Source organism: Lepidochelys olivacea, assembly GCF_965140295.1.
Source record: "Lepidochelys olivacea isolate rLepOli2 genome assembly, chromosome: 12".
In the NCBI taxonomy this organism is placed as follows: domain Eukaryota; kingdom Metazoa; phylum Chordata; order Testudines; family Cheloniidae; genus Lepidochelys; species Lepidochelys olivacea.
In genome coordinates this window covers 5894420-6037046 of record NC_140422.1, presented here as the reverse complement: position 1 = coordinate 6037046, position 142627 = coordinate 5894420, and the positions used below count along the sequence as shown (strand labels likewise).

General features: G+C 47.1%; 5 protein-coding genes and 1 long non-coding RNA gene across 19 annotated transcripts in view; 2 read left to right on the top strand and 4 right to left on the bottom strand.

Annotated features, from left to right (window-relative positions):
- The window catches only part of CSNK2A2 (casein kinase 2 alpha 2), a 41521-nt gene extending 1461 nt beyond the window's left edge, over positions 1–40060 (bottom strand). Inside the window, exons 1-12 of the mRNA XM_084644817.1 lie at positions 39876–40060; positions 38829–38940; positions 26604–26705; positions 25345–25395; positions 17530–17589; positions 15339–15422; positions 13398–13508; positions 13079–13180; positions 12539–12639; positions 10921–11069; positions 10535–10628; positions 1–5892 (exon numbers count right to left, since the gene is read on the bottom strand). The exon at positions 1–5892 is cut by the window's left edge and continues 1461 nt beyond it. Coding sequence (XP_084500943.1) covers positions 10552–10628; positions 10921–11069; positions 12539–12639; positions 13079–13180; positions 13398–13508; positions 15339–15422; positions 17530–17589; positions 25345–25395; positions 26604–26705; positions 38829–38940; positions 39876–39979 — 1053 coding nt within the window. The 5' untranslated portion in view covers positions 39980–40060 and the 3' untranslated portion in view covers positions 1–5892; positions 10535–10551. The remainder of the gene's footprint in view (positions 5893–10534; positions 10629–10920; positions 11070–12538; positions 12640–13078; positions 13181–13397; positions 13509–15338; positions 15423–17529; positions 17590–25344; positions 25396–26603; positions 26706–38828; positions 38941–39875) is intronic.
- A 15058-nt stretch (positions 40061–55118) lies between these two features.
- Positions 55119–91198, top strand: CFAP263 (cilia and flagella associated protein 263). Of its 6 annotated transcripts, none has more exons than XM_084645104.1 (10): positions 55119–55246; positions 56983–57109; positions 59500–59661; positions 60577–60732; positions 63076–63156; positions 63861–64016; positions 65371–65478; positions 66654–66809; positions 68061–68182; positions 69242–69401. In XM_084645104.1, the coding sequence occupies exons 1-10, from the start codon at positions 55149–55151 to the stop codon at positions 69285–69287; spliced, it is 1212 nt and encodes a 403-aa protein (XP_084501230.1). In that variant the 5' UTR covers positions 55119–55148; the 3' UTR covers positions 69288–69401. The 6 variants fall into 6 exon arrangements, with proteins under 6 accessions (XP_084501230.1, XP_084501231.1, XP_084501233.1 ...); XM_084645105.1 differs by having other exon boundaries at positions 69160–69401; XM_084645107.1 differs by lacking the exons at positions 68061–68182; positions 69242–69401 and adding an exon at positions 88854–91198.
- On the bottom strand, positions 69678–75121 carry PRSS54 (serine protease 54; the record flags this gene model as incomplete). The annotated part of the gene is made up of 6 exons (XM_084644999.1): positions 69678–70341; positions 70866–70993; positions 72177–72433; positions 73656–73827; positions 74211–74305; positions 74973–75121. 6 exons carry the CDS (start codon positions 75119–75121, stop codon positions 69850–69852), a joined length of 1293 nt encoding a protein of 430 aa, XP_084501125.1. The 3' UTR covers positions 69678–69849.
- LOC311529260 (diacylglycerol O-acyltransferase 1-like) lies at positions 80095–122707 on the bottom strand. Of its 9 annotated transcripts, XR_014713809.1 has the most exons (19): positions 122579–122707; positions 117642–117762; positions 112869–112956; positions 111724–111764; positions 109855–109940; positions 107259–107311; positions 106646–106751; positions 103594–103719; positions 101674–101760; positions 98963–99066; positions 97840–97878; positions 96141–96182; positions 95999–96043; positions 91205–91317; positions 86444–86509; positions 84605–84692; positions 83784–84022; positions 83098–83160; positions 82012–82084 (listed from the first exon to the last, which is right to left on the bottom strand). XR_014713809.1 is itself a non-coding variant. In XM_084645102.1 (18 exons), exons 1-18 carry the CDS (start codon positions 122664–122666, stop codon positions 81917–81919), a joined length of 1524 nt encoding a protein of 507 aa, XP_084501228.1. In that variant the 5' UTR covers positions 122667–122707; the 3' UTR covers positions 80095–81916. The 9 variants fall into 9 exon arrangements, 7 of the variants coding, with proteins under 7 accessions (XP_084501228.1, XP_084501223.1, XP_084501225.1 ...); XM_084645102.1 differs by lacking the exon at positions 83784–84022 and having other exon boundaries at positions 80095–82084; XM_084645097.1 differs by lacking the exon at positions 83784–84022 and having other exon boundaries at positions 80095–82084; positions 101674–101754.
- A 250-nt stretch (positions 122708–122957) lies between these two features.
- GINS3 (GINS complex subunit 3) lies at positions 122958–131950 on the top strand (the record flags this gene model as incomplete). Its single annotated transcript, XM_084645110.1, has 3 exons — positions 122958–123233; positions 124379–124612; positions 126756–131950. The coding sequence occupies 3 exons, from the start codon at positions 122958–122960 to the stop codon at positions 126984–126986; spliced, it is 741 nt and encodes a 246-aa protein (XP_084501236.1). The 3' UTR covers positions 126987–131950.
- Positions 128856–142311, bottom strand: LOC311529263. The gene is made up of 6 exons (XR_014713810.1): positions 142231–142311; positions 136354–136414; positions 135558–135770; positions 135039–135235; positions 133695–133929; positions 128856–128943 (listed from the first exon to the last, which is right to left on the bottom strand). It is a non-coding gene; the product is annotated as an uncharacterized lncRNA (long non-coding RNA).
- Positions 142312–142627: the final 316 nt, after the last annotated feature.

The window sequence follows — 142627 nt, the reverse complement described above, 5'->3', positions numbered from 1 at the left end:
AGACAAAACACAGCCCAGGGCATTATCTTGACCAACCCTTATACCATCTTTGAAGAGCAAGGAAACAATCTGTATTTAAACTATAGGCCAGACAAGCTCAACATCTTGATGTTAAAAGGGAGCCAGAAGATTTTTCATCAACATCTTCCGTTTGCTATTTAATCCTACTCAATCGTGTGTTTTGCTACAGCTCCTCACGTGGCTCTTGGCTCACAAGTGGGCTTGACGCACGTTTTTACTTCCTGCCCACCTTTTGGGGTGGTACGGACAGGAGGCAATATCTTTAATCTTTGTCCTGGGCAACGGAAAAGCTTTATCTACTCACACAGAACCTCTATTCCCTCAACAGGGAATAGAATATACCCAAGATTAAAGTAACTGGAGAACAAACCTTTGTCTAGAAGAGGTATTGGAATCTATGCTGATATAAATGCAGGGATGGTGAAGACAGCAAGATACTTGTTTGCTTGAGCTAAAAATCACTGTGCAACTCACACAGAGCAGAAATGCCACATGTGGTTTTGAGAGTGGTCATCGTCGCTCAATGAAGAGTGGATAGCACAAACCACCATTATTCCTAATGGGGTTATCTGCACAAGCCAATCAAAGCAAGACCCAAGCTTCTCAGCCACTGAGTCTACAAAAGACTTAGCAGAAAGGAAGAGACAGAAACAAGCCTGTTTCTAGGCAGCTTCTTGTTCCCTTTGTTCTCCAGATTGAACGCCAGTTAGGATGGAAACAGAAGGTGTTAAGCCTTCTGCTCATGTCCCATCTGAAGTTACAATTACGCGAAGGACAAACAGTTATTTGCCCAGCAAATCACCAGGACATAATAACTGGTTACCGGTGAAAAAGTAAAAGCAAGAACAGATTTACTCTGAAATCCTGTTTTCATGCCACCATCCTTTGCAATAATGAAGGGGAAAATAACTGCAGGTGGATGAGACTCCATAATATACCAGACCATAATGAGATCATGGATTTAAGGGGCCAAAGCAGCAGAGCAAATCTTTGCCTAGAGGATGACGGTACCAGAATCCCACAGCACATTTCTCAGGGGACTTTTTAACAGAGTGTGGCTCAGACTTTGAGGTCTGATGCTTTTAAGCCAATAGAACAGCTAGTGTGATAGATGCAGCAGACTTTCATAGTTCGACATTTTAGTGATTTCAACTTGAAAATTAGATTTCTCTTTAAAAAAAAGTAAGTTTACATGGTGACAGGAATTATTTTGGAAAACATTCCCCCCTCCCTGAACATAGTTCATACACTGGGAACCTTCAGAGCTTGTTGGAATTGTATCCTGGTGGCAAGAGATGACAAACTAGCAAGTCACCATTTAAATAATATAGAGCGTTGACTAATTATGAGGTCTTTGGTTTTGCCAGTTTAACGGCATGGGGATGCTTGTGAGAACTTTTCCTGGGTGAAGCCAACCACTACAAAATGCTGCGGTGGTCAACAGGATTTTGAGTTCGACACTTTATGTTAACTTTGGGGAAGGAAACTAAGAAAAGGGAAAACATCGTGGACCAGATTTTGACTGTCATCTAGGCTGAGTATCATCTGAACTCCATGAATGGTTCCACTGACTTCAGTGAAGTAAGATACTATTCACCAGGAGAAAAGAGATCAGAAGTTAGGCCCAGATCTACAAAGGTATGTAGGCACCTAACTCCCATTGATTTCAATGGGAGTTCGGAGCCTAAATACCTAGGAGGAGCTGAGCACTAGTCCTTAATTTATTTCCCCCATCATAGAAAAGACAACAGAGGAGGAAGGATACTGCTGAGTCCCAGGCTTGTAAGGACACTGGACACATACTGGATATAAGTCAGAACCTCAGCCTACGCCTTTCAAAATGTCAAGGCAAAACTCTGGCTCAGTTTTAACCCCTTTTGCACTTTGTAAAGCAGAATGACTTCAAAAATAGAACAAGCTTCTAAGATCTCAGAGGCACTGGCAGCTCTTTGAAGATAAAGTAGAACCACATGACCACACAGGAGAGGGAATGGATAAGGGCCCATCCAATGAGCAGGCCAAGAAAAGAACTTTGAAGGAAAAGAACGTCTACAACATGAAGGCAGGAGCAGTTGTCGAACAGACGGCTCCTTATGGATGGGAAAGTTGGACACAGGGGAAGACGAAGGATGGAGGCTCTGGAACGGTCACACTTGCTGAATCCTGACTAACGCAGACACCCACTAAGCGGAGACTGGGACAAAGCAGAGGAAGTGTGTCTGTTGCTGGACAAGAGCTCAAGAAGTTAAAGGGGCACTGTCAAGTAGCCCATGATCCAAAATTTGACCTATCTTAAAAATCAGTACCAGCCAGAAGGAAGTTCTCTCTTTCCTCTTAAATCCACTTTGTTGCTGAATTTTTTTTAGGCTACTTCCTAGTTTCACCAAACCCCAGCAAAAAGATAGATCATCCATCACGCTGCTCCTGCAGCAGCCTATCAGGACAGGTTTAACCCTGTGTGGACACTGACAAGGCCAGGAGGTGGGGAGGATGGAAGTCACGTTTGCCTGTGCAGGATTCGAAAAGACGAGCGAGGTGGGGAGGAAAAGGCTCAGAATTTTGAGAAATGGAAGACACCGATCGGTAGGCAAAGACCAGTTTATTTCAGGAGCTTCTCTGTGGGTGTTTCAAATAAGAAAATTAAAGAAAAGAAAATTAAAACGAAAAAAGTAGTCAACGGTGCCCTTTAAAGACAGGCGACTGATGGTGTATCAAGCAGGGGGTAGGGCGCACATGGTGGAAAGAATGAGCAGAGGGAGAAAGGTGAGTGATGAGATGGAGGCTGGGATGCAGTAGGAAGCCCCTGTCCTATGCAAATTGGCATGTTGTAACTGAAAACAGACCTAGACCTCTTTCTATGCAGCTTCCGTAGCACCCTGTATGGATGGTACATCAAGTTCCTTTCCCTGGTGAAACTGTTTCTCAGGGCCAGGCCATTTTAACAAGGCGATGTTAAGCATAAAGGGAGGCCAAGGCTGGATTTGAACATGATGGGAGTCAGGTTACCGGAGCTACCAGGCTGTCCCATCTACACGACAAAGACTACAATGCTGGGGTACCCAGTTACAACACAGCAGGGAGTCACGTTTATGGGACCATGTTCTAACAGGTGTGACTGACGCGGGCTACAGCCTGATCTGGCAAATGCTTTAGTTCTAGGTACACAGGCAAGTCTGAAGCATATTTTAACTGTGTGGAGGGAACTAGCATATTGCAGGTGGGCCTCCAACACAGTGACAGTAGTGTCTGTTAGTCCTTAAATGAGGTCTCTCTTTTCCTCACCCCCATCAGGTGAGCCACCTGGAGGCTAAGAGGCAAGAAATGACCCTTGCTTATTTCAATTCCTTCCTGTAAAGTTCTTTGCTGGATCACAGGGCATCAGATGCCCATTTGCCCTCCCTCTTGAATGAGCTCACTGTGCTCTTACCACATCGATGCATTTCATACTCTAGCCTGGAAACTGGGGTTCATGATGGCTTTCAGCTCTGAGTTCATGCTTTATGGCCTACACACAGTCCTGGGCTGATATGAACTACAGCTAAACCCTAACAGAGCGCCAAAGAGTGACGGTTTTCCTTGTGACCCCCAGAAGGTAGCTGCTCTTCCTGGAACAAAAGGCCAAGATGCTTCAGGGATGGGCCCAGGGTTAATACCTAGAGATAGAGCGATTGCCTCTGGGGAAGACTTACTGAAGACATCCCCAGGGACCCGTCCTCATCAGCTCCAAGGCCCTGAAAAACCAAGCAGGGCTGGCATGTATTCTTGGGAACATGCTCACAACTAGGAGGCTGGTAAGTAGGGAGTGGCAGAGGCCACAACACGTTAAAGGCATAAAGTCCATTTTAACATTCCACCTGCATATTTTTTCCCCTTAAGCAAATCCCTCAGCTGCCCACACAGTGCCCACCACTGCCCTAGATACACAGACCCACACATGGAAACAGATAATAAATACAGAGTTTATATACACACGCACACATACATAGCACCACTTCTATAAGGCGTCGAAGATACTAAATGTACATTACAGGGAGGTGCTTGTTATAAAGAGGTATTTATAATGAGCTTCCAAAGAGCCAGGAGACAAAACATACAGCAGATAGCCTTATATCAGAGGTAGCCTTACAACAGACAGCTTCAGTACCAAGGCGCTGGATAAAAACTATGCAAGGGGAGCTGGAGGCAGAGAGGAGGGCCAGAGAAAAGGAATGACAAAAGTAGAATTGGAGTCCTGCTGGAACTTTAAAAAGAAGCTTCAAGCATCCGGGTTTGTTAATTTCAAGCTCGAGCTCACTGGCTCGGAAACGCTGCCCGCCCAGTGCAGAGACACAGCTGGGATAAACACTTGACGACTGCGTGGGTGACGAGGTGGCTGCCGCGACAGGGATGGGCCCACCCGTCCGACAGAGATCTCTCCCTGAACCGAGGCGTCAGGAAACGCAAGTGGCACCATTACCGCTAGCAGGAAGGAGATTTGATATGAGCAGGGGTTAGAGGGACGGAAGGAGCGGGGAGAAAACCCTGGTTCAGCCCACTAGCTGGTTCGATTCACTACCCAGATGGAGGTGCAGCTCAAGGCAGTGGCCGAGGAGGAAGTCAGAAGCACTCCAGGGAGCAGTCACGAAAGAGGAAGCATTGTGAGCACTGCTGGTTCTGCCCGGGTGGAGGGGGGGGACACAAGGGGGGGCTCAGTGGTCCCCACAGAGAACTGTGAGGGTAGGGAGTCCACTGTGTTTAGGATTCATGAGAATAAGCCTCTTCCCTGCTCAGGAGGGCTGGGGCAGAGGACTGAAGTCACCCACTGTGTGTGTCCATATCAGGGGTGTTAGCCCCCCCTGTCTGCACTAACTCCTTATCCTTTTTTAAATCCAGCTGAGATCTCCAGGCCTCCCTTGATTAGGGCATCTCTTGAGAGACCCCACCCTGTATCACTTCCTTCTCAGCTGGGGCAGGGAAGGAGAAAGTGATCGCGCCTTTCCTGGCTCTGCCATTCATTCAGAGGCAGGGGGAGGGAAATGGGATACTAGCTAAAAGTGGCAGCCAGTCTCACCCTCTGCTGCGGTGCAGACACCACTTGGGGGATCAAGCGTCTAGTGTTTATCCAGGCCTCCGAAAGAGCTTGACATTGAGGGAAAGATGCTAGGCCCAGTGTGGAGTTTTCCTATCAATTTACGAGCTCCTGTCCCCCGTTAGCCCGGCTGCTTAAGTCCGTCCAGTAGTTGGAGGCAGGGGGTTCTAGCCCACCACTACACTTCAAGTGATTTTGTACAGCAGATTCACTCTCTTCCCCCCCCCCCAACAGAAAACAAGCGAATGGCAGGGGACAGCACCAGGAAGGGCTCCGACCAGCCCCAGCATCCTCCACTGCAGGGGGGGGGGACACGCCCCATGGCTCCTTCCATACTGAATACTCTCCATACAATTCTTTTAAAACTTTTATTCAATAATATAGAATTCCTTTAATTATAATATAGAACTGTCCATCATGCCATATTTCCCCCTGCTGCCCCCTCCCTGCTGCGTCAAGTCTGGAGCCAGCTAGTTAATACGTTACGCTGGGGTTCAGGGGGGCAAAGGTCAGCATGGGGGGGAAGCAACATTAGCCAACAACCGGTTTGCATACCCTTCACATTTTCCATGCTTTCTGGGTCAGGAAGAGGTCAACAGGAAGTCAAAGGTGGAGGAACCTTTTACATTCAGAAGTAAGGTTTGTGTTTATAAACTGGTGGGTGCCATGGAGCCGGTGCGGTCTCTGGTCTCGTCACCTGCCACCGCAACGCCGTCCGGCCGCCAGCTCTGTACACACGCTGATAAGACGTTTGATTTGGTTCTTGTTCTGCTTATGGAAAATTGGGAGGAACAGCATCGGACCTAGGGAGAGATGGGAGGAGGGAAGTGAGCATCAGGCGCGAGCTGCAGTTGATGCCAATGCGTTGCCAGAACTTTTTCCTTCTTCAGCACCTAGTAGGCTGAGCACAGAGCCGAGGAGACAGAAGCACGTTCTAATCTTTCCCTCACAATGTACTCCCTACACAGGCATGGGCATGTCACAGAACCTATGTCTCTCAGTTTCCCTATCTGTAAAGTAGGATAATACTGCCCTAATTCCCAAGGATGGTGCAAGGCTTACGCGGTGCTTTGAAGATGTCAGCATTGTAAAAGTGCTAAATTATGATCGCGTGGAATGGCACGTGAATCAAAATCTGTTTTTTCTACCTTGCCTCCCATACATATGGTTAGCAATGCCCCCCTTAGATAACATTTTTATTGGGGGCCAATAGGAGTCTCTGTGCCCCCAACACATTATCTCACCCCCACTCAGATGCCTTCATCACACCAAGCTTCCCTATGCACTACTTCGAACGTCCTCCCAGGCCCTGCTGATCTTGAGAGCAAAGCATCAAGCTCAGATTCTGAACTCCAGCCCTTCACGTGGTGCTGTAGCACTGGGCCGGGTTGGTAGGCGGGGAATTTTCACTGTACCTTTGTGAGCTCACCCACCTCACTGCCATACCTGTGACAGATTCATGAGCAAACAAGAAGGGGTGTGGTCAGGGATCTCCCTTGCCCCTTTCTTTCTGAAGACAAAGCGGTTTTCATCATCATAAGGAGAAGGAGATGTGAAATATTTACGAAACGGGGGAAGTGGCATTCCCGGCTCTGGGCACCTAAAACACTGACAGGCTCACAGAGAGACAGGGATCAAGCTGGAGCTGTGCGCACACACGTAATACTCACTGTACAGTACAGCAGCAAGGAATGGTAGGTCGCAAGGGTATTTCCATAATAACCATTTCAATCAGCTCTCTCATTTCCTTTTGGGCTGAAGCTTCTCACATTTGGTCTCAACGCCAGCTTTGAGGTGGTGGGACTGGGCTGAATTTGCAGGCTGACTGGGGCAAGTCACTTAACCGTTCTATACCCCACGGCTCCCCCTCTTTAAGATGGGAAACACGATATCTCTTCCTAACTTACTTTGGGTTTGGAAAGCATTGCTGAGATCTTCAGAGAAAAGGGCCAGCCAGAGGACAAGGTGTGTAGTGCATGTTGGTATGGCTGGGTCAGGGAAGAATGCGTGGAGGTCTCCACACCTATCAATGGGAGGTCTGACGTTGGGTCCTGAGCCTGGTCCTCTCCCCCAGAGCCTTCCACCCCTTTTCCCTCTGCAGATTAAAAAAGGACTGTGGGTGAAGATTCTACATCCACACCCCATTAGTTACCGATGTAAAAGCCAGGAGCTGAGCAATGCAGATGGTCCCCACTGCTACAAGAAATGTAAACCCCTGCGTTTCCCAAACGTGAACATCGACATTCACTTAGCATTGGTTTAACAGGGTGGAATTTAATGCTAAATACAAAAAACTGGAGTTTATGCAACACTGAGGCTAAGAAGCCAACCAATCAGAAAAGTCAGGAAATTCCCAGTGTTAAGGTCCTACCCCAACACTAACATGACCTCATTGCCATCTATTGTTTTACGGTTATAGATCAGAGGTTCCCAACCTGTTTTTGCTGAGACCCCCTTTCAGAGATACCTGTCTCATGCGTGCCCCACTCTTTCTAAGCAAGGGGAGAGAGGATGCCTGGTACCCAAGGGGGCACTCACCATGTGGCTGTTGAGGAAGCCACTTGCTGCATGCATGGTCCAGCAGTCTTAGCTGCCGGGACACAGCTCCCTGCCCGTCTTGCTCCCAAACTGCGCAGGGGAAGTGAACAGGGTAGCGTTAAGGGCTGGGGTCAGCAGGGAAGCGGAAAGTTAGTACTGGCCCCCTGCCAGACAGAGCCCCCTGCTGACCCCAGGCCTTCAAGAGCAGCCACACCTGCTTCCCGTGCAGAGGCTCTGTCCAGCAGGGGAAGTGGATGGGACTCTACCCTGAGGCCACGCTGAAGGGCCAGTGTCAGCAGGGGGCTCTGTCTGACAGGGGGCCAGTACTCACAGGGTGCAGCCTTCAGCTCCCTGCTCAGACAGTCCCCATCAACCTCCCCAGAAGAGGAGGGTAACTGCCAGTAGGTGAGTGCTGCAGCTGTGTAATGCGGGAGCGAGACCGGCAGGGAGCTTGTTTCTGGCAGCTGAGATGTCTACACACAGCCCCATCCGCTTCCCCTGCCAGGCAGAGCCCACTCCTGCCCCCTGGTCCTTCAGCCCGGCCGCATCAGCTCCTCGTGCCCCCCAGATAAACCTCAACGTGCCCCACAATTTGAAAGCTTCTGGTATAAATCATGGATTCTCAGACCTGGGGTTGTGAACACATCAGGCAATCGCAACTGCTCTGCTGACTCCATATGTCTAAAAAGGGGGGTGGGTCCCAAACAGACAGAAGAGGGAGACAGAAAGTGGGGAGGCAGTGGGGGAGACACCATCCCAGAGTGAACACTGCTGAGAACCACTAGCATAGGTTAAAACAAACAGTCTATTGGAGGTTCATAATTAACAAGGAACCTTCACTTTTGAAATTTTCCAACTTCCTACTGCGTGAGTTCTTAATAGCGAACAATCCACCCACCTGCACTGAGAAGTGTGTGTGTACATACGTACACATGCCGATTAAGAATTCAGGACACAAAGAGTGTGACATATTGGGTTTTCCAACCTGAACTCTCTCCCTGAAGGAGAGCTCTAGAAAACAACCCCGGTTTGAAGTTTCAGCGGTGAGTGTATGAACACAGTTCAGTTAAACCACAGCTGGTGCGATTCGGTCTCGGGGCTATAAAACTGCAGTGTAGATGTTCTGGCTGGAACCTGGGCTCTGAGACCCTCCCTCATCGGGGGTCCCAGAGCCCAGGCTCCAGCCTAAATAACTACACTGTAATTTCAGAGCCCCGCAACCCGAGTCAGCTGACATGGGCCAGCCGCAGGTGTGGTTTTTTTAACACTGTAGACATACCCCGAGAGTCTTGCAAGCCCAAAAGTTTATTCACTGGGCACAGGACACTTCCTTTGAACTCAACAGCCGCTAAAGCGATTTTGCAGAGACTTTCACAGAATTCCACCTTTGAGCTGAGAGCAAGCATGAGAAGTATCAGGCCAAAAGGAGCTCATGAGAGCAAGTTAAAGAGCCAGTTCTGATAAAAAGGAAATTGGAACAGAAGTTAGAACTCAATCCTAACTACAGGATGCAAAGCCTTCAGCTGCTCTTAGTTTCTGCACATCCCCATAGACTAGAAGACAACAGAAGTTCATACGTATAGATATTTATTGGTTTCAGTGAATTATACAAATGGATTTGACCTGCTATCAATGCCAATATAACTTTATTGGGATATGGAATGTAAACAGATGTTTCAAATAGAAACATTCCAACCTTATATTATAAAAAAAAAATTAAATATTTGACAATGCCGGAGAAAGAAATTCGGTGTTTAGGTGCTGGTGGCAAAACACTATCTCCGGTTTCTAGGTTTAGGAGGTTTCTAGAACCGCTGGAGAAATTACACATAGAACAAATAAAGAAGCAACTGTGAGTTGTGGGGCTATAAAGCTATCAAGGGATCGGATGAAAAGCCACAAGAAAACCACCCCACCCCCCAACAGAATCTTAGCCCCAGAATTCAGCATCTGGCTGATTGTTAACACACTACATGGACCCAAGCTCTGGATCAGTAGCTTTAGTCACCCCAAAAGCACCACTCCCTTCCTGTTCCCACCACATCACTGCTTACTGATCCTCCCCCCTTGCTGTTCCCACTACTGCATCCCCAAGCTCTCCTACTGCATTTCCTCACAGCTTCCCCATTCTGCTCTTCATTCAATGGTGCTGGCCTGAAACACTCCAGATTCATACTCTGGAATTGTACTTCACCTGGCGTGAGCCATGAAACAGGTTACATGGCTGTATCTCTCTTATTACAGGATCAGCTTTCCTGAGGTCTGTGGGAAAGTATTTTGCCTGCTACAGAAAAAACCTCCTGCCTCTACATTCAGGACTTTCCATAACAGGCCTAACACGTTTTCTGAATGCACCTGCGGGGGTGCTCACCTCTCTCTGAGCAACTTAGAAAGTGGCAGTTGGTTTTAATGATCCAAAGCAATCCTGAGACACTCTTCCTCCGCAACTGAAACCGAAATGAAAGGGCCAAACTCAGACCTGGAGCAAGCAGGTGTGACTCCCAGACCTCGGAGCTGTATCTGCTTCTACCCAGTCTGAATTTGGCCCCAGGCGTCCACAGTTCCAAAGGGCGTATTTATATAGATGCATGCTGTGGTCCACTGGCGGAATGGCAAGTTTGCTCCACCAGCGTGGTAGGAAAAGGCTAGATTGGGAAGGAAGAGCAGGCGCCATGGAAGTGTGAACAAGAATCAGTCACCGTGAGCCCTGGGTATCTTGCAAACCATTTGCCCAGGGCTTTGGTACCACAGGTTGAGTTACATTATCCACAACCACCAGAGAGGAACAGAGGTGCTAGCCCCCCAGAGGTTAGATTTCTGCTGAGTATAAATGGGGGAGGGGTCTTGGTTATTCCCTTCACTGTGTGACTGAAGATTTTGTTTTTATTTGTAAACATCTTGAGTTACCCGTTGTTTTCCAGCCTTCATCGCGCTGCTGTCAGGCCACTGGAGAGCACAGCATTTTCTGAGCTGGGCTGGGACTGCTCCTTCACCACTGGGTCTGCAAGAGAGACAAGGATCAGCCAGGGATGGGAAGCAGTATTACAATGAGCAATATCAAAGCTTCACTTTCATGAAGGCTTAGGTTCTTCCAAGGAACGCCCCCCTCCAAGCAGCACAAGCTTCCATTAGACTTTGGAGAACCTGGAATTCCAGCCGTCAGTATGACAGCAAGATCCATAGGGAGGTAGTGAATGGAAGACTCACCTCCCACCTGATCAACAAACCCTTCTTTCCTTTTCAAACCCAGCCATGTGACTCTGACCCCAGGTCTTGCTCCCCCTGGGACTCACAGAAATATGGATGCTCCATGGCCTCTTTGGCAGTCAGTCTCTGTTGATGGTCATATCGCAGAAGTTTGTCCAGAAGGTCCAGGACTTCAGGACTGACCAGGTGTCTGTTCTCGCTATGGATGAAGTTCTCCCAGCGTTTTCGCGAATGCCTGTAGCAGAGGGATGTCTTTCATAGTACAGACCGATCTCTGAATGGCACAGCAGCTACCATCAGATCCTAGGAGGGTTCACCTACCACACCCATATGTGAATTTAGAGGGCAGTGTTGGAGCTAATTAGAGCTACCTATCAACGTCCTCTACATCCGGCATTTCACTAGTGACACCCAACATGGGCAGTGCCACTCAAGCCTTCTCCTTTACAACCCAGTGTCCTTGGCTTTTGGCAATGCTGGGCTCGAGTGAAGTGTTCTGTATCTCAGTGAGAGGGAGAGAACTGCACAGTAAGGCTAATTTAGAAGTGCTCTCTTTATGAGCAGCTTTACAGAGGCCTGTTGCTGTCAAGGGTTCCATTCGATAAAGAACAGGCATAAATTCCAAACAACTAGGGTGACAGCTAGGTTCTGTAGCCTGCAACGTGCAGGAGGTCAGACAAGATGATCAGGATGGCCCCTTCTGGGCTTAAAGTCTATGAGATACATACAAGGGCTTTAAAAGCACGCTCAGAGTGGCGAGAAGGTCTCTAGTTCAAAGCCAGCCTTGCAAATTTTTACTCACCATCCCACACGAGGTTGGTAATTTCCCTTGACAGACCAGTAAGAGATAGTCATCAAGACTTGCAAAGCAATGCAGTTGATTCAGCCACCTGTCTCCCACTAATTTTAACTGGGAGATGGGTGATTAAATCCCTTACCCTGCTTCGAAAATATCAACCCGGGTTTCTCATTATTGTCATGGGAAAGGATGGGCAAGTAGATCCTGGGTCTGGGCTGGCAAATTTGTGACACAATTTTGCAAGCTGAGAGCATGAAGGCAAAGCAATTTCTGGGATCTAAGGAAAGCACAGATAGCCATATGTGGGGTCAGAAAGGAATTTTTCCCCCAGGTCAGATTGAGAGTGGCCTGGGGGATTTTTCGCCTTCCTCTGCAGCGTGCGTTTGGGGGTCACTTGTCAGGATTTCCTTGCCATTGCAGGGGCCTAGGCACTGGTGCACCTTGGTCCCCCTACTAGTCTCCAGTGGGCTGTAATCCTTTGGTCTAATTTTGGTTGGAGTTAGCATGCAGATGCTGCGTGGTCTGGGTGGCCTGTGGTATGCAGGAGATCGGACTAGATCATCTGATGGTCCTTCCTGGCCTTAAACTCTACGACTGACTCGTAGGGAACAATTCCCAGCATCTGTGGTAGGTTCCCCCCAACCAATTTCAGTCTTTTTACTGGCATCACGAGGAATGGCAGAGAACCGAATCTACTATGCAAATCTAGTGGCTTATTCAGTGCATAGACAGCTGGAGGATAGAAAAAAAACTAAGTTTCATTAATAGCTAGATAAGAGGCAGACAAATGACACCGCAGCCCAGGAGACCTAAAGCAGCACTTGTGCTTTGGAGTCACTCTTGGGATGTATGTTTAAAGAAAAGAAACCAAAAGTCACGTTTTGCTTCTTGCCTCCCCTACTTACTGTCCCAGGATATCATTGAAGTGCGGATCCAGTTCTATGTGGTACTTCTTCAGATACCCATACAGTTCATCTGTGCCCAGAACCTTAGCAATGCGAACCAGCTGCAACAAAAGACAGATTTACAGAAGCAACAAGAGAAGGGCAGGTCACTGACTTAAGAGACTGTCCTGACACCACTGTCCTGGATGGATGGATGGAAGGGCTGCTGCATCCATGGGTCCTCTTGCATTTGGTAACCACAAACAAGAGTGGGAAGTTAGTCTGTTAGCACCTGAGCAGCTAGACATTAGAAGCTCAGTGTTGGGGAAATCCTGAGGTCCAAGGAAAGCCCCTTACTAACTTGTTTCTCCAGCACCACAACAATTTGTGCCACATATCACTGGGCCTTCCAGAAGGCACATGCTTTCTGCTGTGCAAGTCTTGACACCTCAGTTCAATCAAATGCATAACAATGCCTACCAATCAGATGGTCCCAGCCCCAACCAAAGGAAAGAGGCAAACAAGAATTCCCCCTTTCAGAGTCAGACAGCATCTCCTCACCTGGTCATAGTTGTCCTGGCCATGGAAGAAGGGCTCCTTTCGGAAGATCATGCTGGCCAGCATGCAGCCTAAACTCCACATGTCTAAGCTATAGTCGTACATCTGAGGGGAGGAGAACAAAATCAAATGGAGGAAGGCCACACACACCTTAGACCCAAGCCCCAAAAGACCCCTAGTCAAAGGAGGCTCTCGGCTTTCCAACTTCATGGGAAAGTTGCTCTAACATGGTAACCCCCAGGGGGCAAATGGACAAACCAAAAGTGGCCTGAGTGCAACCATAAGCAACACATTAAGTAGCCATTTGGATGCAGACTCTTACTTGGTAGTCCACAAGGAGCTCTGGTCCTTTGAAGTACCTCGAGGCCACGCGGACATTGTATTCCTGAGCTGGATGGTAGAACTCTGCCAAACCCCAGTCTATGAGCCGCAACTAAACACGCAATAGAGAGAAACACACAGAGTAGGAGCAAACAGGGTTCGTTGCCAAGTACAAACAAGTCAGGTGAAGCCAAGTCTGCCAAAGCTTTTTTCAACTGTTTGGTGAAAGCCCGGAGCCCTTTGTGCAATGATGCTGTATCGCCTGGTCTCTGCTCATGCTGCCACCTCACTCGATTATTTGCAGGGCTTTGTGGAGTTACCAGGGCTCGGCGAAGTCTCTGCCCGGCAACCCTAATCAAATAATCTATTGCTGGGCGACTCATCGGTTACTAACGCCACCAGTCAAATAAAAAGACAGCTAATTGGATGCTAGGGAACAAGCAGCAACCAGCCGCATTAAACAAAAATCAAAAGCACAGCTGGGTGTAAAGGCAGCATCAATGCTAACAAGTGGGAAGAGCTACGAGAGAGTCACTGGCTAGAGCAGCCCTTTCGGGTGAGAAATGCAGACTGCACCACACTTGCACAGACCTGCAGATGGCGTTATAACTGCCTGGGAGACTGTCAACCCCTGAGCTGTTGGCATCAGCTGGGAGACCGCTACTGTGGCTTAGCAGCTCAGGAGAAATGTGCAGGTGGGAGGACTCTATGGCACCACTGGAACTGGCCAGATGGAGGGAAAGACCCTGAGATACCACTGTCCCTTTGGTATATGCAGCACCCACCCCAAATGAGAAAGGGGTAAATCGGCAGTTCACTGCCACATGCAGCCATGAAGTTAAGATGGCACTCCAGTGCTGGATATCAGGTTTCTGACACAATGGGCAAGTACCCACTAAGGTATTTTATCCCATGGATTGACCAGTGTGCGTCAAAAATGACAGAGGAGACACGTGAAAAAGAGGCCACGGTATTGCACATGGCAGGCCTGTGCAGATAAACCACAGGCTTTCACCTAGGAGATCAAGCCTGAGCACAGGTGAAAGGAGGTTATCCACTAACTTCATCCACACACACTTAGAAAAGACATCTGAAACCTAAAATAGCTACAGAATTCAGAAGAGGACCCAGTGCTCAAGCCAGTGGAGTGAAGTTACTCGAGGGCTCTGAAAATACTGTGGTCTCGCATAATACCACACACACAGATGAGCCAGGGCTGGGGCAACAGCCCCTACTCTGAGCCTCTTGGCTTTTGGGGATTTAACTGGGGGAAGGGTCTTCTACTTAGTAGGTTTAAAAAATAATAAAAAAAACCCCAAAAGCTAGAGAACTGGTAGATCCCACAACCCCCCCCACGTACCAATATCACCTATCCCCTAAGAAAGCAAAACTCTGTATTGAGACTATAACTTCACTGGATCCAACGACAGGAGAAGCTTATGTTCCCAGTGTATAAAATCCATGTCCTCTTCAGACAAGATAGGATGTCATAACAGAACACTCATAACAATCACACTGTCCAACAGAGAAACTTCTGCCCCTCTGACCTCCCACTTGTGCCCCGTTCCCCGCCCTCTATTTCTCTTACCCTCTGTCCCAAGCTTTCCAGGTGGTAGCAGTGACCCTTCTCTTCTAGCAAGGGTTGGAAACCACTCCCCAAATAAGCAGAGGAATTGGAGTAAATAGAAGCAATCCCCACACATTCTGGCCAAGTCAGAGCACTTTGCTTCTGTAGCGCTCAGAGAAAAGGCAGCAGAAGTAAAGGGTGCTAGCTCAGACTGACAATCCCCAGCAGACGTGTTGTACAAGTGATCTCGCTTGGGGATAGAGAGTGGTCAGGGCTGGGAACAAGAAAGCCGCAGCCTAGCGTAAGGACATTGTGGTGGCAAAGTTTCAAGCTGCCCCGAACCCTCAATAACGCTGTGCTCCACTGCAGAAGTACCTTTTTCTGTTGGTGGTCTATCATGACGTTGTGGGGTTTGACATCCCTGTGCATGATCCCCATGCTGTGACAGTAATCCAGGGCCTGGCAGACAGACAATATACAGTCATGTTAGACAAACCAGTAAACACAGACCAAAGTCCATGATGTAGCACATGGTTCTCCAGCCAATAAAGTAGGTGTGCCCGAATGGGGAGAGTACAGCACGTGAAGGACAATGAAGAACCACTACCCTTGTTTCGCTCACCATCCTGGTTGCGGCAGAAGAGACATGTTGCCGGTAGAGAAGGGGCCATTCTACACTTGGTTCATTTGTCATACAAGGCTCCGACTCCTGGATCTGTGCTCCCAGCATGTACTTTAGAGCTCAAGAGCCAGTGAGATAGATGTCCCACAACCACAAGTGACTGTCCGTCATTTCCGCTGTCACTGCTGGCAGGAGAGGAACTCCCCAGGAATGCAGTGATTTCTATCATTTGCTCAATGTTTTAGGGCCTTTGAGGATGGCTTTTCTTCTGAGACTCCAGAATTTGCTTGGATCTACCAATAATTTCTAAACAAAGATCACACCTGTGCAAGGCGCATAATGACTTGAACACTATGGGACGAATGATGATGTAGTTCAAAGCACAAGGCAGGAAACACAAGCAGAGAGTGCACAGACATGAGTTCTACTCTCAGCTCGAGGACCTTGGGCTAGCTGCGTCCCTGTGCAGCTGTTCTCTGTGTAATGAGCCAGAAGCATGCAGCTTTTCTACCTCAAAGGGATGGTGGAGCTAAATCTATCAAGGTTTGTCAAGTGCTTGGAGATCCTCACATGGAAGGCTTTAGAAGAGGACGATGTATTCTCTGCCTTTGTTGTGTTTGTGGAGCTGAATTCCTTATGCAGTTTGTCTAACCTGCCTTGTTCCTCTCCCTCATTTCTATAAAAATAGAAGCAGCCTGGAGCTTCATAGCATGCCTTGAGTTCAATCAGAAGGGGATTTCCCTCCCAGACAGGCACACAATTATTCCCTGAAAGGACTGGGAACACAGATGGGTAACCACAGCGTGGGGTGGCTAGGAGATCTATTCCAAGTGGTCATCTTGAGTCACTGGCCCCCCGGAGTGGACACTCCAGGGCTTGGACAGCCTTTTCCGACACTTCCAGACCCAAAGCCAGCCCAGGCGGCCTGGAAATGGCAGTTTTAATAATCCAGTTGCCCTGCTGGGAACCAATACAGACAACAGCGGCTGCCTTGGTGGAGATTCAACAGGAGAGTGCCCAGAACACAGCTTTGAGAACCGACGTGCTCTGATAGCTCCTTCAGACTGAAGCTTGAGATCCCATAGAGACGGTTCAGCAGATCTCAAAGACCTGCCACATGATGGCCCACAAGCCTCAGGAGAGAAGGGGGGAGGGTGGGGTGTCTAATAAAACTCAAAGGAGCATAAGGGCGCACACTGCTCCCTTGAGGATGTCATTCATCCCTTTTCTTCCCTCTCTGTCATTTGGAAGAAGTACCAGCCAAATAGGTGCCTTACTGTAAGTTTCTCGGTCTGGACTCAAAGGGCCTTAGTTACCCTAAGAGGTAAGTCGAAGGCCAGCAGAGCCATGAGGGTCTAAAGCCTCAGCCCCACCGACAGAAAAAACTTCAGGGGCTTTGAAAGATTTCAAAGCATTTAACGAGCCAGCTTGTTTCTGAACCACAGGCTCATTCAGGGGAAGGAATATTTGAAGCCACCTACCTCCCACCCAACTCCCTAATTGCCCTGGTGACTCTGGACAATTGGGGTTACCAAATCAAGTTCTGTAAAAGCTCAGGAAAATGCCCCTCTTGTGCATGCACTCAGGTTCTGCAGTATCAAGACAACACAGGGCTGGTGATCCAACCCCTCTGGCTTTGCATAATGCCAACCATGCCTAGCCCACCTACAGTATGAAAGACAACTAGAGAGCCCCAGTTCAGTTCTGAACTTCCCACATTCTTCTCTCCTCCACGGGGGCTGGTTAGTTTGCTCTCCTCACATCAACCCTCCCAAATGGGCTCTGTTATGTGACAACAATTCTGCATTAACTACCAGAGAGGAAACAAGCCGAAGTGTCAGTTTGCCAGTGGGCTGCTCCAGGAATTCTGCCATTGCCTCAGAGACATTCATTCCCCCAGCCCGACTCCATGGCCTTTGATCGTTCTTCACGACCATCACTCACCTTGAGCAGCTCATACATATAAAACCGAATATCAAAGTCTGTCAGGATCTGGTACAGTTGCTGAAACAGATTGTGGGAGAGAAAGAGAAGGGCAAATAAATATTCAGATCTTGATTGTTTTAGTCTAAAACTGCACCTTTTAGTTCCTAACCCCCACTTCCTCAAGTACTGAAGCCACTCTGCATCCTTTTCTAATGCCGGGAGCCAGCGTCTGAACTCAAAAGGAATGTCAGGTGTCAGTGTAGGGTTACTCTGGTTAATCGGATATGTACATGGAAATGAGGGCACAGATTCCGCAGTGGGAAATGTCGGCATCCTACAGACTCATCATTGCCCCTTTGCTTCCTCTAAACTGGATGATCCCCTATAACATCAGAAAGCAGACAGATGCTTAGGAGAATATTAGCTTTCACGTTTCCTCTGCGTATCGAGACGATCTACACTGATCGAGAAGGCTGGAGTGGCAGTTGCTGCAAAGGGACAGAGACAGTAATACGGAAGGGAAAAGTAGTCCAGAGACTCCATCACAAGGTGGGAAAGAGATCACAGTACTGAGTTCAATACTGGCAGTGTAAGTGATCTACTGCGGTCTCACTCTTTCCTCTATGTTCCCATTGGGATTAGTAATCACGGCTACTGTAAAGCAGCAGGGGAAGCATTTTAGACGCAGGGTGCACTTAAAACCATAACTCATCAGCAATACCACTAATGTCTTTGTCACCCAGTCATGCCCAGCGTGAGCCACCCCTTGGGTCATGACTAGCACAGATTTAGCATTTCACTCTATATCCATCATCGGCACCTTCCTCAGCCCAACCCTGTTCCACTGCTCCTACCCCATGGGGTGAGTTCTTCCCTCCTTCCCAAGAGGCCCAGCATGGTGCTAGGAAACAGCAGCTGTGCGAAGCATGACATGCACATTGAGTTTTACAGAAAACACCAGGACTTAACCTTTTTTCCTTTTTAATAAACAAGCATCTCCTCAAAGCCCAGTCAAATTGTTTGATTTCATTAACTTCAAAGCCAGCTGTGGACTCAGGGCACTGCCTAGTAGTTTCAAGAAAACTGCAGCATGGTGATTTGAAGTTCACATTCAAAGGAAAGAGAGCAGACCCTGAATTCTCCTCAACGCTGGCGCGGTGTGGTGTTAAATGCTGAAGAGTGAGGTAAACAAGTCACCGCCCATGCCTAAGGCACCCTCAGCAACACACCTCAACCGCCCAGCCTTCACCATCCCTGCTCCAATAAGCTGCCTGCTCATCCAGCGACGTACAACACAGGTACAGCGCAGGACCTGGTTAGTGCCTCTTGGGGTGCAGACTAAATTCTGTTTTCGTGAGCTAGGGTGATCCTAACATTCAAGCGCAACTCAGTGAAGCAGGCACAAGTCAGCAAGGATGAGACTGTAAGATACAGCAATAAGCCACAGCAGGGTGTCTGTTCAGCTACTGGGGCTCACCGTCTGCTCTCCTCCAGCACACCAGCAGCCTCCTTCCGCATGCCCTGGAGCACATTATTGCTAGTGGAGCCCAGCTCTTTCATCTGAAAATTTATTTAGTTTTCAAACAAGCCATTTTGAAAAGTTGGGGGGGGGATTATGAAATTAATCTTTCCACGAAAGACAGACCATAATTGTCTTCATTAACATACCACCTTTCATCTGCAGATTTCAGAAAGCTGGGACAGATTATTCTTCCCATTTTACAGATGGAAAATGAGAGACTAAGGGCCAGATCCTCAAAAATACCTAGGTAACTAACTCCCATTGGTTTCAATGGGAGCAAGGTACCTAAATGACATTTGGGGCTAAGCAACTTGCCAAAGTAGCACAGGGAGTCTATGTCAGATCAAGGGATAGACACAAGTGCTCTCACTCCTTAGTCCCACTTCGGGCTGCCTTCTCCCAAGAGGAGAGAGAAGACAGTAGGAAAGAGATGATAAACTCTTTCCCCCTCTTAGCCTGACGAAGGTATTCTAATTATTGTCCCTCCCAGCCCTCTCCCCATACCGTTCCCCTGAAGCTAGGCTGCCTTTTCAGCTGAAGTTTGTTGCCCAACAGCCTCTTTCAACACCCTTCCTTGTGCAAACGGAACATGAAATACAGAACAGTTCCCTATGTTTTAACAAGAGAAAGTCAGAGGAGTTGCTGGAGGAGCTCATGCTACTGCTCAATGGACTCCTTAGCACAAGGGTGGAATGGGGTATTTTAAGACTCTCTTCCTGAGCCTTCCTCTCTCAAGCTGCCTTGTACCATTTTACACCCACTGATTGTTTCTACCACCCTTTTAACCTGCTAAGCACAGGGCCTTTTAAAGCCAGAGCCAAGGTCTCCAAAGCATGGTGCACCAATAAGAATATAGGTTTGGGAAATCTGGGTCCACGGAGAGAGAAATAAAATGAACATCCTCCCAACAGGGTTCCAGGCTCTCTTTATTTAAACTATTTACAGAGCACTGGCAGGTCCCTTTCTCACCAAGTTCCCTCTCCAGAGTTTCCTTCTCATGCTCTGTTCTCAGTGTGGTTTTAGTCCGAAGAGTGACACAAACATCACTGTGAGGCTCTGTATCTCGGTGCTTTCTGTTCACATCTGCTCTGTTAACTGCCAGCCCTTCAAACTGAAGGTGGGCTCTGCTCTGCCAGTCAAACTGGTCTCTTTCCTTCTCGCACATCAGCACCAGCAACAAAGGCTCCACAAGCCCATCTGGCCTTCAGTGACACCTGTACAGCCCTCGAGGGCTTTCAGTGGGTTTGTACAGATGGAATTGATTGTCCTTGAACAATTCTGTTGATGCCCAAGAGGGAACCAGCTCCCCCTCCCTCTCGGAGCCAAGTTGGTCCCTGCAGGGCTAAGAGGAGTTAATCAGTGAACACTTTTTCTCACTACAGCGAGCTAATCTGCCTGCCTACGCAGGGGGCACGGATTTCTGGAATAAGGCGCTATACTTTTTAGGACTTTTCAACATAGTACTGCATTTAAGGGGTGCTGCTTGGAGGTGTAAAGCATTCCAGTGGGATCACTTGAAAAAACATTTGCCTGTTGGCTGCTGGTGTTTATAGCTAAGCTAAGAAACAGTTTTATTTCATGCCTTTATATCCCATTTATGCGTTGCAAATGTAGTGGGAAACTATATTTATCCTCAATATGCATAAGCTCGTGCGGGAAGGTGCAGGGAAGCTGTCACTCAAGAGGTGAAAAATAGAACTAAAGGGAATCCCAGGACACAGGAGTCCTAGCAGCCTGCCTGCATCACCCCATACACCGAGAAAGAGGAGGGACCAGCTAACCCATCTTCATATTCTATGGTCATCTTCACCCTGGGTAGAGATATAATCCCAATTGCTCCAAAAGTTATCTGGATAGAGCTTCTTCACTTTCTTTGACTCTGCCCCATACAGCTTAGATCTCCCTTCCTGATCTGCCGTGCACCTCTGCCATTTCTCTTTCTCAAACACCTCTTCTAAACAGCCTATAAACTCTACTCCTGACTGTCAAAGTGGGCTCTACTAAAAATAAGATAGCACAACCTGTGCAGGGCTGCTCGAAAGACTCCATCTTTCTCTTTGGGGCAAGAGCCATTATCTTGCAGACCTATGAAGCACCACACATTTCTGGTAGTACACAAATATGCATCATTAGAAGGTTGTTGAGGGAGAAGGGAGGAGTTTGGGACCATAGAGGTGCGTCAGCTGTTTTAACTTCCAACTGGAAGCAGAAAGACAATGGGCACTTTGTGCCTCTACCTAATACCCATTTGCCTGACTTTCATTTGGTCTGAAGTCACAATTTAAAGGCAATCATTTGTGGGTAGCTTGTGATCTCAAAGATAACCATGAGTATAAACAGAATTTAAGAGAAATATTGGCCACTCATTAAGTAGAGACATTCCGTTTCACGTGAGAAAATAATTTTAAGTATGATTTTTCAAACTCTGGCTCATCAAGCCCACAGGTATACAATTAAGCAGTTTAAGATTATAATTTGACCAATTTAAAAAGTAAGGTATTCATCTACTTAAGGTATTTCTAGGGCCGCCTATCACCACAGAATCCAAATATTATCGTTTTAAAATATTTAAATTCCTTTGATTCTAAAGTTTGAGTCACTAAATCTGGGAACTCCAGTAGCTTTAGTTTAGGTAGGTCCTACAATGTTTTAGGCTCCTCTCTTGCAAAGACAGACCACGAGGCAGCTGAGGGAGTCCAAGCAGCACTATTCTCAGGGTTATGCAGATACCACTAGCGATGCTTCTGCTCCAAAAAAAGTGACATTAACCAAGTAGAGTAACAAGCAATTAACATTAAGCAAAAATGTAATTTCACTGAAAGCACGAGGGAAAGCATTTGCCAGAAAAGAAGATCAATACGGACATTTTCTAGCTTCAAAGAGGATATTACAAATGAGAGCGAGAGAAAGATAAAAATGTAATACTGTAAAATATTTGGCAGTGGCCCATCATGGTCAAAACAGTCACTTGGAACTAGCTTGAGAACCCTCTGCTCATGCTCTGACAATTTTTTCTGACACACACACACACAAGGTTGTCACACTGCCATTGGGTGTACAAGTTATTATAGCAATCACAAGTTCAAGCATTTAGCATATGGACCAATGCCACCGAAATGAGTAAGAGGACAATTCCCTATCACTCGAATTAGAAACACGAACCATTGAAAGAAAGAAGGAAAAAACTGAAACAGGAAGGAAAGCTTCCAGTTTCAGTCTCCAGACATCTTATTAATAAGGTTCAAGGAGAGCCAGTGAGAACTGACATGAGGATTCTTGGACCTGTTTTCACTCAATCCTCCAAGCACCTCGCTCCTGTCTTAGTACAGAGACAGATTTTGGGGCTTTATTTTAAAAGGAGAGATCCTCTTGTGTATTTTTGCACATGCATTGGCTAGATAGGCACTCAGTCATCTGTGCATGTAAATACATGAACCTGCAAACTCAAAAAATGTAGGTCCTAAACAAGGCAACTGAGGTTTAGGCTACAAATATACTACTCTTTCCTAGCCAGGCTGAATGTCTCATGGTGTAGACAGGATTTTCATATTTTCAGTTTCAAGCAAAGTTTTCCAGTTCTGTCTCATATCAATCAGCAGAAGTCAGAGAGTAAAGAATCTTTAAAACTTGGACTCATTTGTGTCTTGATGATCCTCAAGGCTCAGGCTTTTATATTTACTTTTTAATGATTCATTTTAAAACAATTTAATTTCTTCTGATGCAATGGCCACAACTCAGCAATCCAACTTCTGATGTCTTGTTCAGATACGAACAACATGGATAACAGTGCACAACTTAGCTTGCAATCAGTGGGGAAAATAAAACAAGCAACTATTCCTGTTCTTGGTGGGAATGACAGTTTGCTAGGAATGTGGCACAGAATCCATACCAAACCATCAGGAGAGACCATTTAAGTCCCCTGCTACTGTATCCACTGACCATTATTCCCAGATATCTTTATGTTTAGAACAGTATTTAGGAGACAGCATTATCTGGTAAGAACTGGGTAGGTTTTCATAGAATACAGCATCATAGGACTGGAAGGGTCCTCAGGAGGTCTTCTAGTCCAGTCCCCTGCATTCAAGGAAGGACTAAGTATTATCTAGACCATCCCTGATGGGTGTTTGTCTTGAGTTGTTATATCTAATATCTCCCCGGATGCTACACCAGCTGGGGAACTGAAAATCAAATCACTGACTTGGAAATATGCCCTGCTTTGGATTTTTGTGTAGAGAGATTATTAGGCACTTGTGGCTTTTTGGGATAGCAAGAAGGGATCCTTGTTAAAAACAACTGGATTTGCTTCCTTAGGACTTGTCTTTATCTCATGCTGTTTGTTAAAAAGTGTAAATAAAGCGTAACAAGTACTTCAAAAGATTTCCAGCCATCAACCAAAATGGCTATGTCCTTGGGGCCAAATGCCTAGAGTCAGCATGCTTGGTGTGTACAGAAGCCCATAGTTCAGAACAGTACACACTGTTTGCACAATCCAGCTGATTCAAATTAAACCCAGACAAATCAAGGTCATTTTAATTAGCCCAGAAAGGTTGCTGCATAACACTTTAATGGGGCAATGCTCACTTCCCCTCAAACACTCGCAGGACAGATTCTCTTGCACGTTACCATATTCTGGTCTCCCTGCTAAATCCGTACATAGCGTAAATAATGTCCAGAACGCTGCAGCCAGATTAACTACATGCGCATCACAGTAGCACACCACTCGCTACTACACTGACTCCCACGTGATGGAAGCCAGGCATGCAATCTTGAACCACAAGGCTTAGAGAACTTGCAGGTCTTTCACATGGCCAATATACTGCTTCCTTATTCCTTTCGGCATGTTTTCAGTGACTGGGGCCAAAGTTGCTAGCAGTCCCATCTTGAGGGAAAAGGTTAATCAGCTTCTTGGTAAACCATAAGTTCGCAATGCTGTGTGTGGAGCACAGGGCACACTTATTCCCTAAGCTCTGAACTCAGGGGGTTTCTTCTTTTTAGTTCTTCTCCTCCTTTCCCCCATACTCTAGCAACTCCACCTCTGAAAGGCCTTGAATTTGAGCTCTTTTGGGACAATCCTGGAGTCCAGAGAAATTCACTAGAGAGCAAAAGGGATGCAATGTAATAACCTTGGGACCAAAGGTTTCGAAGCACCTAAAGATACATAGAGGCACCTAGGTGCTTAACTCCCATTGATTTAAATAGGAGCTCATTAGGTGCCTATCTGTATCTTTAGGCACCTAAATACCTTTAAAAATCTGTCCCTTGCTGATCTGGGCGTGAAGGACCAAGTTCTGCTCCTCTCTGTAAGAGCAAGTTGTACTGGCAACAGCCCAGTGACATTCCTTGTACATTTCTTGAGTACTTGAGGCCTAAATCCTAAGAAGCACGCGTCCACCAACAGTTCCCACACTCGGTCACCTTATTCGACATCGCAGTACAGTATTTTCCTACATATGGAGTAAGAAAACGGTTCTCAGAGACAGTGGGGTGTTCACTGATGGCTGTTAGAATTAATTATAAATGACTCATTAAAAGGCCATCTCGCAGAGTTAATAACTTATGATACAAATGCACCTGGAGCAAGGAGGGATAACCACACCTACTTCAGAAAGTTACTAACTACACAACTCTCTTGCAGATTAGCTCATTTCCCCCAGTCAGAAACTGTTACAGTAGCAAATATGCTCACTGATGGACCAACTCAGAGAGGTTCACCAGAGGAGAGAGAAATATTCCACTCAGTTCCCCACCTAACACAAAGGCAGAGAATATACAGCAGTCTGGAGAAAAGCTTTACATCTCCTCCAAGACAGTCATGTCAGACCTTGGCTATGATCTTTCCAAGTGAGAACACTCTTTCAGACCTTAAGTCACGACTCTACACACCAGCTCTGCAGGATTTCTATGCAAATCAATGCCACCATCTCCATCAACAGCCCTGCCATAAATAGAGTATGATAGCAGAGGGATTAACTTAGATTTAAAATACAGCACAGCAGCAGTTGCTATGTTGAGAGAGGGTAACTAGGAAATGCAGTAAACTCTCCCATTTTCCTGTATCCTTGGAACTCACTCCTCAAAGTCACAAGGAGGGACAGCTGAGCAGTTTCGAGTTTTATTTCTCAGAGCCATACTTGATCTGTGTTGGCTGAAGTTACAAGGGAAGTTAGTGTATAGACCAAATCCATTATCTCCCCACTGTTGTCAACAGCAACTTGGCTTTTCAAAGGGTCTCCAGTAAACCTGGTGCATGGCAAATTTAGAGGACCATGACACCTCCCACCTCCCCCACTTTAGTACAAAGACAGACTCACCTTAAAATCTGTATTATTGATGTACTCAAACACCAAAGCTGGGGTCTTTGACTGCAAGAGAGAAAGATGAATGGTTTAGCCATCTTCCTGCAAGAGCAGTACCTTCTGCCCTTTCTGAGCCCCAGAATTTCCAACTGACAAAAAACACTTGCATTTACTTTCCTTCCCACAATCCCCGCTCTGCCACCGAAGTGCGCTGGAACAAACCATGCTTATTACCCAGACAGCAAGCACCAGCTAGGCATTTCCCACCACGCTTTCCCCCCTCCAGCTTGTTGATCACAGATAGCACAAGATGTTAGTGCACAGCAATGTGAAATGTATCTCCTCACAGCTGAGCTGATAAGTGAAATTGTATCATTCTCTTGCTAATACTTAGAACTTGCTAATCATTTTCTCTTGCAGTTGTCAATGAACTAGAAGGTCATGTGACCCCACCCAACAACCCCTTCCCTTATCCCCCAACCAAAGAATTTGTTCTGGGAAAGGGGCAAACGTAGCATCTAAACAACAAACCAGACCAAACAAGAGAAATATTATTTAGGAAGGAAAGAAGGTTTAGGTTGGATATTAGGAAAAACTTTTTCACTAGGAGGGTGGTGAAACACTGGAATGCGTTATCTAGGGAGGTGGTAGAATCTCCTTCCTTAGAGGTTTTTAAGGTCAGGCTTGAGAAAGCCCTGGCTGGGATGATTTAATTGGGGATTGGTCCTGCTTTGAGCAGGGGGTTGGACTAGATGACCTCCTGAGGTCCCTTCCAACCCTGATATTCTATGATTCTAAGGAAGAGGAAATAAGCAGTAAGCTGTTAAGTAGGAAGACAACAAGATGTAACCAAGTGGGAGGATGAGCATCTGCTATCAATTCACCTGGACAAATCTTACCATTGTTTAAGCCTCAAGTGGCCATGACACAGAGATGGCACGTGTGAGAGAGGCATGTTTGAGTCACCAAGCTTTCCCCCCACACCAATCAATTCAAGAGGCATCATTAGATACAGAAAGGGAATCAAGGATTTTGGCGTACAGGGAAGATTACCAGGTCACCCAAATCAAGGTATTCTCAAAAGAACCTAAAAACCCAACACTGCTCTTCAGTGAGGGAAGATGTAAAAAGCAAGATGAAGGCTAAGATGACAAGACAACCAGCAACAAACAGGAGTTTTGCACTTGAAACATGTATTTCCATCAATTACCCCACAGACTACAGCTCAAGACAAGCCCAGCACACAAGATACCTCAGGACATACTGATACCTACCACTGGATCCTTGACAGTGTCAATCAGCTTAATGATGTTGGTGCCACCTCGCAGATTCTCCAGAATCTTAACCTCTCGTTTTATCTTCTTTTTCTTCACTGGCTTAAATACACAAAAGTGATTAGAAGTGAGACCCTTTCAGAAGATACCACCAGTTCTCATCCAGTGATTTATAGTGGACTGAACTACTTCCCTCCTCTTGGCAGAGGGCAAGTGAGAACACTCCTAACTGCAAGAAGGCAGCAGTTTTCAGAAAGGGCTGACATAGGGCAGACAGGCACCTCAAAACAGCCAATTCTCTGTTGTCAGGATGGGTTACTTTTCTGTTACATGCAATGGCAGAGCACTTTACAGACAAAACCAGCCACAAGTACTGTGGTCATCACCAAGTCTAAAAGCACTTGAAAACCACCCAACACGGAAAAGGTAACAGTTAGCTGTTATGCATTATTGCATTTATTATCACATGGTAAATATGGCGGACGCTGTACCACAGCCTGTGTTTACCGGTTTAACGCATGGTGTTTTAGTTCTACAGCTGTGCAGTTCTTATTTCTTTGGGAAGTAACTTATCTTGAGTCATCCTTCAGTTAGTTAATTTGCTGAAATTCCAGATATCAACATTGATGAAGCAGTTTAGACATTTAAGTGTATAATTACACACCATGTAATCCTTCAACTACCCCAGGGAGTGCGAACACGCAGTAAAACTGCACCTGGCGACAGGTTATTGCTTTTATACACACTTCAAAATATTCTTACAATTTTTTTTAAACTGTCGTAAACTTGTCTTCAAACATACACACTCCAAAAACCTCTTTTTGGGAGTAAACTTTATGAAGGAGGGTTCTTATCAAATAAAACGTTTTTTTCCCCAACCAGACTGATCAGCTGCCCATTCCATATAAAGATTCATAGATACTAAGGTCAGAAGGGACCATTATGATCATCTAGTCCGACCTCCTGCACAACACAGGCCATAGAATCTCACCTACCCACTCCTGCGAAAAACCTCTCACCTATGAAGTCCTCAAATCGTGGTTTAAAGACTTCAAGGAACAGAGAATCCTCCAGCAAGTGACCCGTGTCCCATGCTACAGAGGAAGGGGAAAAACCTCCAGGGCCTCTTCCAATCTGCCCTGGAGGAAAATTCCTTCCCGACCCCAAATATGGCAATCAGCTAAACCCTGAGCATATGGGCAAGATTCACCAGCCAGATACCCAGGAAAGAATTCTCTGTAGTAACTCAGATCCCACCCCATCTAACATCCCATCACAGGCCATTGAGCCTATTTACCATGAATATTTAAAGATCAATTAATTACCAAAATCATGTTATCCCATCATACCATCTCTTCCATAAACTTATCGAGTTTAATCTTAAAGCCAGACAGGTCTTTTGCCCCCACTGCTTCCCTTGGCAGGCTATCCCAAAACTTCACTCCTCTGATGGTTAGAAACCTTTGTCTAATTTCAAGTCTAAACTTCCCGATGACCAGCTTATAGCCATTTTTTCTTGTGTCCACATTGGTACTCAGCTTAAATAATTCTTCTCCCTCTCCGGTATTTATCCCTCTGATATATTTATAGAGGGCAATCATATCTCCCCTCAGCCTTCTTTTAGTTAGGCTAAACAATTTACATAACTCAGCATAAGGGGAGTTAACGTTGTTGACTCCCATTTCCTGCACCTGCTTGGAGGAAAAAGCAGCGCAGCAAGTAAGATTTTAAGACAATGGCTATGAACAATGGTTCATTGGCCGCAAGTGATCTGCAGACGGAGCCATGGAGAACCACAGTGAGGTACTAAGAAAGGATTTAAGTTCATGAAAAGCACTCTCTCCTACTCACATACTGCTCTGTCCCAAAAAAAAAAAAAAAAAATGGTTTGTAGAATGAGAAACTTTAGAGACTCACCATTGTAACATTGAATTGAAAAACGTTCCTTTTTCATTTTGGCTGCCTCCTGAAGCACTGAAAGTTAAAGATCCTTGAGAGGCTTTTAAAGTCTCTAAGAGCTTTCAATTTGAAAACAAAAGTCACAAAAACCCCTTACTCACAGGTATGAACACTAACCCCCCCACCCCCATCAGATCCTGCCTATAAAGAGCATATCATAAATACAAACCAACGAACTCTCAGTAAACAGACTGCTCAAAAAGCAAGAAAGCCAAAGGAAAAAACTGAAGTTTCAGTTAACAGACTCCCATTAAATATGTTATATTTAAAATCTACATTAAGAAAACATTAAAGTGGGACTGTTAAGCACCCACAAATTAGGAGAAGAAAGTTAATATCACCTTAACTCTACCCCCTTGTGAATACACACTACTATACAGTTAGTCATGATCTCAAACTCTCTCTCCAATTTAGTCATTTTAGGCTTTTGGAAATTCCATACAGTAACTAGTCAATAGTCACACAGCCAGAACACTGTGGCCTGAACACCTTAGGGAGGATCTGGCCAGCTTTGCAAGATGTGCAGTGAACGAGGCAAAGGCTTCTGCGTAGCCCTTTAGTTCACTGTGAACCTACAGTAAATTTTGCAGTATGCAATTAAGTTTTAGATACAGGCGTGCTGCATATCCCATCTTCAAAGAGTTAAAATATCATCCTATCTTTACTGCACGTACACAGAGAAAGAGTCAGGTCTCAAGTCAGTCAAATCAAAACAAACCCCGTTTTCACCAGAATTCTCCAAAGCCACTATCCCCCAATAAGGGCTATTTCTCTACCAGATTATGTTTTGTTTTTACTCTCCAACCATTTTAGCTTTAGAGCTGTTCTGAAAACATTACAACTGCATTTATTTACATTACGGATCAAGTATCTCCTCTCTCATATGCTCTCAAACACAGCTGAACCATTTTAACTCAAACTTTCCAAAACAGGTCATCTTCCAACAGACACCAAGGTTAGAAATTTTCCAACTCAAAGGTGAAAATTGCAGAAAAGATACGAACTACTGAAAACATGGGTTTACTATGGAAACAATTAAGCAAAGCCTCACAGATAACAGTTACTGAGGCTCCCATAACACATGAATTGCAGCACAAGATATAATGCAACCGTATAAAATTGCATCATGCCCATCAGTTACAAGAGTCAATCAGGGCCGTGGCCCATCACCACTCCCCAGTGTCCAATGCAGAGAGGACAATGGAAGGCAAGAGTCACACAGGTAGCAATGACAGAACTGAAATGTCTGTGGCAGCAGGGGAAGGGAACAGTCGCCTGTGTGTGTCATGCACCCAGCACTGTAATCAGTGAGGGAGGGTTGGTTGTTTTTTAAGCCACCAGGGAGAGGTTTCATTATGGAACTATAATTCTGTCCATATCAGAATGTAAACCTTCTAGCTTTGTTCCCGTGGTTTGATTATCACCAAAAGGCCAAGATGGAATTAAAGGCACATAGATAAATACAGTTACTGGATGCACACCCGGTGTTGCTAGTAACTGAAAGAACGAACTAGGTTGCCACTCCATCCTCAGCACTAGCCCATTAAACCTGGCCACCAACAAAGTCTCAGAACTCTGCGTGAGCTGCGCTGTCTCTCACGCTGCAATATCTAGGCCCAGCCAGGAAGCTGAAGAGGCATCCTTAACTTGCCAAAAGGACAAAAATGATGCCATTTGAAGTGCTGTTGTAGTGGTGTTGGTTCCAGGATATTAGAGAGACAAAATGGATGAGGTAATATCTTTTATTGGACCAACTTCTGTTGGGGAGAGAGACGAGCTTTCAAGCTACACAGAGCTCTCCTTCGGCTCAAAAGCTCGTCTCCCACCCACAGAAATTGGGCCAAAAGAAGGTATTACCTCACCCTCCCTGTCTCTCTCTCAAGGTGATGTCAGACAGTTAACGTCTGTATTTCATGCCCTAGTCTAACAGGGGGGAGGAGTAAAACCCACTTTCCCCTTCCACTGTACTAACTCCAAGGCCCTTAGCACCAGCCTGTAGGCAGAGGTACTGTGCTTCCTCCATCCTGAACATTTTAGTTCTTCATGACAGTAGCAATGACCGCTCCAGTTAATCATGAAGAAAGGTTTCTATTCTAACCCACTTTTCAATTACTCATACATGTCCCAGCGTTTTGCCTTTTGTCATGAAAATCTCCAGGCTTGGTCTCTGGCTGAAAGTGGTTTTTCTTCTTTTCAAAATGTGAGCAAAAAACTGGCCGCTCTTCCGATCAAAGAGAGTGACTAAAATCTTTGTAGCTGAAATGCCAGCAGGTAGACGAAGTCTGACAGGGTTATCGTTGTCATTAAAAAAAATCGTTTTGAGAGCTCTAGCAATAACTGGATTCAACTTGACTGAGTTAGGGCCCTTTCAAAACTGCATGCAATGCATGTGCAGTGTATTTTTACTGCTATGCTCATGAAGCATGTAGCTAAGGCCAGACAATACACACAGCTAACTCAGCCATGCACTTTACAAGGTGTGCATGGACAGAGGCAAGGGCAAACCTGAGCAGGTCCACCCCCACCCCGACAGCCAGGAGCTTCTACAGCAGCTGACCTGTTAAGGAGCACAGGAGGTAAACCCTGCTCTCGTACTCCTTGGCAATGCCATAGCTGGGGTATACTATACTAAGGTAAGCCTGCCCTGCTTAGCATTATTTAAAGTTAGATGGGAGAGGGCTCTCTGCTTGATACCTTATCAGATGATTGGCCCAGGGCCATTCTGCCAGTATTTAGCCAAACTGTCAGGATTATGGCATTTTTGTCTATCGTTTCTCCTTTATAAAAAGGATGCTCTAGGTACTACATTAGGGGAATTAAGGGAATAGAAGGGTTGCACAGTTAATGTTCAAGGGTCAGGAGCAGCCAGCCTGAAGGTCACGTGTAACTTTCCCTCAACCCCCTTGTACAGATGCATTATGGTCACGCTCTCAGACATCATACAGTTTTCTCCTACAACCTTAAATATCTGCGTACCCTCTGAGCGCCATGGTACTAGCCTCATAATGCCAAGCAAGGCCCATCTCAGCCCTTTAGCTGAAGAGTACACAAACTGCACATAGTACCGGACGTTTCCTTGTATATGCAGGGCACCTCACTTAACAGCTAAGGCAGGGCGACACTTCCAAGTTTCATAGTAGAACTATTCTAGGTAGAGATGTGATTCCCCCCCGCCCCCATTCTCTTTCTATTTTTTTAACTGAAATAGCTATACTGGTAAAAGCCCTACTTATACCAGTATAAAGGTGCCTTAGATCGTGATAGTTATTCTTCCTCTTGTACAGGAAGACCTATTACCAGTGTAAAGCATCTTTATACTAATGTAAGTGCATCCCTGCCGGGTGCTGCGTTTTGCACTACTTTAATGACATCAGTATAGTTAAAGCAGCACAACCTTCTAGTGCAAATAAGGCCTCACTTTTGTAGGTAACTGCCTCCTCTCCCAAACTGCATCTACACAGAGAGGTATTGAGGACTGAAAACAAAATGTGCAGTGCATGTCTGCTGACCACGTTTAACAAACATACCTTAGAGACAAGGTTACATATAGGAAGCCAGATGATGACAAAGACAGTGTACATACGTGAGAATGAAAAATACATACGCTGCAGCCTGTGTAACTAGAACTGTAGAGAATACTGTTTAGGAGAATTATCCTGGGCATGCAATTAAAGCCTTATTATAACAGATTTGAGATTGCACATGCAACTTTCATCACTCAAGGCGGGAAGTGACAACATTAATCAGGCAAACTAATATTTTCAACCTTTAAAAAAAAAAACAGAATATTCTTTTGTTCACCAAATCCTATCGGCACATGCCGTAATGATTCCAATGAATCAGTAAGCAAATCTTGGTGTGCAGAGTGCAGCCTCAGAAGAACTTGCCTAGCATCCATATGACAATGTTTAATAAGTAGATTGTACTAAAGGTCTGTTTATAGCTAACAATTGTTACCAAGGGGGTTATTATAACCAACCTACTAAGCACAACATTGATTGCTCAACAGGGAAAATGGCTTCAGGACAGCTGAATTTATTTTGTCATTAGCAAATGTTAGCTGGAAAACTAAGTAATACAGATTTAAAGCAGTTATGAAAACGAACATTTGTTTTAACAATTTGTGCCTTCACTGTCTTGCAAAATGTCCTTTACAAAAAAGTTTAAAAGAAAACTCCCAAGAGCAGCAAAGAGAAGAAAAAAAGCATCTGAAAATGCTAAATTGTTTTTTCCTTCATAATTCTCTTCTCCCACTCTGTAAAGTTGCATACCGACAGCATTCATCCTTTCAGCTGAAGGATGGATGGACAGGGCTCCATCCGGGACACTTCAAGACTGCTGCACTTGAGATATTCAGGACCCAAACCTGGATCCTCCTTCCTGGACCAGCCTAACAGAACTTATTTACCAAGGTTCTGTCCAATGCCAGCGTGAACAGACTGATTACACGCCCACTTTGCCAACACCCAGCTAAGAACTCTCTCCTAGTTCTTAACTAACCAATTGACCTTGTTGTATGATAAATCAGTAGCTGTTTGGTGCAACTGAGTGACATCTTTGTATTACCACTTTAAATCAAGTACACGATTTTAATCAGTCACAACACCATTCAAAAATGGGACTCTGGCAACAGAATAAGCTTTAAACCGCACAAGGCTAACAGCATAGATTGCTCCACCGCCTGTGTATTTCATAGTTTCTCTGCGTGTTTTCGCTAAACATCAGTGATATGTTTAAACGAGTGTTGTGGAATATGCAACAGGCAGATGCTTTGGGCCAAGAGAAAGGAGGCACTTCTTCACAGCACAATTGAAAGAGTAGAGGGGAAGGCACAGAACTACCAGGAATATGCTTTGGTACAAGCTCAGTTTTTAGGATGGAGATGGTGACTGAGTCAAAAGCTGCAGCCATGAGGAACCAGTGACACATCTGATCCTACTCCAGGCTCTCTTCTTCACACCAATACGAAAGTCATTTAAGTGTCTTAAAGTTAGTTTCTTCAAAAAGGCTTATAAAGACTCTAGCCTTCAAAGAAAATCATACAGTGGTTCTCAGAGAATCTAACAAAACAAGACAGATAAGGAGGTTTTCATCCTACTGAGAGGATATGACAACCAAAAAGGATGATAAAATATAATACTGTACAGTAGTCTCATCAAAACCGCTGCTTAAAAGTAGCTTTGGATAGGCCCCTCCCTCCCAGTAACTCTGATTTGGGGGGGGGGGGGGGAAACGGACCAAACTGTCACACTGCAATTAGGCGTAGGAGCTAATGCAGCAGCTCCAGGGTTGAAAGCATCAAAACGAGCAAGAGAACAATTCCATTTTCACTAGAAACGCAAGCCCTTACACTTCATCATTCAATCCCTCTGCTTTTTATTGCAGCCCTTCCCTAGCCTTCATGCGCGTGCTGCCTATTCAGATTGTAAACGCCTCAGGGGAAGAATCTTCTCCCTTATGTGTCTGAAAACATACAGCGCACTGAACAAAATATACAAATCTAGAGAGAACAGAAATGGGAAAAATCCTACAGATAGATGTATAGATAGATACACACACACAGTCACTGCCTTGGGCAGACACCAGTATTAGAGATAACAGGCACAAGAGAGAACTCAAACTCATAGGCTGTGAAAATCAGCAAGGAAGTGACACTACAGAAGGTGTGCACTGGCAACTTTAACTAGAATGGTCCCAACTATTCCCATCTTCTTTCACTCATTTGTAACTTTCTCGAATTTTTAACTTTGGGGCTGCAATTTGCTATGCTTGTTCTTACCTTCAGAAAAGGGGAGGGCGGGCTCCCTGAGGTTTTAGGCAAAACAGATGAGCCATTTTCAGGCACAGAGGGATTGAAAAAAGTGTCCCGTCCCCATCCCCGATTAAGAAAAAATGATTGCAGCCAAGTTTGGGGTTTTTTTTTTTTAAATAGCTTTAGCAACTCAGCAGAAGGTGATGGAAAACTTGAAATTTGGCAGGTGTACAGCACGTAAATTGTAGATGGTCCTTTCCCTGGTCCAGTGAAAATCCAGTTTGACTGGGTTTGAGTTATGATGTTTAAAAAAAATCAAATCAGACTTTGGACATCTGCACTGGATTATGTTAGATAACTCTGATATTCCATTGAGAATATGTATGCACATTACATAATGGGAACTGGCACCAAATAGATGATGCCCTGGTATTCCTTTGGCTGAGCAGCAGAATTTCAGGGCTCAATCCTTGGTCCGGCTGAGCTGTTCTTGGGATAGGACCTGAGTGGGAGGCAACGGTGGCCATGTGCCATCTTTGCATGTCTCTCGATCCTCAGATTGGCTTGGCCCTTCCCATAAAATTAGAGCATCCCTGAGGCTGTTCTAACTTCAATTACTAATGCCTCCCTCACCCCACCCCCAAGAGGCAGTTACACTAGATGGAAATCACCGGAGCACAGCAGCACCCTGACCATATTCCCCTACACTGAAGGGCATGCCTTACACACCCTAAGCTGGCAGAGAGGTAGGTACATCACCCAAAAAATACTCCATACTAGGAAAACCCTCAGCAGCCTGGTTCATAGGTGGTGCCTGCTTCGGGTGGCCTTACAGATTCTTTGCACCACTGGAAGAATGCAAAGGCCAAGCAAGCGGAACTCACTTTTAACAGCTGATTGCTGTGGAACGTGATCTCCGAAAGCGCACATGGGACAAGGCAAGGGTTTCCGACTCACTGACTGTACATATTGTGCACCACAGAGCATTTAATTGTTGTCGAGCTACAGTGGGATGTGGAGGAACTTGCTTTCTTCGTTTGTTTAAAATAAAACACACACTTGGGACGTTTCATTCAAAAACGTTACATTAAAAGAGCATTAAGGTTGGCAAGTGAAGCACTCAAAAGTCAGGAAGTGACAAAGTTAAGGTTGCCGGCACAGTCTTGTGCAGATGCACTATGAAAATATCTAATGACATGCTCACAGTGAATGAGGCAAGGTTTTGTAGTGAAATAGGACATGGTCCAGAGCATCCTGCCTTATTCACCACAGTTGTATGGCGTGTCCAGAAATGAAGTTGGAGCCCGCAGCATCCTGCCCTCATTCACTGTAAAAGCTATTTGGCATGTACCAAATGAGGCAAGAGGCTATGGGAGAAGAATGGTTAAGGCAGAGGACTGGGACTTAGGAAATCTAGGCTGTATTCTTGCCTCTTTCACAGACTTTCTGTGCGACTTCTGACAAGTCTCTCTCTCTCCCCTCCCCACCCCATCCCCTCTGTAGCTCAGTTTTGCATCTGAGAAACCACGATAAAACTTCCTGATATCACAGGGGTGAGGTCAGGAACTCAGCCATTACGGTGGTAAGAGCCACAGAAAAGCCTATAAAGAATACATCAGTGCAGTGTGGCATACAGCAGATAAGACATGGGGCTGTACTGAACAGTGACGGTAAAAATATTGAACACCTGTCTAGTTAACAGGTTTCAGAGTAGCAGCCGTGCTAGTCTGCATTCGCAAAAAGAACAGGAGGACTTGTGGCGCCTTAGAGACTAACCCATTTATTTGAGCATAAGCTTTCGTGAACTACAGCATCCGATGAAATGAGCTGTAGCTCACGAAAGCTTATGCTCAAATAAATAGGTTAGTCTCTAAGGTGCCCCAAGTCCTCCTGTTCTTTTTGTCTAGTTCATGAAGCACTGTGTCAAGCTGCACACTGAACGAGGACTAGGGGAGCACCCCATTAGAGGGTGCAGCAATACATACAAACAGCTCTGCACTGCAAGAAATGTGACAAAAAATTAAGATGCTAAATAGGTTTATCCACCAGCAAGTGATTTTTTTAAGCCACACGCACGTGTTAAATTCTGGTTTAATTTTTCCTTTCACAGACGAGAGGCTGAATTCTGAGGGCCAGAAAGAGGCATTCTATTTACTAAAACTCAAGAATACACAAATAGGCTTAATTATTACAGACGTAGTGACAGGAAACTAAGTAATCCATGTAGATCAGATTGTGACGTATTATCTACATGTGCTATGATTTTGCATCACACACAAGGTGGCAATCTGAAAGTTGCCTTTTACTGATCCAGTTTCCACTTTGAAGAAAGCTCATCTTTATCTTCCTGTATTTCCTGCTTTCACAATGTGACTCCAGGAATGCTGTTTACACACGGAAGTGAACAATGTCAGCCTGAGGCCTAAGGGCAGCAAAACACACTGACAGTTCAATCTCACTTCCAGGCCCAGCAGACACTAGGCGCATTGCTGGAGCAGCACACTCAGACCCTGGGGAAAGGGAACGCCTTGCCTTGCTCAAATGACTCTCTCCAACTGACTCACAAGTGATGCTGACAGGCTCCCAAAATGGACATGGATCCAGTCTACAACAGGAAGAAGATATCATCCCACTGCAGGCCCTTTGGGCAGGAAGGGGGAGGAAGAGAGACAGGAAGATTTCAGAAGACCCTTTCCTCGCAGCAGTGGCTCACTGGCACCCATTTGCATATGGTGATACATGGGTTCTCCTGGCACTGGATCAGCCATCTGAAGGTCCACCACCAAAGCCGTAGGGTGGATTTGCCAGACTGGTGGTAAACATAAGCATATGGTTTCCTGTGCTTAGCCTAGAGACATCTCTCCATATGACAATTATACTCTGGCTACCTTTTAATATTCTCTCTTTAAATGCTGACTTTTGTGCCCTTAGAGTGACAAACAAATGCGTAGATCATGGCAGCAGCATTCAAAGGAGGGACAGGCCTGAACAGTAAACCAAAAAAATTCAGCTACAACATGCAAGCCTCACTTCTACATACTAGCCAACTGTTTGGTGTGGAGACACTCACTGAAGATTCAGATCACTGCCACCTTAATTCTGAACCCCAGTTAAGAAATCAGAGGCCCTGGATGAGCAGACCAACTGGTCCTGAAGGAGAAAGGAAAGGATCAGAGCCAATGCTTATTGGCCAGCCAAGCAATCAGAACAGCCTGGGCTACCAAGGGAATTTTGTTGGAGCAAACTCTGTCAGACCTAGTAGCCAATTCGCAGGCTGACAGATACATGCTGCTCTGCCAAAAAGAGCCATGCCTGTATGGCAGTTAGCTACTAGCCACAGCGGCTGAGGGGCCACTCCTTAAGTACAGCCAGCCTTCCCCAACTGTAGCACTGAGGATTGATGCATGTCGGAGTTCTCAGCATTTCTAGTGTTGGAAGCGGGCTTCTGTACATTAGGAGGGAAAGCAAGAAAATGATGGTGGACAAGGACTGCAGCTGCCAACCACTGCAAAGCCAAATGATTTAATTGGGGATTGGTCCTGCTTTGAGCAGGGGGCTGGACTAGATGACCTCCTGAGGTCCCTTCCAACCCTGATATTCTATGATTCTATTCTATGATTCAAAGCATTCTGTTAATTCATCAGTCTCTTATTTCTCTCCCCTTTAATATCCTTCCTTAATCAGCTGAATGGTCTGCTGCTAAATAATGCAGTTATTGGTTCTTTCACAGGCTGAGCATGCTGCTTCCAGTGCTCGCAGATATCAGAAACTGCACTCCCCACATGCCACTATGGAGCACTTGGCTGTCCCAAACCATTAGGATTTTAATAGTTACCTCTGTAGTTGTGTCTTTAACGTGCCACTATCTATGGGGATGTTACCAGATCAGAACATACCATGCAGTGAGCGATGGTAAACAAGTTTCCTCCTTTGCCTTGATTTTCAATTATGTTTACTACTAATGTTAAATATCCAAGAATTTGCCACTTTCTAGAGTACCAAGTCCAAGACTTAGTTTGCTTTCCCAGAAACCTATACAGCCTGGCTCTGTCACAGTTAAATGCCAATCATTTAAAGGTTAATGGAAGGATTCCCCCTCAAGGCTTCACATTACTGTTGACAGGACAGTTCACATGCCATTTTAGACAAACATTTCCAGATATTATTTACCAAGTGCAGACAGCACATCAGTCTCATTCAAACATCAGGACGGACAGCATTCCTGTCCCAAAGAGCTCACAGTCTCAATCTGACAAGCACCCCATGACTCCTACTACCCAGGGTGGGAGAGGAGAAAGATTAAAACATCACTACAGGATACAAGTTGAAAATATGTTTCCAGAGATGTAATCCAGCACCCCAACATCAGAGGGGGCAGGGCTGAAACTCAGGTTTATGAGACACTGAATGAGACCTAAGACCTCTCCACGCCCCCCGAAAAACCTAGCAAGATGTCCCCTTCACTACACTTTTCCAGCTCAAAAAAGACTAATGATCATCAACTGGACACTCACCTTGAGGATTTTCACAACCACTCTCTCGTTGTTGGTAATGTTTATGGCCTCAAAGACTTCGCTGTATTTTCCCCTGCCGAGTTTCCGAACCAGTTGGTAATCGTCCTGATTACTGTGGACAGCGAAAAGGAAAATAACTGACAGGCTACTGGGCTGGAATTCTCCTTCCTCCCTACCCGATTAGCCCTTTGCATCCAAAGCACTTGGAGACAGCTCTGTGCATTAAGTGATCTGATTCCTGGTGAGGGGGCAGGCTTGAAACAGCTACATTCTGCAAACCCATCCCCTAACTAGTCTCTCTAGGCCCTCTCTAGGTTGAGAAAAGCCTTTAATCAAATAGGTCAGTTTGCAGCACAGGCGCCCACAACCATCTCCTCTCTGTCACACAGCCCCACAGAGAAGAGGGGAGGGGGCACTGTGACAACCCCACTCCCCCATTGAGCCTGCTCTCTCCCCATCCTTTTAATATCTTTCTCAGGAAGGAAGAGAGACTCTGGCAGCTCGGAGATCTCCACCCACCCCTGGGCATCTGCTCTCACCGAGTCTACTGCAAGGTGGTTTCTGGGGTGGGCTTCGCGGGCAGGTTCCCAGTGCCATGAGGGGCAGTACCAACCCCCCTAATGCAGATCCTTGGGGCGCACTCGGGACCAGACTCCACCACCCACCTGAAGATCTGGTCATGGGGGGGGGGCAGGTCCCATCCACCCCCCCGGCCCTGTGTCTGGCAGAGGGGTGAAGGCTCCGCCTATCGGGCTCCCCCTGGCCCCCGCTTCGGAGTGTGGGTGGCAGCAGCGGGGTCTCCCTGAGACAGGACTGGGGGGAGGATCTCCAGCCTGCGCCCCCCCCCACGCCCATTCACCAGCTCCCAGAGCCCCGGCCACCACCTCACCCCAGGCCCCACCGCAGCGTCTCAGCCCAATCCCGCCACTGCACCCTCCCGGTCCCCAGCGGCCCAGCCCCCCTGCTGCGGCCCAGCCCCCCCCGCTCCAGTCCCCTGCGCCTCAGCCCAGCCCCCCCCAGCCCGGCTCGGGGCGGGGGCCGCTTTACCCCCAGCTCGGGACGTGCGCCTCGTAGTCCCAGTACTCGCGGCTCCTCAGGCTGTTCACCTCGGCGTAGACCCGGGCCCTGCTGCCGGCGGCCGGGCCGGGCATGGCGGGGGCGAGCGGCGGGGGCGGCTGCAGGAGGCGGCGGCGGAGGGGGCCGGCGGGGCTGCCGAGGCGGGGCACGGAGCGCAGGAGGGCGGCGGCGGGGGGCAGCAGAGCCAGGCCGGCCCGGGGGGGAAGCGGGACGGGGGGGGGCCGGTCCCGGCCCGGCGGGGGGGGGGGCGGGGCTGGCGGGCCGGGCTCCGGGTCCCGCGCGGTCTCTGCCCGAGGCCCGATCCCCGGCGGCGGCGGCAGCCTGAGCCGGCCCCGAGCGCAGCGCAGCGAACCCGGAAAAGGGGCTGATCCGGCGGCCGCGGCCCAGCCAGCAAGAGAGTCCGCGGCGGAGACCGGCTGGGCGGGCGGGGCACAGCGACCCCTGCGGCCGGGGGGACTCCGCGCAGCCGCTCGCGCTCTATTGCTGCCGTGAGCCCCAGCGACCCCAAGAGCCCTCCGACCCCGCCCCCTTCCAGAGCCTTCCGACCCCGCCCACTTCCAGAGCCTTCCGACCCCGCCCGCCGCCAGAGCCCTCTGACCCCGCCCACTGTCAGAGCCCTCCGACCCCGCCCACTTCCAGAGCCCTCTGACCCCGCCCCCCGTCAGAGCCCTCCGACCCCGCCCCACGACCCCCACCCACCCCAGAGCCCTCCGACCCCGCCCACCGCCCCACGACCCCCACCCACTTCCAGAGCCCTCTGACCCCGCCCCACGAGCCTCACCCACCCCTAGAGCCCCATGACCCAACCCCATAACTCCCACCCACCCCTGGAGCCCTCTAACACTGCCCCATGACCCCCACCTATGCCTAAAGCCCTATAACCATGTCCTCTGGAGCCCCTAAATCCCCACGGCCCCTGCTCTTCCCACCTATCCCTAAAGCCCTATAATCCCTTTGACCCCCAACCTCCCTCCTACTCCTAGAGACCTGTAACCCTTCTCCAAACCCAAGTGGTATAATCCCTTTTACCCCAAAACCCTATAAATCTCCCACACCCCGCTATCCATAGAGCCCTATAATCCACAATCTTCACTGTTTTATAATTCCCCAAAGACTTACAACCCCCAGTCTCCACTACGAGCTTTCAAACACTAAAGGCCTATAACCCCTCACCTCTCTTCCTAATCCTCCTAGTCCTATAATCCCCTATTTTATTGCCACAGACCCTGAGCCTTACTGAGCCTCCACTCCATTCCAGCTCCATAACCCTGAAATCCAACATGTCCTAGAACCCCCTACAAGCCAAAGGTCCCAGAGCCCTGCAACTCCCCATCCAACCAGGTCCCACCCCACATCTCAGAGCCTAAGATCTTCTTCCTAGTTGTTCAGTCCCCCCAAAGTCTCCATCACACACCCTCCATCACCTACTTCTCCATCTCCATCCAACCTTACTGCTGCTTCTACACCATCACCTCCTGCGCACCCCACCACCATTTCAAGCTAAACACCATGGCACCACTCACACCATCCCCAACATGCAGTGGTGGCTAAAAGACACAGCGGACCTCAAAATAAAGGGAACCATTTTAAACCTAGCCTGGCCTGGTCTCCTTTGAATCCTTTCTATAGCAGTTTAGCAGGGCACCCATCCATTCTATTCTCCTAGATTACTGCAGCTTTACAGGGAACCCAGGTAATAAGGAGGGTTCAGTTTGGTATCTTAAGCCAAAAACTTATGATCCACTGATTCCCCTATGATGCCTCTCAGAGAAGAGGAAGTGAAGCTAGCTAATTAATACTTAGCAAAAAGAAAAGGAGTACTTGTGGCACCTTAGAGACTAACCAATTTATTTGAGCATAAGCTTTCGTGAGCTACAGCTCACTTCATCAGATGCATACTGTGGAAAGTGAGCTGTAGCTCACGAAAGCTTATGCTCAAATAAATTGGTTAGTCTCTAAGGTGCCACAAGTACTCCTCTTTTTGTGAATACAGACTAACACGGCTGTTACTCTGAAACCTGTCATAATACTTAGCAGTAAATGTTCTCTCTGGAACATACGCAACACAATATCTAACTACAACCTTAATTCATGTGGCTACTGCCCCCAAGTCCCTCTTTGCAGTAAATCAAATGCAGAGTTAAGATTGACTGGCAGTGCCATATGCCTACAGAACATCTAATGCACCTACACTTAAATCTCTGAAAACTAGGAAATACAGTGCTGAGGTCTGCTATTTCAGATCAATCCCAAGTGGGTGATATCAGTTGCGGGGAGGGGCCAGAATCATAGTTTGAGTCCCATTTGTGTGCAGAAAAATGTAACCGTAAAAGTCACTTGACTTTTTGGGCAAAGGCTGTATTTTAGCAACTCCTTGCCAAATAACCTCAGATATGGCTCACTGACCCTACCTTAGATCCCCATTAGGCACAGCAAATTTCAAGGCAATCTCAGTAAACATGTGGATTTTACAGCACCAGGAAAAATCAGCCATTAAACAGTAAGCCAGTCTCAACCTTAACTAAAGCGGTGCTACCATCCCACTGTGGTAGCTGGGAGTACCCAGGGCAAAATGCACAGGTGCAATGCAGAGTGGTGCAAATTAGACCCCCATACATTCATTAGCTTATGATTCCTTTATACTAGTTAATAGGGCTGGTCTAGTCTATGGAAAAGTGCATAGGTACTGCTACATAGATGTAGCTACTTTAAGTCAAACCCCTAATGTAGACACAATGCACTGGTGAAAACAGTGCTTGTCCTGGTGTGATTTACCCCAGTGATTCACTGAGATAAATTGCACTGGTGCATTCCCTGTCTTTCCCCAGTGCAGTGCCCCAGCACAGGGAGGATTGGCTGTGGTATAGCTACACTGATCCAAAAAACTCCAGTATAGACAGAGCTTTAGACTCCCGAAGGCCTATTTGCACCAGCTCTACCAAGGTGTACGTGTGCCTAAGTGATTTCACTGAGAGCAGGACTGGGCTTAAATTCTGTGGAGTAAACAGAACTGCAGCTACATAAGGGCTAGATTCTAACACCCTTACCCACACGAGCAGTCCTACTTGTGGAGCAAAGTACTTCTCAAAAGGAGTAAAGGGGCCGGGGTAAGCACCACGCAGGCTTTCCGATAACCCTGGGTCAGACTTAGAACCTCTTCCTCCCACTGGTGAGCAATTACTCACACAGTCCCAAGGACTTCACCGGGACCCTTTGAAAGAGTAAGTGCTCACCAGAGTCAACAAGAGCTCCGCAATCTGACCTCCTACGCCCACATCTCTAGCTCTGGCTATTCTGCAGGCTCTTCGTGGTAGGGTCTAACTTTTGCCTAAGTATCTTGTGAAAGTAAGAGGCCTCTCCCTTAACTCCTGTAGAGTTTTATCAAAGTCAAGGGTTTCTATGACTTGTTTTCCTTGGTCTCCAGTGCAACACATTCCACTTCTCCCTGGAACATATATGTAAAATGTTGCTTTATGCTTAATCCAACTCCTTAGACCTTCAAATGAGTCAGTGAACTCTGTGTGAAAGAAGCATTTGTTTTATGTAAGACCTTGAGTCATTCACTCCAGAGAGCCTTTACCACGCACTCTTGGTTTAAAAATGGGCAGACCCATTATTCTAGTGCCTAGAGCAAATCGGCTTTGCATTCCCTCTCTTTTTTTATTCTCCTTATCTTGACCCACCATTACTGAGCTATTTCTAGAGCTGCTCAGAAAATGATGTTTTTTGTGAACATTTTTGAAAGCAATTTGGTTTTAAATGGTTTTCCATTTGTGGGGGAAAAAACTAAAAACTTTCCAGTTTTACATTGAAAACCAGGAAGTTTCTCACACAAGTCTTTTTTTTCCTGTGAAAATTTTCATTTAGAAAAAAAGGCAATTAAAAAGAAAAAAGGTTTCAATGGAAAATTTTCATTCAACTCAGGTTATTTCTCATTTGACCTGGGAGCTCTTGTTTACTCATATATACGACATCAGATAATATATCGATTAACGCCATCTCGGTCTGCAGGAAGAGCCACACCAGAACTGGCCAGTGAAACCTCTAGCTGAATACCCTGTCTCTTATATTGGCCAGTACCAGCTGCTCCTGAGGAAGGGGCAAGAACCACATAGTGGACACTATGGAACAATCTGCTCCTAAGGGAAAATTCTCCCTAACTCTCCTCAGTTAATGTCTGGCTTGTGCCCTGCAGCATGACAGTTTATACTTATTTTTAAATTTATCCTAACATAGCTATCCATGTTCTCATTATCCAGACAAATGGCTCCTCTTTTTTTAATCTTCTTAAACTCTTGATTTCTATCATGTCCTGTGGTGGTGAGTTCCGCGGGTTAATTATCTATGGTGAAAAGTATTTCTTTTAATAGAATTTTCATTGTCTAGCCCCACCATTCATTGGTTTGTCTACTTTATCTTGTCCCCTTACCATTCTTCTTCTCTCTAAACTAAGCAAACACACTGACCGTGGATGTTCCCCTTGATTTTTATTTCTTTGACCAATTGTCACTTTGGGTTGCCTTCTCCTCCTTTCCCAACCATAGCCCTTTGCTCTCCAAGGGCTTCACTTCCATAGCTGCTCCACCTGGTGTTTCTGGTTTCTCTGTTTTCCTTTGATCTTCATGTGCCTGCTCTGTTATGGTTGGGGGAAGCTGGTGCAGGAGTGGCTTTATGCTGAGAGCTCCCCTGCCCTAGAATGAGAATTCTCCATTGGTCAGTTAGATCTTTAGAGGGGCATAGGAGGTGGATCAGAAATAAAAATCTGGCCTGTTCTTTGAACATTGCTTTGCAGATGACTAGCTCTAATAATTGGGTGACAAAGCCCTTGCCCTCACTTAGGCAATGCTCCCACCGAAGTCAGTGAGAGGAAAAAGTGCTAAGGGTCCCATCTCTCATCATCAGGAGTTTTGCCTGAGCCAGGTTGTCAGCACTTGGCTCTGTGACTTTCATGTGCCTGTTTGTTTCCCCCATTCTTGGTGACTCATGCCAGGGAGTTGTTAAATCCAGCCTTTCCTCCCACCCCCCCCTTTGGGGGAGGGGGAACACGAACATGCCAGCGATGTCAAGAGCTTTGCTGCTTCTGAAAGGTTAAACTGTTGGTTATTTGGCAGCTTTTCCAGCCTCCAGCAGCTGGGTGCGGGAGAGAGGCTGACTGGGCTGAAGTTTTATCCATTGATGAGGCTAATTGGCAGACACTTAAAACCAGCCCTTCTAAATACAGCCACTGTTTGCCGGCAGCTTTCCCCCAAGACATCATGATTCTCATCTCAGATCGCATGAGGATGCCCTTTCCTAGAATTCTTCTGATGGAAGGAAGCGGTGTCAGGGCTGGGAGCTGGCTTGGAGTGACAGGCCTCTGTCATCTGGATTTAGGGCCTTGAGGCAGTAAAAATCAAAGGAAAGGGGCAGACCTGCCCCAGAAGCCGTGGGTAGAGGAGCGGGGAGTAGAGGTGGTACTGCTTGTTCCCTCCTCCCCAGGAAGGTCCCTTAGGGTATGTCTACACTGCAGCTGGGAACCAGCCTTCCAGCCCCAGGAGAGGGACTCCCACTAGCAGACCTGGAGCTAGTGCACTAAAGATAGCAGAAAGAAAAGGAGGACTTGTGGCACCTTAGAGACTAACCAATTTATTTGAGCATGAGCTTTCGTGAGCTACAGCTCACTTCGTGTACAGCTCACGAAAGCTTATGCTCAAATAAATTGGTTAGTCTCTAAGGTGCCACAAGTCCTCCTTTTCTTTTTGCAAATACAGACTAACACGGCTGTTACTCTGAAACCTGTCATTGTGAAAGATAGCAGAGTGGATGTTGCAGCTCGGGCTCTCAAGCCCTGGGGCTTGGGTGGAGCTGCAGCCTGACGTGCAATGTCCACATAGCCATTTTGAGCACTCTACCTTGAGCCCGGCTAGGCTAGCGGGGGTCTGGCTCGCTGGGCTGGGACGCTGGCTCCCTGCTGCAGTGGAAACATACCCTAGGCCAACAGGGCTCTGAGGAGGGATATGTTGGAGGGGGAAGGTGTGGAGCATTGCAGACAGTTTATGTGGCCAGCTCCCTTTAGATTAAGCCAGGTGAGTGAAAGCAGCAGGGGCGGTGGCCACTAGGAGCAGCATTAGCTCCGGCTCTGTGCTGTCCTTTCCCAGTGAAGGGCGAATACACTGCATGTGTGGCCAACAGCAGCATTGCTTCTCCAGGAGCTGTGTGGGACGGGGCTCCTGACTGCAGAACAGAGGGGCAGGCAGCCCATCAGTGGGACTGGAGCACTCCCATCTTTCTTTCCCCTTGAAGGGGCATGTCCATCAGGAACTCCTTCTAGTAGGGTTGCCAATTTGCTTGGATGTATTCCTGGAGGTTTCATCACATGACATAATCTTTAATTAAAGATTGATCTTTAGTTCCTGGAGACTCCAGGGCAACCCTGGAGGGTTGGCAACCCTATTAGAGAACCTCCTGCAGTGTCCTGGGAGTCTATGTCCAAACCCACCTTTGGGCTTCATCACAAGAGGGGATAATATGGACTGGACAAAGGGAAATGGAAAGAAACAGAACAGAACATAAAGGAGATATAGGGAGGAGGAGTTGGCAAATGGGGAAAGAAGACATATGGGGAGAGAGTCAGCTTGTTTGGGCATTTCCGTGCTTCCCTGGTGCATCTGTTTTTCAGCATTTGCAAACGCTAATTGGTACAAACTCCACCACACTGATCCTTTCCAGGGGAACTTCTGTCCTCTTTGCCTTTGGCTGGGCCTGGAGATTATGTGTAGGAGCTTCACGAGCACCCAAGGATGGCGCCCTTCATTCTCTACTCAGAAACTGTGGCTCTATTTTCATCTGCTGAAGAAAACAGAACTCACTCGTGCTTTGCTTCAACCAATCACAAAAGACCAGCCAAACCAGTGAAACAATAGTAAAGCCAGTGCGGGTGCCATTTGGGACCCGTTACCCAATGGCTGGGAGAGAGAGTGAACCTCCGGCTGTGCGCTGTGGGGTGTAAGGCTGTTATCATTTAGAGGGTCAAACTCACTGCTGGCACAACTCCATTGATGCCAGTGGAATTCAGCCTGTTTGTGGCAGGAACTGCCAATGGTGTGGGATCTGATGAGAAAGGAAAGAGTCAGCCAGAGAACAGATGAAAGAGTAAGTGTCCATCTCTAGCTTCAGAGAGGAGCTGGGGAAAGAAATCAGTCACAGCACAGCGATGGCCTTTTTTTACCCACCAGCCCCTGGTTCCCAACTAACACACTGTTCTTTTACTGGTAGGGATTTTGGAGCAATGTTACGGCACTGTTAGTTACCTGCTATTACAGTGCTTTTGTTCCTGAATAGCCCTGATGCAAACTTAGACTCACCTGCTTACTACTACTGCTGCTCTGCTACTGAACACCTGGGACACATTCAGTCCTGCATAAAAGGGACAGGACTCCATTGGCCTCGAAAGAGCTGTGCCTGCTTATACCAGCATTGCATCCCATGCTGATGCAGAGGAATCAGTTCTATTTCTCTTCTGTTTGGTGTTTTACACCATGCCCACCAATGGTGTCACACTGGTCAGATTTAAAGCTTTGTGCACCTCAGGAAGGAAAGGTGCAATAGTGGCTTTAAGTCAAATTTACTGCCCGCCAATCCTGGGGCTGTCCAAGCACCAATTCAGACGCTGATGTAAATTAGAGCAGCCACAGGGCTGCTCTATTTTATGCTGGCAACCCATAGCACCCACAGGGCCTTTCCAGCAATCACATCATAGGGGCTCTCTGGCCCCACCCGCTTTCCCTGGAGACATCCCATATATTGGGAGTCACAAGGACGTGGTGTAGGAGCCTTTACAGTGGCTTTATGCTACCCAAGGATTTAGAGCTGCTTTGCACAGCTGGAGGGCTATAAAGCAGCCATAGTGAGGCAGAGGATCTGGCCCATACAGTACATCAAGTCTTGGAGTGCATTTCTTTACAGAGAAAATAGCATGGAAAAGCACACAGTGGGCCTCATTCTCTTCTCACACTGGTGTAAGTCCAGAAGAACTCTAGTGAAGTCAGATGAGTTGGATAGTGTGAACCTGATGTGAGATCAGAATCAGGCCCATGGAGTCTTCTGGGATGAGAGCTGAGGCAACATTGGAAATATTTCAAAAAAATAAGAGAGACAAACAGATGGAATCTACCATGCACCGGATGGCAAAATCCTGTAAAGCTTCTACTACATGAAATTGACTAGAAAACCAAATGAGACTTTATAATAAGACGTCGGCCCAATGTGCGACACAGCACTAAAGGAAAATGTCAGAGCTATCTACCACTTAAAGAGGCCTTCACAAAGGAAATGAAAAGTTGTCCAAGCCCTTGGAAATTCAGGATGAGATGATCAGGTGCTGTGTATGGTGGAATAAGAATCTGAGGAATACAAAAATGCATTATCTTTGCTTTTGATTAGAGAAAGGCAATCAGTGATTCCGACCAGGGTCAGTTAGATTTCATGATAGTATATGAAAAGGGTTGATTCATACTACCATATGGTGTAAAATAGCTCTGTGATACTGGCATGTCTGAAGTCCTGCTCTTATCATAGTATAGCAATAAGGCTAAAGCAACAATGCATATAGTTGAACAGTGCATCTGACACAGGAAATTCTAGCTGGAGGTGAACCCAAATCCAAATCAAGAGCCAAACACCCTCAGTCCTTGAGAAGGTTTGATCCAGGTCCGGACCCAAGTTCCCCAAATTCAGTTACATTCCTGCTTCTGACCAACAACAGAGCATGTTGATAATATCCCAAACAGTCATATTAGCAGACTAACACAGGTGTATGTTGCAGCACCATCAAGTTAACATTAGAGATAACTCACATCACCCCATGAATGTAAACCAATTATGCAGGTAACTAACTGTGTGTAGCTGCTATAGCTGCCCATGCAGATCGGGCAATTGTACATACAAATGACTAATTTGGGTAACTTGCATGCACAACCACCTGACCTGTATGTGCAAACAGAGTAACTAAGTAAACCTGTTAGGCATGAAATTACAAACCTTATTTAAAAATGTGGCTAAAACTGTCCCAGTTTTTGGCTACTCAGCTATTTGGAAGTATGTACTCCTTGTACCTATTAGTTCAATACCAAGGGATTTTGACAGACTCACAGAAATACAGGGCCAGCTCCTCAGCTGGTGTAAATCAGCATAGCTCCGTTGCATATGCGAACATAAATTCCTGGGGCTGGATAAGACTCCTTGTCAAATCTTCCTTCAATACTAATCTGACTTTCTCCTTTGAACATGCTCTGTTACTTTTTATTGAGAATCAAACTGGACCTTTTGCTTAGCTTGATGTTTGATCATCACCCCCCCACACCCCCAGTTTGTTCCCCCTAAAAGGTGAATACTTTAAACTCTAAGAATTGACTTATATTCTAGTTCTTGATAATTTGGAGGCCCATACTGCACATGGTAACCTCAAGAAGGATCCTGAAGTAATTTTTAGTTAGCTAATAGTACAGGTCAATTAGTTATTAAGGTTGCCTGGCACTCAGGGCTGGCTCCAGCTTTTTTGCCGCCCAAAGCGGTGAAGGAAAAAAACAAACAAACCAAGCCTGGTTGAGCTGCCGCCGAACTGCCGCCGAAGAGGAAGAGAGAGACTGCAGGGCCCGCCGACGAATTGCCACCGAAGACCCGGACGTGCCGCCCCGTGCTGCCCTTTCTATTGGCCGCCCCAGGCATCTGCTTCCTTCGCTGATGCCTGGAGCCGGCCCTGCTGGCACTTTCCATTATAAGACCCAGTTTTGAGCTGCTTATAACTTTGCCAAACTTTAACCTTTGGGGCTAAAATTTTACATAGTGGGTGTCTGTCTCAGGCTGATTGTTTTTTGCCATTTAAAAAGTTTGGATGAACTTTTATTTTAAATGTGCTAGCATCCCCTTCAGAACATTAAGGTTGCAAAGCACCCAAAGATTAGAAAATGCCAGAATTATGGTTGCCCGGGCAACCCTGTTTCAGCCCCTGTGCATACGCACTAGGAGACAGTCTTTAATTACGTGATCACATACTATTTTCCCCCAGGACCCTTGCCTGATTCAATGCATGAATGGGGATGAATCAGGGTTGTGTAGCGAAGGAGGCTGTTGTCTGTAGGACCCCTGCCTCATTTGGTACAAAAGTTGGAAGGTGTGTAGTAAATGAGACAGAGGATTGCAGGAAGAGAAAGGATAGTATCAGGTTAAGGCAGCTGAACACTGCCCTGGAGAAATGGATTCTATCCCTGCCTCTGCCACAGAGTTCCTGAATGGTGCTGAGCAAGTCACTTAAACCAGACTTTTCACTAGTGGTCGCTAATTGGGTTTTACATTTTCTGGATACCCAGCTTGAGACTCTGAGGTCTGATTTGCTAAGTGACTGAAAATCAATAGGAGCTGCACTTTGAACGTGTAAGTGCTAATATAATGCTAAGTAATCTGAAAAATCAAGTCCTAGGTGGCTCAAACTGGGCTCCCAAAATCAATGGATACTTTTGACCTTAATCTCTGCGTGTGTCAGTTCATCATCTGTGGAATGGGATTAACACCATCCTCTCACCTCATAGGAGTTCTGTGAAGAGAAATTCATTAATATTTCTGGAATACTCAGATACTACAGCAATGCACATGATAGAAGAGACCATGAGGAAATGAATAATTCTGTCCGCATAGTTTGAATAGTGTGCAGTAAATAAGGCATAGGACCACACACTGAACAATGAGGATAAAACAAAATATAGAATTGCTGCTCATTAATTGAGCACTGTCCATCCTGTGCAGTGAATCAGGTAGGGTTCCTGCTGAAAAATAGCATGTGATCATTAATTAAAGACAAGAGGGACAAATTAAGGTTCCATAGGCATCTTAATTGTGGCATTTCCTAATTTCTGAGTGTTTGATTTTTGCAACCTTAATGTACTTTTAATGTAATTGTTTTGTATGTTTATAGACACACACACACACACACACACTCCCAGAACCATTTTATAAAAAGCATATCTTATAATGCTTTGTTACGTTCATAGCCAGTCTCTATAAGTGATATAAGACCACAAGTAGGTGGCCATCTTGCTGGAATGGTAATGAGGCCACAGAGCTTGTTTCTTTGCTGAAGGCTCAGATCTGATTATTCCTAAGAACTGTTTTGTACATGGGGTTTGACATATTCTGGCCATTATGTGAATATGCAGTATCCTTGCTCGGTTCCTCTGCAAACATGATGTGATCATAATAGTGACATAATAAATCAAGTTTTAGCAACAGACCAGAAATAGGGAGAATGTTGCCACTGTACTGATCCCACAGTAGTTATATGAATAGGTTAACACCATGTATCCCAACTCCAGTAGGGTTGGATGAATTTGTCCCTGTGCTACATGCAGAGGACAGCGATGTCTATTTACACTGAGTTTGCAAACACATTGTTGGTGCTGCCACTGTCCTCCTTCTCAACAGAACTGCAGCAAAAGGCCTTGCACCTGCTTACCCCAAGTCTGAATTTGATTCAGTGATATCACAGTGGTGAGACACAGGCCCAGATCTTCAAAGGTAGTTAGTCACCTAAATCATTGGGAGCTAGGCACCTCAATATCTTTGAGGATCTGGGCCTTAGAGCCTACTCCTGCACACAGTTATTCTTATGCATAAACCCATTACTCCTGGCAGTAGGCATACACTCAAGAGGAACTGGTTGCAGAATTGGGCTTTGACAATTTACCTTAATTTTACTACTGGATGCAATGGTATCATAATAAACATCAGCTCCATAGTCTGAAACAAAGAGATCCAAGGTCCACACATATCAATACACGTGCAGTTGTGTGCATACATACTGCAACTGCACTCACAAAGTGGAATTCAGGTATCAAGTGGGTCTTTGTGCCCTTCTCGTGGGTGGGCCACATAAAGAGGTCTATGAGGTTGCTATTGCCTCCAAGTTAATGAACCTGACCCCTCAGCTCAGGCAGTAAATCAGATCTGCAGCTATCCCACCTGGGCTGTTACAAAGGCACTGATCAAATCAGAGGTTTTAGACAATGCTGATAACAAGTTAAAGGAAAACATTTAACATGGGAGTTTCTGGAAGTATCAAATGCATGAGCAGATGTGACCCTAAAATAAATAGAACCTAGAGATCGCCATTAAACTCCACTTACAGGATTATGAAACACATGCCAGTGTTAATTCTAAGAAGCCACACCTGGGTATTTGCAAGTGAGTCTCTGTTCACTGAAAATCTGGCCTTCAAAGTTGCCTCTACCCCTGTTGTACACTGCGCGGTGAACTTGGCTGCTGCTTTCCATTGCGAGGGTGGGATCATCTCCCCAACTTATGTGCAATAGGGACCTTTCACATCCAAATCTCCCCATTCCAATGTGGAGGAGACAGAAGGTGTGTTCCAGCACCATTCCCCCCCCCCCGCCCCCCAAAAAACCCTTACACAAAATACTTTGTTGGAGAAGGGGCTGGAGATTAGTTGGGACAGGGCTGGGGTATTGCCATCTTCCCAGCTCCAGGCACACACAGGTTTTCAAAAAATGGCAACACTATCTGGAACAGCAGGGGAGGCTCAGAGTTTCAGAGCCTCGGCACTGATGGATCTGCAAGGATTGGGGGAGGGTGACAGGTCCCACGTTTCAGCACACATTCCCTTGCTGTGTCTGAAACCCAAAGACTAAGAATCTGAGTGAAACTGACTTCACCCATTTTCCTTATTCAAGCACTTTCAAAAACGAACAAAGCGTTAATAGTGACAAATACATAGGACTTTTCAAATCTTCACTTTTAATGATTTAAGGTTTAATTGGAACAAAGATACCCCTAGATCCAGCCCAGTACCCTATCCCCTGGATGACACTGCCTTTAAAATGATCATTGCTGCCTGAGATTTTGGTGACCTTGAGAAAATCCTACGGGACCGATATTTCCCACTCCCCAAAACCTCCTGTGATTTGATCTGTATTACAATATTGGAGGATTTTGTCACAGTTCCAGACAACTACACCTGTTTTTCTGCTCAGTGGTTCAGCTGTTGGCTTTCAGCACCTCAGCTGTTACCTCTCTTGAGTGGAGATCTCATCTCTCTCCCTTCTGACGGGGTATTCCCAGCCTGGACAGTTCCCCGCCTTCCCCGCACGGATAGACTGCCCTGGCACACCTTCAAGTTTTCACTTCAGAGACAGATAAGACATAAGTTAATACAGATCTGTGTAAGCAAGCTAGCTTTGTTCTTAAGGTACAAAGCATTACAAAGAAAACCAATTACACACAATAAAGGAACTGTCAGGTTTCCTTCCCCACTCTGAACTCTAGGGTACAGATGTGGGGACCTGCATGAAAGACTTCCTAAGCTTATTTCTATCAGTTTAGGTTAAAACTTCTCCAAGGCACAAAGTCTTTACCCTTAGATTAGGTAAACGCTGCCACCACCAAGTGATTTAACAAAATATTGAGGGAAAGGACCACTTGGAGTTCCTAAATCCCCAAAATATCCACCCAAGCTCTTAGACCCCCTTTCCTGGGGGGGCTTGAGAAGATGAGCACAGACCAGCCTTGGATTTTTAAGACCCAAAAAACCCAATCAGATTCTTAAAAAACAGAACTTTATTAGAAGAACAAAAAAAAAAAAAAGAGAGAATAACTCTGTAAGAGCAGAATGGAAGATAATCTTACAGGCAGTCAGATTCAAAACATAGAGAATCCCTCTAGGCAAAACCTTAAGTTACAAAAAGACACAAAAACAGGGATACACATTTCCTCCAGCACAGCGAATTTCACAAGCCAAAATAAAGAAAACCTAATGCATTTTCTAGCTAGATTACTTACTAACTTTACAGGAGTTGGAGGGCTTGCATCCTTGATCTGTTCCCAGCAAAGATATCACACAGTCAAAAGCCTTTTCCTCCCCTCCAGATTTGAAACTATCTTGTCCCCTCATTGGTCATTTTGGGTCAGGTGCCAGCCAGGTTACCTGAGCTTCTTAACCCTTTACAGGTAAAAGGACTTTGCCTCTGGCCAGGAGGGACTTTATTGCACTGTATACAGAAAGGTGGTTACCCTTCCCTTTATAGTTATGACAGGAACCCACATGCATGCTTCTAAGCATGCCAGAGTTCATCCTCACATGGACTTTAGCAAATGCAGTCTTTTCATACCTCACCCTGGTGGGTCAGCTCCAAACAAGCACTCTGGTAACATGCTCAGTTCCCTTTTGATACAGATCTGGGGTCTTTGAACCAGAGTTTCCAGAAGGGGGTTAGTATACAAAGGGTCTCTCGCCAGGGCGTGTAAAGGTGGGTTTCGGGGGGAAAGATTTTGCATTCCCCTGCACATCTTGTGTTTCAGAAAGACCTTTCAGCTTCCTCATACCCTCCAGAGACGGCATTCATCAGCCTGCTGGGGAGGGCCGGAGGCAGCAGGGCTTGGGGAGAGCCGGGAAGGGGGGTAGCAAGGCTGGGGGCAGAAAGAGCAGGTCTCAGGGGATACCAGGACTCAGGGGGGCACAGGGAAAAGTAGGGCTGGGGGGGCACGGGGGCAGTAGCCGACCGCAGGGAAGCAAAGGGGGCAGCAGGGGGAGCCGGGGAGGGGGGCAGCAAGGCTGGGGGCGGGTGGGAGCAGGTCTCGGGGGATATCAGGACTCAGGGGGGCACAGGGAGAAGCAGGGCTGGGCGGGCAAGGGGGCAGCAGCCGGCAGCGGGGGGGGGACAAAGGGGGCAGGAGGGGGAGCCGGGGAGGGGGGCAGCAAGGCTGGGGGTGGGGGGAGCAGGCCTCGGGGGATATCAGGACTCAGGGGGGCACAGGGAGAAGCAGGGCTGGGCGGGCAAGGGGGCAGCAGCCGGCAGCGGGGGGGGGGTGGACAAAGGGGGCAGGAGGGGGAGCCGGGGAGGGAGGCAGCAAGGCTGGGGGCGGGTGGGAGCAGGCCTTGGGGGATATCAGGACTCAGGGGGGCACAGGGAGAAGCAAGGCTAGGGGGGCACGGGGGCAGCAGTCGGCAGCGGGGGGGGGACAAAGGGGGCAGGAGGGGGAGCCGGGGAGGGGGGCAGCAAGGCTGGGGGTGGGGGGAGCAGGCCTCGGGGGATATCAGGACTCAGGGGGGCACGGGGGCAGCAGCCGGCCGCGGAGGGGGGGCAAAGGGGGCAGCCAGGCGGGGGGGTGGGGGGCAGCAGGGCGGCCTTGGGCCCGCGGTTCCGGCCGGCCGGGGCGGGGAGCCGCCGCCTCCCGCTGCCATGGTAACCCCGGGGAGCGATGGCGGACGAGGACTCGGAGAGCGTCCGCACCGCGGACTCCCAGGAGCTCGCAGCCCTGCCCCTGCCCCAGCTGGAGGCCCTGGTGCAGGAGACCAGGTACGGGACGGGGCTGGGCACAGCGCCCCCCAGCTCTCGTGTGGGGTCCATAATGCCCCGATCCCACATAAGGCTGAACACAGCGCACCCCACTCCCTGGAGGGTCCATAATGCCCCCAATCCCACATGGGGAGCTGGGCACAGCACACCCCACTCCCTGGAGGGTCCATAATGCCCCGATCCCACATGGGGGGCTGGGCACAGCGCACCCCACTCCCTGGAGGGTCCATAATGCCCCGATCCCACATGGGGGGCTGGGCACAGCACACGCCTACCCCATGGAGGGTCCATAATGCCCCAATCCCACATGGGGGGCTGGTCACAGCACACCCCTACCCATGGAGGGTCTATAATGCCCCAATCCCACATGGGGAGCTGGGCACAGCACACCCCTACCCCATGGAGGGTCTATAATGCCCCAATCCCACATGGGGGGCTGGTCACAGCACACCCCACTCCCTGGAGGGTCCATAATGCCCCGATCCCACATGGGGGGCTGGGCACAGCACACACCCATTCCACGGAGGGTGGTGGTGCTCAGATATAATCTCCCCCAGTCTTTATAATCAGGGCATGCTGAAGCAATACCTTCCCTATGGCCCTTACATGCAGGAATGTTTGAAAACCCCGTCCTCTGTACACAAGAAAGCTGGATTATAACATGCTCCCTTCCCCCTCAGCTGGGTTTAATGCCCTCCATCCCTGACAAGAGAGCGGGGTTGGGGTTATGTTTTCCATGTAGATTAGTGCAAGGCTTGAAGCTGCTTCCACCCATCTGCCTTTTGGTGTCTGTCCCCCGATGAAGGGTGAAGCATTGTGATGTATTTGATAGTAAAGGAGGCATCTTGTGCGTATTTGTGAGCAAGGGCCATCATTCCAGACTGTTCAGGAACCATCTGCTAAACATTTTCTTCCCTTTATAATGAGTTCCCAGTAGATGATTCCATCTGTCAGTCGCTGGAAATAAAATGATGGAGCAAATATAACAGAGAGGAAATATACCAGGGATGTGGGTGGGTGGAGCTGTACAAAAGTCATGGATCACATGGGGTTTGGGGGTTACTGAGTGGTTAATTCTGTGGAGTCAGCACGGCCCCCTCAGAAAGGTGTGAGCCTTCTATGCAATCAGAAAGCTTTTAAGTCTGGTGGGTTTTCTGATAATTGACAGGAGCCCAGGGGGAGTTCTTGGCTTGGCTTGGCCCCAATCAGAAACATGACAAAATAAGATCAGAGTAAAGTTGCTTTATCTACACCCTGATTGTGTGTGTCACTCACAACTGCTGATTTACTAGCTGGAGACAGTTCCCCAGTGGGGTGCTGCTTGTTCCAATCAGGAACTCCTTACTGGGATCAGGACTACCAGCAGGGATCCCTGTGCATGAAAGATCAGCCCCAGCTGCCCCAACAGAAGATTTGAAGGGGTGCTTTCAAAGTCCCCTTCTCCTAGAGCCTGAGTTCCCATTGACATCCATAGCAAACCTCCCAGGGATTTCAGTTTGAACGGGATTGGGGCTTTAATGAGCATGGGCCTGATTCTTTCATTTACCCCACTATTGCATCAAGAGGAGCGTCAAGTAATTTGTGTGCATCTATGGATATTTATGGTGCCCCACCTAAAATTTTCACCACTATGAGCCTTATGTTTCCCCTCTGGTTTCATACACTGACCATATACTCTATCATCTCTTATACCTGAAAGTCAGAGCTTGCTCATTCCAACCTCTGCCTCCTTGCAGTCATGCCCTCTCCATTCTCAAAGTCGAGACAGAAATGTTTGAAAAATACTACAATAAGATGGAGCCAAAGGATCTGGTCAGCCATTTGCTGCCAAGTGTACACGGCTCCTCGCTGGACATGGGGCAGGTACGTTACAGAGCGACAGGGTTCGTGTTTGCAATGCAGTATTTCTGGGTCTGCCTGTCAACATGACTCTGATTATCCAGCCGCCTCTCTCTCGCTGTGATTCTCATTTAATGCTTGCGTGAGAAGAGGTACAAGGGGAGCAGTCACCCATAAACACATCCAATGGGCTTCCCTTTGCATCTCACCCAGTTTGAAATGTACCCTGGAATACTGGAAAAGAAGCAAGTGGAGCAGGAAAGTGATGTTTACCATGCAACATCTCTACCTTACAGCCACAGTGCTTGGATGTCTTAGAAGGAAATTAACTACATACTCGAGGTGAGATGCCGCTGCTCTAGCAGGCATCAGGGTTTGCGCTGTTCCTTGCTGCAGCTGATTCAGTCTGAAGACCAATCCAGTTTTCAGTTTACCATTCACCCCATAGACGCTATTCTTTTCTCTTATACCAGCGTTGCCAACCTGGGGGTCCGGAGCCACATGCGGCTCTTCAGAAGTTAATATGCGGCTCCTTGTCCAGGCACCGACTCCGGGGCTGGAGCTCCAGGTGCCAACTTTCCAGTATGCTGGGGGGTGCTCACTGCTCAACCTCTGGCTCTGCCACAGGCCCTGCCCCCACGCCACCCCTTCCCGCCCCCTCCCCTTAGCCTGCCATGCCCTCGCTCTTCTCCCTCCCCCGCCCCAGAGCCTCCTGCACACCATGAAACAGCTGATCGGGAGGTGCGGGGAGGGAGGGGGAGGCACTGATCGGCGGGGCTGCTGGTGCGTGGGAGACATTGGGAGCGGGGGAGCTGATGGGAGACTGCTGATGTATTACTGTGGCTCTTTGGCAATGTCCATTGGTAAATTCTGGCTCCTTCTCAGGCTCAGGTTGGCCACCCCTGTCTTATACAATAACACTTTGCCCTTCACGGCACCTGCCAGAGATCTGAAAGTACTTTATAAGCACTAATGAATTTCTGTAAGGTAGGCTTATCCACATTTCACAAATCAGGAAACTGAGGCACAACGAGATTAAGAGACTTGTCTGAGGCCACACATCAAATCTGTGACAGGACCCACATCTCCCAGACTCTCCCTCTTGTGCTCCAGCTAGCACTTTCCTTTCTGCTTCCTTGCCACTGTGGCCTGTGATCAATGAGCTGGGCAGCCCCTGAGTTTGAGTTTCACGAAAGCTTATGCTCTAATAAATTGGTTAGTCTCTAAGGTGCCACAAGTCCTCCTTTTCTTTTTGCGAATACAGACTAACACGGCTGCTACTCTGAAACCTTCTCAGCAGTTGCTCAAGGAGTGGGACCTCTGTAGGCACTCCTCACCCTGGTCTCCTTCATGGTGGCATATTGCACTGTCCCCAAGCCTCGAGCTGAGACTGGGGTAGCCTCTTTGGCACCTCCCAGATGGAGTGGAGTTTAAACAGCAATCAGAACAGCCCAAAAGGGGCTGCTACAAATGGACACCACTACTAAACAATCTACAAGCCTGATTCACAGTTACACTAAAGCCACTTTACATTGCTAATTTGCACCCTTTTTAAGGCCCCTTTATGCTGCCACTGTGAGTCTGGCTTCAATGCAAAGTTAACTCAGATGATTGGCAGCTGGGTTAGGGTAGCCCAGGGCTGAGCAGTCACACTGCAGAGCCCTGCCCAAGTTACTGGGTCCTCACTTGTTCTGCACCCACCTCTATGTTGCTGGGACTTCTGGGGGCACATCCAATGGGTCTTTGTGCTGCAGAGCACTGAGCTGCTCTGTGAGTCTTTCCCAGTGAACTGCGGGAGAACTTGTCTGTTCTTCTGGATACCTGGGAATTGTGGGAAGACATTGAAGGAGTATCAGCACCCAAGGGATTTAGTTTGCATCATCACTGCCAAGTGGGTGCATTACTTGCTCACGTGAAAGCCTCGCTCAAACTTTAGCCTACTAGCCCAGGTTGAAAGCACCACCCAACTTGGGTAAGAGAGTTTTGTGTGTGTACGGGAAGGGAGTTGGAGCAACATGTGGGTAAGTGCCTGCAGTGAAGACATACCCTAAGTGTAAATGAGAATCAGGCCCATCATGTGTCTACAGATCCCTCACAGTCACTGTGGTTATTTCCTATTCTAAGTACAGGAAAAATACGAAAAGAAAAGGAGTACTTGTGGCACCTTAGAGACTAACCAATTTATTTGAGCATAAGCTTTCGTGAGCTACAGCTCACTTCATCGGATGCATACTATGGAAACTGCAGAAGACATTATATACACAGAGACCATGAAACAATACCTCCTCCCACCCCACTCTCCTGCTGGTAATACAGTACCGTTGGCAAACATTGACTTTTTAATGGCAACCACTTTGAATGGGTCCTGTTGCTATCTACTTGCTCCTTCAGTTCTTTGTTTCTCCGGATTGCAGACACGTCCTAGACGTAAATCTAAATCCCACGCTGCAGCAGATCGTTTTATAGGCCTGACAGTGCAACAGAAGAATGATCTAGCGCAGCGGGAGCTGGATGAGATGAAGGAAGAAATTCAGAAGACCAAGGGGGATTCTGAACGGATTATACAAAACTACCAGGTACAGCCTTCCATGAGCTGTAGAATCCCTAGTGTAGTGAGTGAGATGCCTCTGTAGCTCGGGGGGAACACCCTACACCCCCATGTTCATCTTTTCTTTTTTTTATTTCACACTGATGTGATACCAGAGTAACACCATTTAAATCAATGCAGATACTCTGATTTTTACAGTGGCATAACTGAGATTCATCTCAGAATCTATGCCAGGAGTTGCTTACTTACTACACCTTGTAGTTCAGGGAGGAAATGTTGGGATTTTAAAGAATCACCTTTGCTTAACTGAGTAGGCAGGTTTGCTTGATACAGCACCATGAGTGTTAGATCTGCCGATCTATGTGCCCCTTCACCCAACAAGGGTTTGTTTTTTGAGGTCCCTAAAAATTGCAAAGAGGTCTTTAAATGGCAGTGCTGCCTGGATTCCTAATCCAGAACATCAACACAAATCAATTTTGAAGGGTTTCTTCTATACTATAAAGGCATATTTCTTTTCTTTCCTCCCACCCACTTCTGTGTTGGGAGAGTGAAATAGAACGCTTTGATTAGGCTAAATGGTTAGAACCTAACTGTCTCATCCTGAACATCCATATGTTCTAATCAAAAATAGTGTTTTGAACACAACCTTTCCTTCCGACTTGGTAGATCTGGAGATATTTGCAAGTCAAGGCAGAACTGATTAATCCTGAAACTCAACTACGGTAGATGTTTTGCTTTTCTTGTTCTTCAATGAATGAGAGATTGATATTATTACTAAAATATCACTGCCACAGGGCAAATAGGGCAGAATTCACTGACGTTAATGGATTTATGCCAACAGAGAACTTGTCCCACCATTCCTATATGTTGTTCTCCACCCCAAGGCCCAAAAAATGAATGGGAGATGACATCTCTTTACTATAATGTGACTTCCATTCTACAGGCTGTCATGGAAGAAGCAGCTATTCGGTGGGCTGATATTAAGAAAGCCATGTGCAACTTTAACAAAGACATTATCCAAACAATATCCAAGAAGAAAGGGAGTGTCACAGCAACTGAGAAGGTGCTGAGATACCTTGAGGAGAAGAACCACTACAGGGTCAGTTCAGAGTTGTGTATTTATACATTTATTATATACCAGGCTAAACAGTTTAGACAAAATCCTGATCCATGAGTAATCTCTGCCACGTTCTGGGCCATAGGTAGACCTACCTTGGCAAGTCTGTTTGGATATCTCGCTTTACCTTAAAAACAATAAGGAGTCTGGTGGCACCTTAAAGACTAACAGATTTATTTGGGCATAAGCTTTCGTGGGTAAAACAATTCACTGTTACAGTAGTGCAGGGGTCGGCAACCTTTTGCACGCGTGCCAAAGACGGCACGCGAGCCGATTTTTAATGGCACACTGCTGCCTGCCAGGTCCCAGCCACCGGCCCCGCTCAGCCTGCTGCCGAACCCCAGGCTGAGACCCCGGCAGGCAGCAGCGAGCCATTAAAAATCCTGCCCGCCCCGGCCACTCTTCTCCTCCCCCAGGGCAGGGTGAAGAAGCTTGGCCCTGCCGGCTGCTGCTGCAGGGCAGGCAAGTTCCCCCTCCCCTGCCTCTCCCCCCAGCGTGCTGGGTTCCTGCCCCTCCTCCTCTCCCTCCCTCCCTGCTCCGGATCAGCTGATGGCCCTTTCGAGGGAGGGAGAGAAGCGGAGTGCGCTCGCTGCTCCCGGGAGAAGGCGGAGGAGAGGTGGGACGGGACCTTGGGGAAGGGGGCTGGAATCAGGGCATATCCCCTCAAGCCCCCTGCCGTGAGCCACTCTGGGCAGGGGGCTGGGAGCACCCCCACGATCCCAGCCCACACCCTCAGCCCTCTGCCTTGACCCCTGTACCTCCCCCCACATACCCCAGCCCCCGGTCCTGACCCTTGCACCCCCCCTCACACACACCCCAGCCCTCTGCCCTGACCCCCGCACCCCCCACACACCCCAGCCTCCTGCCCTGACCCCTGCACCCCCTCACACACACCCAGCCCTCTGCCCTGACCCCTGCATCCCCCACACACCCCAGCCTCCTGCCCTGACCCCTGCACCCCTTACGACCCGAGCCCTGACTCCAGTACCCCCCACACATACCCAGTCCCCCCACACCCCATGCGTTGACTTCTGCACCCCCTCACATGCCCCCAGCCCCCTGCCCTGACTCCTGCACCCCCCACATATACCCAGCCCCCTCACACCCCATGTCCTAACTCTTGCACCCCCTACATTCCCACCCCCACCCTGAGCACCAAACGGGAGCTCCTGCACCTTCCCGCACCTTCCCACATGCACCCCTCGCACCAAATGGGAGCTGCCCAGGTAAGCACTCCACAACCCAATCCTAAGCCCCCTCCCTCATTCTAGCTCCTGGCCAGACCCTACACCCCAACCCCCAGCCTGCTCCTTCACCCCCAGCCCTGTGCTCAGTACACTCCCACCCTCAGCGCTGAGAGAGAGGAAGAGAAGGGGCGAGAACCAGGGAGAAGGTAGGTACCCACTCTATGTGGGAAGGGCTGGGATCCCAGACCGGCAGTGGACTGAGCAGGGCTGGCAGCCGGAACCCTGGCTGGCAGGAGCCGGCAGACTGAACCCCAGGCTGGCAGTGGGCTGAGCTGCTCAGCCCACTGCCGGTCTGGGGTCCTGGCCGCCGGCCCCGCTCAGCCTGCTGCCGGTCTGGGGTTCTGGTTGCTGGCCCCTTGCCAGCCAGGGTCCCGGCCCCAGGCCCCGCTCAGCTTGCTGCCGGCCTAGGTGAACGGAACCCCAGGCCAGCGGCGGGCTGAGCGAGCCAGCGGCATGAGATCAGCATTTTAATTTAATTTTAAAAGAAGCTTCTTAAACATTTTGAAAACCTTGTTTACTTTACATACGACAATAGTTTCGTTATCGAAAATATAGACTTATAGAAAGAGACCTTCTAAAAAACGTTAACATGTATGAGTGGCACGCGAACCCTTCAGTTAGAGTGAATAAATGAAGACTCCCCACACCGCTTCTGAAAGGTTGCCGACTCCTGCAGTAGTGCATTAGGAGCCAGCTTGGTGGCTCACCAATGACCTGTCCTCCAGCCAAGACACAGGAGCTTTGGCACACGCATGACTGCAGGGCTCACCTATGCACAGCTTAGTGGAGGTTGGAGGAGTTGCACGGCTGATGTAGGTGGGATTTGGGGCAAGGTGCTGTCCGGGTTGCTGTCAGAGCATTTCTTACTGACTGATTTATATCGAGGGGCATGAACAAGATCCTTGTGGGGATGCTGCCTCCCCTCCTTCTCTGGCCAGTGAGAAAGTGCTGTGGCTTGGAAGAATGGGAGCGTCCCGATAGGAAGTGGAACCCGGGGGCTCTCTCCTGTTGGGTCCCGCTGTGCCAGTGACGGAGAGAAAGCAGGGGCCGTGACCGTATATCCCGGTGTCTTTTTTAGGATGCGATGAAAGAAAAATTGCGTTTGAAAAATGATTCCCTCAAAGTGCAGAAGAAAAAATTACAGCTGCAGCTCAAGCAGGTGGGTAAAGACTGAAGAGAGCCGGTGATGCTGCAGCCCTCTGAAGAGGAGGCAGGGAGATTTCAGGGGCTCACCCAGACCGGGGAGTCTCATGTTTCTGAGCATCTTCTCTGCGTCTCATCTTAACTCCTGTGTTTGGGAGAGATTTTAGTCATCTCGGAGTTTATTGAGAAAAGGCCCCAACCTAGAGCACCTTGTATGCCTGAGGCAGGCCCCGAAGCAGCTTAAAACCCATGAGAAGATTGTGCAGGGTGACCGCAGCCGAGCTCCTGCAGAGTGGGAATTTGCACCCTTTTTGTGCTGTGGAGAAGATCTTGGGTGGATCTTTGCAGCCCCTCCTGGAAGGGGTAGTGTGGGTGTCGCAGGAACATAGCCAGTGGTGCTGGGTTCAGGCACTGCATGGATCCACTGAACGGCAACCCAGATTCGGAAGGAAGCAGCAGGTTGTGTCCAATACTCCTCCCCATGCCCTGAGTTAGCAGCCTGGCCAGGTTGGGTTGAGGATTCCAGCCTTTAGGACCCCCCGCCCCCGCCCCGACTTGCTGTCCCGACAGAGCAACGCCTTATTATGTGGCATTTAGCCTCAGATCAGGAATTGATCCTGCTTTGAGCAGGGGGTTGGACTAGATGACCTCCTGAGGTCCCTTCCAACCCTGATAGTCTATGATTCTATCATCAGCCTCTGTGTCTTTGCTGGCTTACAGAAGGAAGAGATGGGCGAGGCACTCCATGAGGTTGATTTCCAGCAGCTGAAGATTGAGAACGCTCAGTTTCTGGAGAAGATTGATGAGAGGAACCGGGACCTGCTACAGATAAAATTGACAGTGGGAAACACTCTTCAAATCTTCAATTCCTACAAAGTGAGTCAAGCCCATGGCACCTGGATTCTCTTTTTCTCTTTATCTCCTGTAGGGTAAGAGAGGGAGGGGGTGCTTAACACTGTCCTTCTCTCACACACACACACTCTCTATTTCCAGGACATCTCTTTCAATCAGAGGCATTTTTATTCCTGTTAACAGCTGCCTGACTTGCCTGCAAGACACATTCCAGCAGGTGGGGGCTGGGAGTTGGCACCTGCCCTGGAATTTTTGGAACCATTCCTTTGTTGATGGATTTGCCTGCCTGTAAAGATCCCTACGTTTGCTGTGGCTGTTAGGGTTTGTTCTGATACATCCTTCTGATGTGTGTTTTGTGGCATCCACATGTGATGGTGCAAAGCTGCAAACATTGCAGTGTGGTTATTTTGTCCCACAGGGCAATAAGCAGTAACCTTAGCACTGACCTACCTAGAGACTTTTGTATATCCTTGCAGCTGTGATCTCATCAGTTATGCAGGGTTAAGACTACCCAGTCCTTGGATGGGTGATCTTCAAGAAAAATCCAGGTGGTGCTGCAGGTGGCATAGGTGACTCATTAGGTGGAATCCTCCCCTCTGAGTCAATGCTAAGGTTGGGGCACTGTGCCTCTCAGCTGTAATATAAAAAAGAGGGATGTGGTCACTAAAGGTCCAGCCCACGGCAGTTTTTGCGAAAGTTGGGATATTGGGCACAGTATCCTGGTCAAAATAACACCGTAGGCATTTCTAGTACGCCTGCGCTTCCCGTCCACTCCTGCCTCCAGCAGGGTTACTGCATTCCACCCCAGAGCTGGCTGCACCTCTGTGGGAGGAAAAATGAAGAGCTTGTCAGTCCATTGCATATTTTAGGATCCCGGGGTATGGCTACCTACCTTATAAACCAAGGGGGAGACTTTCACAGGCATGAGCAACTCCCACCGACAGTCAGTGGCTCTGGATGGTTTACTCCTTTGGCAATCTTCCCCCGAGTTATTGTTAAACTACACTGGGAAAGGGCAGGGGAGCAGTAGTTCTACCTCTCGCAATATCAGGACACGGGCCCCACTCTGCCTCACTGCTCCTTGATGACGTGTTGGCTACCAAGTAACACCATGCTCGACTGTGTGAAACAAAGGCTAGATTCTGAGGCTGCCATCTACAAGGGAAACTCAGAAATGAGATGCCACGTTGATCGATGCATTCTACGATGAACAGGAGTAGGGAGCAGAGTCCCGGAAGGCCAGCCAGAGATAAAGCTTGACGAGAGCCTTGGTGTAGTGAGTAAAGGGACTCTAGCTTTCCGTGTTCATTGATGAGCCGTTGCCCTCCTTCTTCCCCTCCTTTGGGCTTGCTGACTTTACCGCATTGTGCTGTTTCAGAGAAAGCTGCAGAACGCCACCGCAGCATCCGCCTGCCTGATGAAAGATATCTCCCAGAGGAAGGAGGCGCTGGAGAAGATGGAAAGGGAAACCATCCTGGTGGAGGAGGTAGTAGGAACATCAGAAATAATCAGCACAGGGATTGTGGGTTTACTTGTTTTTTTAATCCAGAAATTTCATGTTATGAGACCATTTCTTTTAAGATTTTCTAACACTGGATTACTGCATAGACTAGCAAGTGAGGCTGGTATTGAATTACACCCAAATTTTGATCCCAGTTCCACGTAAGGCCGGAGTAATGCCATTCAAGTCAGTCGACCCAGTTCCGCTCACACGCTTGTTTTGCGCTATTGGTAACTCTATCAACCTCAGCGGAGTTACTCTTGAGTTATACTGACGGGATCGCAATCTGGCGCCACGGCTCTTTGTAAGCTGCCCTTTACTGGCGTAGCAATGGGAGTCATTTCATTCCCGCAGCAGTCGAGAGGGACTTTAAAACACACAAGTCAGGAGATGAGGGAATGAAGATTCTCAAAGCACTGTTAACTTGGCCACATACTTAGATTGGAAGCTCTTTGAGACAGAGACTGTCTTTTTGTGCTGGGCTTGTACAGCCCCTAGCACAATGGGGCCTGATCTCCAATTAGGGCTCCTAGACATGACCCCATACAAATAAGAGATTATCATAATATTATCATAAATTGTCTATTACGTATGTAATTAGCAAAGGAATATTTCAACATTACAGTATATTGTAATACTAGAAGCTGGGGTGCCTAAAGTTATGCTGTGAAATTTACATTCAGGCACCTGCAGGCAAGCGCCCTCTTACCCAAAAGGCTGTGTACCTGCAGCTTTGATTGAAGTCAGCAGGATTTAGTGGTGCTGTGAAAACTAGTTCACTTTAGGTGCTGAAGGATGGAGTTTGGACCTTAACTTTAGGCACCCAGCTTTGGCATAGCTTCCTGCATTTAATATCCTTCCTCTTTTTAGAGGCAATGCCCTTCCCACTCCAAGGAAGGCACGAAGGAGGGCCCCAGCTGTGTTTTGTGCCATTCCACTGTCCCAGGCTGTAGCACCAGGGAGTTGCCCAGTGAGTTCAAGCAGCTCCGGAGTGCCCCTGGCAGACAGGAAACCGAAACGCCAAGAGCAGCTGCATTCTGCACAGCTTAATCGCTTGACCTTCAGTTTTAGGGGGATGGATTTTTTTTTTCCAAATTGCCACTTTGCAGAAAGCAATGTCCCACCTAATCTACCTGCCCTGGATCCTTTTCCTCTCTCAGGAACGAACCAAAGCAAAGGGTGTGAATAAGCAGCTGCGGCAGCAGCTCTCAGATTACAGAGTGCCCCCAGTGGTGAAGTACGTCAATCAGAAGATGGCCATCGATGACCTGGAAAACAATATTAAGATATGGGAGAGGAAGGTGGAGATCGCCGAGGTACAGTAAGACAAGAACTCCCGGAGTCTGTAGTCTGTCAGTTTCTGTGTCCTTCCCTGTATACAGCTGGGGTTTAACTTCCAGGGGGCATCTATCTGTGCCCACCCACATTCATACGATTATGGTGAAGGGGTCTGATGCTTTTTACAAACCAGGCAGCATGAGTGGGCGATTTTAGTTGTGGTTTTAACTACAGCATAATTGAACAACTCGACGTGCTTCCTGTTTACAAAGCAGCGATCATGTCATAGCCTGAATGTGTTCAGAGGACAGAGTGTATCTAATAATTGAGCTCTGAGACTGGAACCTAAGGAGTTTTAAGCCAGGACCTGGTTATTAGTGAGTTAATAGGAAGCATCATCAGGTTATTATTATCCTGACCTTTTAAACAACTATAAAATACAAAAGAGCAGCAATGTAAATGTCTCACCTCTGCAGATGTAACCAGTTTGGGCCTTTTCAAACACCCACGCTTGTGATTGTTTGAAAATGTTTTGGATCTGCTTTCTGATCATCTTCATGTAACAAGCTCCAAGCACTTCACAAGCATTCATTATTAGTAACTAATCATTATCCCTATGTCACGCTGGCTGGAGTGGCTGATGACTGGGAGTGCCAACCTCAGGGCAGATGGTCAAAAAGCAGGGCAGACACCCCAAATTCGTGGTATCTTCTATAATTAGATTTCACCAACCTAGTAACAAGTGTGAACTAAAGCACTGTAACAGCCTTACCATGGAGTCACAGACAGCCTCCTTGGGCTCTCCAGTTTATCTTGCCACCCAGGCAAACTGGATTATGTGATAGTCACTGTCACCCAGGGTGCTGGGGCAGCCCTCACTCGAAATGCCAAGGTCAGGGCAGGCTGCAAAAAGGAGAGTAGATCCTCCTGAGACTGGTAGGTGACACTGATGTTAAACTCCCCAACCAGTCACACACTGTGCCCCTGATCCCCACAATGGTTATCAAGAAGCAAAAAGAGAAATCACAGAGCCCCCTTTCTTGCATTCCAGTTCTCTGGGTCCCAGTCAGCACCTAGGTGCAGTAAGGTGAGGAGTTCTTTAAAAAAACTCTTCTCACTATACAAAATGTTCTTCTGACCCTAAAGGGCAGCCACATTACCAGGTCAGTGCTAATGAGGCCAATTCAATTAGGGTGGATGTGGTCCATGTCCAACAGCTGACATCTTGTCCAAATAAATTTGTTAGTCTAAGGTGCCACAAGGATTCCTCGTTCTTTTTACTGATACAGACTAACACGGCTACTACTGAAACCTGTCCTTTGATGATACACAGTGCCTCATTTGCCTTCAATGGGCCATCTTGTGTCCAGGAAGAGCACTTTACCTTAATTAATGCTTCTCTTCCTGTCTGGTGAGTTACACAACTGGAGAGGGTTACAATGCAAATACTCAATATAACTTTATACCATGGGAGACAGATATTGAAAGATGGATTAATACCTGCAGCATCCTACAAGCATTCCAGAAAGTCTAACACTGATATCTATTTTAACTATACTAACCAGACTGGTTTCCAGCTATGCATTTGTCAGTGTTCAGTGAGGCTCTGGGCCTTGGCATGAGCTGGTACTTGGTCTGCCAGCGTCACAGCTCACTTTACTGATGAAGAAACTGAAGCACAGAAAGGTTGTGACTTGCCCAAGGACACAGGGTGAGTCTGGGGCCAAGCTAGGAAAAGGATTCTGAAGCTATTGCTTTAGAGCATGCCCTGTTATGCAGCGAGATGGGTAGAAATAAAACAATAGTGCCCAGGGGTAAGTCCTCCGTATTGAAAAGCAATCCTTGCCCCACAGTTAGTGAATTCAGATATGCAGTAGTGAGATGAAACAGACTTGCTAGGGCAGGTTCCTTGTAATCTCTTATGTTCATGGTACAGTCTTAACTCCCCTCCCCCCCCCCCCCCCAACGTTCATTAACGCAGAGAGATGGGCCCCAGTTGCATTCTTAGATTGTAAGGTCTTTGGGGCAGGGACCAGCTTTTTGTTCTGTGTTTGTACAGCACCTGGCACCACTGGTTCCTGGTTCAGGATGGGGTTCCTAGGCACTAGGGTAATACCAATAATATTAAGGGTCAGATCCACTCTGGGATCTGAAGCCAACATTCCCCAGAGTTCAGTGTTATTCAGGTTCAGAGTGCTGAAGTTCAGATCCCAGTACAAACTGCTGTGTGGGATCTCAATGCTTTCTATATAGCATTCAAAGGAAAGCCCTGGGAAGCAGTGCTAGGCTGAGATTGCAGGAGTGTACCTACTCAAATGCCCTGGGTGCACAGTATACTCCGTGGCAGTTTGCCATGGTCTTACTATTTCTCCATGTTCACTTCTGCAGATGTCCTTGCAGAGCTACCGCAGAGCTTGGAACAAGGTCAAGGTGGCTAGTAACCAACTATAGCTTTGTCTCCCCCTGCAAGGTGGCCAATGAGAGATTTGGCTTGGAGCCAGCCACATGACCAATGAAGCTATCGACTGGGGGAAATGCAGAACACCTTATACTGCAGCTTGGTCTGTGAAAAGAGATGGGACCATTTCAGCCTGATTGATAAAGAAATCAAAACCACCTGGGTTAGCACACCTCTATTTTGTCAAGTTCCATTTGTCGGAGAGGCTGGAGCATCCACTGGGCTCTGTCACCTGGGTTCTTTGCGGGGCTCTCAAAGTCCTGAATCAGCTGTGCTCCTGAGCTCCCTTTCCCTCTCAAATATATCTGGCGATTGTGTCTGGACATGTTCACAGTCACTGTCCTCTCTGGACTGACCCTTGGGACAAAAGGAATCAGGAGAGTTTTGGGGGGGGGGGCGGAGTTTAAAGTTTAATAGCCCAGAGTGGGTGCTAAAATGCAGAGACAGATTAACACATGAGGAGGTTGCTGTGGGGGGAGGACGTGTCAGCACTGTGCACATGGATCGTGCCACGTAGCCACTGTCACCAGCACGAAAAAGGATGGGGAGGGTGCCCAGAGTGTTGGGAATGGCCCCCGAGGCCAGTCAATCACACAGTTGCCTCGGTTACAGTGTCTCATCTAGTAAAAGAGGAACCCAAGCAGAAGGAAAATAGCACTCATTTCTGTGAGGATCTGCGGCTGACGTAAGCTCCCCTTAGAAATGGGGAGCGTTTCCCCACTGTAGTAGTCATAGTACACTGGGTCAGACTTGGTGTGAGCCCTGGCTAGCCCTTCCTGGGCGGGCTTGATGTCCTTCGGTCGCTGCTTGGGTTGGCCGTGGTCAGACCCAGCTTCTGAGATGACTGAGGATTGAAACACCTTCTCTGCTGGCTCAAACGAACCTTCCAAATCCTCAGCCGGCACTTGGAAAGCGGAGCGCCCTCTGGCAAAAGTGGGATATATGGGGACTCCTGCATCAGCTGTTGTGGCTGAAATCCAGTCGCTGTAATAGGCCACTTTGGTGTAGAGAAACGGTCCATAGCATCTCATGCCGCCCTGACTCAGCACTCCATTCAGAACCCAGTCTCCGGTTCCCTTAGCCTGGCACATGACTGGGTTTCCTGGGTCCCCCTTTAAGAGAGAAAAGGCAAGTTTTAGTCAAATCAGACCAGTTTTCCTCCTACGTGTGCTGTCACTGCTCTTGAATCCTGTGGGCACCTCTATACTAACCCCAAGCTGGAAGGAGGACAGATCCCACCAGCTCATTGCTTTATCTGCTCCAACAAGCCACCAGTAATTCCAGGGGGCTGGCTCTTCTTTAGGCTGTTAGAACACCCCCATCACAGATGCATTGCCCAGAAATCTGCTCTTATGGCCCCCAAACATCAGCTGGCTGGCTGAACAGGGGAGTTTAGTTTTCCCAGGCGAAGGCTAGTATGCGTGATGCGACAAAGCCTCAGGACAGAGGAGAGTGGAAAGTGACATGTGGAAACTCAGGCCTTTATTATGGCCCAAGGATGATGCGGGCCCCGGATCTCATGGACAATTCAGTAGCTAACTGGGGGCTAGGAAGTGTGAGGGAAGCCGAGCTCAGGTCCCCCCGTAGTTCGCACCCTGTGTCAGAGTCTGTGGCTGGATCAGTGCGAGCTCCTTACCAAGCAGCCAGTCGCATTGTCGGAGTCCCTGTGGCTGCTGCACTCGGTGGTAACGATTCTCTTCAGGGGGCAGGGATCCACATCCACGACGGAGAGCTTCCGTAGAAAGCTTGCTGCCGCGCGCCTTCCTGTCCGAGCCAAGACACCAAGAGATCAGAGGCCCCCGGTCTCGGGCCTAGGACCTTGAAGTGGCCATGCCGCATGCTGCATTTCTTCCCGCTGGCAGGCCCAGCCGGCTAAAAGGAACACCACCTGCTTCAGTCCCACGGGGATCAGCCTTGCTGGGCGGGCAGGGCTAGGTCCCTGCGCCGGCAAATGGGAGAGCTGGGCTTGAAACAGGGCTCTGGCATCTCCTGGGGGCACTGCCCCCCCCAGCCCCGAGACTCAAATCCATTTCCTAGCAGCTGCTGCTTGCCGAGCAGAAATGGATCTAACTGAACTCCCTGGGGAGCACTGTTCCCCCTCACCCCTGCCCCCCAAGAGGACACGTGGCTTTATGGCGAGGAGAAGAAAACAAAGGCCTTTGGAGTTGGGATGCTGCACCGTGTACCCACCCCACTGCCCCCCCACCCCACTACTCGGCACTGGATTTCATACCCTGACCATATTTCTTGATCTGCGAGGACCTGCAGGTGCACGAGGTACATGCTGACCCCGAGTGGCATCCACACAGTGGATGAAGTGGCATCCACACAGTGAAGAGCCCCAGTTGCTACAAGGCAAGTCACCATCCTGGTGTCTCACCGGCTCTTCTAGCTGGAAGAAGCCAGCAGGTCTGATTGGCTTTGCAGTCTCTCTAAAAGCACCCAGACTTTTGAATGAAGCTTTTGAGGTTCACGCTGCTCCATGGGCGTTGCCCCCCCCCAACAGGGCCAGCCTTATTGGGGGTGCCGTGGTTGGGGGGTGAGGCTCGGTGCATTTAACATAATTCACCAGGATGGGCGCTTGCCAGCAGCACCAGGAGGCACTAGAAAAGCAGCGGCATCGAGTCCTGCTGTAGCAGCTTGGGCCAGAGCAGCCGCAGCTCCCACACTCAGGTCCCCACAGCGGACAGCAGCAGCTGGGGCTCCCCCGCTAAACCAGCAGCCCAGGTAATGTGCAGCCTGCCGCAGCCAGAGCACCCGCCACTCCAGGCACAGGGGAGAGACCCAGCGAGCCAGGGGGACTGGCTTCAGTGTGTGTGCACATTCGTTCATCTGTCTCCCCCCATGGTTCCATTGGCCTGGCTAGAGCTGTCCCCCCAAATATAGCAGTCAAACTAGGCCTGTGCCCTTGTCTCGTACATGTCACCCAGGAAAAGGAAGGGGTTACCTGCCGTGGGGTGGAGCCACCCGGACACCCAGCAGTTCTCCAGGGTGGCTGCGGTGAGGTTCCTGCTGGGGAAGCAGATGGGCTGAACAGCATCACTGAACTCTACTGGGGTGGCCGTCTTCAGCAGGGCAATGTTCTTGTCCAGCGTGATTTCGTTGAAGTCTTCATGGGGAACGATGGTGCTGATGGAGTACTGGGGCTGGGTCTTCCTCTGCACGTTCAGATCCGTTATACGAACCTCGGCAAAAGCTGGATGCCTGAAGAGAGACCAGAGGAGCCTTAGACGTGCAAAGAGCTCTGGGAACTGAGAGCCCCTTGGCAGTGGGAACGTGACAGCTCAAAGGGTGCAGGGTGACACCAGCTACGGGAAGACTTGAGGCCACTAGTCAAGGCAGTTTATCCTGGTGCAAACCTAGTGCAAGATCAGAATCGGGCTCCGTGCCTTCGATTTGATGGCTCAGGGTCCAGATCCCAGCACAACTCAGGAGGGAGATGTGTGCAAAGGTGATTTTTATGCCACCATCCCCCCAGATCTGGGTGGCCCAGCCCCAGTCTGGTCCCTTAGACATGTAGTCTAAGGACTGCTGTAAATTGCAGTGTCTGCAGGGGCTATTCTGGCAGTAGGGAGACATTGGCCACCCACATACCCTGCGTCCCCTTTCCCTCAGCCATACCTCCTGCAGCAGGGGAATGGAGCTGGGGGGCACAGGAGATGCCATAGCAGCTCTGATACCCAGGGATTCCTCCACTGCCAGTTTTACACCAGCAGAGCGCCACATCAGAGGGGAGGATTGGGGCCTAGTTGTACTGTGTCTGGGAGGGGCAGGCTGGAATGCGGAGCATCCGATGACTGAACGCTGGCACAGTGTCCGGTTCACCAGGGTGGACCCTGGATTGCCAGCAGCTGGGTGGCATGTGCAGAGGAAGGGTAGAAGGCAGCCCAGGAAAAGAGGCGGGGTGCAAGCTTTCTGTCCCTTGTCGCTGAGCGAGGGAGAAGGGAAGAGAGGAAGCCTCACAATCTCTTGCCTGGCCTTCCAAACCAGAGCAGATCTTCTCAGAGGACTAAACACATGAGGGGCCGAAAGGTGGGAAGAAGAGCCCAGTGCAAATGGCGGCAGTGCGCAGCGAACTGTGTGCTTAGCGCAGTCTCCATTTCACTGGAAGTTCATTACAGCCGCAGCCTCGCTACGAGCAGCTCCAGCTACTCAGCAGTCAGTCAGAGATCATTTAATCTTCTGATTGCTGTAGACAAAGACCAGGAACTGAGCCAAAGCCTGCCTGTCAAGTCTGTGCCGGGGGGGCTGGTTCAGAACATGGAAGGGAATGCACTGAGGAACTGGGTGCTCCTGGCAGCCTCCTTCCAAGGAGGACCTCCAAGAAGCAGTGTCCTCCAGAGTTGAGAGCAAGCCCGCACCACAAGGCATCAACCTCCCTCTGTCGAACGGAGCTATGGTCGAAGAGCGCCATGGCACATCATACCTTGTCTGAAAGCTGGATGCAGCGCTCAGGATCCAGTGCTCGCTCAGGATGGAGCCAAAGGCCAGGTGGTTGTGCTGTAGGTCCTGAATTGACACCACCCAGGGGAATTCCCCCACAGCTGCAAACGCCTGTGTGGAACTAGATGGTGTCAAGCTCATCTGTGTACCACATCCTGCAAAGCAAATGGAGGGCACGGTCCCTCTGGGGCCCTTTCGGGACCCAGCAGACCTGTGCTTCCCAGTCTATTACCACCCTCTCCTCTCTGCTTTTCCTCCATTAGTACCCCATCCTTTCCTCTGCTTCTCTCATGCTCTGCCTCCCTTCTCCCGCCCTGGCCCCTGTCGACTCATTCACTAGTGAGTGGCTGCTGCTGGTGCCTCCTGAGATCTGAGCAGGCCCGTCAGGCAGTGCCACCGTCCCATCAGTACCAGCTGTCCAAATTGCTGGCCTCACTTGGGGCTGGGCCCAGGCTCCGTCACCCCTGGGAGCAAGCTGAAGGCACTAGCTGGGGAGTGCAATGGTCAGGTCGCATCTCCCAGACACAACTTCACTCACCAGCTGCCGGGGAGCGGGAAATGCACAGCCATAGCAGCACCAGGCCTCTCGTCCTGCTGCCCCGGCAAAGAGATGGACCCGTGCGGCCCGGACCCCTAGGGAAACCACAGGACAATCACTCCCTCCTGCCATCACCTGCATGGTGCGCCTTGGCTGCCTGACCATCTCAGCACCGCCTCGGCCCCTGCAAAGGCAGCCACACAGCGCGGGGAGGGGTTGTTCGTGTTTCCTCCCGCTAGGAGGCCCAGGCCTCTGCTTGTCCCCCCGGCCGAGTTGGAAACGGCGTTTTCTCCCCCGAGCCGTCCCGGCTCTGCACATCCAGATGTCCGCCATGCAGCCTTGCTGGGGCAAACCCAGGGTCAACCCGTGCTGGACTCGCCCCACTGGTCAGGGGGCTGCACAGACGGCGAGGCAGGGCCTACTGGGTCGTGTTCCTTCTCACAGAAACCAGCTCCCGCGGCTGGCTGCCTCACTCCAGCGTATTCTCCATCACCGCTCTGATCATCTTCAGCTCCCCGTTCCTTCTCCCCAGCCAGACTCCTGCTTCTTCACCGACACCGTCTCCAAAGCCTCCGCCTTCCCTCGCCGTCGTCCCGCTCGCCAAAACCCTGGGGCCAGCCTTGCCATAGGCTAGCGTGGGCCCCGATTCCCCAGCAGAGAACAGACGGACCTCCCCCAGCCACTTCCAGCCCCACCTTTCCCCCGCCACCCGCCTTGGCCCCGGTCTCCTCGGCATTGTTCTCCTCTCGGCAGCTGCTTTACACAGCGAGAAGGTGGGGGTCGCTTGGCCTCGCAAGCCCTGGCTCCCAGAAGTCGTTGGGCACCTCGGCCGGGCCACGGAGCAGGGCACCCTGGGAGATGGCAGGGTTCTGCGGCTGCATAAGCAGCCACTGTTCGCTCACCGTTGCCATGGCGTCTCCAGCCGCGCGTAGGGAGGAGGCTAAAGCCAGCCAGTTGAAGACCCGCTGCACGGTACCTGGTGCCCCAGGGTAGCTCAGCGAGCAGTCTGGGGCTTGGCGACAGGACCAGGAAGCATGAAAATCCCCCAACTCTTCTGTTCAGATTAGCACTAGGTGTGCAATCCCCCCCATCCAAATAGAGACCAGCAGCCCGGGCCGGTATTCAGTCCCCATTTGCAATGTGCAGCCAGCTGGTGAGATGCTCTCAGCCTGCAGGGGGGCGTGAGGAAGGGATCTTCTTTCATTCCCATCAAAGAGCGGTTTGACAACGGTAGGGCCAGCCCACGGCTTAGCCCTGCCATTCTAGAGACTGGGCCGTGACTCATGGTCCCTGGGGCAGGTACTGATCCCAGTTACGCTGGCGTGAGGGCAGAGTGCACTCCGTGACCCGGACGAAGGAACTTTGTATTCACACTGAACCAAGGGAATGGAGATCAGAATCTAGCTTCTGCTCTCACGCCTCAGGCCAGCGTAAACTGGGGGAGCTGTGGGGGGCACCACCCTGACAGCAATCTAAGAGGCAAAGGGTGCGTCTTCTGTAATTCATCAACAGGCACCCTGGCAGAGTAAGGCGCAGAAATGAGACGCTCCGGATCGAATCCTTTGCCCAGTCCTCCAACAGGAAGGATGGCATGTTTAAAACAGAGCCTTGACTGGTGGGTTTAAAGCAGGGGGAAAGGAGCCTTAAAATGGGGCTCCTTCTTGCCTCCTACACCGGCTCCCTGTGTGAACTCAGAGTCAAATCTGCTCAGTTCAGCTAAAAAAATAAGCATTTGTTGTACTTTATCCCTGCAGCGGCCACTCAGCTGGAATCTGTCCCATCTCATGCATCACCCACAGAGCGATGTAGTAAAGTCCAGCCTGCTTATTGAAGGCAGGAGGGGTGCACGGATGTAACAAAGGGCAGACAATTTGGGTGGCAGCATCTTTAGTGGTGGTGGTGATGATGCGCAAGAAGGAAAGAACCCAGCTTGACTCTGCCATGCAAGGTTCAGCGGGCAGGGCTAGCAATCTTACTTTTCAACTCAGCACATTTATTACGGAAACCATGGCCAATAAACCCAGAGCCCCATGGTGCCATTTCTAGAGTCGCTTGTCAGAGCAGGCCTATGGTGTGATGGATACTTCTGAGGGATCTGCCACTAAGCTCGTTTAGAGGGAAAGCGTTTACTAAATTGTTCCATTTATGGAGTCTCTCTATTAGTGGAATCAGGGTGCAACATCTCTTTATATGTCCTTAAGGGAGGCTCAGCATTTCACAAGACCCAGGAGATGTCTCTTTTAAACTCTCACTGCTGCTTCTATGCTGGCTCAGCCAGAGGAAGCCCAGCTTGCTGCTTTGTCACTGTAGAGACTTCCTTGAGGTTAGAGGGAGAGGATGTTGTCTCCATGAGCAGCAGTTGAGACTGCAGACCACCAAATTAAACAGTCTCACAGCTGAGCTTTGACAGAGACAGCTTCTCATGCAGGGCGATGCAAAGCACAGAGCAGCTTGTTCACGTACAGGGCCGCGTAAGCAGCTTTACCAGCAACCAAAGAATCATTGCCGTGCCAGAGTTTGCGTCAGGCCATGCCTCAGAGCACAGTTTACTAGTTAAACTGAACACACAAGCAAAATACCCAAATAAAGCAGGTCCTCTGCCCCATATAGGCTCAAATGCCCAAAGATTTTCCCCTCACCCCTCAGCCCCTCCAGTCCTTGCTTGGACCCCAGGACACCTACAGTTCTCACTCACAAGGTCATCTGCCTGGGGATCACTTACTAGCAGGAATCTTTCCTCTGCTTCAGCAATCTGCTCCCTGCAGTTCTCTGGCTCAGCTGAGCGCTCACTGGCCTTTATAAGACCCAGGTGCTCCTAGGGGATCACCTGATCCCTAGCCCCACAGCTTCACCTAGGAGGCAGCGAGCTGATCAGTCACAGGTGGGGCTGGGTTCATCTTCCCTTAAAGGGCAGGTCACACTGTGACTGGCTGTTAAAAACATTTTTAAGAGAATCGGCCTCTGCCTTGTCTCCACGAGGATTTTGCAAGGAGACAGCTAATGCGGGCTCGCTCTCTTGTGGTAGAAACACACCTTTTTGGCAGTGAAGCCCTAGCCTATAAATTAATCAGTTTAAACCCCCTCTTTAGATAAACCAGCATAACTCCTGTATGTAGATAGGCCTGTGGCCCTGCTTCCACCTGTCATCCTACTGAAGTTGGAATTGAAAGGCTGCAGTTAGGAAAGCCAACCCAGGGCACCAAGCCGTCTCTATTCAGACTGAGAGGGTTAAGAGCATTCGTCCAAACAACTGATCTACTTGGCTGAATGTCCCCTTGTGCTTTATCATGTTTTGGGCTCATTCTGAGTGTCAGGAAAGATTTAACGATTACGTAGGAACTACCCAATAAAAATCTATTGATCCTGGAAACCCACTAACCCAGCAAAAATGGTACACACAGGACCGTCTCCAGTTGGCTTCTGAGATGCATTCATTTGGTTTTCCACCTGGCAAAATAAATGCAGCCATTTTACTTACCACGTTTGACAGGACAAAAACCTAGATTAAATTAACAAAACAAAGTGAGACATTTAAAAACTGGTTTCTACTTATTTCCCAGAACTCTGTACCCCTGTTGTGCAGTTATACATCTGTGCCCTGCCTCTTAAATTATCGGCTCTGTGAGGCTGCTTTGCATCTCTAGATTAAAATCACATCCCCCTCACTGCTGGCCTTATCACCGAAAAACATTGCTCCTGGTGACCTTTAAGGGCAGATCTCAGATACAGCCCCTTCTGACTCAGCTCTGAAGTCTCGGCAGGGTGCCCTGCAGAAATGCCTCCATGGGCACTGGTGGAAATGTGTAAGTTTCTCATGCTGCTCAGTGACTTTCAGCGAGTTTTACAGATGGAAGCATTCAGCCTGCAGGCAAGCCAGGAACTGGCAACTTCCTTGTTTAAAATGTACTTATTTAAGATGCAAACAGGCAAAGATTTTCATGCAGCCAGCCAAATGTACCAGGATTCCTGCAGTTTCCATAAGAATTTCCTGCCCACAGCTGTACAGGAAAAGCTTCTGAGTGGGGTTTTTCTGAATCCAGCCACAATGTAAACAGCTGCTGGAGATGAACTGAGTTGTTAGACAGTCCCTTCGTCTTTTGCTCAAGGGTGATGGACAGGGTTTTTTTTGTTTGTTTCTAGCATTCATGAAATGTGCCAGGTTGAGGGACTTGGAGACTCACGCCCTCGCTCCACAGATCAAGTCCAACACAAGGAGTGGCGGTGGAGATTCCCCTACGGTAGCCCATGGCCTGGCCTGTAGAGATGACAGGTGCCTCTTTACCCATCTGTTCCTTAGCCCTTCTACTATCTGCCAGCACAGGTGTTGATTTGTGCTGACTACGGTGATGGTTTTGTGATGCAGACAAGTTTCCACCAGGAACTAGATTGAGACTACAGCCTTATTCCACATGGACTATTGAGCACCCACCAGAAGGTACCAGCTTTCAGCTACTACTGCCATGGACGGTGTCTTAGATGTGAAAGGTCCCATCTCTCACCACCAGTCGCCTGAAGCATCCAGTCCCATGATGAATTGGTTTATTTTTGCTCCGAATACACTGACTGCACAATGAGAGACATGGCAGATATGGAAGCCCTGCGGAGAACGCTCATTATCTCATGGCTGACTGGAATACAAGGATAGGAAGGCCTCAAAAACTTCCCAGTGTGTTTCTGTTGATTGACACATTTCTCCCACTAGAAAATATACACCGGGAGTATGTCACACCTGCTGAGATGATGACATTCATCTTCGGGACACAGGGTGACCTTGTAATGAAGAAGTGGTGCAGCCAGGAGGGGCCAGTGACTCGGAGCAAGTGCAGATATATTTCAGGATAGTTGATACATGGTTGATTCACACAACTGCCCATCTTTAAAAACCTCCCTGGATGGAAAACCCATCTGCTCTTTTGCCTGCCGCTCCTAGCCTGCAGGGGTTCTGTGTTGCACTGAAACACCCTTACAAATCCTGCCCTTCCTATGAGAAAAGAGGACAGGAAGAGAAAGAAGGGCCAGAGAACAAAGACTGGTTAAAGCAGGGAGAGGGGTGTGTCACATTTTCAGCAGCTTTGGTGTCCCAAAAGGCCCTACGTACATGCAGCAAGAATATTTTTCATATTCCCCTGGAATGCATCTAAAACGTCCACATGTTGCCAGCTATGCTGAAATCATCATCGGTGTAAATATGGAGATAGTGAAAAAGTAGCTGGAGCCCCTAACCCCCCTTTACAGAAGGTGAGGGGTCAGGGTAAGTAATGGGCCCTCCTTGGCCTTTAACTGCTTTTAGCCGCCCCTGTTAGGAGTGCTTTTCCGAGGTACAGAAGTCGATGGTAATTGCTGGGGTTCAGCCCCTCTGAAGGCCAGACCACATATGTCTTAACATCCCCATGGACGTGCCTGAAATGTGTGAATGGTTCTTTTTATACATCCAGATTCCCTAAGAAAACCTGTGTTCAAAAAGCATTCCAATTGCAGTGACGCCCAGGAGATGGCAAAGCCCACAGCCTCCGCACTGTGCCTTTGTGTGCTCGCACTGAGAGAGGGGCTTTCCTTAAACGCTCATGTGCTCTCGCTACTGCACACTCCTGGCCCGGACACGGTTAGACAGTGCCCAGTGAGCGAGGGAGTGGCGAGACATTTCTGTTTAAATAACTTCTTCCAACAGAAGCAAAGAGGAAGGCCACTACTCAGTGATCATCGTTGGGGGAAATGGATTATTACACTGGTTAAAATAAATCCACTGGTTGTAATCAGTGCTTTCTAAGAAATTCTCTTCACCCTCACTGTTCACTGAGCGCCTCGTTCCCCTACGTCATCTGTCCTGTGCACACCAGGCCTGACTGTCCTCTCCCTTCAGTGTGTATTTGGAGTAACTCTGATATTACTGCTCCCGCTCCCAGAGAATTTACAGTCTAAGCAAATCTAATAGAAGGAATTTGACAGTTGTCAACGGGTGCTGGAAAACCAGGCTGCTGAATTAGGTGCCCATGCAGCCGGCTGTTGTGCTGAGACAACCGTCCATCCTGCTGACCAGTCCTGTCTCTCCATTTCCTTGTGCTCCCCTGTCTGTACCCATCTACTGTCTCTTGCCGTAGACTGTTAATTCCTTGCAGCCGGGCTGTCTCTTTGTGCTGTGTGTCCAGTACCCAGCCCCATGGGGTCTTGGTCTGCAACTGGAACGCCTAGGCACTACGGTAATACAGAGAATGATAATGATAAACAAACCTGGGTTCAGGTGCCTCGCTGTTGGCACCCATGTATGAAAATGTTGGCCTCACCATACGGTGCAGCAAGGGAGACAAAGAATGAGGCCAGGCAGGTTCAGAATAGCTTTGCCTCATTCAGGAAAGTACTTAAGCCCAAGTTGTAAAGTTCAGCAAGGGCTTAAGTGCTTTCCTGAACAGGGATGCTTTGACCACCTACTGGTTACTGTTGTGTGTGCTGTGAAAGCTAACTCCCATTAGTACATCAGGTGATCCTTGTTACATGCCTACTGGTAAAACCATCTACTGATTCTGCGTGAAATCTGATCCTCAAAGCCTCCTCACTTGCCAAATTCAAAGGGATTCTCCTCAGAACAGGGCAAGGCACCGTCTCGGGGCTACTTCCCTGCCAAATGGCTGCTTTCTAACTCCACCCACTTCACTGCCCCCAAATAGCAACACACAGCTTCTTTGTCATGAGAATACTGTACTTGGAGCCTCAGCTGGGTTGGTCATGGGGATGCGGGGTGTGATGTAAGTTCCACCCTTTCCCCTCCGCACACAGGTCTGGAGACAGGAGGTAGTTGTCTGTCCTGCATGGGAAACGTGAAACCCACACCTTAGGAAGACGTGATGCATTCAGGGCAGTCAGTCATCCATTAGCAATTGCCACACTACTACTGCATACAAAGGGCTCGAAGCTGCCACCCTTAATTCCACTGAGTCGAACAGCACTCTGCAAGCAGTCCCCCTGAGTTTACTGGGACTACTTGAGGAGCAAGGGAAGTGTTCAATACAAGCAAGGGTGGCAGAGCTAGGCCCAAAATAATTATCCCTACTATACAGCAGTCACATGGGATAAGAGAGAATGAGTTTAATAAACCTGTGATGTCTCCTGCTGTGAACAGAAATGTCTTGGCTTCACCTTTGCATTTATCTAGTTGCAGGAGCCCATTCTCAACCTTCTGTTCAATTGACATTATCTCCTCATTAATTCAACTCTCCCATTTAAATCATTGGATGAAAAAAGCAAGGAAACAGTATTAGGTTTTACCTGATTCTTAAATTCATTTCTCAGGCAAGATGTTATCATAAACAGCAGGATTTTAATATGAATAAAGAGCATCCACTATAATGTATATTTATCTCCAGAGCTGTTACCGGACTTTTGCAGGTATTCTTTAAAGTCAATCCTGCAGGAGCCAAAGATCAACTTGCTATTAAAGAGACAAAGGGATCAGAGGTGGCCAAAGTAAACAAATACATGTGGCCCACAGAGCTCTGCACTCACTCATCTTCAATATGCGGGGGAGACCAGCATGCAATTCTGTATCTCCAGCCTAGTGGCCAGAAGGAGCATTGCAGGCCTGGGCCACCCCTCCCATATTAAAGAAAAGGGTGGCTTCAGTCTGTGGTTCTAATTTGAGCCAAGTTTGGGTGCCTCTGTCATACATAAAGACAGACAGACAGAGAGCACAAGGGAACTAGGACTGGGGTCGATTAGAAAAAAAACAGTCTCCAGCTTGAATCCTTCCGATGGTGCTGGATGTAATAGTCATGAAAATACAAGAGCATCATGAGGGGAGGACCCAAGACCAGACTGATCCACATGAAGATGTTGCCAAAATTACCACCAAAAAGCCTTTTCATTAGACAAGCCAGTGGGACCTGTAGGGAGAAGAAAACACAAGTCACTAACAACATTCTTCCCAGTAGTTCCTACCGTTTTCTAAATGGTGCAAGTGCCCTTAATTAGAGAACAGGTTCAAAATGAATGGACTTTTATATAACAACGTCTCATTTTCTTTCTAACACTTCCCTTTGCCAAAGTGTCCTGGGTCTGTGCACAGCATAATTAAATTTTTTAAAAAATCATTAAAGAGACCACCTGCTAATAGCTTAACAGCTAAGCAGTCACAAGGAGAAGGAAAGGGTCCTGTACAGAAAGCCAACAGATGTCAGACTAAAAGTCACTGTTGGAACAGAAAGGCTTGAAGATGGTTTTTAAAGGTAGGGAGAGATTAAATAAGATTTCAGGGGGGAACAAATTCTGCACCACAGAAACCATCATAGCAAAAGAGTGATCGTTACACTGAGGAAATTAACCCTCAAAATTCAACAGGTTTTAAAACCAGGTGGAACTATAGTGTACGTGGCCTGAGCGAGTTTCACTGAGCTGGTTACAAGACCACAATAAGGTTTTTTCTTGTTGGCTTAAAAAGATTTTATAAACTGTTCAGGGTTAAATTACTGCAGAATTTGGTACATTTCTTCTCAGATCGCCAATGGCTCTAAACATTATACCAAAGAAACCAAAGAACAAGGAAAGATTTCTCTCGGAGGGGTTTATAAGCCAAGATTTCTGATGTTTGGCATTTTTTGCCATAAAAATAAAACTGGGGTACAGGTTTTTTTAGCATCTTTACTGCATGTCAGAAAGCGACAGCTCAAAAACATTTTGTAGTGTAGCTCCCCAGCGTGAACTATGGCGGGCAGGAACAGCCTGCCCAATGCTCACCAGAAACCCTGGGCTTGGCAAAGCTTTCACTCGTGGTTTAAACTAAAAAGCTTCATGCCTTAATTATAAAGATCATCGCTAGTTAGCAGCAACAGTACAAAGAGCTTGGTAACCACTCCCTGTTAGATATACATTCATTGGCAGAGTTTCCATCTTAGCATACCTGGGCTGCCATAGCAAAAAACATCCAAAACCGGAACATCTTCAGTGGGATGGCAATTAGATACTGAAAAAGACAAAAGCAAGGATCTGAGGCGCACTGCCCTGAATGAGACTATAAGACTCTGCTCTTTACTATAATAAGCAGTGGAGTGTGAAGGGCCTGATCCTGACACGGCTTCAATAGGACTTTTTCCTAAGGAAGGAGTGATGTTGATACATTTCCTTCATAGTCAAAGGAGTGAAGAAGGGGAAAGAAAGCCTTCTGAGATGCAGAGCTCGTAAAGAACTACCAGCCTAATGCACTGACCATAGGGACCAGGATGGGGCACAGGACAGCCAGCATTGCTGGCATCAGCCTGAGCTCACGTGCTCTGTCCAGTTCTAAAGCACTGTCACTGGGACAGCTAAATGCCAAGAACCAGGAGTATATACAGGGAAGCCTCCTTAGCCCTCTGGCCCCAGCCCTGCATGCAGCAGCAGCAGCATGGCTTGCACAGCTGCTGGGCTGTCTCTGACCAGGGGCCTGTCAGCCTTGGGCCTAGTTCCCCCATGACAGTCTCTGACAGTCGCAAGGCAGGTGTTTCTGGTGTCCAGAGCAGCAGTAACTGCACCTATGCTGCACCCTGGCCATGGAGGCAAAAGAGGCTGTGACAGGTGCGTTAGGTAACAGGTCATGTGGCCACCCACCGTCTGCAGGAATAGGGTTGTTCTACTATTCCCCAAGGCTTCATGAGTCCAGATGAGCAGACACCTGAGCAGGCTCTTCAGAACTGGGCTCACAGTGACAGTGCAGGATACAGAGTGACTCAGAACCTTTGTTATGAACTATTAAAACAATGGAACGTCCCAGGGGCCCAGTGCTAGAGGTCAGCCCTGAAATGGGGGATAGCCCTAGAGAAAACTGGAACGAGGAAAGCTGCACAGACCTGCAAAGAAAACAGAGCATCCTCAGCACGGCGTGGATCATCAGTTACTAGTGACGTATTGTTCAGTGGGGAAAAGTCCCATATTCAAGGAGTTAATTTTTCCGGAAAATTTTCTAGGCTGGGAAATTGGCATGTCTACACCTGCTAACCTGTCTCAGTAGCACTTTCCTCTGGCCATGCCCTCTTTTTAACTGACCACACCCCATTTTACAGCCACACCCCTTATGAGGCCCGGGGTCACTGTCTGACGAAGTGGAGTGAGACTCCTTGCACAACTGATGGATTCGACTGGTGAAGCTTAGCCTACTTTGGCACTTAAACCCATTTTCTGTCTAACTTACACCGCCATTGACATTGCCAATCCATTTAGTCCCATATGCTAAATGTGTCTCAGCTAGCATACCCAGCACACACAGCACAGATTGGGATCTGTAGAAGAGACTCTTATTGAAGAGAGACCATTAGGATCTTCGCAGATTTCGCAGTTTGAGTGAGTGATCTGTTAAAAGTCAATGACAGTCATTTGTGGTCTCAGGACAGTGCCCCCTTGCTGATGCTTAGATCAGTGCTGTTGTGACCTACCTCATAGAAACATGCAGAGAGTAGGAATACTGTCATTCGGGCCTGCCACTTGTCATAGCCGTGATGCAGCAAGGGCCTGTATACATGTCTATGTACACAAGCCAAAAGAAAAAGAGTTACTTACACTGTTTCCTGGTGCAGTCAGCCATTAGTATCAGTGTTAGTCCGACAGAGCTGTCTATGTATCTTATACCAGAGTAACTCCACTGAAGTCAGCTGAGATACTCCAGATTTACACCAGTAAATAAGTGCAGAGTTTGGCCCACAGGACAACTATTTTGACTTAACAAAAGCACTATTTATTATTTTCCTGCCTTTTAGCCCTATGCAGTGACAGAAGGAGCTAGGGAGAAGAGTAACTGCACTGAAATGGCTGTTGCTGGTAAGTTGCAACCTCCATTGACTTTCCTGTGAGCTTCCACATGGATCTCAGTAGCTTAGTGGTTCCTCCATATCTTTTAATGAACATGCATCGAAAATACAATTACACAAAGAGGCCAAGGTTTTCAGGAAGGGGTTATTCCTGTCGCTTCCAAGTTCATATTTAAGGTACTGAAAATGAGTGGCCTGGTTTGATTTTCAAAGGTGCTGAGCAGCAGTAGTTGCCACTGAAGTCAGCTGAATCAAAATCAGGCCACTTATTTCGCTGCCTAAATGTGAGCGTAGAACCCCATTTTTGAAAATCTTGGCAATAGCTTTTACCTATAAGAGTGGCCCTGCTTCTTGCGCAGTACGTTGGTGGTGGGCAGAGTTAAGGAGGTCAGGGTGTTTGATTCTCTGCACCGTCGGAGTTAGAAAGATTACACAGCTCTTCAGACTTGTTACCCTGCTAACGTGACTTAGACAATCACAACAAGGAACTCTCAGGTTATGCCCAGGTAATGTGTGAATGGAGCAGTACCGGCTTCACGAGGAGCAGGAGTCACTTTAGCACAGGCCCCAGTGGACTAACAGGTCACTATCTATCCTCCCAAAGTTAAAGAGGCTTTTAGGTTGGAACACAGCCACCTGTTTAGCGTTTTGAACCTGCACCAGAAGGTACTATAAGAGCTACCAGTTTCAATAGACACAGACTCTACCTGTTTGAGATGTAGAACCAGATCAGAGCCCGCGTACAGCTGGGATAGCTGGGCTGCATGCTGGGGAATCTCAGTGCTAAGGAATCCTTTCTCCCAACCTCTCTCAATAGCCCCTGCAGCCAACATATCCCATCTGCACAGGGAAAGTGACTGGGAAATCCATAGAATGGCAGATCCACCATACTGCACATTCCCTGGCCCATCCCTGACCATCTACACATTGGGGTGAAGTCTCAAGGAAACCCTCATGGAGCAGAGGTCTGTGATGCAAAAGGGTTCCACATTCCCTGATAAGGAGAAGGTTCCCAAATTGCATCCCCCACAACTGGAACTGCAGAGATCAGAACCCCCTGCAACTGCAGAGGGGACAGGATTTGGTCTATAGGGTTGCTGTATTATTCCTGAAGATCCCATTCTCAGCAGCATATGCTAGATCCTTCCAATTATTTTAGAGTGTTTAACTTAACAAAACTGTTACATTTCCTCCAGCACCCTGCTATTCCTCCACGACCACCTGAAATTTAAAGATCACCCATTAATTATGCTTAAATGTCAAGGCTTAATTGCAATGTCTGAGAGTTAAATTTCAAGCCAGCAGATCTGCTGGTGTGATACAGCAGGCAAACAGGCCCATTCATGGTGATTTAATCCTTCACAAAGGAAATCAATTATTATTATTATTATGGATTCCCAGCAGCAATATTTCATCTCCTCACTGACGCTGAATCTTAACTGGGAAATGCAGGACTCATTTTTGTACCTGTCTAGCCACTTGTGGGCGGGGATATTCCATCTGGACCAGAACTGTAAGACGGAGTCTGCATTCCTACAAGGACAGAGCAAGCAGAAGGGACGTCTTTGTAAAGCACAGAAAGAAGAGCATACGCCCACTCTACCAGACACACGTTTTTCAGCACCAATTTTGTTTCACCAAAAATCAAAATGCAGCTCAGTCAGCCTGCTGATTATGACTGCACCTTCCATGGCACTACTGAAATAACCTCCGGATAAGGGCTTTGGTATTCTCTGTCATGCAACCCCTGGAATCAGAAATAAATGCCGTGCTTGCTATTTACGGTAGGAGGGTTTAAAAAAAAATCAAGTGCACCCTGGAGTAGTGTGCAGTTAAAGCCACTGACTCACACGTGACTACTCTGCAGTTGATGGGCATGCATACATCCCTCCAGTGGTAAGCCCATCATTTTTACCAGATCTAGAACTTGGGAGCCAATTATCTCACACTTAACGACGACACATGATTAAGGCTATTATTTAATCACAGGTATTTTTAGTAAAAGTCATGGACAGGTCATGGGCAAGAAACAAAAAATCACGGCCCGTGACCTGTCCGTGACTTATACCATAAATACACATGATTGAATGTTGGGGGGAGGGACGCTGCCAGGGGGAGCAGGAGCCCATGGCACCAGCTACTGGGGGGGGGGGGGAGGAGTCTCAGGGGGCTAGCCACTGCTCTGGCCACCGCTGGAGGGAGAGCCCCAGGGGGCCAGTTGCTGCTCCAGCCGCTGCTGGGGGGAGAACGGACAGGGCCAGCCGCTGCTCCAGCCGCCTGGGACCACTGCCAGGAGCCACCAAGCTGTGGCTGCTCCCACTGCTCCTGGGACTGCTGCTCAGGCGGTCCCCAGAGCCAGCTGCCCAGGGTCACCAGAGCACCGGCCAGTGCGACTGGCCCCGGGGCCAGGGACCGCCCAAGCGGCTGGCTGAAGAGCCGCTCCAACTGTGGCCAGTGTAGCTGGCCCCAGGACCATCTGAGTAGCTAGCCCCAGGGCCAGGTGCTTGGGCGGCCCTGGGGTCAACCACACCAGCCGCTGCAAAAGTCACGGAGGTCGCAGAAGTCACAGATTCCGTGACTTCTGCGACCTCTGTGAAACACGGAGCCCTACACATGATGTATTCTGCTAAGCTACGAAACCACTAAGTGCTGTGTGTGACAGATATGGCAATTTCCTGCAATATCCTTGAAAGACCTTATTATATTACATTTATGTATTATTGTGGGCTGGAATTGTATGTAACAATTCTAGGGGGGAGATGTGACAGATGTGAGACCTGGGAGTTTACAAGACTAAATTGGAAATGAACTAGAGAAGTATGGACTTTAGGGACAGTAAGTGTGAAGTGGGTTTCCTCAGGAATCCCTAGGGAGAAATTAATACAAATTCCGCAGTTCTGGTTATGCAAAAACCCGTTTGGACACTATGCCTTGAGGAGAGGGTCACTGTCTGCTAATTACCTGTTACAGAAGCCTGAGATCAAAGGCTGGAGCTGTACAAAGAAACAGCTGATCTGTCCAGTCTCTGTTCTGGATCTAAGACAGATGAACTTGTTTCCATTGGGAAAACCCTGTTGTGGGTCTGAAATACTAAAACCTACCAGAGCCCTAGGCTGGACTTGGGGGTGATCTCTGGTAAGCATTCTAGCACAGGTGTAGGTTCTTGTATTGTTTTAATATGGTTTCTCTGTAATGCTTTTACCTTAAGAATAAATATGCTTGCTTAGAAGGAGCTGTGTGGTCGCTTGACACTGTGGGTGATACATTGGTCAGAGCCCTCAGGGAGACAGCAAAGCACAGGCACTTGGCTTTTAAGCAGTCCGGCTTTCTGGCGATATCTCAGTGTAAGCCATGGAACTGTGCAGCCTTAAAATCCCTCGTCAGAAGGGAGTGAGATGTGGGTCTCTGCCCAAGAGAGGTGCCCTTGGTTTACCATGTCAGGGAAATACAAGTGCAGTTGCCTTGAACTGTGACAATGAGGTTAATATTTTAGGTCTCTCATTGTCAATGAATCAGTCATCAGACCTAATTGTAGAAAGGAAAGACTAAGGTATTGGGTATGGAAACATACAGGGAAGAGAGAGCCCTGAAAGGCAGGAGTTTTTTATTTCAGCTAAATTCAATATCTAAAAGAGCTGCAGAGGTTAGCATGCCTCCTCCAGATATTGTAAAGGATGACTGAGAACAGCAAACCAATTTTAAAAAATGAAAGAAAATAGACTCTTCTTCCTGCAGATCTCACACCTTGTATCTTCTAGACCCGATCAGCATGAATCCTTTATACATTGTGTGCAGATGCTGCAGAGCATAATTTTACTTCAAACTTTTCAGTGTTACCTAATTTAACCTGCAGCCATTCCTCCTTTCCCTTGTACAGCTTTGGCAACTTGAGATAGGTGGAATCATCAGTCAATCAAAATGATGAAGAGGTATCTGCCACCTACTGCACTTCCTGCCTCTCACCCACTCTTCTAGAGTATAACATTCTGGTTTTCCTGACAATGCTTACACCAGCACCAGAAGATTATGCATACAAACAGAACTTACCCTGATGACACTCTATTAACTATCATCTTGTGGTTCTCTTGAATGCTGTATCTTTGGAGCTAGCTTACATTTAATTTATACTGTAGTTATAAAGAATTTACCACCTGGAGCTTACAACAAGATGACACAGTCTCTGAGACTCATGATATCTGGTGTGTGTCTTAAAACTCCAACTCCTGGAGTCAGATGAATATGGGAGAATCTCAGCTTTTTAAAAAAAATAAGTTTCTAGCCCTGATGTCTGCAGAGCAAAAATGGAAAACGTGGACTCTAAAGACTCAACTACCAGAAGGCAACTAAAAAGAACCAAAAGTTTTGGGTTTTTTAAAATCTCATTTTTGAGCCAATCTTATGTTTTTTGAGGCCTGATTCATGATTTTTGAACACTTGGGGTTGGCAGTGCTGTAGCTTAATATTTACACTTACAAAGTATTTGTCCCTGGGGGTAGTGACTTGCCATTGGGTTAATGGAGTCTGGGTTCACTTTGCCCTGCCCCATGAATTTGGGCCCGAGGCACATACTTAGTTTGCCTATGCCTTAAACCTGCATAACTGGGTCCTGTAGACAGCACCATGTCAAGCCTTGCCAACTGCTCCTTCTCCTGCCTCCAGCTGAAATTGGGGAACCCTGGATCCAACGTCTGACTCAGAGGCAGACCCTGCTAGGGGTCCTGCAACAAGCCTATGTACTGTACTGAAATCCTCCCACTGAAATCACTGCCTTAATTTTCCTACCTACTGCAGGGATTAGACCAGTAGATCTATGGAATGACTTTGGAGCACTTTCTATACATGCACCTTTCTGATTGTTGGTAAAAGAATTCACCTCATTAATGCCCAACAAAGACCAAAGTATCGTGGTTCTTTATATCCTTTTCATAAGTTGCATCTCGTAAATCCACTCAGACACTGCAGGTGGATTATGCCATTTCTTGGGAGGCTGGAATCATTCTTGCTTGCTTCATATCGCCTGATCCATCCACAGTATGCAGACCATCCCTTCCACCCCTGCAGGCCATGACTCATTGCTTAACTGTATACATGCATACACCTGTTCTCAACAGCAGCATAGTTAGGCTGTAACTGACATCTCTGTGTGCCAACAACTTTAAAATATTTTCTATACCAATGCTTAGGAAATGAGTATCAACAGAATAATTACTCCATATTCTATGACACATATACTATATATAAATAATAATACACAGGAAGGTGTGTCATTTTACCCTGTTGAGAGCCAAAAGCACAGAGAATTCAACGACAGTACCTGAAAAGTAGGCATGTCTGGGTACAACTGTCTGTTTGAAAATTAAATAAACTATTTGATTTTTTTTAAAAGAACCCAAAGTTGTTTTTTTAAATGAAAAATATCCTTTTCCAATCTGAAGTACTGCAGGCTTTTCAGCTACTTATGCAAACTAGATCTTGCCAGGAAAAGCCAGCACCTGGAATCCCTATCGGTTGCTAGTGATACTAACATTACCAGCTTTTCTGGAAATAGAGGTCAGATCAGTGAAAATCAGGCAATGGTTTAAAGCATAGACTTTGTTTTTGAACGTTCCTGTATCTTGTTTTCACAAGTCCACCTTCTGTGCAAATGGCAGTGGAAACAAGAAACAGATGCCAAAACACTTGTTACTTTCAGCTGCTGACTTCTGTTTTCTGCTTCCACAGGGAATTAGTCAAAGTAAGGTAAAGCCTAGATTTGTGGACCTTATCTGAATCTTATTTTAACAGATCCAATGTCTATTTCTGCAGGTAGCGGTAAAAGTTAAAGTATATTTGTAGAGTTTATGAGGCAGATTCTTGGGACATCACTTACACGCATGCGAAGTGTGGTGTAAATCACTGTCTGTCTGATTAGGTGACCTTTTAACATCCTATTTCCATTGTGTAAATGACTGCACAAGGTGCAAAGCAACAGAGCATCTACAGCTGTATTTTAAATTCCTTACCTTGCTTTTCCCAGCCCCATTGTTATCTAACAATGCTAACTGACGAACAGTTACAGAAATTCAGTCAGTCATGCCAGATACTTGTACAGGTAGAACCTTTGCCAGCCAATCAGATCCCTCTTTTTTTGGAATACAATCTCCCCACTGACATTAAGCATGACACATAGCAGTCTGATTCTATTAAGCAACAGCGATCTGTTTTGACAAGAGGTAAAAGACACCTTACCACCAGTCTAGATAAAATTGCCGGTCTCCAAATCGAAGCAGTTCTGCAAGGCAGTTGAGGCAGGAGTGAAAGTACCAATAAAAAAAGATCAGCCAGATGAAATGATTTGGCACCTGTGTGGGAAACATAATAAAAACAATCCTTCCCTCCTGTACAGTGCCACTCCTCCAGCACTGCTTCAATATAATCAGATATAAACTGGCCCTTGCCACAGCAACTGCTCTCATAAAGAGATCTACCTTCTCCTGGATTTAAAGTATCCAGTTGCAACCAGTGCAATGGAGACAGGCTTTTAAATATGATTAATATAAAGAAACACATGAAAATGATTCAAATATAAATAAAGCTCATAGACTAATGCAAGGCAGGAAACTGAGAAACTATATGGGCCTATGGTGTGTAATGAGGTAATTCAGGAAAGCAGACTTCGACTCCCTCAGGGAACGGATGGCCAGGATCCCCTGGGGGACTAACTTGAAGGGGAAAGGAGTCCAGGAGAGCTGGCTGTATTTCAAGGAATCCCTGTTGAGGTTACAGGGACAAACCATCCTGATGAGTCGAAAGAATAGTAAATATGGCAGGCGACCAGCTTGGCTTAATGGTGAAATCCTAGCGGATCTTAAACATAAAAAAGAAGCTTACAGGAAGTGGAAGGTTGGACATATGACCAGGGAAGAGTATAAAAATATTGCTCGGGCATGTAGGAATGTTATCAGGAGGGCCAAATCGCACCTGGAGCTGCAGCTAGCCAGAGATGTCAAGAGTAACAAGAAGGGTTTCTTCAGGTATGTTGGCAACAAGAAGAAAGCCAAGGAATGTGTGGGCCCCTTACTGAATGAGGGAGGCAACCTAGTGACAGAGGATGTGGAAAAAGCTAATGTACTCAATGCTTTTTTTGCCTCTGTTTTCACTAACAAGGTCAGCTCCCAGACTGCTGCGCTGGGCATCACAAAATGCGGAAGAGATGGCCAGCCCTCTGTGGAGATAGAGGCGGTTAGGGACTATTTAGAAAAGCTGGACGTGCACAAGTCCATGGGGCCGGACGAGTTGCATCCGAGAGTGCTGAAGGAATTGGCGGCTGTGATTGCAGAGCCACTGGCCATTATCTTTGAAAACTCGTGGCGAACCGGGGAAGTCCCGGATGACTGGAAAAAGGCTAATGTAGTGCCAATCTTTAAAAAAGGGAAGAAGGAAGATCCTGGGAACTACAGGCCAGTCAGCCTCACCTCAGTCCCTGGAAAAATCATGGAGCAGGTCCTCAAAGAATCAATCCTGAAGCACTTGCATGAGAGGAAAGTGATCAGGAACAGCCAGCATGGATTCACCAAGGGAAGGTCATGCCTGACTAATCTAATCGCCTTTTATGATGAGATTACTGGTTCTGTGGATGAAGGGAAAGCAGTGGATGTATTGTTTCTTGACTTTAGCAAAGCTTTTGACACGGTCTCCCATAGTATTCTTGTCAGCAAGTTAAGGAAGTATGGGCTGGATGAATGCACTATAAGGTGGGTAGAAAGCTGGCTAGATTGTCGGGCTCAACGGGTAGTGATCAATGGCTCCATGTCTAGTTGGCAGCCGGTATCAAGTGGAGTGCCCCAAGGGTCGGTCCTGGGGCCGGTTTTATTCAATATCTTCATAAATGATCTGGAGGATGGTGTGGATTGCACTCTCAGCAAATTTGCGGATGATACTAAACTGGGAGGAGTGGTAGATACGCTGGAGGGGAGGGATAGGATACAGAAGGACCTAGACCAATTGGAAGATTGGGCCAAAAGGAATCTGATGAGGTTCAATAAGGATAAGTGCAGGGTCCTGCACTTAGGACGGAAGAACCCAATGCACAGCTACAGACTAGGGACCGAATGGCTAGGCAGCAGTTCTGCGGAAAAGGACCTAGGGGTGACAGTGGACGAGAAGCTGGATATGAGTCAGCAGTGAGCCCTTGTTGCCAAGAAGGCCAATGGCATTTTGGGATGTATAAGTAGGGGCATAGCGAGCAGATCGAGGGACGTGATCGTTCCCCTCTATTCGACATTGGTGAGGCCTCATCTGGAGTACTGTGTCCAGTTTTGGGCCCCACACTTCAAGAAGGATGTGGATAAATTGGAGAGAGTCCAGCGAAGGGCAACAAAAATGATTAGGGGACTGGAACACATGAGTTATGAGGAGAGGCTGAGGGAGCTGGGATTGTTTAGCCTGCAGAAGAGAAGAATGAGGGGGGATTTGATAGCTGCTTTCAACTACCTGAAAGGGGGTTCCAAAGAGGATGGCTCTAGACTGTTCTCAATGGTAGCAGATGACAGAACGAGGAGTAATGGTCTCAAGTTGCAGTGGGGGAGGTTTAGATTGGATATTAGGAAAAACTTTTTCACTAAGAGGGTGGTGAAACACTGGAATGCGTTACCTAGGGAGGTGGTAGAATCTCCTTCCTTAGAGGTTTTTAAGGTCAGGCTTGACAAAGCCCTGGCTGGGATGATTTAACTGGGAATTGGTCCTGCTTTGAGCAGGGGGTTGGACTAGATGACCTTCTGGGGTCCCTTCCAACCCTGATATTCTATGATTCTATGAATTTTGGAACTGAACCTAGCGAACACAGAGAGTGAGTAACTGGCTGGAGTCAGGCAGAGGACAGGCAAACTCTTCCAGGCAGTTGTGCCAACACTTGTCATAGATCTGGACTGAGTTGTGACCTGCGGAGATGGCTCAATGTGGGAGGGCAGGGTAGATTTTTTATCTGCAGTATGGATAAAAATGTAATATGAACTAGAATGAATCAAATACATTCCTCTTGTACCCTCCAGGATTCCAACAGGGAAATACTCATCCATTAACCATGGTCCCACCTTCAATGTTTTGTTTTCTCTGTATTCTTGTAAGAGATAATATCATTTTAGGCCTCGTCTACACACAAAAGACATACCGCTTTAACTACACCGGTGGAGCAGTACTATCCCCATGGGTGGATGCAGTTAGACTGGAATAAAGGTGCTTTTATCAGTACTGCTTAGGCTTGGTCTATACCTAAATAAAACTAATCCCAGCATAGCTACGTCAGTGAAAAAGCCACAATCCCTAGCAATTTAGCTATGCTGACAAAGTCCCCAGTGTAGATGCTGCTGTGCCGACAGAAGAGTGCTTCTGCTGACATAGCTAACGTCGTCTGGGGAGGTGGCGTTTCTACGCCAGCATAAAAATTCCTTCTCTCAGTGTACACTGCATTCACACTAAGGGGCTATGCCAGGATAAATTTTACTGTACGCAGGAAGGGAAATAGGCTATCCTAGTATAAGGCAGCTTTCTACAGCTATACCTGCATCTATACTACGGATTCAACCAGAATAACTATTTGAGTTTAAAAAAAAGAACACCCCAAACCAAAAATAATTATATTGGTACAAAATCTGTGTGTAGACCAGGTCTTTCACTTGCAAAGCACTTTTCATCCTGAGGGATCCCAAAGAGCTTTAAAAGCTAGAGAATGGTATAGACCAGTGGTTCTCAAAGCCGGTCCGCCACTTGATCAGGGAAAGCCCCAGCGGGCCGGGCCAGTTTGTTTACCTGCCGCGTCCACAGGTTCGGCCGATCGCAGCTCCCCCTGGCCGCGGTTCGCCGCTCCAGGCCAATGCGGGCTGCGGGAAGCGGCGTGGGCCGAGGGATGTGCTGGCCGCCCTTCCCGCAGCCCCTTGGCCAGAAGCATGCGGACTGTTGACAGGCCTTGGAAGGGGAAGCTACGCAGCTATGAACAGACATAGTGTAAAACAGGGGAAAGTGGAGGAAGGTTAGGGCTCCACCAGGGATGGAGAGGTCTTTCCCACATATCAGTGAGAGAGGTTAGTGTTTGTGGAAAAGAAATAACTGCTAACTTAACACAAGGGTTTTCACTCCAGCTCACTATAGGAAATTTTGTCCCCTCCTCCCAGATGAAGACCTGCCAACACCGATCCATGCACATGTCACCTACAGGTATGTGAAGCAGAATGTGAAAACCATGCACAAGCTCTAGATGGTATAGAATATAACTGCCCACCTTCTCCATGGCTTAGGCTGCTGTGAGAGTATCAGGCTAGTGCTCAAGCCCCTCCAATGGCTCGCAGTTAGCTTCTGCTGCCAATTTAAGGCCTTGGTCCTTATTTTCAAAGCAATTAATGGATCAAACCCTAGCTACATCAAAGATCGAATTTTGATCTTTGAACCACGACAACAGCTGTGCTCCGCTAGGACAATGCAGATCACAGAGCCCACAATGAAGCACATGAGAAGCAGGGACAAACCATTCTCAACTGAGGGGCTCCGCCTATGGAATAAACTCCGAGAGGAGACTGGGCCAATCCAGACTCTGAGGATCTTCCAGAAATGCTGCGAAACCTTCTTCAAAAAAGTAATTCCATCGTAAGAATGACACAACACTGGCACCCCCTTGTACCCAAAAATCTTCAACACTGATACCCTCTTCTGCCCAATAACCCTTACCCAGAACAATAATTTAAAAAAGAAAATACCATACCTCAAATAAAGTTTTGACTCTAAAAAGTGAGACATGCCAGAGAGTCCATGAAGTCCACTAGGGACTTTACTATTGCTCCTGATTTTACATGGAAGGCAATCAGATGCTGTGGGATGGACAGCAATATAAAACCCTAAGTGAGATTAAAGAGCTAGAAGGGAATAGATCTAGCATGGTTACTGGACCCCTGGCATTCCCAAATCTCCTTTGTTTTCTATTCCAAAGGGAAATTTCTAATAGTTACACATCAGCTTAACCCCGGAATCGAAAAGCATGCAGATTGACCTCACCGCTAGTTTTAAGATGTATTCTGTGAGCAGGGTGGACTCGATTTCCTGCAGAAACAAACAAAATAGATGAATGTTATCTCTGGCCCTGGTCTGAATGAGTCAGAATTTGGTTCAAGAAAATAACCAGGTGTGATTTGCTTACATTTATGGGCTTCATTGATTTATGAATATTTGGTACAATCCACTGGAACAAAAAATAAACACAGAATTGAGGATATAAACAGTTCTTTCTGCAAGGCATTGTAAAGTGACTCATTCTTTTATGTCTCTGCTATAATGAAAAAGCACAAGTGCAGCTTGTGTAGCATACAAACCCTTCCTGGGCTGTCATACCAACTGAATAGCTAGGAGGACACCTGACACCCTGCTAAACAGCTGCATCCCAACCTGCCAGCTGACTGTTGTTGTTCTCATGGGTAGCACCCTTTCGGGTGTAAAGACCATGAAGTTCTATAATGCTTTCAGCATCAGTTTGGATATGGAGCTGGAATCTCTACCCCCCTGCATTAGTGTGTGCATCACTGAAGCTTGGGGGTACAAAGCGCTTGTACTCTCTCTTCTCTAGCTGGGAGCAAACGGAACACAATCAAATGTACGGGGGTACATCAGCATGGTAAAGAATCCTCAGCACTTGCTATCATGATGCAAAAGGGTGGCATCTTAGATGAACATGCAGTAATAAGAGCTCTAAGTGCATTAGTAAAGTTAGTAGTTTACTAGATGGATTATTAAACTGTACTAATGCACTACAAATTATGCTTGATTACTGAAAAAAATCCTCATCTAAGTGAATCCTCCTCCTTCACTGCACTCAATTGCCACCGCTGCAGGCAAAAGGATTTTGGAGCAAACGGTGGAAGGGAAAATACTGGACAACAAGGCAGATGACAACTGCTGAGGACAGAGAGTGAACGGGATGAGCTGATGAACTGGGTGTTAGGGTAGGAATTGGGAACAAATATGGGGCATGGATATTTGTGCACTTGGTTGAGGATTTAGTCTCCTCATTGAATCCTCACTAGTCTTCAGGTCCCGGTGGAAATTCCTTTGCAATTTAACCCCAGCCCAGTTTAGATCTTGGCTATTAAACATTTTCCAGCTTGCTGTGAGAGGAGCAGCTGAGATGGGGAGAAGCCCAAAGAAGTGGCAGAACAAGTTTAATAATCCTTTTGGTGACTAGGGACGCAGTGGGTACTTTCCCTCACTCTCTCAGTCACACGTCTGTAAATTCCCAGTGCTTAACTTGAGGCATGGACAGTTGTGGAGGAGCAAGTCAGCAACACCACTAACAGGAGTGGAGAACTCCCCCTCTCCCCCCGCCCCTTCAGCATCTTTACTTTGTTATATTATATCTGCACTGTGGTCTCGTGGTAGCTCGCTGAGGCAGTAACTGTGGCTTGGTCTATACTTAAAACTTGTCCTAACATAGCTATGTCAATCAGGGGTGATGGCAAAACCCCAGCGGAGACACAGCTATGCCAACAGAAGAGTGCTAACATCAGCATAGCTAACATCGATCAGGGACGTGGTGTGCCTGCAGCAGCAGAAAAAACTCCTCCTGTCGGCGTACACTGCACCCATGCTATGCTGGCATAGGCGCTGTAGAATAGATAGAGCCTCAGTCTAAGCAGATACTGACAGGAATCTAAATGATTGATCCATTTCCAAATTGCGTGAGTATTAAGGTAGATGCAGGGGCTTATTTTGACAGTAAAGAAAATGAAGTGGTAAAGGTCAGATCTAAATAGCTTATCACATTAAGTGGTAATATGTGGTTCACAGAGGCCTCATTATCCATGGTAGCTGAATCCCTGGGGTTTAACCTTAGACAAAAAACATACCTGCTGTATTAGCCCCAGCATGAGATGAAAGAGAAAAACCTGCAAAGAAAACAACAAAAGTAGATTTTGGAGCCTTAGTTCCCTTAAACTGAGTTGACAGTATCCTGGGTCATCACTGCAAAATCTCCAGTCTATCTTGTATTTAAACATTATAACCACCACAGCATCTTCAAGTGCAACTGACCCTAAAATATCTGGTGCTGCAGCAAGCTCGAGTGAATGGCATGCTTCCCAGCGTATCAGTCATTCTAATACAAGATGTCAAACATCTACAGCTGCAAAATACAAGGACTCGTCTTGTCATCTGTATTTTCATGAAGTCTGCAGTGCAATTTTATCTTGTGTATTTCCTGCATTAACTGACCAAAGATCAGCTGATCCGGTGGCCTAGTGGCCATGCACTGAGTTATACATGCAGGGTCCATATTTGGATGCTAAGTTTGGTCCTTTGCTCTTTGTGTTGGTTGGAGACAGGAGAGTTCCAGAGGCCTCACATCAGTGTCAGTGACCCCACTGGACAACACTTTACAGGCTGCAAAAGGAACCTTTAGCATAAGACTTGCTAAGGCACAGGGGTCTAAGGGGTATCAAGAGGGCTCCCCTATAGAGACAATCTATGAAAGCCAACCCCCATTTCTCATTCAAGTGTTCTAAAGATGGGGGTGGGGATTCAAAATGGATTTGTGAAAAATGGACATTTTTGCAAAAATGTCAATAAAAAGTCTGAAATGTGTGTCAATTTGATGACATTTCACAACACAAGTGCGGTACAACTTGCCTCAATGAAGCTGAAAGAGGCTTCAGGTAGCACTGCTGGCTGTTGCATTTTTAGGATGCATTTGGGATGGCATTCCATCCCTGGTAGACCAAGAGCTGGAAGGATGTCCTAGGACACTCTTCTAGCCCTCCAGGGAGTGAGGGGCCTAAGAAAAATCTTTTTAACACAGCAGAAACGGCTTACCTGTGTTTGTAAAATGTCATGGGAAAATCATGCATGGCTCAGAACTGTCACATTCAGCCTCCAAGGGAACATATGCAGTGTGAAACCTCAAGATCTGATACATTCACTGTGATAGCGGGAGCAGAGAAGTGGACAGTTTTAAATGCAATGCCTTGTTCTTACCATTTCAATGAATCTCCTAATGATATAGCCTTGCCGGCAATTCTTTTGTCTTGGGAAATTCAGCTGGTAGCAAAGCGTGGGGGCTAGCAGGAAGTAATACAGATCTGGGGGAAGAAGAAAAATACCAGGCTTTAAAAAAAATTCACTCTTCATGGCAAATCGACTTTAGAATTCAGTTTATCTACACAGTTTGGACCATATTTATTTTTATTGTGAAGTACTGTGATTTCAACCAATACAGGCTTTGTCTGAAAGCTAATGTTGCTAGATGGAACTGGGAAAGAGATGGAGGTTGCCATATTGTTGGAGCATGATATTCCAATCATAACCAGAACCATGGAGTATCTTGATGCCATCACTTTGGGTACCCAGTAAACTGTAGGAATGCACAAATGAACATGGGTAATTCCAATGACAGATAATCTAAGGCTAGATCCTGACCTATGCTACATGCATAACTCCAATGTAAATAAGTCACTTAAGAAGTGGGTGGATGACTTAGCTCACAGTGGGTGTAGACATACCCACGGCTGGCCCATGCCAGCTGACACAGGCTTGCGGGGCTTGCGTAAGGGACTGTTTAATTAGAGTGTAGACATGTAGGCTTGGGATGGAGCACAAGCTCTAGGATCCTGTGAGGTAGGAGGGTCCCAGAGCTTGGGATGCAGCCCAAGCCCGAACCTCTACACTGCAATTAAACAGCCCCTTAGCCCGAGCCCTGCAAGCCTGAGTCTGCTGACACAGGTCAGCCACAGGTGTCTAACTGCAGTGTAGACATACCCCCTGACAGCTAAACTGTGACATAAAGCAGCAGCCTGAAATGTGGGTGGTGCTGAATCACTCCATCCCACAACATGCGGTGCAGCAATTACCGGGTGATACAGTGCCTTCTGGAGTACCCAGAGACACCGTTCTTAAAGAGGGCAATGGCCACGCCTGGCTCCTCTCCACCCCTAGGGACAGGCTTGGCAGCCCAAACAGTCCTGATGCTCAGGGAAGCATGAGGACTGGAACTGTGGCCAGCCTCTGCATGGGGGCTCTGTGAAGGGAGAAGTTCCTTGCCTTCCCTCCACCCTTACACATGTGCAGGGGACAGCACAATCTCGCCCTAAGAGGCCCTGAAAGGTTCATGAAAAAATTCTCACTTGATGTTGTTTGCTTTTAGCATTTATGAATGTATTCATTTTGGGTGAAACCCTGGCCCTCTGAAACCAGTGGGAGTTTCCTCCTGACTTCAGTGGGGTCAGGATATCACCCTTTATCTTTGCATCTTCTAAGTGACTATACACCACAGTCATAGTAGGGCTAAGCTGGAAGAGCGACACTGCCGCACAATGCGCTCCATAATAGCTAAATGTCGCTGCATTTGTCAATCAGTTTGACTCTGACTGTGTTAAGCTATCACTGCTCATCGCAAAACGCTTTGGGATGAGTGAGGCTGCTGTGCCCACATAATGTATCACATTTGGAAGCTTGCATGGAGCTCAATCAGAATTCAACAGCTACAAAACACAAATCATGCAGAGACATGGCAGAACTCGCAATATAGCAAAGAGAACTCCTTGAACCAAAGACGTTCTCTTCTGAGGATCTTATCTCTGTAACAGCATTAGAATAATAGAATCCTAGAAAGGTAGGGCTGGAAGGGACCTTAAAAGGTCATCTGGTCCACCCCTCTCTGCTGAAGTAAACCTAGAACCTCCCTGACAGGTGTTAATCTAACCTTTCTTAAAAGCCTCCAGTGACGAGGATTCCACAACCTCCTCTGGAAGCCTATTTCAGGTCTGACAGAGCTGTGCAGTTAAGACAGTTAAGTTTTCATAGAAGCAATGACTAGAATGCAGGCTAAATGGCAGTGCTGTGAGATGTGCTCCATACTTTCAAACTTAAGGCCAAGATTTTATAAAATGAGTAACTAATGTTAGGCTCCTAAGATCATACTGAGGCCCCTAAATAAAAGGCCTGATTTTTAAAAGTGCTGAATCCCCAACAGTTCCCATTGAGTCAAGGTGGGGATATCTTTCGAAGGCACCAGTGTCAGTTAGGCAGCTAATAAAAAAATCACAAACTTGATTCAAAAAGTAGTTCCAGGTATTACATCTGCCCCGAATGCAACTAGCCATTTTTGGACCATATTTGCATTTTTATTGTGAAGTACTGTGATTTCAACCAATACAGGCTTTGTCTGAGAGCTAATGTTGCTAGATGGAACTGGGAAAGAGATGGAGGTTGCCGTATTGTTGGAGCATGATATTCCAATCATAACCAGAACCATGGAGTATCTTGATGCCATCACTTTGGGTACCCAAAGTGGCTTTACAAATATAGTTTCCATTTAAAACATTCTGCCCCCTGCTCAACATACAAACAAATGTTGCCCTGTGAAAGACTCACAAACAACACACTGTACAAGGGGAACTGTGAAACTGACTATACCTAAAGTACTGCCAAATATACAAAGTAAACTAAAAAAACCCAGATATTGTTTTCTCTGTTCTCCTCCACTTACAATTGCCTTAGGTGGACTTGTAACAGTGGCAGGTAAAGTATTTTCAGCCAGAAGTGTGATTTGTAAGGGACAATGTTCTTTTAAGAAGAGCTATTAGAAATGCAATTTTTGTTCATCTGGTTATCAGGGTAAGAGCTGCTGCAAATACAGTGAAGAGTGCTGACGGTGAAGAGGTAACTGCTGAAATATGAGGAAATGTTACCTTTTACTTTCAGGTTCATTGGGTACATGATCTGCTTTGACTGTCCTCTTTCGTTCCTTCTGGACTGATGGGCTGAAGGATCTGTTGCTAACAAAAGGTGTAACATCTATCATATGGTTTCAAGTGAATTGAAGGTCACAAATGACTTTATATAACAAGCCGGGACTGAAGAGAGCTCAACTTTTACAAAGTTCAAGGAGGTGACACCAACACCAACGTTCTGTCCAACTTTGACTTCATGCTAATCTGTGGGTGCATAGTTTCCAACACTTTGGGTCAAGGGTCAACTTTTCCTCTCTCTCTCTTTAGGCACTTAGGTAGCCCCCATTCCCATAATATCTGAGCACCTCACAATGATTGCGTTCACCCTACCATACTTCTGAGGCAGGGCAGGGTGAGGCTATTATCCCCATTGTACAGATGGGGCACTGAGGCACAGAGAGGCCTTCCCCCATGTCACACTGGAAGTCTATGGCAAAGCAGAGATTTGAACCTGGGTCTCCTGAGTGTCAGACTAGCACCCTAACCATTGGACCCTTCTTCCTCTTTTTCACAAAGAAAACCACTTCTTCATGAAAAAGAAACCATCTCATGAACACGTCTCCTGTGGTTCATGACTGTGTGAACTACTTCCCCTTCCTTTTGTGATCACACGAACTACTGCCCTTCCCCTCTGTGATTATGCGCATCATCTGCTATTGGTTGGGGCAAACCAGCGCACAGGGTTTAGTTGCAGGATGACTGGAGGAAGCTAATATACAATTAAAAGAGGAGCCCAGATGAGGCAAGCAAGAGGCTAGAGTAGGTAAGACTCTAAGCAGGTAGGAGCTCATGGTAGGATTTTCACATGAGCTCAGAGTTGCCCTAACTCTGAGCCCACTGAAGTCAATGGTAGAGAGGAATTTAAATCATTTTAATCAATCTATTCCCAGTTACACCTATGTCTTCACTGCCAAAAAGGTGTGTTTTTACACCAAGACAGCTAGCTCCAGATACTGATCCCAACCCTACTGGTGACTCACGTGGGAGTCAATATGGTTCCACAGGATGAAATTTCTGCTTTTTCTGTTAAGTTTTTTAAAACCTAGCAAATTACATCCAAAAAACTATGTTAAATGATCATTACGGTTGCAAAGCGAAGCGCTCAAAAGTTAGGAAACGTCAGAATTCAGGTTGCCTGTGCAACCTTAATTCAGCATCCTTGTGCGTATGTGTTAATGACATGATCACATTCTATCTTTTCCACAGGACCGCCGCCTCGTTCGGTGCACAGGAGAGAGAGGCTGAGTTATTACTGCTGGTTCACCAAGCCGGGTGAATCCTATTTGCTCCCAACCAAGAGCATCAAAGGGGTCAGAATGTCTTTTGGAGGAGAGGAGAACTAGGGCTAGGGATGCTGCTAGGAACAAGCGAAGGTCAGGAGAAAGTGTAGGCTGAGGGGTAAGTATGGTTGTTACTTAAATTAACAAAAAAGGCAAACCCTAGGGAGGGGCAAACTTAGACATTAACCTATTGTGTGCACGTTGTTCTGAAAGCAGAGTGAGACTCTGCCTGTTCAAAAACACCGAGGCCCTGGTCCTGTTCCCACCAAAATCAGTGGTACCAGAGCTAGCCCTTATAGAGCACTTTATATCTTATATCAAATTTTAATGAATGAATCCTTACAATAACTGTGTGAGGTAACAGATGTCTAGATGCCTCAACAAAAGCACATTTACAAATACTCTGGACAGAGAGATTTTCCATCAATAGATTGGGAAGCTGAGACAAGGAGACTGCCACACAAGGAATCCATGACAGAGCTGGAATTAGAACCCAAGCCCCTGGCGTTGATGTGCTCGGTCCACTGAGCCACATATAAATGGTACGTTCTTTTCGGTGCCTACTGATAAGAGATAGGAGGGTTCAGAATTTGCTGACCTTGCACTCTGGAAGTTCCTCTGACTGGTCTAGGGGTTCCCTCCCTATACCAGCGATTCACCTGATAGTAGGAGAACAGTTTCAGGGCAATGATGATATACACAAACATGGTCAGCAACCCTCCAGCTAAGAAACAAGAGAGAAAATAACCTGTTGTGGTAATTCCAAGTGCAGTTTATCTTTTCTTCTCAAACACACAGACTCAGGACAATGATGTTGTCTTTGCTAATTAGATAAAGGATATCAGTCTATCTGTGCAGCCTGCCTAATGCATCCATAAAAGAGATTTGCAAACGAATTCCTTCTCATTACAAGGAGGTGCCCAGTGACACTTGACTGCTTGAGTGTCCTTTAAATCTATACACACCTTGGGAGGCAATTTCCTGCTGGCACCGACCTTGGCAGAGGGCTCTGGCAGCAGAGATTCTGTCACAAAGCCCACAAGAGCCAACGCAGCCCCAAACGTAGGCAGCCCTTGGCCAGGGAAAGCGCATGGCAAGTCAGCCAAGAGATGTACTGGCTCAGAGAGAGGCTCTGCCAGAGAGGCTCCACTAGACCCCTAGAGACTGAAACGGCTGGACGGCAGCAGCCAGCTCTCCCCCGCATGAATCCCCCCCATAGCGAAAGGGGCCTGGCTCCTATAGAGAAGCACAGTGTGAACCGCGCTGCCCCAGGAGGGTGGCTCAACCCTGAAACCAGGCAAAGCTGTGAATCAGAGGTTGGTAACAGAAGTGACCATTGAAAAGAAAGCATGTGTCAGCCTGTTACCACACAGCGATACTAGAGAAGCCATAGGCTCTCTCTAGATTTAGTATAGGAAAGAACTGTAGTACCTGGGACTTCTTAATGGCAAACAATGTAAGGAGTTAAAATCATAAAGCATGGCAGAGAAAGCTTCTTGAAATATGGTTTAATATGGTTTCCTGCTCCCTAGCCATGTAGCCATATCATATTAGTTACATTAGATGATGGTGTTACATCGCTAATCTGCGCACGCCAAAACTAAGTGACCCTCCAAATGAAAGGAGTACCATTTTGAGAGAGCTTCTCTATTTATTGTCACTCATCATTTCACTTGACTGAATTAACACTATTACCCACCTCACACATTTACCCTCAAAAACCTGAATGAATACAGATTTTTTAATAATTGGCGCATTATTAAACAGAGCATGCAAGACATGAAAGTGTCATGGCATGCTAATAGTGTCGGGAGCTCTGGGTAGGCTGTGACACCTGGACTTTCCAATGAGTTACTATTTGTTTCAGCAGATGGAGCTATTGCTATTGCATTACTATACATGCCACCCTGCCGCTGCTCCCCCCGCCCCCGTTCCTCAGACGTTCTTGTTAACTGCTGGAAATGGCCCACCTCGATTATCACTACAAATGGTTTCTCCCCTCCCCGGCCCGGTAATAGCTCATCTTAAGTGATCCCTCTCCTTACAGTTTTCAGAGTAACAGCCGTGTTAGTCTGTATTCGCAAAAAGAAAAGGAGTACTTGTGGCACCTTAGAGACTAATCAATTTATTAGAGCATAAGCTTTCGTGAGCTACAGCTCACTTCATCAGATGCATATCGTGGAAACTGCGATATGCATCCGATGAAGTGAGCTGTAGCTCACGAAAGCTTATGCTCTAATAAATTGGTTAGTCTCTAAGGTGCCACAAGTACTCCTTTTCTTTCTCCTTACAGTGTGTATGATAACACCCAGTTTTTCATGTTCTGGGTGTATATAAATCTCCTTACTGTATTTTCCACTGAATGCATCCGATGCAGTGAGCTGTAGCTCACGAAAGCTTACGCTCAAATAAATTGGTTAGTCTCTAAGGTGCCACAAGTACTCCTTTTCTTTATACATGCCCAATTTGTTCAAAGAAAAAAGTACTTTTTTTGCTCGGTTATTTGTTGAAAGAATTGCCAGCTACATCCAGGCAAATTATAAACAATATGATAGTTTAGCAAATTGGTTAACCTGCTATGTACATTCAGTGCCCAAGCTGCAGAACTCCAGGTTCACTAGTGTGCACACAGGTAGCACTTGTAATTATCACATACGTGCATATGCAAACTGGGTGACTGCACACTCAAATGACTAGCTGTGCATTTAACTGGCCATTTGCACCACAAATTAGGCTCACATTTTTGTATGTCCATTTGCAGGCCTCTTAGGCCTTTACGTAATTCCTTCCTGTGTGTACGTAAACAGCAGCTTTCACCTTGATAATCTGCCATCTCCTTCAGCCAGATTCCCGCACTTAGCCACAATCCAGTGTTTTAAAACATCACAGGTAACTACAATGGAAGTGACCAGGTGCCAGACTGGGACACTGAAGGATACATTTGCCAGAATGAGTAGGTTTTTATAAAGAAGACATATTTATGCACAGGTATATTGGGAAAAGGAATATAAACAAGTACACAAAAACTGAATATACATTTCCTAAAATATATTTTTAAAATATGTCTACTTGTGGGTGTAGTGGTTTAAATTAGAATTTGGGATAGATGGGCTAATAATGTATTGTACAAGCATCTATTTATTATATGAGGCTATAGACCAACAAAGGTTTCTGTTAACATCATAAACTTTGAGAGAGGAGAACTGGGACTCCTGACTCCTCTTGGTATGCAAACTTATTACCATCACCCCTGACAGAAGCTACACACATGTACAAAATGGCCAGGGAACAGACACTTGGAAGAGAAGGATAGAATATCTTGAAGAATTGTTTCTTTATATTCTGCATGCCAAACAAGTCAGATGAGTATGCATGTACATTACTAGTAGAACTTTGAGACATCAAAGTCAGAATTTTAATGCCTGTTGTTCTGTGGCACTGTTCAGAGACCACGTGATAGTGAATTACCAAGACTGCTCTATACACTTTTAAATACTGTGTCATTTTGAATTTTAAAAACAATATATTGTGGCCAGCAGCCCTTCCCTTCTCCTCCCACCTGAAGACAAACACACCTGTTGCGTGACAAACTGCATATTACACTATAGTGCTGGCCATAAGTACCATAGCACAAAACAAGCATCTCTCACCTGGAGTTATGGCTTGCATTCTATAAACCATCACAGCTGGGAATGTTATCAGAAAAAACAGGTTTACTGACTGCAACACCAAACCAATGCTTTCAGAGCCACGAACCTACAAAGGATAATAATTTTATAGCATAACCAGTGATTCTTTGGCCTTATCACTAATGTGCTTTCTAAATCAGAGTGATTTTGGCGGATTTACTGCTCATAAAAGAGCTGGACAGAAAGGAAAACTAGGAATGTTGCAAGCTTCCTCCATGTACCTCTACCAAAGGCCAACCATCTTAGCCTCCAACATATATTTCAAGTCCAGTCTCTGACTCAAAGACTGCGAGTTGTGCCAACTGTGTGGTAGTTTAGGGCTGATAAAAAGCTATCTAGACTGAGGCCACATAACTCATTTTACTGGTGCCCAAATCTAAATTTTACTCTTGATCTCCAAAGCTGAAATGCACGAGTGCATTAAACTGTGCTACTTTGCTACTAATGTTCTTTACAATCAATAATGGCTTATGGGTATTTCACTTCTCCCAGTAGATCCATAACAGAAGTGTTCAGTCAGAAATACCATTACAGAGAGAGAGCACAATGCATAGCAAACCACCAGTTCACCTACCTTTCTTAAATACCTTTCTATAAAAACTGCAGGAAGTGCAAACAAAACAGCGGCTGAAAGGAAGAAAAATAATAAAACATCAGGAAATAAATCTGTATCAAACACATCTATGGTAAAGTAAGTGCACAGGTAGGACTCAACTGGTGGGCAGTGATATGTTCTACTAGAACTTCTCTGGAGATCTACAAGTTTCAGCAGAATGGAAGCTTTCATTTTTTAAAATGATGTTTCTAGCCCTTCTGATTGTAAATATGCTGTTCTGAATGTGATCCAACACGGAGATGACACTTCAGACAGAATGAAATCATAGCTCCCGGGGCTAAATGCTAAACTCTGCTCCATAGAAGTGGAAGGCCCTAAACACACTGTGGAACAACTGTGGTTCCCTGCAAGGATAGGGACAGCATGCAGTGCTAATGTGCTGTGACAGAGGTCATGTAGAAGAGTGGCATGGAGAGCAGCTATTATATGGAAAGTTCTAAAACGGCTCACTTAGGAAGGCATATGAGCCCCAGTTGTTATTAAAGCACATGGGCTTCACAAGTGGCTACGCAGCTGCTTAGCATCAACCAGCTGGGATGGGGAAGGGAAAATGTCTTTTCCTACAACTCCTCTTAGATCTTTTGTCCAAAACTGGACTGTGCATGAGGTGTTTCAGCAGTTAGTGCCAAGAGGGGTGTGCGCTGTTTTCATTCATCTCAATGAGATGTTAACTTTGATATCTGACAAGGACAGTTTAAATTCAAAACTATTAACTATTTTACAGCTAATGATGTTAGGAGAAACATCCACCTATTCTTGTCTTGAAGACAGAGTCTGAGCAGAATATCATCACTTCCTCATGCCTGAGTAAATATAAGAATATAAGACCAGCCATACCGGGTCAGACCAAAGGTCCATCTAGCCCAGTATCCTGTCTTCCGACAATGGTCAATGCCAGGTGTTTCAGAGGGAATGAACAGAACAGGTAATCATCAATGATCCATCCTCTGTCGCCAATTCCCAGCTTCTGGTAAACAGAGGCTAGGGACACCATCCCTGCCCATCCTGGCTAATAGCTACTGATGGACCTATCCTCCATGAACTTATCTAGTTCTTTTTTGCATCTTGTTATAGTCTTGGCCTTCAGAACATCCTTTGGCAAGGAGTTGCACAGGTTGAATGTGTGTTATATGAAAAATTATAATGAAGCTGAAGGGAAAAGGTAAAACAACAAGCACCATATGGTAAAATTTTTAGTGCCATATGTGGGGAATGAGATGTGCAGTTCTCATTAATAACAAGGAGCTGAGTATCTCTTTTCTTGTGCTCTTATAGTGAAAACCACAACCAACACTTAAAGCAAAAATCCATTTGAATTCCATGCTGTTTTCAGCATCCTGCTGGAGTGCGCGATAATCGTATCAGATCTTTATTTTCAGAGTTGATTTTGATTTTTAAAATGATTAGCATTTTTAAAACTGCTCACTATTTCTGTGTATCTGCACTTGTTGGGAAAGAGGCAGCAAACTGCTCTGTAAATCAGGACGGTTTAAGATATTGGGCCCAATTCTACAGCCGCTCTGAAGTTAATAGGAGCTGCGCATGCAGAGTAGCTGCAGAATCAGATCAATTGTATTAACTACTGACCTCACTCACATTAGGGGAAATCAGAGCTTTGATTCTGATGGAATGATAATTAAACTCACTACCATAAGGGGGCGGGTCCCAGGCTGTGGGATAAACTCCCCCAAGAACCAAGGACCATCACAGACCTCCCCACCTTCTGCTCCACGTACCAGGTGCACTCCTCTGACCTGCTTTCTCTAACACTAACACAGAACAGCATAGACATTTAAAAACACAAACAAAACCCTACCAAAACAAAGCGCCCCACTGCACACACAAATCTCCCCTGCGGGAGAGAGAGAACAAGTCACATGTGATAGACGTTAGTCATGTTGCTTAATGCACCACTGGAGGGCACTCAGGCCACAACGTTTTGCTGGCATAACTATGTTGGTCAGGGTGTGAAAAGGTGTGATCCCTGACCAACTTAGCTGTCCTGGCAAAGCCCCTAATGCAGATGTAGTTATACCGTCAAAAATGCACTTTTGGGGGACTCGGACTCTCACCCTCACCCGTATTTTGCTCCAGGGCCTGAAAAAAACATACTGTCAAAAGCGCTGGTTATAAGCTACAACCATTCTAGCAGCACTTTGCCTGTATAATGCTCAGGACAGCTATTCCAACAAAGCATTCCTAGTGTAGACCTGGCCACAGACACTATGGTGGTGAGGGCAGCAGGCTAATCAATAGAATAGAACAGAAACTCTTCCTCTGAAGCCTCTCTCATAGAAGCTAAAATTCATGATAGGTGTAAATGGAAATATGCAAAAAAGAGAAAGCCAGACGCTACACTGCCTCTCCTACCAGGGATTTAAACCCTGCCAAAAATCCACATCTGGGTTTGTGTGATAAAACTGGACATTGCTTGTGATCCAGAAAAGTGCAGAGAAAATACATTTGTGATAGAAATATTTCATGGGATGCTGTTAAATGCAAAAGTGACACCATTAGGTATTCAGCAAATGACATTTGCACACTGTCAGCTTACCAGTAATGAGATATACTGCTGGCCACTTATAGGGGTCTTTCAGGAAAACTGAAATTATCTTTACAGGGTCGAATAGCAGTCCATACCTGAGAGAGAAAAACAGTGAGGTGGTGCAGAAACTCTATGGTTTGATACTTAGAAAGATGGATACTACACTTCTATCTAATTGTCAAACTAAGAAAAGATGCCTGTATCTTTTCTCCTACTCACTCCCCCAGACCTTGAATCCCCAAACCTGTCCCAACTGTAGTTGTTCAAAATGGAGACCATGATTTCCCCCAACTTTTGGGTTCGAGAACTGAAATCCGATCCCCCTGTATTCTCTCTCTGCTCCAGAAGACGCTACAATTTACCATCACCCAGGGGTTCCACCAGAGGTAGCTGTTGTAAAATTTTGGCGAGGGTTCTGCAGGAGCCTTGCAAGTGGCAGGCGCGCAGAAATGCATTCAATCAGCAAACCTTCCCTGGCACTCAGGCCCCGCCCCCTCACTAGCCAGCCTTGCCCACTTGCTAAAATGCCCTGACAGGTTCTGAGCCTCCTAAAGAAGTGGAGATTGTGGGCAACATGTGCTGCTTCAGTCCTCTTCAGATGGACCTGTTAGTTGGTTCCCCTGCTTTACATTCCCCCTTTCCTAGGTTAATAGTTTTTCTAAATACAGTAGAACCTTGATTTTATGAATGGCCAGTTATAGGAACCTTTTTTCTGCTGCCAAATGTGAATTCAATCCCTCAGCCAATGTTTAATCGGCTGTACAGGTTTGAAAAGACTAAGAGATCTGGCAGCGAAGAAAGGGAGCTCTCTCAAAGAGAAATCAGGCATGCTGTATACATGAGTTACCATTCATTAAGGACACGCACTGAACAATGACTACATTCACATATGCAGCGTACCTACTGTCATTCTGAGATTTCATTTTTAAGAATTTTCGGTTCCCAATTAGTTCATAAAATAAAGGTCCTACAGTAATGCAAGATATCCTTGCTGAGCTGGCTCTGATAGTAATCATATTATATGGGCCAAATTCTCATTGGTGTAGATCCATTGACTTCAACTGATTTGCACCAAATTGCCCCAGCTGAAGATCTGGTCTTATACTTCTGTCGCATCTTTCACTCCAAAGGATCCCAAAATATTTCACAAATTATGGAAAAGATTCTGCTGTGGGCACCCTCAGGTTTGGAGGCTGCATAGGGTCTATGTGGCAGATGAACCCATGAGGAATTCTCTCTCCATGATCCTTTGAGAGGATGCTACATGCTCTACAATATGATTTGGGACAGCCCCTACACAGGGAGTCAGTAAAGCAAATTCTTTGCATCCTTCCCCACTCTTGGACACCAGAAAAAGGGTGGAACACAATCTGGTCCTATAATCACACGGCGCCCAGAAATGCAGCTTCTTTGGCAGCAATCAGGTGGACAAATGATGCCGGGGTGGGGTGGGGATTTTGGTCAAGGACAGCAGGGTAAACCTGTACTCGGCTGAAACATACCATGGGATTGTTAATGTTCAGGCAAACAGGTTTCTAAGGACTAAATTATTTAGTAAACAGCATGGAACTTAACTTATCCACCACTGAAGGATGAAGGGCTGAGTTAATCATGCTGGGATTTGAAACCATGGTTACAGAATCTAGATATTTTGAAATCTGAAGTTTAGACCACTATGCCATCCTGTCCAGCAAACAATTCTGGGACACCGTCATAGTGTTCAGGGGGAAATTTGATGCAGTTATTTCTTTTTTTGTTGTTTACTGATTAATCACAGAATGACTCTTCAGTCAATATATGCCTACTCCCCCTGCAACTAAGAATTCAAGTTCTCCAGAACTGTGAAACACTGCTTTTCTTTTTTAGTGACACACTTACCTGATGAAATTCTCCAGGCTCATGTGAACATGTGTGAGGACCTAGAGTAAAGAAACATACGCAGTTCACCAGAGTTCAACACAAAAACATATTTAAAATATCAGCATTCAGATTGGCTGGAAACAGCTTGCCTGTAGTCTGCAAGAACTAATTTCCTTTACATAAACCAAAAAGTTGATGACAAATGCATTATTTTGGCTTCCTTTGATTAGAATAGGTCAGAGTAGCTCAGAAGAAGCTGATAGGTCCATTCAGAATAGTCAAGTTTATGTAAGAGAATAGCCTTTTTTTCCCCATACTGATCACCAATCCCAGTTTCTTAAATTTCTTGATATTTGTTTTATTCTGCTTGAAAAACCCCCACAATCTATTCAATAGATTCCAGGGAAGACAACCAAACTTATTCTTCTCTCCTAAGGTGTACGGCAGGAGTCGCTCCCCAGAATTTTAGAGTTACATCTGTGCATACCTGACGTGAGAAGAGAATCAGTTCCAGTCATAGTACAAGAAGCCTGCTGTGGGAGGTGACAAATTTCAGGGAGGGAGGGTGTTAAACCCTAGTGATGAAAATGGAAAAAAGGACTGATTGCTTTGCTCATTTGGCTGAGCAAGGCTTGCTTTCCCCTACTAGGAAGAAGAGAAATCCTCTCTCTATAACAAACAAAACAAATATAATGAGTCTGGCTCTCCCTGGCATTACACCAGATTTACACCCACAAAATTCCATTGACTTCAGGGGTCTGAAACTGTGGGGAATCACACTGATTCACTGGGATCTACTAGAGAAATATGCTGACCCACATTAAACAGGGCTTCATGTTGTATCAACCTCTCACTGAAGGAAGAACGCATGTACCCACCATTTCCCCACAATTCTAAGCTGCAGGTACTTGCAAAGAGTTAGTGATATACATAAAGGAACACAAAGAGAATGGAAAGTTACTGACTTGGTACAACAAAGAAGTGACAGCTCCTGGCTCTAAATTTAGGAGCTGAGACAAGAAATACCAAATATTTTTGTAAGTATTACCAAGTAAATCATGAAAGGTTTAATCTATTCAGCACCTCCCTGTACGGTTTTAAAGTCAGAAACACTAATCAAACATCTATTATCGGTCTACATTACTTGGTGATTTTCCACTTACCAACAGGACTACAGACCAGTTAAAAATGCCTTGAAAATTGTTGAATCCACTCCCGTACGATAATAGGGATTCACACAACATATGACAGCTAAGAAAAAAAAATGAAGAATTATTGTAATGCTTTCATTTTCATTTTTATTGGAAAATATAGTTTTCTATATAGTTGTCTGAAAGACAAATATATTCTCACTTTAATTTTCCTCTTCGGTGGCTTCTTAGAAAACTTTGAAATTAAGAGCTTGTCTACATGAACAGTTAGTTCATGGCATGCTGGCTGGGGTGTAAATCTACCCTGTTTTAGCCTCCTACATGCAAAGTGTCCACGTGGACCCTGCTGACGTCAGCTAACAGTTCAGTTGTGCGGTATGCTGCATTGAAACAGTGTACTGGGGAAATTTTAGTGCAGAGTAGCAGGGGTCCACATGGACACTTAGTGCACGGCAGGCTGGTGCAGGGTAGATTTATACCCTAGCTTGACAAGAACTACCTATGTAGGCAAATCCTAATCTTATAGGCCAACTGTAGAAGGCAGTAATGTCATAGGGTGGTAGTGTGGCCTAGAAGACCCCACCCTAGACTAGGATTCAGAAGACCTGGTTTGTTTCACTAGCTGTAAAATGTGTTCCTCCTTTGTCAGGGAAAAGTGCTTGGGGATCTATGGGATGACAAGCCTTAATCACTATTAATGGAGCTTGCAGGTGTTCAAAAAGCAGCAGAAAGGTTGTTATTCTCACCCAAGATCCAGCAGTGACTAAGAACTCCTAGTCTTGCTTCCTTCTTTTTCTCCAAGAAATGAATTAGCTGCTAAATTGCTCAAGGAGGGACAGATTCTGCAATGTTTATTCATGCAAAGCAGCACTCACTCCCACAGGTAATCCCACTGAAGCCAATGGAACTACTTCCACAAGTACTATCAGTCCTACTCAACATATGGGTTGCAAAATCTGGCACGAAGGATACAATATGTCTGGTCGCTCCAAGTATGCTACCCCCATCATCAGTCCAACAGGCTGATTAAGAAACACAAATTGTTCCTATCAACAAATGCTCCAGTAAGGAAAGAAATGGGTTTAACCAATATTTGGAACAGTTTTAGATTGAAGGATAATGATAGTAATTTATAACTTCAAAGCACCCATGACAAACACTAAGGCCCCGATCTTCAAAACTGTGCATGCCTAAGGCTACGTTTTAGTCACGGGTATTTTTAGTAAAAGTCATGGACAGGTCACAGGCAGTAAACAAAAATTCACAGCCCGTGACCAGTCCATGATTTGTACTATACCCCTGACTAAATCTTGGGAGTGCTGGGGGGCTCGTGGGGAGGGTGGCCTGGGGGGAGGGCCAAAGGTGCTTGTTGAGGCTGCCTGGGTGGCACCGTAGGTGCTGGGGGACAGCATCCCAGGAGGGGTTGCGGGGGGGGGAGGGCGCGCAGGTCCTTCGGGGTGGCACAATGGGTGCACACGGGGGGGGCAGCCCGGGGAGCACTGCGGCTGCTGGGGGGGCAGTAGCCTGGGGGGTGCTGCGGGGGCGGTGCCTACGGGTGGAGGTAGCGCACAGAGCTAGGAGCTGAGGGACCTGTTGCCGTTTCCAGGGAGCCACTCCAAGGTAAGTGCCACCCAAAGCCCTCACCCCCTCCCGCGCTCCAACCCCCAGTCCTGAGCTCCCTCCCACACCCAAACTCCTCCTGCTGCTGCTGGAGGACAGAGGGGTCTGAGGCTGCTCAGCAGCAGCCAGTGCAACTGGGCCAGGAGCTGCCTCAGCCGCTCGGGCAGCCCCAGAGCCAGCCGCACCAGCTGCTGCAGAAGCCACGGAATCTGTGACTTCCGTGACTTCCATGACAAGCTTGCAGCCCTTATGCATACCTCTAACAGACATGGGCATTGTTGGTGCACACAATTACCCCTATTCTATGCCTTATGATACAGGGGAAATCCTGGCCTGGAGATTTGGGATTCCAGATCTTGGGGATATAGATTAACACCAAGAGAAATGGGATGCTGCCTGCTTTTCCCTCAGTTTCACTACCATAAGCTCAGGTGATTCAGTTTGCCCCGTAACAGCCAGTATTTACTGCTGCAATACTTTACTCTCCTCTTCAGTGGGGGATCACTTCTCATCTATAACCTTTATAGTAAGATGGACTTTCACCTTCTCTGTTTTCCATGTCCTATCCTCTTGATTCCCCACTCCCCTTGTTTGTATTCCACTTCCTCTGTCCTTATTTTTGTTTCATATCTTCCCATCATCTTCTTTCCTTTGCCATTTGTTTCCCCACTCTCCTCCACTCTTTGCCCTCTTCTACCTAGCTTAGGTTCTTGAATTTTTATCTTCATTCATCTCATTAATGGGTCTGATCCTCCTCTCAAACCACCGTATACCATTGTAACTCCATATGACTTCAGCAAGATCACTCCCAATTTATACTGACGCTCACACATTATGGAATTATAATTAATTCCACAATGCATAAGCAGGATCACTTATGCATTAGACCATTCCCTTTCCTTCAACAAGGCTAATCAATTATAATCTGGTTTGCTGTTCAAGGCTGTTATACATTTTTGAATGCTGCAACCTGCTCAAGACTCACTCTCAGTAGTTCAGTGGCAAATCCCAGTATGGTATCTCTCTTATCATGGAAGGGCAAACTATATAAAAGGAGGCATATGATCTGGCAGCTTATTTCCAACATTTCTTACAACGCATACAGAGACACAATTCTCAGGCCTGGTCTACACTTAACAGTTAGGTTCACATACCTGTGGTGCTCAGGCGTGTGAAAAATTCACATTGCTGAGCGCCATCGCTATGCCAACCTAATCTACAGTGTAGATATGTCTAGGATGACGGAAAAATTCTTCCATTGACCTAGCTACTGCCACTGGGAGAGGTTGATTACTTAAAGCTATGAAAAAGGTAGGGCTGTCAATTAATCGCAGTTAACTCACGCAATTAACTCAGAAACATTAATTGCGATTAAAAAAATTAATTGCGATTAAGCGCAGTTTTAATCGCACTGTTAAACAAAGGAATACCAATTGAAATTTATTAAATATTTTGGGTGTTTTTCTACATTTTCTAATATATTGATTTCAATTACAACACAGATTACAAAATGTACAGTGCTCACTTTATATTATTTTTATTACAAATATTTGCACTGTAAAAATGATAAACAAAAGAAATAGTTTTTTTCAATTCACCTCATACAAGTCCGTAGTGCAATCTCTTTATCATGAAAGTGCAATTTACAAATGTAGATTGTTTTTTGTTACATAACTGCTCTCAAAAACAAAACAACGTAAAACTTTAGAGCCTACAAGTCCACTCAGTCCTACATCTTGTTCAGCCAATCGCTCAGACAAACAAGTTTGTTTACATTTATGGGAGATAATGCTGCCTGCTTCTTATTTACAATGTCACCTGAAAATGAGAAAAGACATTTGCATGGTACTTTTGTAGCTGGCATTGCAAGGTATTTACGTGCCAGATATGTGAAACATTCGTATGCCCCTTCATGCTCTGGTCACCATTCCAGAGGACATGCTTCCATGCTGATGACACTAATTAAAAAAAATAATGCGTTAATTAAATTTGTGACTGAACTCCTTGGGGGAGAATTGTACGTCTCCTGCTCTGTGTTTTACCCACATTCTGCCACATATTTCATGTTATAGCAGTCTCAGATGATGACCCAGCATGTTGTTCATTTTAAGAACACTTTCACTGCAGATTTGACAAAACAAAAAGAAATGTGAGATTTCTAAAGATAGCTACAGAACTTGACTCAAGATTTAAGAATTTGAAGTGCCTTCCAAAATCTGATTGGGACGAGACATGGAGCATGTTTTCAGAAGTCTTAAAAGAGCAACACTCCAATGTGGAAACTACAGAATCCGAACCACCTAAAAAGAAAATCAACCTTCTGCTGGTGGCATCTGACTCAAATGATGAAAATGAACATGCATTGGTCTGCACTGCTTTGGATCATTATTGAGTAGAACCCTTCATCTGCATGGATGCATGTCCCCTGGAATGGTGGATGAAGCATGAAGGGACATATGAATCTTTAGCGCATCTGGCATGTAACTATCTTGCAACAACAGCTACAACAGTGCCATGAGAATGCCTGTTCTTACTTTCAGGTGCCATTGTAAACAAGAACCGGGCAGCATTATCTCCTGCAAATGTAAACAAACTTGTTTGTCTGAGTGATTGGCTGAACAAGAAGTAGGACTGAGTGGACTTGTAGGCTCTAGTTTTACATTGTTTTGCACACATTCTACATTTGTAAGTTCAACTTTCATGATAAAGAGCTTGCACTACAGTACTTGTATTAAGTGAATTGAAAAATACTATTTCTTTTATTTTTACAGTGAAAATATTTATAATAAAAATAAATATAAAGTGAGCACTGTACACTTTGCATTCCGTGTTGTAAAGGAAATCAATATATGTGAAAATGTGGAGAACACCCAAAAACATTTATATAAATAGTATTCTATTATTAACAGCACGATTAATCGCGATTAATTTTTTAACATCATGTCATTAACCACAATGGATTTTCTTAATCACTTGACAGCCCTAAAAAATACAAACTTCCGTCGCCGTAGGAAAGGTCTACACTACAGCGGCATAGCTGCACCACCACACCTGAGCCACTTGTAGCACCTGCAATGTAGACATGGCCTCAGAGTAGTCCTCTAATAAGCACAAGGGTGTTCTTTGAAATTATGTGATTCCTTTATCTTTGTGTTTGCCCTGTACCTCAGTCTCTCTGGGTTGTCTTGTCTCACTTCAGTATCATTCATTTCAGGCTGACGCATCTCAGGATTGATGGAAATATTAATTTTCTTTTTTCTCTTTCCGGACATTTTGATTCCAAACCCTATAAAAAGAGATGACTCCATTTGTACAATCCTCTCTTCTCACAATCGCTGCAAATGTCCATTTTCAGCACAAAGACTTTGTTCCTATGACCCGATTAAACAGGGATATCTTTTTTAGTCCAGTCTTGTAAATTAGACTCTTCATCCAGAACCATCCTTTAAAAAGGACTCTTGAAATCTGTTATACCATTCCTCTGGAAAATGTGCAAAGATGGAAATAAAATTATTCCAAAGTTTCTCTCTCTCTCTCCCATCACAAATCAAGGACAATATTTAAGACTTCTATCTAAATATACCAACTGTTTTCTGTACAATGGATAAACACTTGGAATCTTACTAGGGAAAAAGACAAAATGTTGACCTTTTCATTTTTATGTGAATCATTTTTCTGGTGTTGGTTTTTGCCCTTCAGTTGTGCATTGCATTGTTGCAAGGATTTAACGTACCTGATTAATGGGGAAAAGAGACTTTCTAAAACTGGCAAAGTGTGGGTGTCATATTTGCATACACATGTGCAGATATTCCTTCTGCTCCTTGGTCTGTGTATGTTCTTTCTACTCAGCTAACAAATCTAGTTCATTTGGATTTTCACAACTTCAGCATACTGGCATTCACAAAACCTGTTGTTACTTTTTATCTACTTATGGTTTTTGTATAGCTCCTATGTACCATAGCATCTAAACAATGAGTAAATAATCCAAGTATGTATTCTTAGCCCAACATATTGTACTTTTAAAAAAACTTTTGATGAAATTTTCCTTGAATAAAATAGATAATACAAGATTTAACAAAGTGTTGCAAATTTGGCTGTTTTAACAGATTTGATTTTGATCAAAATACAAGTGTGGAAATTAACAGTCAAAACAATATCAAACAAGCCTGAAACCAGCTTGAGCAGAAGGCTTTATGGAGAACACTGTGATCATAAGAATGTAAAAGTAATGAAAAAAGAGACATTGACTGGTGAGTTAGCCATGAACTGCAAAATCTCTTCCTTTATTCTTTCTCTTTTTGATAGATATGAATTTTTAAAAGGACTACAGTTTGGAAATCTTGAAAGATTCAAATGTAGATTTTTAGTTGGCAAGTGCAATGACTGATTTCACCCTTCAAAAGATGATAAAAAAACAAGCGTTCATGGTTAATAATGACACACACTTTTTATAATACCAGTTCAGTCTATACATTTCCATTATTATTTTTCCCAGTAAAACAAAGAGTGGCATACAGAATCCCAACCCTCTGCACAAAAAAGGGTCAGCTGGATGATCCATTCCACAGAGCAGACTCAATTTCCCCACTCACTCTTGCAACAAGCCGTGCCAGATTAAACCAGAATCAAAGGTGGAGGTCGGGGGAAGTGTGACAGGCTGGGGCCCATGTTTCAAAAGCTCCCCAAATTTTGCAAATCGAATTCCACAAATATATGAACCTATTTGGGGCCATATATTTTTCATGGATCCAAGCCAAGTTTACTCTAAAACTTTGGCTGTATTCAATTGTAAGAGTGGTACAATCGGAGAGGCTCAAAATCAATGAAAAGTCAATCTCTGATAAATTAAATGGGGGACCAAATATGGACCTAAAACTTAAAGCTACATTTCAAAGAGAGTATGAGAGCCACCAGTCTTTCACACTGAATCTGAGGCTGTCAATTTTTAAACCACTAGGGAGAAATTTTGCAATTCATGGCTAAGTCATGAGCCAGTATTCATTAAATGTATTGAAAGAAGTCTTATGCACACAGTATTCCCTATATCAGGGGTGGCCAAACTACAGCTCGCGGGCTGGATCCGGCCCCTCAGGGCTTTGGATCCGGCCAGCGGGATTGCCCCCAGTGGTGCCACAGGCCCCGAGCTGCTCTCAGAAGCAGCCGGCACCACGTCCCTGCAAGCCTGCCCTGGCCCCGGTGCACACCGCTGCCTCCCCAGAGCCCGAACCCCTCTGGCACCCCGTCCGCCAACTCCCTGTCCTAAGCCCCCTGCCTGCACCTCGCACCCCTCCTGCACCCCAACCCCCTGCCCTGAGCTCCCTCCAGCAGTCCGCACCCCTCCTGCACCCCACACCCCTCCTGTACCCCAACCCCCTTCCCTGAGCCCCCTCATGCACCCCACACCCCTCCTCTGCCCCAACCCCTTGCCCTGAGCCCGTTCCTGCACCCCACACCCCCTCCCACACTCCAACTCCCAGCCCAGCCCTGCATACAATTTCCCCACCCAGATATGGCCCTCGGCCCAAAAAGTTTGCCCACCCCTGCCCTATATTGTTCTTCTATTCAGGCTTTTTTCAGATTAGTCTGGTTTTGGCTACATTAGTTACCACCCTTCAACTTTAATACTGACCACACTAAAAACAAAACAGAATTTTCAGGAATGTTGATGACAATTAGGCCTATGACTCCTACTGAAAGCTGCTTCGTGTTTTTCAAAATCCCACCCTATACCTTTGATCCATTCCTGGTCCATTTGTCAGTATGTCTTTGGTTGAAGGGAAACAGAGTAAGTTTCAAAAATATCATTCTGCTTAAGTCATCAAAAACTGTGGGAACAACCCAAATTGCCATTTCCCATGGGTGTACCGATGCTCTTGTTTCTTTCAAACCTACTCAAAGCTTTGTATGAGCAGAGATTGATAAACATAGCTATAAACCCTGATACAAGAAAAATAAAATCTTTACCAATTATATAAAAGGTCTGTTATTTTATAGATTACTGTGTTTAGGAATAGTAGAGGGATTTTGATGTTGTTTTATTTCTCAACATGCACAATTAAAGGCAGGGTAACAAGGTATAATCAAGCAAGGAGAAAAAAATGAATTCCCAAACAAAATTTTAAACATTTTAAAATTTCTAAACAAGACAAGGACAAAAGAAGTCAAATTCTGCTTTCGGTTATACCAGTGTAAGTCTGGAGTAACTCTGGTAAAACCAGTGCAGTTACTCTGGAGTTATACTTTTTTACCCAAGATCAAAATCTGGCCCAAAGAGTGTGATTTTAACCTAGAAGCATTATCTCTGGTGTACTGCATTATAGCACTAAAGTGAATGTGGCATTTGAATTCAAATCCAATATTCTGCCGCTGCATGAAAACAATTTAATAATTAAATCACTGGCATTCAGAGATCATTAAGATCTACTTAAACCTACTTAGCACAGATATTAATTTGCCTGGATTTTCACCATGTCCCTTATTAAGCAGGATAACCCATATTCCCACTTCAAAGAAAAAAAGGAATACCTAACCACACAGATCAAGTTCATACTCACTGTGGTCTTCAGGCAGTTTGTGGCTAGGGCCAGATTCACCCCTTGGGCATAATGGGGTGCAATTTGCAGCTCCCCTGTGCCTGTCAGAGTGGCTGCACTTAAGAAGAGATTCAAACCTCAAATACAGGCAGTTGTGATAGCATAGGTGCTCTCCCCTAGGGTTCTGATAGGGAAGGAAAGAGAGGCAAGGATGGTTTGTACCACTGTGCCCCTTCTCCAGGCTGACTTCCTGCTGTCAGCAACCCACTACTTGGGTTGCACCAGTGTGAACCTGTCCCAGTGCCTCTGGTTAGATCCAGTCAGCAAAGGCTTAGCTGAAAAGATGAGCCTAGCACAACGTGCTGAAGGCTAACAAATTCATGATCTGACACCTGCCAGAATGAGAAAGTTCCACAAACAGGGACTTTCCAACCAAGAACTGCCTGCATCAAGATCATACATCTTAGACAGTCAGCAAAAACACTCAGGCTGATTTCAGCCATCACAAAGGAGATGGCCACACTCTAAACCAGACAAATGTCAAATCACATAGGCCTAGATCCTCAAAGGTATTTAGGTGCCGCACTCCCATGGAAGTGAAATGTCTCCATACCTTTGAGATTCTAGGCCAGAGGGCTTTATGTTAAACTAAAAATAACTTGCATCAGGGAAGCCAGTACAGTTTATGGGATGAAGGTGTGTTCTCATGCCAACCAGCTCCACTGAACAGGCCTGCCACCAAATTAGACAGAGCAGTCTAAATCTTCTGAATCATATGTTTTTAGTTTTTATTTAAATTCCCTAGGGATGAAAATCTGGCCCCTTTAAAGTCAATGAGAATTTTGCCAGAATTTCTCCCCAGATTTTAAAAATCTAAACAAACTGTAACTTCTTTGGGGCAGGGACTGTCTTCCTACATGTCTGTACGCCACGATGAACTCTTCGGTGCAACATGTAATTCTCGGGTCCCTTCTTCACAACTTTGTAGCGGAGCGAGAGGTTCCCAAGAGGCCAGGCTTTTACGTGACTGTCCTGATTTCACCGGGGTGGTCCTGTGTGCAGGGCTATTGGCGGTTGGCCTGAACGCGATCTCCCGCCAGGGCAATGTTATTACGTCACTGCCAGGGGGTGGCGTTGTCTCATGAGGAGATTTCATGACATCACGACTCAACCTGTCCTGGATCAAGGCTGGATTCAACCCGAATGCAAACTGCCTGTCTGCACTGGGGGGGGGGGGGGGGCAGGGGGAAGGGATGGGGGCACTGGGAGGAGCCAGGGGGGTCTGGTATCCCCGGAGGGCGGCTGGTGTCCCCAGGGCCAGGCTGGGGGCATGGGAGGGGCAGAGCTGGTGATCAGGGGGTGGGGAGCAGGGGGCCCGTGTGGTTTAGGATTAAAGTTGTTACACGTGGTGTCTTTGCAGCACATCGCTGAGAATGGGGGGGGGGCCCCCAGGCACATCGCTGAGAATGGGGGGTCGCCCCCCCAGGCACATCGCTGAGTACCGGGGGGGGCCCCCGTCCGAGGTGCGCTCCCCCCTGCGAGCCCCCTCCTGACAGCAGGGGGCCTCACCCTCACATGCTCCGCCTCCCGTTGGCCCCCGGCCCCGCGCCTCGACGCCGCGGCGCTGTCGGTTACCGGCCGGCCCCGCTCGAGTCATGAGGCAGCGCGCGCCCCCGCCCGCTCGCGCCGCCCGCAACGATCCACCGGGCAGGGCGGGGGGTGCCGCGCTCGCGGGGGAGGAGACCCCCCCCCACCTCAGGCGGGGTCGGGGAGCAGCGCTTCCCCCCACGCCGGGCGGGGCCGGGGCGCAACACCGTTGGCCTCGCAACTCCCAGCTGCCCAGGCCCCCATCCAGGCGACCGGCCGCGTGCGACGTGCACACCCGCTCCCCTCGATTGCTCTCGCCTGGCGCTGCTGCGGGGCTTCCGGGGTGGGGAGAAAGGGACGCATGCGCGTTGTCCGTTCTCCTGGCCCAGCGGCTGCTTCTGCCTGGCCGCGGCTGAGCGGGAGCCGCGGGGTCGGAGCGCGCCGCCGCCCCCCCGCCATGTCCGAGGCCTATTTCCCCGTGGGGCCCGGGCTGGGGCCTGAGGAGAATTTCCTGTCGCTGGAAGACATCCTGATGTCCCAGGAGAAGCTACCGGGCCGCGTGGAGGCTGCCCTGCCCCGCCTGGCCGCCGTGCTGGGCAAGGGCGCGGGGGCCGGCCAGAGCGACGGCATCCCGGAGGTAACCCGCCGCCGGGGACTACAGCTCCCGGCAGCCCCCGGGCCCGGCCACGTGACAAGCCGGCGGGCGGGCGGGGCGCTGTGCGCTGTGTCTGCCCGCGGGGCCAGGGCGTGAGCCTGGAGCGGGGCAGGCTGGGAAATGCAGTCTCCAGCCTCAGAGTAGTGGCGTGCGGGGTTGCTCGCGTGCGTCGGTGCCGTGGCGGCCGCGTGGAGCTCTCTGCGGGGAGCAGTTTGTAAGGCCCGGCTTGAGAAAGCCCTGGCTGGGGTGACTGAGTTGGGGGTGGGACTAGACACCTCCTGAGCTCCCTCCCAACCCTGGTCTTCTATGATTTCACCCTCTGTCATGTGTAGCTTTGGCCTGGGTGCAATACATCGCGCTAGGCTCTGCATTTTTGCATTACAGATTGCGGGGGGGGGGCTGCAAACTGCTCTGGGTGGGCACATTTTACCCCCACCCCAGATTCTAATCTGAGATCGGTGGGATATATAGTGAAATTAAAGGGTAATATCTCTTCAAACTAATATCAGAAAATTCTTACTGTAGCATGCCCTCAGCCTGTAGAGTGCATTCACTAAAGCAGTGACTGTGACTAGGGTATTTTTTTTAAGGGCCTGAAAGTGTTATGCCCATTAAATATTGTAGTGAGGTGAGAATTTTTGGTAGAGAATGTAGTTACTGTTGGTTAGCTGTTTCGTTTAAATTCTAGTTATTGTCTGGGGACCATGCCCTGCAAATAAATTCTGTGTGTAAAATTACTTCCCGGAAGAATCCTAGTGGGGGGGAATCACATAAGCAAAGTTGAACATATATGAAAGTGTCTGCAGGATCAGGGGGACTCGGCTTGTAACTTTCCTTACACTGCAATATTGTTTTTTATTTATATATACATCTTACACAGGCAGCTGTCTTTCTGTGCCTCATACTTTGGCACCCGTTCTCACAAAAATTTTATGTCTATGGATATTGCCAGTGACAACCAAAAGTCTATGATTTACATTAGTTTCTACTATTGTAGACTGAAATAAAATCACTCTCTTGTGGATCTTCAGTATTCATCCGAGTCTCATGTTTATTTGTTATCATGATCAGAGTTCATTTACCTATATTTTGGGGGTGGCGGGGGGTTTTCTGTTGTTTGCATGCAGGGTTCAAAGGTGGAAATACCATTGTGGCTAGCAAAAGGGTTGTATGACAACAAACGGAGGATACTTTCAGTGGAACTGCCCAAGATTTACAAGGAAGGCTGGCGGACAGTGTTCAGTGCTGATGCCAATGTTGTTGACCTGCATAAAATGGGGCCATTCTACTATGGCTTTGGCTCCCAGCTCCAGAATTTTGACAATCCAGAGAATCCAGAGATAGCTCAGACTATACTGCAGGCAAGTATTTGAACCAAGTCTAGTTCCTTTGTTAGCTTTGGTTTCCTTTTTCTTTGCTGCTGCCTCCTCCATATTTCCTGCAACTTTGCTGTAAACAACATGTAAAAACATGATTCTAGCTTGAGTAAGGACTGCAAGATCGGGCCCTCTGACCTCAGATGTGCATATTCAGATCCCAGAAAATTCAGTAAGATTCATATGTATGCATCCAGGAGCCGAATTTGGTCCTGTGAGTTTTGTACAAGGAACATGATGACTTCTAGAAGAGGAACTACTTTGATGCATCACTTCTTAGTAACAGAAAATGCAAAGCATCTGTCAGAGATTGTACCTCTGGGGCATCCTGTTGGGGTGACAGTGGGCACCTCTGTGGTCCCAGACATCATCTCTGGCTGTACGTGTTGCGATTTTGCTGGTTCAGAGTGCAGGGTTTAGTCCTCTGGTTGTATATCTGAGGGACGCTGCTCCCCCCACCCCCCCCCACCCACTCACTTCTTGGTATAACAGCATCCAAAACAAAAAAGGCAAACAAAATAATCCTGCAGTACAGGCTCACCCCATTGTTCTCTGCAAGGCAAAAGTTAAATAGTCTCTGTGAAGAGGGTGGAGGGGGTCCAGGGTCTTAACTGGCTGCGTTTCTGAGGGACTCAGGCTGAGTGCCTGAGACTGTAATAGAAAATAAAGTAAAGATGGTCCCTTTACCGGTCAAGTTGGCAGAGGTTCATAAGCAGCCCCTGCACTATGAGCCCCGGGAGCTCCGCTTTCCTCTGAGTGCCACATTGCCCTGAGCAGGGATACTCCCCTGTAAGGACCTACTCATCTCCAGGCTTGACAGGCTTTGGGTGTGCTGGGCTGGGTGCTGATTGTGCCTAGAAGAGCTCTTTAACCCCTTCCTGACTGGAGTGAGGATCTGCCCCACCACAGTGTCCCTCCTCCTTGTTAATGAGTTGTGTTTTATATATCATGGCATAAATAAACTAATGTTCAAAGAAATGTGTGACTAAAGTACAGAGACCTCACTGAGAGCTTGAAAGTCTTTATTTGGTGCTTGTAGAGCACCCAAATACCAAAGTTTTAGATGCCAAATAAATGTGTATACTAGAAATAATAAATAAAACCCAGTCATATTTTGTGACTGGTGCTTCTAAAAGCATAGTTTCCCAAGGAATCTTAAACCCAATTTCCAAAGATTATCAAGAGTTTAACCCTTTGCCTTTCTTTGTACCTTATTATATATATATGTTTTTACCCATAGTGGTAGGGGAAAAAAAATCTTTTAAATGATCCCCTCTTTGTTTAGCTTTTTAAGTGTATTGTTTATGTATTGTATGTTTTTGAGTTGTACTGAATGTGAAAGTGTTTGAGCAGCATCCCAAGTGCTTTGGGGGCAGAGGGAGGTTTGTGTTTGGTAAATGCAATCAGGAGTAGTAGTAATGCCTTTAAAAAGGGGAGTCTCATTTGGCTCAGTTTTGAGAAGAAAAACATTAAGCAGCATTCACAAAAAGAAAAGGAGTACTTGTGGCATCTTAGAGACTGACCAATCTATTTGAGCATAAGCTTTCATGAGCTACAGCCAACTTCCGATGAAGTGAGCTGTAGCTCACGAAAGCTTATGCTCAAATTGGTTAGTCTCTAAGGTGCCACAAGTACTCCTTTTCTTTTTGCGAATACAGACTAACACGGCTGTTACTCTGAAACCTGTCATTAAGCAGCATTGTAACAAATGCATGACTACAGATTAATGGCCTGCAGCCAAGCAAGGCCCCGTGCTCCAAAACCAATGACTTCTCCCACTTGAATGGAGGTGGAATTATAGTTATATTATGTTTCAGTAGCCCTGTTCGGTCAGCGACTAGAAGGCAACAATCACACTTGACCAATCAAATTCCACCCAGTGATACACACATTTTCCAGCCAGGATTTTGTATACTCCTCCATTCACCCCAGTTAGGTAAAGCTTATCCTTGAGTACATCGAGTTCACTACCAACAGACAGGTGCTAGCCCAGAACAAATCCTTGACTGCATAGATACAACATAGGGACTAGAACCCTGGATCTTTCAGCTCCTAAGCAAAGGCCTCTAGCACCTGAGTTCAAGAAGAATCTCCCTTAGCCTTTTGTAATTCTGCTTTTCTCCCTTAGACATTTATTGGCCGTTTCCGTCGCATCATGGACTCCTCCCAGAATGCCTACAACGAAGACACCTCTGCACTGGTGGCACGGCTGGATGAACTGGAACGAGCATTGTTTCGAGCTGGTCAGAAAGGGCTGAATGACTTTCAGTGCTGGGAGAAGGGGCAGGCTTCTCAGATCACAGCTTCCAGCCTGGTGCAAAATTACAGGAAGAGAAAATTCACGGATATGGATGGTTGACGGCATGAAGGACACAAAACTGCTACAGGGGATACTGAGGTACTCTGTGTCAGAGAGAAGAGAGACCAGCCAGTCTTGGAAAGGGACAGACTCTCCTCCCAGTTTAACTGAAGTTCTTCTGTGCAGCATCTTCAGATTAGAACAAAGAACATTTTAGACTAAAGGATGAGTATAACAAGAATACATCACAAAATTGTTTTACAGTGCTCACATCCTTCTCCCATGGATTTATGGTAATAGTTTTGGGCTTCATATCTGAGTGTATATAAAAGGCTCTTCTGAAAGAGGATCATTTAATATTTACTGTATTTATCATCTAAATAGATCTGGAATTGTAAATAGGGATTCTGAAAATGTAGTTTCAACTCTTTCACCCCCACCTCAAATCCCACCTTCCCCACACATACCCCAGTGTGTTGACCATGAACAGCTGTTTCCAGCTTCATGATTCCACAGGACATCCCCGTAACATGAAGGGAAGAGTGGTATAGATTGCATTGTGTTATCCCTTTCTCTCGTGCTATGTCTTAATGCACCAGTACAAATGTCTTTGTTAGGGATAAGCACCTGCTTTTAGCTGATTCTTTTGCGGCTTTAGTTTCGTATGTGATTTTAATGCTTGTCATTTGTACAGTAGAGACTGCCTTCTGTTTGTCCACACAGCAGTTGAAGTGTTGCTGCAAACTTTATGCACCCTGCTTCCACCTCCCACTGCCACTACTATGCCTCATACCTGCAAAGCCCACCTCTGGGCAGCAGGTGGGAATGGAGAGCCCATTCACTCCTAGATGCATGGTGGTTTTTGTGATATGGACACCCAGTTCATGGAAAAAGTTATCCTGATTTCTAGTTTTGGCTAATTGTGAAGGGGCAGAGCTAATGCGTTGTTTCCTTCTGATCTATTGTTATTTCCTCTCTGGAAATGCCATTCTTACTATTGGAAGCGAATGGAATTAGAACTCATTAAACAGCACAAGGGTTGCTCTATGGAGATGTCCTCAAAATGTAGCTTTGCTTGTGAGTCACGTTGGAGGGCTCTAGAAAGCTACTCCTGGGACCATTGGAATTGGTATTCTTGGGACAAGTCATTAGAAACTATCTGGGTGTTTCTTAGCCTTCCTTGGGAGGAAGCCCTTTAAAAAGTAACTAATGAGGGCCCTTATCCTGAGAGGTGCTGAGCATTCACAGTGACTGTTGACTTGATTAGTAGCTGTTGATGTTAATCAGAATTTCAGCGTCTCTTGGGATCAGGCCCATGGAGAGCAAAATTTTGTGTGGGCCACTTGTTCTTGGATGTTTAATGTAATTGTTGGCTAAGGGATCCCCCACAATGGGCGAGTGGCCATTCTTTGGGCCTCAGGAGTGAAAGCTCTGCCTCTGCAGTCAGTCAGAAGGGATACTGAGTGCTGGATACGGCAGCGTCTTCCACTTGCCATGGTCTCTGAAGTGTACAGGGCAACCTGTCCTACTGCAGGAGACTAAGCAGCAGCTAGTGGAATATGAAGAGGGAGTTCAAGCATGCACATTATTAAATGCCACTGTGCTAACTGACAGCATGCTGTGAAAATGATGCATTTTTTATAAGAAACTAATTTTAGCCTGGAGTTTGTATATTTTCTATTTGGGGATTTCTGTGCTGAATAAATGAGTGTTTCACATGGAATAAGTTCTTCACACAGTGTGTGTCTCTGTAATTGCCCTGCTGCTGAGAATCAGTCCTAGCCAGGAGACGAATGCTAACCCTGTGGCTAAGGTTTCTGAATAGCCAAAGTCTTGCTGCAAGAACCCACCGTGTTCTTCACACAGCTCCCAAACACAGGAGTATTACATTTATACACTTCCGCTGGCGTAGCAACGTCTTCCATTTGACTCCTAGCTCCACTGAGACAATCCTAGCAGTTGCCACGAGTCACATTAGAGACACTGCTAGGTTGCTAGAAGGCTCCAACCTTTAATTCTGTTTTAAAAAAAAAAATAAAATAAAACCCAAGTGACAGAAATGTGTCAGTATTTATGCTTAGATTTTGGATTTTTTTTTTTTAAATTCCAGGGAAACTATTTGATGTTTTGGATGTAACCATTCTCTTGCAGCATGTGCAGCCCAAACATTGAAGCATTGTGGTAATACTCAAGAACCAGAAAGTGAAATTGACTGATGATTATAATACTGTACAGCATTCACTGTATATAGTGCTTCTGTTCAAACACTTTCCAAATATTAACTAATGAATTCTCACGATCCCACTGTGAGGAAGGGAAGTATTATCCTCAGTTCCCAGAGGGGTAAACTGAGGCACAGATGTATGAGACACACCAAAGGTCAAACAGCAACATGATGGCAGAGCCAGAAATGGAATCTCTGTCCTGACTCCTATTCAGTGCTCTAACCACTAGAATGCAGGCACTCCCAAATAAGAGCAAAACGGGCGCAATCTGTTTTCATTGTCCAAGTTGAGTGAAGTGAAAACAGAAACCAATCAGCATATGTAATTAAAAGTAATTTAGGTTTTAAAAACCCAGTTTTAAAGGGGGCAGCATCGACTTGAAATCTAGTCTGTTTGCCAAACAACACGCGCTCCCTAAATTCTTTTACCAATTTTTGAGGCATGTTTTTAAAAAAAATTGTTTTCTCTCAAGCAGCAAAGACATTGAAATGACTGCACAAAATGCTGTCAAATGCACAAAATGAACAAATTAAAAAATTACTATTGGGAGCGAATGGAATTAGAGCTCATTAAACAGCACAAGGGTTGCTCTGTGGAGATGTCCTCAAAATGTAGCTTTGCTTGTGAGTCACGAGGGTTTTTTTCTCTAACCGCTTTCAGTAATCTTAGATATACTTGTGACAGTAGTCGATACAAAATGTTCACATAGATGTGGTGGGGTTTTTTGTTTTTGGTTTTTTCCCCATAGATAAATGTTCCTTTGATACTTTCAGGTGTTGTTAGTAAACACGATAGGACTTTTTAAAAGAAAACATGATATTTAAACTGACAGTGTCCTCTGAAATTGCAGCCAGCAGTTTGCAGATTTTATGTGCTATTGATTTTCTTGTTATCTTGTATGCCTTATTCTATCCAGAAATACTTCATGGCTGTTCCAGAGACCAGATGCCATTGAGAAGCCTGGTAAGGTATCTGGCTAAGCCTACTGTGTAATTTTGATAAACACAAATTGTACTTCATAATCACGCAGCAGTGAACTAAAGTGAGAAGAGTTTGGATTTGCATACTTGTAAAACAGAAACAATCCCTGGCATTTGACTAACAAAGTTAAGGAGCACATATTTAACAAACCAGCAGAGTGGAAGTTCTCTCTAGAATACTGGCAGCGAATCCCTGTCATAGAATCATAGAATATCAGGGTTGGAAGGGACCTCAGGAGGTCATCTAGTCCAACCCCCTGCTGAAAGCAGGACCAATCCCCAATTAAATCATCCCAGCCAGGGCTTTGTCAAGCCTGACCTTAAAAACTTCTAAGGAAGGAGATTCTACCACCTCCCTAGGTAACGCATTCCAGTGTTTCACCACCCTCCTAGTGAAAAAGTTTTTCCTAATATCCAACCTAAACCTCCCCCACTGCAACTTGAGACCATTACTCCTTGTCCTGTCCTCTTCTACCACTGAGAATAGTCTAGAACCATCCTCTCTGGAACCACCTCTCAGGTAGTTGAAAGCAGCTATCAAATCCCCCCTCATTCTTCTCTTCTGCAGACTAAACAATCCCAGTTCCCTCAGCCTCTCCTCATAAGTCATGTGTTCCAGATCCCTAATCATTTTTGTCAGAAGTAATGAGTTGGAAAACTCCACGTTTGCACTTAGATTCTCTTTAAACTTTTTATTTATTGCTTCTCAGGTACTTTTCCTTACAGCAGAGGCAGCCACTGAGGCATGATGCCCAATTAAATATAAATAGCTTTTCAACCAACATGCAAAACCACCCCATCCCAGTTCTTTCCCCCTTTTTTACTTCTGTTGCAGGTTCTTCGCCAGCATCTTTGTGCTCTAATCAATGTCTGTCTGTCCTCTGGGCTAGGGTTATTTTTAACCCTAAAGACATTTTAGGGTGGGATTTTTGAAAGCACCAAAGTGAGTTTGGAGCACAAATCCTATTGCAAATCAATGAGGCTTGTGCTCGTAGGTCATTTGAAAATCCCACTGCTGTCCTGGCAAGGTTCTGAGCCGACGCCTACAGGTTAGCCAGTGGCTAAGCCCTACGGCATCAATTTGAGGAGTGAGGTGTGACCCAGGGACTTCTTGGTGCCAACCAGCAGAGAGCACAAAGGATGTATAGGGTTGCACAGGGATCGCCTGGGTCAGATATAGGCATATTAGTTCACCAAAGGGTGACATGTAAAGTCTCTACTGAGAGGCAGTAGCCGACAGGTCTCCATAATCGTTTCAAAATGTTTGCACGGATAATATTTAAGGAGTTACTTATCCATACTGGAAATTGTGTTCTTAAAATCTTAAAGTAAAGGCAGGGAACCAGGAGATGACATGCTGTGGACAGGTTCTTTTTAGGCAGGGCATCTCACCAGACAGTTGTCTGGTTATTGTGTATTGTGTGCTTCACAATGGATGCTGATTTACAGACTAAGTCAAATGCTGATTGAGATTGTGAAATCTACAAGAAAAAACAGCCAGCAGGGGGGCATCTGGTTTATGAATAAGGACAGTCATTAATTCTGATGTATCTATGGGTGCAAACAGACACCCTAGATCTTTTACCAAAGAGGCAAGCTAATGGTGTGACTAGTCTCATGAATGGAAGATCACAGCCAAACCTGGCTATAAAACGGTGCAAGGACTTTGGGTGAGCATTGCTCTCTAAGACATGGAAGTGTCTAGGTTCCAGAACATGTTATGATTTTATTTTATATGTAACCATATGTTTTTAGTACTTCTGCTTGCTATCATGTGAATTTCTACACTTTGTTCAATAAACTTTTGTTTTTACTGTAAGTGTTGTGTGTCAAGCAGAGTAGTGATCTGAAGTGGAACTGTTGAGTGGGCATGTACTGCTTCTTTGGAAGCAACAAATCTGTGAATACTGCAAATGACCAGTGGATCGTTGGCTGGAAACTCTAGGGAGACTCTCAGGGTTGGAGTGTTCCTGCCGCTAACCTGTAGAGAGGTAGCCAGGCTGGCATAGGCCTAGAGGGGATGGTTTGTGTTGCCCATGGCCAGTGGAGTTGGGGAACTGACCCACGGCAGGCACAGATGAAGCTCCCTCATGCTAAGGGCGGATGGTCGCCTCACAACTGTGGGTACCTGCAGGAAGCACCTTCCTTTGATCGTTCGTTTTTTTTTTGTTTGTTTTTTTTAAGCAGTGATGTGTCAGAGGTGCTATACTCAAAATTCTAATTGAGCCTCTGGCACAATCCAGGTCTGAGCCAATCCAAAGATGGCACTCGGTAAACCTTTTCTAGATATAAAGTGCCCCAAGCCACATCTGCTCAGAGGATGCATTGTGTAGTGGTTAAAGCACTGCGCGGGGAGTCAGGAGATCTGGGTTCTGTTCTCAACCCCACCACAGTCTCCTTTCGTGACAATGGACAAGTCACATAGGCCTGGATATTTAAAGGTATTTAGGCATTGCCCGTTTTGTCCCTTGGTAAAATGAGGATAATAGCAACCTAAAGGGGTCGGGCATCTTGTGAGGTTTAACTTACGTTTGAATGCCTGCAATATTTTATAAACATAAGTAAAAAGTATTAATTTGTTGCAATAAATCTGTACCTCAGTGTTTACAATAGGGAAAGGCCCCTGTCTCTGCCAAACTCCAGCGCCTCACTTAGGCGGGGCTCGACAGAGTATGTAAAAGTTACCCCTAGTTAGAAATCATTCTAGGTTCTTTGATCAGCCCAGTAACACGCTTCACTGTAGAACTCTTCTAGGGGTGTGACCCACCTGATCACCATGAGGGCCGGCTTTCTTACACCCTCGCCCTTCTATTCTACCTAAACAGCACCTTGTCACTGCTGCAAAGTGGCCAGAGAAGCAGGGCTGAACTTGCATTTTCTTCTCTTTACGGGTGGTTTTCCCCGAGAGGCAGTACTTCTGCTGGAACAAGCGGAGTCCTAAGCACTTAATATTGCTAATCGTCTTTGGTGAGATTTTGTATGAAACCGATAACATCACCGATTGCACACACTGCTGGAACCACTGCAGGGATGGAAGGGGTGGTGAGTATTGGGGAAGTCTGGCCCACACTAGCATCCAGCGTGACCAATGGTTTCTTTTTCCAAGACTAGCCTTAGAAAGGGATCTCTGTGATAGTTTTGATGTGGCTTTCCATGCTTCCCTGTGAACGGGCAACATGATTTAAACCTGTGGTGGGCAGAGTCCGTTTCTAAAGGCACTAAAATAACACAAGGGGGTATTGGTCTGGGATTAGGGCTCCTGTGTGCTACAGTAACCTATATAATAAGATTCCAGGATTGTCACTCTGGGTGTCATTTTGATGCCTAGTGTGTCTGTTGAAACAGGGTGAAGAGATGGGAACAGCTACAAGCATGGCTGAGAGCTTTTTGTTTAGAGTATCACCAGGCTGACTCATCACTGGGATTTGCAGTTTGTTACTTGTCCAGTTCTCAGCCATTTTCACCTTTTTACACGCTGCAAATTCAACCTGTACGACAGCCTGGGCTTTTACCTAGGGCAGATCATTATTGTTCATCATAACCCAGGCTTCCCATGAAAATACCTCCTGCGGGAAGAGTCTCTGAAGATTGCCCTCACAGCAGAGTTTTCAGTTGGGGAATGGAGCTGGGTGTAGAATCACAGTTCATTCTGCAAGGATCTTACTCCAAGCCCATTGACTCTTGGGGAATCTGTAAGAAGCCGCAGACTTTTGCTCCAAGGCCATGTCTTCTGTTTCCTCGCAGCAACAGGACCTTAGGGGTATGTTGGCACTGAAGGCTGGAAGCAAGCGCCTTGACCTAGCACGTTAAAAATAGCCGTGTGAGTGCTGCAGCTTGGGCTGCACCTTGGCCTCTCAAGCCTAGGGGCTCAGGTGTGCTTGAGAGCCCAAGCTGTACCCTGAGCCACCATGTTCACGTGGCTATTTTGAGTGTGCTAGCTCGAGCCAAGCTAGCATGAGTCTGTCGACCCAGGCTGGCTCCCAGCTGAAGTGTAGATGTACCATCAGCATCTTAATCACCTCTCCATTCACACCCATTCCCATTACCAGCAGTTACTCACATGCCTTGAGAGAGGACAGACCTGCTGGGGCTGGGTTAGATTTTGACATGTACATTACTTGCCCAACACCTTCCCCCACAGTTAAATCTGGCCCCGGAAATGCTCAGATCCCTTGCTGATGATCCACAGATTCAGTTTCATTGGAAGAGGGAGGAAGGCTCGGTGATGTCCGACTACTGTGACCAAGCCATTGTGATCTCAGCCAGTCATTTAGATTGGAGTGGCCAACCAGAGCCTGAGAAGGAGCCAGAATTTACCAATGTACATTGTCAAAGAGCCCCAGTAATATGTCAGCAGCCCCCCATCAGCTCCCTGACGGTGCTCCCAGCGCCTCCCTCCCACCCACCCCTTTCATCAGTGTCTCCTGCTCCCTCCCCAGCCTCCTGAACAGCTGTTTTGTGGCATGCAGGAGGCTCTGGGAGGGTAGGGGGGAGGAGTGAGGGCACTGCAGGCTCAGGGGAGCGGGAGGGGAAGGGGTTGAGCGGGGCCAGGGTCTGTGGCAGAGCCAGAGGCTGAGCAGTGAGCAGCCCCCGGCACACTGGAAAGTTGGCGCCTGGAGCTCCAGCCCCGGAGTCGGTGCCTGGACAAGGAGCCACATATTAACTTCTGAAGAGCCGCACGTGGTGCCGGAGCCCCACGTTGGCCACCCCTCATTTAGACCAATCACGTCAGGAGCTCAAGCTGTATTGTCTGCTGCCAACGTAAGGGACTTACAGTCGCTCTTCTTTTTATGGCAGTGTTTGTATTAACCGCTTGCTTGCGGAATCATACACATGTATCAGTTAATTACTGAATTTTCCCCACTAGTTCCGAGAGGAGTTTGAAATAACCCCATCTGTGCACTCACCTTCTTTGTGCTGTTTGTGAATCGCCTTGTCAGAGTCAGCAGAGGGAGCACTGAGCAGAAGACGCTGTTTTTGTATGAATCCTACCTTAACTTTTTTTTTAATCTAGGCTAGTATGAATCCAGGTGCTATTCTCCAGCAGCTGAGGTCAAAGTTGGAGCCTAAATTACTTGAGAATGTCTCTTTGAACTTGTAGACACTGTAACAGGATGGAACAAATATCAAATGGGACCCAACCTGCGCCCTGACAGCTGCAAACAAAAACCAAAACGTTAATTTCAAGCTCCATCAGGGACGAGAAAATATATCCCTGTTTGCCAAATAGAAAAGGACCAAACTGGCGAGAATGAAGCTGTGCTCTGACCTACAAACAACAGAGAGGACAACCGTTAAAGTAAAACAATGGTAAAGACTATTCCTTATCTGCGTCCTGTTAACAACAGCCTTGCTTGTGTTAACAGATCGTGCATCGACTTTGGCATAAAACAAGCCCCATCAAATCATGAGTAACTATGAGTTACCTGGAGGTCTGGTAGATGTCACAATGAGTCAAGGAATGGAACCCAGGCGTTCTGACTCCCTGTCCCATTCTCTAACTGCTTTAAAACAGCTGCATAAATATCCATCTGTCTGAGAGCAGGAGAACAGCAATTCCACCAGTAGTTTTGTTATGAATATGTTCCCCCTCCATCCAATAGGTCAGCACCTTGTGCCTGGCTTTATTTCATCCAGTGCTAAGAGGAGGAGAAAGGGACATTTTTGGATTAGTAATAACTAGTTCTTATACAAAGGCCAGTATCTTTAACCCTGCTGTACAGATGGGGAAACTGAGGCACAGGGAGGGACGTGAGTTGCCTACGGTCACCCAGCAGTCCAGGTCTCTTGAAAACACAGGTCTCCCTATCTGCTAGGCTACTCTGCCACTCCCACCCCCATATAGCGCACTCACTTTCCCTCCTCCCCCTCCCATTTCCAGGGCGCAGTGCTGTGGGCCATGCTTCCTGCACAGGCGAAGAGCGCACCTGATGTTAGTCTTTGCTATTCCCTTGTAGAGCAGAACTCCATTCCAGAGAGCTGTGCCCTGGGCGTCCCTTAGATTGTTGTGGAAAATTACAAGGAATGGCACAACCGAAGAAGCCAAGGCGCTCGCTCCGCTTTTAAAACACTTCATTAATGTCATTGACAATTCCAGCAGGTTCCTGAGATTAGCACACTTCTATTTTTGAAGAGTTCTTTCTAACGGCGGCCTGCCAAGCAGGGCCAGCAGCCTCAGAAATCTTTCTATCTGGATTGGCAGGACACCCTGTGGTCTTTCACCTTGCATTAGCCTCTGTGAATTCTTGTAGCTTCAGCTCTTCCCCCTGCTGCTCCCCCGTGCCTGGAAAAAAATTGAAGTCATGTTTCGTAGTTAGCCCTGCAGGGAGGTGGAAGCAGATGCAAGCACCAATCTTTGGGCATGACCAGCATAAGTTTGTTGCCCTGTCTGGGCAGAATTTTGGGCATGGTGAGTCTCCTCCTAAAATATTATGGCGCTTGGGAGGGTCCCCTTGCCGAGCTCTGTGCCTTGGTGCCTCAAGAAAATGTCTGGCTGGATTAAAACAAAAAACCGTTCAGCACCAAACCGCAACCAATGCTCTCAGCATTGGGGGCGGCGTGTGGACGGCCCTTGCTCTCAGTGGGAGCTGAGCCTTCTTGAAAACAGGCCAAATCCTGCCAGACTGCAACTGGAAGCAAAGGGCGCAAAGCACCTCCCAGGATCAGGCCTGTACGGTGGGCCCCTGCCCCATGGACCCAACCGACCCCCCTCCACCCCTTCACCGTGAGCCAGCTGCACGAGCTGCAGCTGGTCTGCTTCCAGACCGCGCCACGGAAACATCCATACACGCTTGTGCTTCACGCCCTCACCCTTGTGTCCCGTCCCGATACAAAATGGCGGGACCTCCTGCCACCTTTGGAGGGTGAGGAGCCCCGGTGGGCCAGCCTATATTCCACCTTGGTCCCGAGGCCCACCGGGGATATCAGTTGGCGGCTCCTTCACGGAGCCGTGAGCCCGGGCGTGTTCTTGGCGCGGTTCACCTCTATCCCAGACACCTGCCCCTTTTGTGGCGTGAGGGAAACCCTGGCACACACATATCTGGAGCATACCAGGCTGCAGCCCCTATTCTGGCTCCTTACCAATATTTTATTATGCTTTTGGTTCACTTTTCCCCTCACCCTCTTATTTATGCACTCCTTATCTGCGGCCCCACAAAGTCACGGGATCTCCTGGTCAACCTCCTCCTGGCCCTAGCTAAAACGGCCATCTATCCCGATGGAGTCTCTGTGACTGTGGGGCCTATTTCCTATCCTCTGTCCGTTCACGTATCCGGGCAGAGTTCCTCTGGGCATCGTTCACTGACTCCCTTGATGCCTTTGAGGAGCAATGGGCGCTGTCCGGGTTTCTCTGCTCGGTGTCCCCAGCCGGTTCCCTTCGTTTGACCCTTTGACTGCACTCCTGTCCCTGTTATTTCATTAGTTGTCCCCCGGATTTATTTGGTGTCCAGGTCTTGTGGATCCCCCTCTTAGGCTGGTGCGGGGGATCCTTTAGCAGTGGATGGGCTTCGCCCGCCCACTTCCCGGATCCCAATCAGAACAGGCCTGTAGGGCCCAGGTATTTCTCTTGCAGGTATTTCTGTAGTGCCTGATGCTGTCTCGTGTGTGTGCGCTGGGCAATAAACAAGATTCAAGCAGAACATTACTTCTAAATCCTCGTTCCCCTCATGCTTCAGAGTCCATCTCCTCACGGAGTCCTAGGCATTAAAAATGGAATTATCCCAGCCAAAAAAAAAACAAAAAAACAACCCCAGGGAAATGCTTTATAGCCTCTTCTGGTTCATCCTGGGATCAGAAGAGAAGAGGCTTCCTATATTAAATCTCTGCCAGAAAAATCACCATTTGGCCTAAGAATGAACGTGAGAAATTTCAACCTAAAGGTAATCTACCTCCCCCACTGCCCCCAGAAAAGTGCCCGAAAACAGGCTTGTAATGAAAATCCCTTCCTGGACCATGACTTTGCTGTTACAATTCTGCTGTGACATTGTAATAAAAGCATCAATGTAAAAAAGCAAATAGAAATGTTAATAAAAAGCCAACCCCCATAGGATCTGAGCTCTCAGCTTGTGAGGCCCATAAAAGCAGACAGATATTCTGCTAGCCACAGGAGGGCTCTGGGCTTGTTCCCTGGTTGCAGTAGAAGCATATGGAGAATTACAAGAACAAGAGAAAAAAAAATCAAATACCAGAGCTGAACTGATCAAATAAAGCCCTGTGCCGGGGTCACACCAAGAAATTGCAAAAGGACTGTGTAAAATTACCATGGAAAAACAAACCCAAAGCCAGCTCCTTGGCAGCTGTAAATCATTGTAGCATCAGTGGGGTTGATGGAGTTATGACAAGTTTACACCAGCTGAGGATTTGGCCCACAGTCTAATGGTTTAAAGATGGGATACAAGGCCAGGAACGCATAAGAATGGCCACACTGGGTCAAGACCTAAGGGCCCTCGAGCCCAGTATCCTGTCTCTCACCGTGGCCAGTGCCAGATGCTTCTGGTAGTAGCTCTGTTTTGACCCTGCTGCTGCCACTTACTTGCTGGATGATCTTGGACTAGTTACTTAATTGTTCTGTGCCTCAGTTTCCCTAGATGTAGACCAGGATTAATAATGATCCCCTTCTTCCCTCCCTCCCCCAGAAGGATGGTGGGATCTCCTTTGTGGCTGTCATGCCCAGCTGGAGGGCGAGTCGGCCAGGGGCAGCCTAGCTTCTGAAGGAAAAATGTAGAGGAAACCACACAAGTCAAATGTCATGGAGCTTCCTGGTGCTGAGTAAGGACTTCAGTATCCGCCATCATTAGAGCCATGAATGCCTTTCTTGGCTAGCAGAGGCATCTGTATCTGTTCCAGGCCGTCCATCTGGGTGCTAGAGCTTTCACGATTGATGTTATATCCAGAACGTCATGGGTACTTGGCTCATGTGATAAGCGGCAAGTTACAACTTGGGTTAAAATTAATTTAAATGAGTATATCTGTCTTTAACAGACTCTTTACCTAAAATCACTGGAACGAAATAACCCCTAGCAGCCCTAGGGGCCTCCTCTTTCCTGCTGCTTGAAACATGCAGCCAGCCTACAAGGGTGCTGCGCTCCTGCAGCCGGGCCCCAAAGCCCCTTATGCTATACCGCTGGGAGAAGGGCCGGGGTAACGGACACATGCAAACGCTGGGGACAGGAGGCAGGGGGCATTCAAACAGAAGACAGGCCAAAACCCACCACATAATTCTCCTGCTAAACTCTCCTGATTTGGGGGTCAGTTGCATGGTTTGAGGAATTGGCAACATTGAGTGATATGACCAAGGTGACGTAGTGTGTCAGTGGCGAGCAAGGAATACAATCCAGCTCTCCTGACTCCCAGCCCAGTGCTGTCTCCATTGGCCCATGCTGTGGCCCATCCAGTATCCGTGCAGCGCCTTATCCTGTTCTGTTCTACATGGCCCAGGCAGTGGAACTGTCCACTGTGACCCCGAATGTAAATTCTGAATGGGCGTTTATTACTGCGGATGGTGTAATCCGATCATATGTGTAATTCACATTACTGCAGGTTGTGAATTAAACTCCCAGTGATCAGGAACCAGCAAAGGGAAATAAGGCAGGGGCCCTGTTCAGAATTAATGACATGTATGCTCCCAGCCTTCCTCAGCCATATAGAAAATGGAGGTTTTTAATGACTGTTCAATCATTGATTCTGAGGCTAGGCTACACTCCATAAATCAGTGGAGTGACGGCATCCATTCCTGAGCCCTCCTCCGCAAAGGCTTTCAAAGGAAAAACCACTAAAGGATAAAAGCAAGCCAAGGGCCAGCTTCTCATCTCAGACCAGTGCAAATCAGGTGTATGCTGGAGGAATGGAGATCAGAATCAGGTCCAAACTGTACCACTCCAAGCAAGACCACTATGTGGTCACTCTTACATTGGTGTCAATCTGGAGTAATTCCAGTGGAGTTGCTCCAGATTTACACCTGTGTGGATGAATCCTGCCTTGGTCTCTGATCAGGTTTCTGAAGGTCTTGCCTGCATTTTTGGTACTTATTCAGTGCTAAATCATACCCTCAGATACACAGGCACTGCTCCCATTAACAGCACTGTGACTCCAACACTTGCCTCCAAGGAGAGAACTTGGCTCATGCACTCCTCAGGACAGAGATCATGGGCTAGATTCTGACCTCTGTTACATCAGTGTAACTCCATCGACTGGAGGGGTCTCTCCAGGTTTACACCAATGCCTTGGAGCTCAGAATCTGGCCCATGTCTCCATCTCTGTTTAGACAGCACCGACTGTACTGACGGCATTTAGTGACCAAACGACGTTTCTAGGAAGCAATTGCCTCGCTTGCGGGTGGCTAGGGCTACCCATAAATCTGGGGGCACAAATCTATTGCAAATGAGTCTGCGTAGGCCCAGGGGTTTTGCCTGAATCAGCAGTGCAAAAGTGCAGTGATACCTCTGGGTGACATAGAGGCGACTGCTTTAAATCGCGCATTGGGAACTACATCCAATACGGGGCAAAGAAAGACGCTCTCATTTACAATTGCTTCTATCATAAAAACAAGCAGGGACCTAATTACTTGGGAGCCATCTGCCTGGGAGAGCTCTGATCTCACCAGGCTTTGAGCAAATCTGTTGAACCCGTTGGTTTTTTCACCAGAATAGCTGATATGCTGCCATACAGAATGGATCGGATGCCTTTGGCTGGCCCCCTCTGCCTTTACCGTCTGGAATGCAGGTGATGACGCAGGATGGGTGGATTTTTGCTGCACTGTGACCGTTGTTTCGTGCCCTCTGCAGGCTGTGAGCAGAGAGTGTCTGTTACTCTGCACATGGGCAAGAGCGTCTCTGCACAGCAACCTCCGGTGGCAGGAGATGGAGACAAGCCCAACTGATGCTGTTGAGCACAGTAAACGGCAATCATCTCATTTGGGAGGCAGCTCAGAAATCAGCTGCATTGGGACAATATAAGGGATTTGCAGCCTAGTAAACAAACAAGCCTGCAGACAGGCTTTCCGGAGGCCTGATGCTGAATCTCCCTCTGCGTGAAGGGAGAAGGAATCCTGGCACTATAGTGAGAGGAGCTGAATAAATACCTAGGTAGGTTACACTGGGGAACCTCCTCTTAGCAGAGTGATCAGTGCCTAGAAGACTGGGGGTCCCGGAACACAGGGCCTTCCTCTTGGGTAGCATCTCCTAGAGAGACCAGCGGTGTCTGGCAATGCAAGACTGACTCGCACCACAGCCCCCTCTTGAGAACGGTGCGATAACAGCACCCACAAAAGCAGGTCAAGCAGGGAATCTGAGATTATTAGCCCCTTGTGCTCCTCCTGTAAACGATCAGAAAGCCAGCGAGGAGACCAGCGGGCAGGCGTTAGGTGCTCCCCTTGCCTCGGGCCACTCTGGGCCTGGAGCTATATTCTGCCTGGGTGCATCCACAGGCGGCTGTGAGCAGAGTGCATTGCGTGGGTCCAGCCTGGAGGGGGCAGAAATGTCGCTGATCATGTGGAGGCTTGTGCTGGAGAGCCGGCCATGAGAACCCAGAGAGAGGAGCTGCAGTCCCTTGGCCTGCTGCAGACGATGTAGCCAGTGGCTTGTGGCGCCTTCCTGCATGGGAAGGGATCCAGCGGGAGCCTGGGGCTGCAAATCATTTTGATCTCCAACGACTGGGTGCTTATGTAAATGATCCTTTGGGGGTTTACCAGGGACAGAGGATGTGGCTGCACAGACAGAACTTCTGGACTAGAAGTTGGTCCTGACGCCTGTGGCCACGGCAGATTCCTGCCCCCGATGCTACAGCTTGAGCCTAGCAGCCTTTAACTTGGATCAAGAGGAAGCCATGAACGTTGGGAGGTGTGATCTAGAAGGGGGGGGGTGTGCCTCCATAGGAGATGCGGGTGGGTGTCCTATGGTAGTGCCTAGCAAAGAACCTCACTAATACCCAAGTCATGAGATCCACCCTGCTCCTCTAGCTGAGCAAAGAATAGCTTCCAGGCTGCTTTCAGACTTCCATAGCCCTGGTCTGCCTGCCTCCCGCTCTGCAGCAGAGCTCTCCTGGGGGGCATGACCTTGCTGACCCAGAGCCCCCCCAGCCTCGATCGCATTGTGTGACACTGACCTTAGCTTCCCCAGGAGAGCAAGAGGGACGGGGGGTGGGGAGGGATGCTCCCAGACCTGTAGCTCCCTCGCCTGAGAGCTGGCCCCTAACCGTCCACAAGCCGATTAAGCCCAGCATGTTAATTGGCTGTGACAGCTCATTTTGTTATCGCCCGCCTCGTTATTGACCTGGTGCGCGTGACCGGGTGCAAAGTGAAGGTCAGAGCCGGCCCACAAGCCTCCCGTTCCAGCAGGGCTCGGAGAGCAGCAGGCCCGGGCTCAGCCCTGGCAGCCTCTAATCTGGGACTGTGCTGGAAACAGGCCACGCTCTGGGATAGGAGGGAAGCTGCATGGTTTGGAAGCTGTAGCTTAATGCCTCTGCTGCTGGACAGGCCCCTCCTGGCAGGCTCACCCTCTGG

What these genes read in the sequence shown, in the direction of transcription:
- CFAP263 (XM_084645104.1), top strand. Translation starts at nt 55,149, where the DNA reads ATGGCGGACGAGGACTCGGAGAGCGTCCGCACCGCGGACTCCCAGGAG. An exon ending in GGATTATACAAAACTACCAG is followed by an intron (nt 59,662 to 60,576) that starts GTACAGCCTTCC and finishes TCCATTCTACAG; the next exon opens with GCTGTCATGGAAGAAGCAGC. An exon ending in AAACCATCCTGGTGGAGGAG is followed by an intron (nt 65,479 to 66,653) that starts GTAGTAGGAACA and finishes TTCCTCTCTCAG; the next exon opens with GAACGAACCAAAGCAAAGGG.
- LOC311529260 (XM_084645102.1), bottom strand. Translation starts at nt 122,666, where the DNA reads ATGACTCGAGCGGGGCCGGCCGGTAACCGACAGCGCCGCGGCGTCGAG. An exon ending in AATACATCTTAAAACTAGCG is followed by an intron (nt 91,318 to 95,998) that starts GTGAGGTCAATC and finishes TTTCCCACACAG; the next exon opens with GTGCCAAATCATTTCATCTG. An exon ending in GCCCACAAGTGGCTAGACAG is followed by an intron (nt 84,693 to 86,443) that starts GTACAAAAATGA and finishes TTGTGTACATAG; the next exon opens with ACATGTATACAGGCCCTTGC.